We start from the raw sequence: 144,179 nt of genomic DNA on the forward strand, positions 1-144,179 counted from the left end.
TGTCTTGTTTTGGTGCATTAAGAGGTTCCTGCCGTCCTGTTCAGTTACACATGAAAACAGAACATAAGCACAGGCTGCTCCTGAACTCTGCTTTTGCAGGGGGGAATGGGATTCAAACCTTCTGTGGGTGTGGAGTAAGTCCCACAGAAAGCCAGGCTATGCCAAAGATGGGCATAAACTGCTTGTGTTGTGTGTCCTCAGGCACCGTCCGTGCCTATATTTTGGAGCATCCCTGCATGGGGTGTGAAGTAACATTCACGGGGAAAATATGTGCAACTCTTCTGGGTGCTGATCCAAAGCTCAGTCTGGAAGTGCCCTGGTGCAAAGGCTCTGCTCCAGCTGCAAGAACCAGGGTCAGTGCTCCAGGGTCCCCTTTCCCTGTCACAGGGGTGGCAGGAAGCAGCACACTGACCTGGGAATGGCCATCCAGAATAAGGGGGTAAAGACACAGCATGGGTCCTGCCACTCACCCAGACTTCCCATCTGCTGAGGGAACATGGCAGCTTCTTTCCCATCCTGGGAGGAAGAGGGTAGGATGCTCAAGTCCAGAGCCTTCCCTCAGCAGTAGCAAGGCCCTCATGGTGTTTCCCCAAAGGGAAGGATGTGATCATTCTGGTGGGAGGAAGTTTTCACTTCCAGTTCTCATCCCTGTGGTGCTGAGGTGTCGCTGCCTCTCTGGCAGGTGTTGTTTTGCTCCTCCAGTCGCACTATGGGCGCAGTTTATTTTCAGTCTCTCTGCCTTCCTGCCCTCCGTGCTGCCCTGCAGCCAGGCTTCCTTCTCTCCTGGCCCAGTGCCACAGCCTCCCCCAGCCCCTGCTTCTTCCTCCCTGTGCTGGTGTTAAACTCACTTCCTCCTCATTGACCTCACTGCAGCAATAAAACTAAATACCTTAATAAAGTGGTTATGTGTGAGTGGAGGGTGTGCAAGTAAGTGATGGCCATCAGTCTGGTCACCTTGTTTCCACACCTAGCTTTTATCTCCAGCCAGCTTGATGTTTCAGTCTGCACAGCATTCAGCTTCCTAGGACCTTCATGGTGATCAGATCCCCTGGGAGCAACTGCAGTTCCTCTGCAAGCTGCAGTTTGTGAGGGGGAGGAGAGCTGCAAAGGTAGCACAGAAAAATTACCTGCAGCTCTGAGGTTTGATCTGCAGAGGAACTACTGAGGTGTAAGAGTGGAGCCTGCTGGGATGGTGTCTGTGCGAACTGAGATCCCTTTATGACTATGCAGTGGCATGCTGAACTTCACTTGGGAAAGTGACTTGCACTGTCTTTGGGTATTTGTAGTGGTTTTATATTGATGTGGATACGAGTGGATTTTTTCCCTGCTGCTGTTAGGATCAAGGGACAGTGCCCGTGGCAGCTGAAATATGTCCAAAACCCATCCTAAACACCCAGCTGGTAGATCTGAAAGGGCAGTAAAGATCCTTCATCTGCTTCTTTACTGTGTGTGAGGGCGTGCTAGGGACTGTGGCCAAAGTGGTGGTTGCTGCTGTGATGGAACCAAGCTCTGCTGGCATTCGCAGCAGCTTGAAGCAGCCTTGAGCCTTTGCATCGTGCTGTGAACATGAACAGGACACAGCAAAGGTGTGGCAAGGGCAAACTGCAACAAAAGGGGTCAGAAGTAGATACTGCTGAGTGCAGGTAGTACATGGCATGTGAGGCACTCCTTGAGAGGCTGTGGGGGTTGATTTCTGCTGTGAAAACTGCTTGTCTTCACACAACTGTGTGACACTTCTGCCCCTTTGTAGTTTTGATTAAAGAGCCTGGAAGTGATTTACACTGAAGCTGTACTGAATTTCACATGAAGTGGTATGTAGTACACTTCTGTAGAAACCCTCAGTTAAAATAACAAGATTGTGGTCAGCTCATAACCAGTCTGGAAAAGCCAGAGAGGTTCAGCTGTCTCCCCTGGCCTGAAATTTTTGTGAGGTGAATTTTTTGAGTGGTGAATCACAGGACATGTCAGAGTGAGGGCTGTCCTCATGGCTTCTGAGAAAAGCTGCTGCAGGTTGGGTAGGTGGAGGATGATCCGTGATCTGCAGTCAGTCACTGGGAAACCAAGTTCTCCCTGACCATTGTTGCTGTGTTAAACATTTCCACTGGTGGTGAGAAAGTCTGTGTGTGAAGGATCAGAGCTGGTACGGCTATTTTTACTTCCCTCCTGTCAGCCCACACTCAGACAACCTGTATGTGGTCTGTGGGCTGTGGGAAAGTGATAGCTGGCTTCAATGCCAGGAAGCTTGAACTTGATGATGGAGCGTGGAGACTAGATAGATATCAGATGCACAGAAGATAACTCTGACCTTCCACTAAGCCCCAGAGACTGATGCATCTAAGCCTCCATGCTCCTACATAATAATCTAGGACACGTTCCTTGGCAGAAACCCCACTGAGCATTTCTCCAGCTGCCGGGTTGCCAGCTTGAGTGAGTTTTACTGCAAGTTTCACTATATTTGGCAATTTTCTTACAGCCTAAGCTCCTGGAAATGGGTCATTAGTAAAAATAAATAAATAATAACAAAAAAAGGTCGTTTCACTCCCACCCCCTTTAACTTGAAATCCTAGGTTTTATCAGAGAACAGGCACACTGCCTGCCTGCATCCTCACAAGCAAGAGCCTGAGACCGCTCTTTCCGAATGCTGACTTGGGACACCTGGCTCACTTCTAGTAGGTGATTCAGGTTAAGATCACCATCATTTGAATACCTCCCAAGGAATTTTCTCTAAGTAGATAAATATAGGTTTATCTAAGGCAATAGTGGGGAAAAAAAAGAATCCTACTTCAGATTTCTTTGGGTGTTTTTTCTTTATTTCGGAAAACAATTTCTTAGGTTGCCACAAAAAATACTGAATGCAGCTTGACTCTTCTGAAGGAAAGAGCCAGATTTATCGGGAATAGCAGGGAAGTTGTCCAAAAGAGATTCATTAATTAGGAGGCCTAATCAGAGCCAATAAGACAAATGCACAGGCCATCCACAGACTAATATACATCTTTTGGCAGTCACCACTCCCCACAGGCTTGCCTGTCTGTTGCTGCCTACTGTATGGCTTCCACCGAAGAAATGATGTGATAACACTAAAACCAATTTGGCACTTTCCACATGAGAGGACGAGTGTATTCCCCACCCTGGAAATGCGGCCTCCAGCTGTCTTGCCCTATGCCAGAGCTTTCTTAATACTCTGGAATTAGCTGACTAAGAGATGAAGCAAACTAACGGAGCATTTGCTATCTGTTTAGGCCGCCTAAGCTTTCTCTCCATCAAATAAACCTTGGTCTGATTCTCAGCCCTTTGGGAATGGTTGCCCACAGCTAACATTTGCTACCCCAAATAACCCTGTGGTGACCTTCGCTGCAAAGCTGCAGCCAGGAAAAACCCTGTTTAACATAACAGTGCACATCTTAGCACATCAACTTGAACCATCCTGACCTCTGAGCTGCCAGGGTCTGTACAAATTAATTTTAACAATAGACAGTGTTGAAAGGAAGGAATGTTTCAAAGGAATTAAAAATTCTCCCTTATCCAGCTCTTCTCATTTAAGAAATAGTCAGGAGGCCTACTTTAGAAAAATGAAAAGTGCTCCTTGTTGCAAAACAATGGGCTTTATAAAAGGAGGGGAACTCTTTGGTTTCTTGCATCTTAGCGTGGCAAGATGAAATTTCCCACAAGTGGGTGCTGCTTCTGGAAAATCAGCCTTTAATTTCCACTGGGGAATTGCCTTTATTTCCTGGGATTCCTCAAAGATGCCATTGGGGTTTGCCTTTCTTTCTCACAGCTGATGCTACTACTTCTATTAAGCAAATAAGTAAGTCTTCCCTTTCTGCCCACTTCACTGGTTTGTACCTTGCCTCATGTTTTCCAGGGTTTTTGTGTGAATGTCCAGACTGGGAAAGGAGAAAAGACATTCTCCATATGGTAGTTGGACCTTAAATCAGTTAATGATTGAAGGAGCCCATCAGAAGGGAGATACATAGGAAAATGAGGTTTCCAGCCTCTGGGGCAAAACAGGCTTATCACTTCTGCTGAAAAGCAAGCTGGGTTGGGTTCAGTCTCGGGTGTTTCCCCCAGGGGTAGACTTATTCCTCTGCTCCTCCACTGCAGCAGCTTTGACTCCAGCAGTCTGTAAGTAGGGAGGATTATTACAGCAGGGGGGTGAAGTTGGAGACAATAAAAAATGCTAATGATAATTTAAAAACTCATGTAGAACTGCTTTAACAGTTTAAAAGCTGTATGTTGAGCATAGATAAAAGAGATGGAAGCTTATTCCTGAAGCATCCAGTGGACTTCAGTAATTGCACCCATGAAACCACCTGTTTTTATTTATTTAGCCAGTGTAATTTGTTGCAATCATCATTTCTGGTTTTCTACACAAATGCTTTTCTCTTTGCAATTGAGATGTGCTGCTGAAGGCAGCACAGGGCAGGAATCCAAGTGAATCCCCTGATGGTGCTGAGGAAGACACCCCCTTGAGCAGCGGAGAGGTCTGCTGCCAGCAGGAGGGTGGTGGGGGAGCATGTGGAACTGCTGCCCTCTCCTCCCAGACATTTTCAAAGCCAGGGACTGTGAGGTCTGAGAAGCTGCAAGGGCTGAGGGGGAGAGGACTGGATGTTTAGTGTAGAGGGAGATAAGATAAACTGATATTTCTCTGAACTTAGTGCAGCTTTCGACACACAGCCTTCAAGATCCTGTGAGGTTGTACAGGTCCTCTTGCAAGTAATACAGTAATGACCTTGAATTTGCTTCCAGCTCAGCTGTACTGCTGGAGGACAAGGCATTTCTTGTGAGCAAAAAACATGAAAGCAGCACAGAGATTTGCCGGTCTTCCAAGAGATTTGGGTATCCTTTCTGAGGCCCCACTTGCAGCAAGGAATTGCAGATAAGCAGTAGTTAATGTGTAAAGTTTTTGGATTGATTCTCACTGCTGCCTCTCCTTTTGCTTGTAGTGTTGACAAATATACTGTTGCATGCTGTTTTTTGTTTTATGTGGGCATTTTTTGCTGCACAAAGAAGCTAATCATATGCATGCTTATATGTGCATGCTGCCAAGATGAGTTTGCTTTCATGACATAGGTGTTGTGGAGGGCTTGGGGGGCAGATTTTTGTTTGCTTTAATTAAAAACTAATAATGCAACTCAGTCATTTTTCAGATTGTAACCTGAATACCGAGTCTTGACTTCTTGTGCTGAGGCAGTCTGCTGTGCTAAACACATATGATCACAGACCAAATAGTCTCACACCCAAATTAAGGCAAAACCTTTCTATTTCTTAGCAACTTCTGGTTATAAGATACAACAAAACTTGTGGGGGGAGGGGGAATGAACAAATTGTAAGATTGTGTTATAGATTAGATTGTGTCTGGACTTGCTACGTGACTCCATGGAAAATATTAGTGACCTCTTCCTTTATGACTTTGACTTCCTGCAAGCTTATCTGTTAAAAAGATCACGGGAGATGCTTCCATTGCAGATCCTGTAAGAAATGTATATTCAGCAGGAGAAACATCTGACTGAGCAAAGACTAACTTACACAGTGGTTTGGAAGCCACATGTTGAAAAGTGCTGGGGAAACACATCAGGGAAAATGATAAAAAGAGATGAAAGCAGTTCAGATGGGTGAAGAATGCTGATTTAAAATGCGAACCATCTGACGACTGATGAGTGGGCAGGTTGCAATAACTTCAGGGCAGACCTAACTTGCACAACAGCCGTATAGTGTAAGGCAACTCCCACAGGACATCACCTGCAGTGATTTAAAATTGGAAGGTGTGGGAGTGTTGAGGTACTGCAGAGAGCAATCTTGCAGCAGCAGAGTGCAATTCGGAAATAGGTCAGTTGGAGCGATAGCTTTCTTCTATGTGGTTTATGTGAGCCAAGCCAAACGTATGTGGAGCACTGGGTTATCACAGTCATGATTTATTTTTTTTTCCTTTTCCGTCTATTAGAAATTGCAATGAAATTTGGTCATCCAAGTGTAACTTTATGAATCCTCCCTCTGTTTGGACACTGCCTTGAGCCCCAAAGTCAGTTGTTTTTCCCTAATGTTCTAGGCTTTGTCTAGATCATTAAAATAGACTGTGTTTGGAAACGTAATAGTGCGGTCTCACATTCTCAGGAGGTCAGCAGAAACGCAGCCTGAAGTATCTCTGCTAATACCACCTGCGGTTTGTTCTCGCCTCTGCATTGTGGTAGGCGATTTCCCCATTTGTGCTGAAACAACTGGATGTGTGACCACACCGAAGTGGATAAAGGGGCTGACCCAGTTTAAAACAAAAAACAAAAAAATCCCACAAAACCAAAAAAAACTTTAACGTGTAATTCCCCTACTGTATCAGTTCCATACACGAGGGTGTTGGCAGCAGCAGAGGCACAGTGGAGGAATGAAGGACAGAGAAGAGAATGTCTTACACTGGTCTTACTGCTGGCTTCTTTTTCATGTGAAAACACAGTCTTAGTTACAGCTTCGGTTTAAACTTTGCACTCAGCTTCAATGTACTTTAGCAGCTTGCAGAAAGGTGATAGCATGTGGTGACTGTGGTTTTGGTCCCTCCTGATGGCCGGTGTGAGCAGGCAGTGTGTTATCACAGGCGTGTAAGCTGTGGTGTTGCTCGGATGTGATGTGATGAGGTGGTGGCTCCTGAGGTGCAGGCTGGTAATAAAATCCAAGCTTGCCCCTGCTCCCATTCCCCTTTGCTGAACACAGCTGGCTGGTACAAGTGACTCTTAAGTCTCACCATTAAAACACTGAAAAAAATGGTTTAGAAATAAAACTCCAGAAGAAGGGGCTTGGCTTATTTTGAATTCAGATCAGGTGAGTGATCTGTCACTAATTAGTACACAGAGTTACACTGCGGTGTAGCAGCTGAGGCTGATGATGGCTGTGGTGCAGGGACCTGAATGGTAAGGCTTATGGTGGGGATTTGCTTCAGTCAGCCTTCTAACTGATAGTCACACCACTTTGATTAAACAAGTGAGTTCGTGTAAGGGCATAGTGTGCTCAATGGTCTAGCAATGTATTATGTATTTTCCTTGGAACACAGCCAGTCACAGTCAAACTTTGTTTCATTTGGACCATGCATCCCTCCACTAATGCACAAGCTGTCAAAAACCCCCAGGTATTAGTAGGGCACATATTTCCAGGACTAGGTCTGACATTCGCTACCCACTCACTTTATGTAAATCTCTATCTTACTCTTAAGGAATGTATTTAGATAGTTGTGCCACCCATTCTCCTTTTTGGAAAATACAAAACCCTGGGCACTTTGACGTGCACAACTCCATGCCACTTCAGTGTGCATGCAGCATCCATAGCAGAGGTATAGGAGTTGTTCTTACTCGGGTATTGGGCAACAAATTATGTAGCCACTGGGTCTGTGCCAGTTCATACCAGCTAAGGAAGAGGTTCCCCTCTGGATCATTTGTGTGATGCTCTCCCCTTCACTCCCGATGGTACGGACAGAGCACCATCCTTTCCAGGCTGTGGGCAGAGGAGGGCTGCAGCTTAGAGCATCTGCTCCCTGCCTGGTCCCTCTGGAGACAGGCTTGCTCACAGTTCCCCTGCGTAAGGACTTCCAGTGGTAAAGAGAAGACAGCTTAAATTGTACCCACTGTGCATGCAGCCAGGCATGGGTTTTGCTTTTGCTGTCTCAATGCTACGCTCGGTATAGCAGAAGCAGGCAGGCACATGATCTCCCTGAAGGCAGGATCCAGTGTTACTGTAGAAACTGGCCACCAGCTTCTTTTGTAGCTAGCAGCTGTCACGGTGTGGTTACAGCCAAAGCATGTCACTCCTACAGCATCTGCGGGCTCTGGAGTTCTGTTTCTGCTACTGAATCCTTTGTGCTACTGCTTGGAGATTAATTCTACATCGTCTATCAATATGTGTTAAGATATTTCTGAGTTGCGTTTATTTTTAGAACAATTTTTAATAGCATTTGATGTTCTTTACAGGTTTCATTTTCCTTCACCAATACTTCAAGGCACAGAGGAGCTGGTAAAGGCATTGCCATGAAACCTAACTTGAAGCAGTGGAAACAACTCATGCTCTTTGGTATCTTTGCATGGGGCCTGCTTTTCTTGGTGATATTCATCTATTTTACAGATAGCAACACTGCTGAACCAGTTCCAAGTTCCTTTTCTTACATTGAAACGAAGAGACTTCTGCCCCTTCAGGGCAAGCAGAGAGTCATCATGGGAGCCATTCATGACCCATCATTCTCTGAAACCATTGATGGGAATGAGGTGCTTCTTAATGAAGATCTCCTAGGTACTTTTAAATCAGGGACTGGAAATTCTAAGAAATGGACTGTATTGGAAGAGGCCTTTAGAAATGAAGATGAGTTTTTTCCACCCCAGTTAGGAAGAAAATCAAAAAGTGCTTTCTACCAAGTGAATGATGATTATTTATTTGCTGCTGGTCAGCCTCAGTCACACAACCACCTTCAAGAGATAGAAAAATTCATTTCGGCTGATGTGAATAATCCAAAAGGAAATATTTTACAGAACAGCTGGAGCCATCAGAGAAGAATGAGGAGAAGGAGCACAAAGCATAGGAGAGGCCAGATGCTTGATGAATCTGATGACTGGGATGAGCTGTATTCCACAATGTCAAAATCCTTTCTTTACAAGCTTTGGAAAGGGGATGTCTCTTCCAAGATGCTAAACCCTCGACTGCAGAAGGCGATGAAAGATTATTTGAGTACCAATAAGCATGGGGTGCGGTTCAAGGGGAAACGAAACTCCAAGTTGACAGGAGACCAGCTATTCTGTGAGCTAAAAGAAAGAGTGAATGTGAAAACAATAGATGGCAAGGAGGCTCCCTTCTCCACTCTTGGATGGGAAAAGCACGTTCCCCAAATTCCACTGGGTAAATTATATACACATGGCTTTGGGAGCTGTGCCGTAGTTATGTCTGCTGGTGCAATACTGAACTCCTCTTTAGGGGATGAAATAGGTGGGTGAAATGCATCTATTCTTGTCTGTATATATATGTGTGTTCATGTTTAAATTTCAAAAGGTTCATACTTCTCAAGAACAGAACTGTAAAGTCTGGTTGTTCTCTCTCACCAGATTTGCATGAATGTAAACTAGTGGACTTCAGTGAGGCTGTTCCCTTTCAGAACAACATAACTGTAAGGAAAATCAGGCCTGAAGTCATAATCTAATTTTAAGAAAACAATGATGCCTTCTTATCATATTACAGCTTGTAGTATGGAGGCAGCACTGGTTTCATCAGATCTGCCATATTCAACATTTGTGTGCAACATGCATTTATTTCTTCAGCAGATTAGAGCCATGTTCAGAGGTTTTTTCTGCAAAGCTGTGTTATACTGGTCTTTATTTTGCTGATGAGAAGCTCATGAGAAGCTGCTATTGTATGGCTATCCCAGACATTTGTCTCCATATCAAGAAGCAGCAGACTGTTCTCTTCATCTTTGTGCCATTGTTCACAGGCATAGAGTTCAGACCCTTGAGCAGCTTCACACACTGAGATCTAGTCCCCTGGCCTCTTCTGAGACTGAATTTAAATGAGTTTGAGTATGTTCACCTGTTGTTTTCCCATTGCAACACCGAGTCAGTGAGGTTACAGGTGTGTTGTCAGTGTCACTCAGAATCCCCCACCTCGAGGTGGGAGGTTTGTGGCAGCTATTCAGAAAAGGATGGTGGGGCCATAAAGGAAATCTAGGTCAGTATTATATTTCTTTTCAAAAATGAGAGCTACTACTTGTGTTAATCTCAGTAGTTCTTCATTTTAGTAGTGCATGTGCAGTATGCTATGGGTGTTGAAAGAAGCATGAAAGGTATGTCTCAAATTTGTTTCTACAACAAGAACAGTTATCTCCTTCAGCTCTCTGTAAAAACCTTCTGATTTTCTCTCATTAATCCTCCAAGTTCTTCACATCCCAATACTTTCTTCATCACACTGGATCATCTCTTGGACACAGATAGGTTTCCCTTAAATCCCTGGGATACGTTGGAACTGCTAGGATTATCGGTCTTCTGCAACAGGCTTCCAGCACAGCAGACGTACCCAGCTAGCCTGCAGCTAAAATCACACCAGGGTGACCCCAATTTCACAGGAAGTGTCACTGATTTAGAAATTTGTGGGGTGAAAAAGCAATTATTATCTTTGACTGAAATCAAATCTGCTGTCAGTTCCTCAGTACACCAGTTTACATACGGATTAATGCTGTACTGTAGAATCTGTAATCTTCACTTTGAAGTGAATACCATTGTGATGTATTTACATAATTACATATTACAGCATCAAGTCATATTTGCACACTCAGGTGCAGCCCAGGTTTGGATTTGGGTGCTTGACGTGGTACCTGGGGCCTGCTTTGTCCTGTTTTCTTAGGAAGCTTCTGGTATCAGAAGCTTACGACATTTTCCCCGGAAGAGCTTTGGATTTAAATGGGAAAATGTTGTCTGATGCCACCTAAAGGGAGGAAGATGGGGCTTGAAAAAGCCCACATAGAATTTTCAGATCTCATACACGTTGTGCAAGAAAGCACTGGGGTACCAGGAAGCATCAAAGGTTTTTTTCTAAGTGTCTCTCAGGTCATGGGCAGATACCTGTGACTGAGGAGAGGATTTGTGGGGGGCCAAGTGACTGCTCACAGCAGTGGTAGACAAGGGAGAGCAATTTTAAGCTAAAAGAGAGGAGATTTAGATTAGATGTTAGGAAGAAATTCTTTCCTGTGAGGGTGGTGAGGCACTGGAGCAGGGCGCCCAGGTAAGCTGTGGATGCCCCATCCCTGGAAATGTTCAAGGCCAGGCTGGATGGAGCTCTGAGCAACCTGGTCTGGTGAAAGGTGTCCCTGCCCATGGCAGGGTGGTTGGAACTAGATGTCCACCACTTGATGTCCAACTTGAGGTCCCTCCCCACCCAAACCATTCTGTGATTCTATGGTTTATTCTCCCAAGAGAAAAGAAAATGCCTATGAAAGAAGCAGCGAAGGACATTTCCCTTCATAGGCCTTTGGCTCCCTCTTCTGTGTTCCTATTAGAAACACAAGCAAAAATGTTTATTTGTGTTCTTCCTTTAGCCCTCCTCTTCCCCACCCCCCTGACTGTTTTTAAATGAAAGTAGGCATGGAAATATTGTGCAAGTATAGCAAGCACTCCTGTCCTATTAATTGAGAGAACCAGTTATTTTGGCACCACAGGAAGAAACAGGGAGCCATGATCAAACTCCAAACTTCTCTGGATCTTTAGAATGCTTATCTACAAATATGTACTAAGATTAAAATCAGTTTATTTAAAACCAGCTATTATCAGTGTTAAGCTGTCATACATTTTTGGCAAAGGAGAAGTTTTTCATCTGTATATGAATAACTAGCACGAGTGATGTTGGAAATGCATCACAGTGTCTCTCAATTAAGCTGCAAGCCATCCAATTTCCATTTCATAATCTAGTTCTCAGTCAACAGATTGTCTAAAAGTTGTCAATCACTTAGGTGATTGAGGGTCAAAAGCTTCTATTAATTTCCTCTAGTTCCTGCACAATCAAAATGTTTGTTAGATGGAGTCTAGGTGTTGAGGCTAGGGTTTTCCCTGCATGGGGGACAGAAAAAACTTCCACTCCTTAGGTTCTGAGGACTTTGTTTTGGTGGGCATCTGGCAAAACCCCTCTTTTCAGTCATGACATATTAATGCTAAGGTGTATGTCTGAGACTGGAGTGCTGGCTGCATGCCACACGGTGTTTCCCTGTATGGAGTACAAGAAGTGCAGAGTAAAGCAGGGAAAAGATGAAAGATCCCAGTTTGATAGGATCAAGCCAAGGCTCCATTGAGGCATGAGGTATCTTTGGAGACTTTTGCCTCCTCCAGTTTTTGAGCTACAGACAACACATTACAAGTGACTGGAGATGAACAGCTGTACAAACTACCTGTGGGTTAAGGTATTTCGTGCCCATTTTGGCCTGAATCATATTCTCAGCTTCCATTGCTAGAACAGATAAAACCAGACCAAGTACAGGGCTACCAACAGGGGCTGTGTGTCTCTGGACAGTGGATAAAATGTCTTGCTCTCCTTCGCACCTTTTGGGCTTTGAGTTCCCCTTAAAAGAAGCACTGGGAGGGTGATTTTCTCTCATCCAACGGAGGCTTGCACGTGGTGTCTACCCTTGACCCATACTTGACCTACAGTTGCTTTCTCTTCTCTATGACTCCAAGGTCAACTGCTTGTGGAGTAACTTTGACAGTTCAGCTCTCTTAAATCTTTGCTGCCAAGGGATCCTGAGGTTTCTTTGTGTGAGCAGATGTGTGGGCTGGCTTCCATACAGAGGCTCTTTAAGATTTGTACTGAGCTTGAGAGTAAGTACACAGTATGATTCATAGATTTGGGGTAGTCTGAGATTTTCAGGTATAAAATACTGTGAAACACAAGCTTATAGTTAAGCATTGTTGTTCATTCAAATGTGCAGTTAGATATCCCTGCAGTTTACATGCTTTTGCATGGAGTAATTCTCTAAATTTTGTGATAGAAGTAGTGAGCAATTGTGTGTACTGGGTGTACTAATAGTCTTCCCACACTAAGTCTATCTAATTAAGGGAAGCATTCAAGTATTGCATGCTAAATTAATAGATGATTCTGAACTTTTGTCCCAGTGGGCTTTTATGTTAATAACATATGGCAGACGCAAGAGGATTTTTGTTTGTGCATAGCAGAACATTCATCATCCTTAGAATATCCAGATTAGGACAGATGCGAAAGTTTTTTATTAGTTTAGATGACTGGTTTTATTTTACTGTTCTGTATACTAAGAAAAATGAGTTACCCCCTTGTTTATGCTCCTAGATGCTCATGATGCTGTTTTAAGATTTAATTCTGCTCCAACACGTGGCTATGAAAAAGATGTTGGAAATAAAACAACCATGCGGATCATTAATTCTCAGGTAAGATCTTCCTTTTCAGAGTTCAAGTCAATGTCTCTTTTGCACAATATGACAGCAGGTTAATAACCTCTGAAAAAGTGTTGAGTAATATGGGAAGCAGGCAGTGATTCAACAGTCGTGATGCAGAGAAGGTGAGAGTTTTCCCTTACAGGCATGTTTGCACTGCTGTTAGAGTGACTTGATAGCCTTGTTTCAGAGAGCTGGTTTGTAAAGTTTCTCATGTGAACCCATCTGTAAAGGCTCTGCAGGATATCAGAGCTGTCAGTACAGCAGACCTTGACCTCCTGGAGAAGTCATTGCCTACAGGATTTTCACAAAGTTCAGGCTGTGGTGATTCCAAAGCTGTTTTCTCATATTTTCCAGTTCCCCAATTATTTCCTTGCTAGAGGGCAAAAGAAATGGAAACTGAGTTGTGTAACACTAGGCAAGTCATCATTGTTTAAAAATTTGGAAAGAACTAGTAAAAAACTTTAGTGTGTACTGGCTATTACACATCAGGTGAGTTTGTTATCTGAATGGAAACAAAAGAAAATGGGATTTTCTGTGTATGGGTGTAAATAAATCATTGGGACTTGAGCTACAGTGACACCTTATGGCTGAGATTAGTTTTTCAATTTCAAAGATGCTATTGCCTGAATTCCTGTCTTGGGCAAACCAAACCTCTTTCCTCTTTAAGAAAAGCAGACAAAAAATCAGCAACAGATTTTCTGTGTAATTTTATGACACATTGAAATGAGTTTACTTAGTCAACACCAGGAGTATGATTGGCCATGTAGCATGCACTGCGCGTATTGATTCTCATTGAAGGAGACCAAAATTTTCAGTTACTGTCATTTTTATGAATTAATTTTTTTGAGTTAATTTTTTCTTCTGCTTTGAGTGACTGCCTATGCGAAGCCTGTTCTTGGTGAGTGTGGTTTTTATGTGTATAAGCACACATTCTTTGCCATCAAAAAGAGGACTGTGCACTGCCATTCCCTTCACACTCATTTTGTAGGTCTTTGTGAGGCTGCAGAACAGACTAGATCTTTGAAGTGATTTGGGTTAAATATGCCTCCTTTCTTTTGTTCACAAAAAGAAAGCAGAAATACCTTATTCTGCCTTAAGTGCTGTAATCAGTGTATATGGAACATGGATTTTCATGCATTTTATTTTACTTTTTTGTTTTGTTGTTTTTTTTCCTTTTCTTTGATGATTCTCCATTTCACCATCAGCCAAAATGTCCTGTGGAAGAGAGAAATGTTCTCAGGGAGTGATTTGAGCTTTTTTAGCTCCCCAGCAAGTTCAGAGAGATTTAATGGTTAAATTAGCTGCTCTCCATGCAGGGCAGACTGGGTTTTTCTGGCTCCCAGTGCTGCTGCAGTACATTCCCACTGGGATGGTAATGGAGGGTCCTGTGGTCTTCTCTTCTGCACTGTGTAAGGCTTGCTCCCCATAAGACCTCCCAAGAAAACAGAAGGCATGGCAAAGTTCTGGCCAGGTCAGCTCACATGGCTTCTTCACAAGTGTTTGTGTTCCCCACCAGCTTTGTGCTCCTTCAGAGTGGTCAGAAGCCATCCATGGTAGTCTGTCCACCTGCTGAGAAATTAGCCTTGCCTTCTCTGAGAGAGAAATCTGCACAGGCCACTTGATGGAAGTTGCTTTCCCTACCTGTACTGTAGCTGGGTTATTTATACAGGTTTACTGACGCTCCTCACTGCTGGAAACTCCTGCATTCACTTAATTAAAAGGCTGCTGTGGCCCCTTCTTCCTTCATATTCTCCATTGTGAAAGCCCAAAGGACAGGAAGGAAACCTGTGCAGTGGCTACAGATACTGTTATTGCAGAAAAAACTCATACATATGTGTGCAGACTCACTGAGAGTGAAAATTGTGTGACAACACCTCCAGAGGACTCTTGCTTAATGAAAGGCAAGTAAGAGCTCCTTTGTGTGGTAAGTGTGGAACCAAGCTTTTAAAATCTTGGCCTTTTGGTCAATTTGCTCTGTATACTCAAAAAAAGGAGTTTACATTCTGAGGTGAAAATTGTTCTGAGAAATTAAGTTGGGGATGCTGATAGCAGCATGACTAATTCTGTTCTTACTGTAGAAGGCTGATAGAAATCATTAAACTCAAAGTTTATGGTAGGAAGAATATTGCTATGGCAACAATATTATTTTTCTGAAGAAAAATATGCATAATTAAATATGGCTCATTGGATCCTAAAGGGAAATGAAAATTATTATGAATTTATTTGTCTGGAATGTTGATTATTTTAACAGCTGGAACAAAATTCATGCTGTTTTGACAACTGCTGAGCTGCCTGGTGCTTGGATGCACTAGGAATCAAAGAGATCTAGTTAGATGTGGAGGATCCTGGAAGGGGTGAGCCAGCAGAAGTAAAGAGTAGACTTCCAGTGCGGTGGGATGATCAGGCAAAGTACTGGGAGTTGCAGGAACGAGTTGTATGAGACCAGTTCCTTCAACAATAGTCCTGTAAAATGCCTGTTGTTGGAATTGTTTTTATAGGTATTGCAGTTTGTACAGTCATGGTCTAATTTGCATTTTTTGGATTGAAATGAGACTGACTTGCTGTTAAAATGAGAAAGCCATGGAAAAGGTGGTTGGGGATGGGTGGCAGGGAGAGACATTGCCCTTAGGGGCTGTAGCCCTTCAAAGCAAGCTGCTGTGTTCAAGAGGATCCCACAGGCCATCTGAAATGCTGTAGCTTTCCTTTTCAAGTTCCAGAATACATGGTAATGTTGACACACACAGCATCTCAAGTGGTCCCATCACATCCCTCACAGATGGAGAGTAATTCAGCATACTGCTACTTCAAACTGCAATGAGTGCTGTTTGGTGGCTAAGCTTTTTTTGTATATTTTTTTAACAAAACAAGATGCTTAAAATCAACCACAACTGAAGCATAACAAACAGCAGCGTGGGTAGGACTGTTCACTTGAGAGAAGGATTTTGCCATTTTTCTGGATCCCACTTGCTTTTAATGCTGCGCAATTCTTTGCATCTCTGCAGATTCTCACCAATCCAAACCATCACTTTGTCGACAGCTCCTTGTATAAAGATGTTATCTTAGTAGCCTGGGATCCTGCTCCCTACTCTGCAAATCTTAATGTGGTAAGATATCTACTTAGACTTTTCTTCCCAATTATTTGAAAGTACTGGAGAAAATTGATTTACTGTTTTAGTCTCCTGGTTCTCCCTTTTCACCACGAACCCCAGGTTCTCTCTTGATCTGAGTGGAGAATGCTGTATCTATAGGAATTGAGTCAAAATTGGTTTATTGGTCAAAAACTTTTAGTAGCCAGCAATTATACTGGAAGGGACTGTTCTGAGATGCTAGGATAGATGAATGGTGGCATTTGATAAAATATTGCTGTTTTCACATAACAGCGAGTTTTCTTGTGTGCTTGCCAAGGAGGGAACATTGCTAGATTTCAGAAGAAGGTTTTATCACGAAAGGTGAAAAACCGCATCCATTTTTCCCCCACCTTTCCCTCTGCCTTCCCAAAGAAAATACAAAATCCTGGTGAAAATCTCTCTGGGTGCCTTCCCCATTTCTCAGGCATCCTCCCCACCAGTGTTCCCTTTATGTCCCCTGTCCCACAGCCATCTGTGCCCTGCCATCCACCCCCTCACTGAGAGCAGCAGATGTCCATCTGGTTGTCACTGGGGACTCTTTACTTTGGCTGTTGCTGCAGCTCCAGTAGGCAAGTTGATCTGATGGCTTTTGGCACAGGGAGCTCAGAGCTGAGCAGGCTGCAAAAAGTAGAAAGTAAGCCTTCATCTGCTGAATTCCCTTAGCAACAGATGCCAGAGGCTGCCTGCTTCCCACGCAGGCTGCCATCAGCCTGCGTCATGCGCTGCTGCTGCCTCCGTCAGGGTCTGGGGTGCTTTCAGAGGAATATTCACCCCCAGGCCCAGATATCATGTCAAAGCTCTTTGAACCTCTTCTTTAATGTGGATCTGTGAGGGAAAAATGGTCTTGGCTGATCCCACAGCAGTCAATTACTTATTGGGAGTCTCTGTATGAAGAAAGAAAACGGTATAGCTCAGAGTGACGAATGCTTTTCTAGCAGAAGCATCCACCAGTGCAGGCTGCTTTGCTACCTTTGCTTCTGTTCTGCAGAACCCAAATGAAGCCAGTTTATGCTATTGTACATGAAGTGTTCAAAACATATTTAATACTATTAAAAAACATCTGACTTTTTTCCTCCCAGTGGTATAAGAAGCCAGACTACAATCTGTTCACTCCCTACGTACAGCATCGCAGGAAGAATCCAACGCAGCCATTCTACATCCTCCATCCAAAGTTTATATGGCAGCTCTGGGACATCATTCAGGAGAATACTAAAGAGAAGATACAGCCCAACCCTCCTTCTTCAGGGTTTATTGGTAGGTGTATCAAAGATGGTCCCAGTAGACATGTTAGATTAAAAAGTAATTTAAAATGTGTACATTGCATGAGGATCGAGTCCATACATACATGTGTACTGTTTGTTCTTGGTGCTCTATACAGAAACAATAACTAGCAAAAACACACAGTATGAAAACTAGAAAATAGTTGAGTGAATTTGATGTTCTGCTTTCTTGCCCTTCACATCCATAGTATGCCTACCATAGCTATAAAACATGCATGTATCTATGAGAAATTTGTATTATTCCATATCAATTTGTCTGTTGAGGACCTACCCAATTCTGAAGTTCCTCATTGGGATCCTAGAGCAGAGAATCCTCAGACAAGAAATGAAAGCAGATGCCAGATCATATAGACAGGATGAAATCAATGGCAGGCTGAGATGTATTCCTTACATAGACCAAGGGCTTCCAGTGCTCAGTCTCAGCACTTCTCTTCCTCTCTGGAAGCAACAGTGTTTCACTGTATTTTTTGGTCTTTCCTTAGTATTTCTGGGAGGATAATTTGGCACTGTGCCCACAATTCATACAGGAGAACAACTTACCTGATGTACAACAGGTCCTGACTGTGGACAGGTCTAAAGGATGCAAGTAGTCAGAGTGGCAAGCCTGAGCCAGGATCATCCTTGCTTGTGCTTCTAGACTCAGAGGGCAGTAGAGCTTCACATGCCATCTTCCACCCTGGAAACTCCATCCTTTCCTCACTGACATTGTGATATTGATCTAGGTATTTGCTGCAGTCAGAAAATGGCTTGGTTTTTTTAATTTCTATCTGCATCTGAAAGCAAAGACACCTAAGATTGTGTCTGATATGGGAAAATCAGTTTTGAGCCTTTATCTTGTGTTCTACATGCAGCAGCAAAGCATCCTAGCATACTTTGGAGCACACCAAAGGCCTTAGAGGGTGCAGAAGTTCCCAGAGGGATGATTTAAAGGTGTCTGGGAGATGCCCATCTATGCCTGGAGTGACATTGTGCATACCTGGAACATGAGTGGAAAGTAAATGAGGCCTGGTGTGTTGTCAGAGGGGAGCTTGGCAGTTGGTTACTTCTTGAAGTGAGGTTTTTTGTGGAACTTGCTTGTAAAAATTCACAGGGAGAAGACAGCTCATGAGGAATGATCTCACCAGCTGCATTCACATTTTGCAGAAGTGTTTCTTGTAGCAATGAAGTTGTTGATAAAAATAGGTTAACAGCTGCTGATTGTAAGAATAGTGAAGAGGATCATTGTGCTGTCAATTTGTACTTCCACCATACATAAAAAACACTTCAAAAGCTTTCTTTGAAGAAATGGAATTAATTTCACTATGAGAATAGAACAGCAATCTTCAATCACGAATCTAAATGTTAGTGACAAAAAAATATCCTTCAAGCAGAGAAAGCTTTGAAAATATAAACCATTAAACAAGCAACATTTTAACAACAAAAGCTGTACAGATAAGTATACTCTGTGTACAGATGCAAATTTGCCTTCTTATCTAGTGGGAATTTTATTTATATTGTTCTTTTCCAAGGAGCAGTGCTTTTTAGAGGCTGTTACTAACTTTCAAAAAGCAAGGTAGGAAGATGAGCTTATTGGATGTCATACCCACCCCATTTCATTACTAGCTACTGTTTTGATAGATGTATTTTAAATATTTTATTAGAGAGAGTCTTCCTGTTTTGGTAACATTATCAAATTAATGTCTATGCATTGCACATGTAACATAAACTAAATACAGAGGTAGCACAGAAACAGCAAATGCATATTGTCAGGGACATAAAGGGCAAATTAAAGCATAAAAAAATATAATGCAGCTTGGCAGAAAGCTGAAAAGTCATGTTGGTCTTCAGGTCAGGTATCTCAATCAGTCATGCAGCAAATAATCCTGTTGGAACTGAAGCTGACAGACTCAACTATTGTACCTCTATGAAAGGTAAAATATGAAAGGTTCTACCTGATTCTTACAAAATCTGTAAAATTATTTCCTGTAGAATTAGTGGAAAGATTGAGTAACTGGTGGCCATCATAAAATACGAGTGGCTTAATTTCAAGAGGAGAAAATAATTTATTAAGTGACCACACTACTAAATAGCACTGTGCTTAAAACAGCTATATGAAGGCTGTTGTTAAATAGAATATATGTATTTTTACAGAGATGTACATTCCTGAACCTAAGCAATTTCTAGCATGGACCATGATGATTCTGGTCATACAGAAAAGGTTAGAGAAATGGTTCTGAGTCAAGTAAGGCACTTTTCTTTCAAGCTTTTTAGCCTCCAGTAGGCCCAGTTTACAAAATTGAACAAATGTATAAATTAAAACATGGAAACATCAGAATGGTTCTTTTCACAAATGTCAGGAATGTTTTAGCATGGTTTTACACTGTTTTTTCAGTAATTATTTGTTTCTCCTGACAACTGTATTCCTGCCACTTAGCAGCACTCTTTATAAGAAACTGAATCTTGCCAAAGGGAGGATGTTGGTGGAATGTGTCCTCAAGGTGTTCTGCAGAAATGACTCAGCATCCTTTCACAGTGACTGATGCCAGGGGAATCTTTTAACATTGTTAATAACTGTATTAGAGTATTAAAGTCACAATATTATTAAATCTCTCAGAAAGGGGGCCAGTGGGGAAGAGGTAGTCTCTCACATGCTTTGATTTTAGAGGAATGAAAGAGAGAAAGAGAGAGAAGAGGTAGAACTTCTCCCCTGCTTTTTTTCACTGCATGGGATCTAGGGAAAATAAGGGGTTTTGCACTTCCTTTGGGGTATGAGCTGCCCTGTAGCTGCATAATTCTGCCTGGACCATCTGCCTCCTTCAGACCCTGCTGCATCAGCTCTGGACCAGCTCAGTGTTGCTGAGGAGAGGCAGTAGCCTTTGACAGCTGGTGGCTGGGGTGAGGGAAGCACAGTTTGTATCCCAGCTGTGGAGGGGAGATGAGAGGATGGGAAGAGCAGGATTGGTTGAGGGGGAGACAGTTTGTGGGTAAAGGTCCAACAGGATAAACCAACCTTTTGATTTTAGTCTGGGAGTCACTTTTAGTTTGTTTCCTGAGACACCAGCATGGGCTTTCACTGTCTTGTAACTTTGCCTTATGTGGCATGTCACAGCTTACCTAATGTCCCTCCTCATTATAAATCATTTACTCATTATCTTCCTAGTATAGTCCTTATAAGAGTTTTGAGAAGCCATTCCTTCATAGTTTTGCATCACTTTTGCAGCTGCTGCCTTCATGCTTCTAAACAAATTTCTGCACAGTATTCTCATCATTTTGTATTAGCATTAGGCAATTGCCGTGGTGGCTTTTCACAGTTGAAGTTGTTGGCTCACATTTGGCTGAAAATAAGTTTGCTAAATGAGTATTGATATGTTTCCATCACATCTTGGACTTGGATCTATGCCATTTTTCTTGGAAGGTATATAAGCATCCAACCACCAAACCTCAGATTTGGATTCCACTGGCAAATCCTAAATTAGCACTGTTACTAGGGAAGGATTTGTCCTACCTTTTGGCAACAGAAGTACGTCACCTCTCACTTCCTGTTAATAAGTCTTTCACTGTGAAATGTGAGCTCAGTCTTCCTCCTGTCTTTCTGTACTTACCAAAGTTCAGTTTTTAATTGGATCTGATAGTATATAAAGTGTCAGTCTCTACTGTTACCATTCTGCTGTAAGAACTGACTGTTCCTGTACCCTCTTTGGTAGCCAAGGTAAACAGCCTATTCTGACCTTAAATTTTTGTCATCTGAAAAACCAGGAGTAAAACTGCAGAGTTTCTCAGGAACAGCATTCTGTGTTCATTGGGTGGGATGGTACATTAGCATTTGGAAAGTTTGAGAGCTTTTTAATAATGTTGAGATTATATAAGGGCTTTTCTGTGGAGATTTTGGTCATGTCCACTGTTTACTTAGTATATTTTCTATAAATTCCTATTTATCATACTCCATCAGTACACTTTGCTGGTATCTTCAGCAGAGGTATCTTCAGAGGTGGCTTTAATTGAAATTCACATTTATATACTCTTACAGAGCAGTGACTTTCATCTTTTTAAAGGCTAGCTGAAAGCTGTGACTGCAGTATTTTGGTTTGTTTTCAATCAGAACATGACCTGTGTAGATTCTTATATTTTAGGTTGTCTGTGTAGGTGGTAATTTTGCTATGTGCTAGAAATTTCAGCATAACATACAATCCATTGAACACAAAATAACTAAACCCAGATGACTTTATTGTTGGGAAAAGGGAAATGTTGTTTGAGGCCTTACAGTTGCCATTGCAGTTTTAACAGTTATGCATCATTAATAGTTGACAACATTATTTTTCTCTTCATTTGCATGCATCAAGACAATAGTAAAACAAGGCTATTATTACACTGCAACGTTAGCAGGTTGTTGTATGACTAAGAACTTACATTTAAAATGGCTTAGGAGAGCATGTTGCATAGAAGTATACAGCTGATCTCCAGCTCGGCTTAGAAAAAAATGCACTTTCATGAACTGAAAGAAACAATTGGACATATTAAGAGTTGCCTTTGTTGCTGTTATTCAGTTGTTTTAACAGTAGTTGGTGCAGGAACAGAATAGTGCTCGCTCTTTCCAACTCAGCGTTGTTCAAGTAGCACACAAATAAATAATATCTCCAATACATAAGCTTCAAATTATTCTTACCCTAATAAAAAGCACACTGAAATTTCAGTATCTCCCACTTTCCAAAATGGAGACATAAAAGAGCAAACTCTCCTCTTAAATCACATAAAAAATTTTATTATTCTAGTGTATCACCCAAAATTAAATAATACATTTAGAATTACATTATATTACTGGCTAGTATTTTCCAGTCTGTGCTCATATAACAGAATGTATTATTGTGATTAATGTAGAGCTTTTTGCATTCACCAAGTTATAAATATGTAATTTTCTAGGTCTACTATGTAATGCTAGTATCCATACATCAAAGATGACAAGTATTGCACAAATTATTAAGCTTCGGCACAGGGCCATTTGATGACAATTTTTTGATAAATAATTTGCTTTTCTTGTGGTTAATATTTTTCACATAGTTCATGAACTGAGCAGAGGTAAAATAACCCTTTTTTAGAAACAAAGTGCTTTAAAAATCCAGAGCTACTTTTAGTCCATGTACCAAAAAATAACTGAGGCACATTTGGCCCAGTTTCAAGGAGTTTTCCCTTGAGTTTATCTGCAATCCAATCAAGACAGACTATAGTAGCAGACTATCATATAGAAAACTATACATTCTAAATGCTTTATGCTTATTGTATGCCTATTTGTAATGCTTTCAAATACACAGGTATCAAACAAAAACTTATTAATATATCTAGCTAAATTATTTTCTGTAAAAATAATTTACAGAAAATAATTTACAATTTACAATGTGTGTGAAATGAGACGTTATAAATCAGATTATGTGTATTTAAATGTTTTCAGCATCTCTTACATTATGGTATAATGATTCCGTGTTCTTGATGAATGTTTGAATTACACTTATAATTCTAGATGCTTTCATACAGCATCTGTTGATTCAGATATATTAAACTATATTTTAAACTATATTTTATTTATTTGTAAACTAGAAAACATTCTTTTTTAAATCAGAGTTCTATCCACAAAGCTTAATTGTACCATACAATATTCATGTTGGAAAATCAAAACCTTTGGAATTATTCAAAATGCCAAGAACAAATTGAAAAAACATTTTCTCCTTTTGATTAGAATCCATAGTACATGTTCATTTGTAAAAACCATCCATGCAAGGAATTTAATCTTTATGTAATTCTGGCTTAAATGTTCTCAGTGCTGATTGTAAAAGCTAGGTTTATTTGTGCCAATTGGACTGAGTTTAAACTGTACCCAACACTTCCTAACACCATAGATATCTTCCAAATAGGAAAAAATAAAAATACTACACTACACTTGATCTTAACCAAACGGCCCAGAAGAGATAACACACTTTTCTAAGGATTTTGAAATACTAATATATAATATTTCAAAATATATAATACTGTTTTAGTGTCTACAATTGTACTGTTATAACAAAGTTGCATGTGACTGTTTCTCTGACAACCACATAATTTCTTTGGAATAATATATTTTATAGTATTTTTAAAAGAGTATTCTATGCTCACAATTCTTTTTTTTTCCCCCTTTGTTTTTTTTAATGTCCAGTTGGGCGTTCATGAATATTGCCATTTAACTATAAAACATTCAAAAAGCACACTTTTGAATGGTCTACCACAGTACAGGCAGAATTATTTTTCATTTTTCCATTTTTACAATTGTAATCCAAATGGGACTTTCAAAAATCCAGTAAGAGTATTAGAATTAGATTAGAGTGGCCTATGCAGAATTATTTTCAGTTGAGATTTTGAATGTATGGTTGCACCAGTTATGTTTGTGAAAGCTAAAATCAGGCTGGATACCATGACCTTTTCCTTAATATGAAATATGGATTGGATATTTAAGATCTTAAAAGCTTTTTGATATTTAGATGCTATAGACAGCCTATAGGCTTGCCCTTTCAGGTTTTATGTTTTCTCAAGTTGTGTATGTCTGCTGACCTTCCCTAAATACTTTGTAATTCGCTGCTTTTACTCACATTCCTGTACCTTAGTACTTATGAATGCTGGGGAAAAAAAACCACATCTCCCTTCAGCTTAATCCTTGCACATAAATTTGCCATATCTGTATGGCCCCGTGTCTGGGTCAGTCAGAGAGCAGGATTTGTGTGTCCTAACTTCAGCTGTTCTCAGTGCAGGTTCTGTATTTGTGTCAGTCACACTCAGAATTATTAGAGAAAAAAAATAGGTACCTCTTAACTATTACTGTGAGCCTCATATTGCCCTCAACATGTGAAATTTTCATCCCATACTGGGAGTGCAGCTCCTATCTATGCTGCCACTCAGGCTTCACCTACAGCCAACAGAAAAAAACAGGAACTTCTGGGGAATGGCTTGTGTGATCCATTAGAAGTGCACTGCTTCCTAAAAGTGCCCACTTTCTTCTGCTGACAGCAAAGGAGCCTGTGGTACCTATTCCAGGTGTGGGTAACTGCACCAGGGGCACATTTGATCATGCCTTGTTTTTATTGCTTCTCACTGTGCTTCTGGAAAAGCCAATTATATTATTTTTCATGAAACTCCAAATGCTACTTATGTGGGAGAATAGAGGAAGTTCTTGATAGGCAAGTGCCAGACTCTTATTTTTGGTTTCTGTCTAGTCAGTGGAGAGAAAAAATACTAAAAGGAAAGTTCTCTGTAAGTGAGCAATTCAACACTAATCCTAAAGGAGACATATAAAATAAGTCAGATGAGTTTTTCCCTAGAAATACCTGTCTCCTGCATTGTCTATAAAGAATGCTTTAAACCAGCAAGGTCAGAGATGGGCATGAGCATCTCAATAAGATTAATTCTGTCCAGACTCTGTATTGTGTTGGGACAATGACTGTCTCATCCTGTTTATTAATAGCTCTTTAGGTCACATGTAAGACAGTCTGTGCTGTTTTATATATATAATAATTGTGCATTGACTGAAAATTGTTGTATTGACTGTTAGCAAAGACAAATATAGAAGTGTATCATATGGAAATTCTTCACCCTACAGCCTATCAAACAATGAGGTTTTTATTCATGCTAATAATCCTGGAGAAGTGTTGAGATATGGAACAAAGTTGATGCAGATGATGTTGAATTGGGTGGTGATGTGAAAAGTACAGAGACAAAAGAAATCAGTGTACAGCCGTACTCAGAGGGCAGTACAGGGATAGGACATAAACAAGGCAGATTTGGACACTGCAGGTGGGGGAGAAAATGCCACGAAATTCAGCCACAGAAGAGAAACTTAAGAAGCAATAACACAGAAACAAATATGTAAAGATAAGAAATGGGAAGCAACATAGGACTTCCCAGAATAGACAGGCAAGCAAAATTAATTAATGGAACCAAGTCTGAAAGCAGTCAGGCACATACCTCTTCTTTAGCTTTGAGACTGCATCCAAAACATAAAAGTATAAATGTAAGTTAAAAAACATTTTGGGGGTCATGTAAGTGGCAAAAACCAATTGGTGATTTAAAAAATTTATAATACCACTGAAGCTAAGAGGAACAGAGAAGGGAAGATGGGAAAATTAAGTTGTAAGGTAGATGAAAATATAGACAGCTTGGCACACTTAGATCTCCTGGATACAGATGTCAGTAACTCCCTGCAATGTTGTTAAAACCAAGCAAAGAGAGGAAGTGAGTTAAAGACTGGTATGAAAAAACATGGGATGAAATGTGAGACCTGTAGTCCAGGAAGCTCTGTTTAAGGACTTGGGAAAAACAACCTAGACACGTGGCATTAGAAAACAAATAGAAAAAAACCTGAATATATCTTAGTACATGGACTGATGTAAATGCCCTGGTGGTTTAAACTACTGCTATTATATTAAAAATGCTCAATTAACATTTTTTGTAAACTGAGTTTGCAGTAATGGCTCTACAACACTAGGGCTGATCCCTGTGGAGGGGTTGCACATACTCCAAGGCATGAGACAGAAATGAAACCACTTCTCTATTTTAGAGAGGACTGTATTTGTAAAAAAAAAAAAAAGATGGCTTCCTACCACTTCTAAGTCCTCCATTAACTAATTTACAGGAAAGTCAATGATACTGCTTAAAATTTTGTCATGGTTGAACCATACCTGGAATTAAGTAGCTATTTTTCTGTTACTAAGGAGTCACAATTTTTGTTCTTGACAGTTTTCCAATCCCACAAAGGGCAACTTCCTTTATTACTTTTAGAGTTAGCTTGGTAATGTGGCATTGAAATAAAACACGCTTTGGTTAAGGCTTGTACTTTCCAGCAGAGACGGTTTTCCTAAGATGATGGTGGTATAGCTTTTTTAATTGGCTCTGGGTGCAGGAGAGAAGTAATTTTAGTGTCTGTTTCTGGATGTGGTTCATTATTGCACACGTTTCCACCATCCACCCTCTGATCCAGCTGGATAACAGTTACCTTGGAATGGCAGGTGGGCTCTCCATCAGTCGAGGAGGGAGGTTGGCAGTGGAAAAGCTGACGAAAGCATTTGTAAAACTAAAACAAACAACAACAACAAAAAAAACCAATTCTAGATATAGCTGCTTGACAGGTTACAATTCAGAGCATCTCTGTAACATCTTAAAGGCAAGGAAACTTGGTTTATTGAGATTGTACTGTATTTCAAATAGGGATTAAATATTTTTTTACCATGAATATGTGTTTCTTGCTGCTTAAGACTAAAGTTCACTCAAATTTGAGAACTTCAGAATTGATATACTTAGCTTTTCTAAGACTATAGATTCAGTAGAGTGTAAAGCTGTAGAACAATTATAAAACATTTTCAGAACCTTTAATTTATGATAAAAGATTTAATCACAGAAGTAATTGGTTTTCAGTTACTTCACACATCAGGCAGGGAAAAGTCATTTTGATAATCTAATGATACACAGGATAATCTAATGATACACAGCAGGAAGAACATAGAGTTCTTTTCATTAGCAAACCATTGAAATCCCTGCATTCCCAAACTGTAAACTAAACTTCAGAAAATGGCTTTGCTTAATTAGGAAACCAAAATAATTTTTCATGTTAGTTCATTTCACTTCTGAGATCTACCCAAATCACCTTTGATGATGCCAAAGCTGTTGTGCAGAAAAAATCCCAAACAACACTTACATCAGTTCTCATTGTAAGTGTCAAGTGAGCAGTTATACAGCTGCTTCCTCTAAGTCATTGATCAGATAGGGATTCCACTAGTGCTACAAATGCCTCAATACATTTCCTACACAAATTTATTTTTTAAGTGAAATCTTAAAAAAATAAATGGCATCCAAAACTTATTTCATGTCACTTTCCTTTTGCATGGCTTTGTGAAACAGAAAAGGCTTCCAGGAGCTGTGATTGATGTGAAAGTATCGTAGTTTAGGCAATGTTGTTGATCATTATCTGGTATTAGTCCATCTGAAAATGTGCAGCTGCAACAGCAATATTTCTCTTGTTTCAAGGCTACAAAGATTGCAGTTGATGGTGCTGATGATAATGTGCTATTGGCATGTAGCAGAAAAAAATGGGTTGGCATTGTTTGGATTTCTCCTTGCTGAGCAAGGAAGTGGTAAGGGACTTTTCCTTATGACAGCACTGCTTTAAGTAGGAATTTGTCTCTGGTGTCTGTCCATGAGACTCTTCAAAGAATTGTCTGAAGCTGTGGGCTTCTGTGCCACCCCTCCATGGGTGATGCTTCTTTATATGTCCTTCTGCATGTGCTTGGCCAAGTCTTGCTTCTTAGAGAGAAACAAGTGGATGGGAAAAGTGGAACTGGTTCAGTTTCAGACTAAGAAAGACCAACATTGCAATAAGGCAGAGATGTTTCAATGATTCTTGGGGGGGAATGTTTTGTGGACAGTCAAAAGACTGTTATCCTAGCCTGTTGATTCTACAGGGATCACAATCCTTATGTATCAGGGACAAGTGAAAGCTGCTCAAATAAAAGGAACGACTTCTTCACTTAATGATTTTACAGATTACTTAAGGTGTGTGACAGCAAAGAAAAGAAGGAAAGAAAAAATAGATTGGATCACTGCAGGGAAATTTCTGCGAGAAAAGTGAAAGCTGGTGCTCACTTTTGTTTTCACTTCTTGTTGCAGGTATCCTCATCATGATGTCTATGTGTAACGAAGTGCACGTGTATGAGTACATCCCTTCAGTGCGACAGACCGACCTGTGTCACTACCATGAACTCTACTACGATGCAGCTTGCACCTTAGGGGCCTACCATCCACTGCTCTACGAGAAGCTCCTGGTGCAGAGGATGAACAAAGGTTTGCAGGATGATCTGTATCGGAAGGGGAAAGTCATTTTGCCAGGGTTCAAAGCTGTCAAGTGCCCCAAACGAAATAATTTCCCACACTTGTAGAAGTAAGTCTTTCAGAAACAATGTGCAATAAGGTACTACTGTCGTACTAAAAACAAGAAGAGAATACTTGAAAAAAATATATCTTAGACCAATCTAGTCTTGAGTCTATAAATTGTAATTAAGTAGCAGGCATGAGAAATACTTCTTTTTCTGAGCCCTGAGTATTTATTACTGCTTTGCAAATAGTTACAGAAAAAAAGCAAAGGCTTAGCTCATGAAGGTGCAAAGGACATACTTAGGCAGAAATATAATGTATTGTTGTTGGTGTGGCTGTCAGAATTTGTCGGTGGTCTCATGCCACATTTACTAGACTGTAATTTTTATTTTTTTTTTAAATGAATTTATTTAATTGTCAAACCTGGCATTGTCAAACAGCCTCTATTGTTCATGTATATACAGAGCAGCCAGTTGAACAATGCAGCATTTCCCGTGGCTCCATGGGATTTTCACACTCTCCCAGAATGAAGTAATTGCTACTCCAAGCTGTGCAGTCATTCACTAGAGCAGGCTTTAATGCCTGTTCCTACACAGGCTCAGTTCCAGGCTTCCAGCTGAACAGAGACTTATGGTGGCTCTGAAATGCGTGCAGCTGGAGATGGCTGTGCACACCTAAACCAGTTAAACTACTGGATGTATTTTTGGATGCCAGTCTCCCATGCTCACACTGACTGAAGAGGGAAGAGAGAAATGCCACATTTTTTTAGAGAAAAAAGAACATATTTGTAATTCTTCCCAATTAGGAAGAAAAGCTCTCCCTGTCTTATCTCCCTGACTATCAGGAAGGTGTGAGATGGAAATGCTGCCTTCCTCCAGACTGCACAGACACAAAAGATCCAGAGAAAGCCAGGGCAGGCTGTGCAGCATCACACTGAAAGCAAGCATACAGGGGCCTCACCTCTTGTCAACAAAGATAGCATTCAGGAATACAGACATTATATTTGTTAGGTATTTCATTGGTATCTGAATCAAAGTCACTTGTTCACAAGTTCTTGCTGTTCAGAAAGGAGAAGTTTTCTGACAAAAGAAGATGTTATCGGCATTTTTTACTTAATGTTTGAAAGACTATAGCCCAGAAAAGCTGTAATGCCTGCAAAAAAAATTTACTACGGATTGGATGTGGAGATGGTTTAATATTTTCATTCCTAACACACAAGAACAATATTCTTTAAGGCAATTCTAAAAGTTAATGGTCTGGAGTGGTTTTCTCAGTGGTTTGCTTTGGTTTTTTCCCACCTGACTGTACAATTTCTTTTAGAGTAAGTTCAGCAGGAATATATGTGCACAGAAGCACAGCTATATCCTACTCATGTCCATCCAGTAAAAAAGCAGACAGCTCAAATGGGCATTGAAAAGAATAGCTGAATGGTTGTGGTGGAAAGTATTTTTTGTGTTTTGACTTTTGCCAAAAAGCCTTTTGCCAGAAAGGCAAAAAAAAGAAAACAATATTAATGACTACTTCACCTTCAATTGTAATGTTAGGTATAATCATAAAATCCTTTTTCTTTCACTCAGCTCTTTGGGAAGCAGTATTGGAAGGATCTTTTGGAAGGATTATTTTCCCTCCTCAAAATGAAGAATATATGTCTTACATAGGACATAGCCTTCTTTTTGGGCTTTATGATGATCTTGTTGACAGAAATTATGTGTAGATGATCTGATAACTCTACTTCTGTGTTGTATGGATAGTTATGTCCATAAGGCATTTTGGTACATATCAAAATTAATAGGTTTTACTCATACTAGCCTTGGACTCTGGATATAGTACATACCAATTTCTTTTTAATGTTATGTGTGGTGGCAACTTTATTCTTGAAGTTAATAACATTGCTATTTAAATGCATGGAGGATAGATAGCCTACACAGAACTAATCTATTTTTCCATATGTTTGGTACCCTGTTTGCAAACATAAGCAGTCTAAACAGTGCAATCAAATATGTCTCTCTCTGCTGTACCCTGGGTTAGCTATGACATAACTGTAAAGGAAGAGAGTTTAGCTTCCTAAGACTAGCAAATATGCTACTTTTCAAGAAGCAGGAACTTCTAGAGTTCCAAAAAGGGAAAAAAAAATAAAAAAACAAACCAACTTTGACTGGCCTGGCCTGCAACCACTAACTTTTAACTTTGATTTTCACAAAGAAGAAAAATACTAACTGCATTGCTCAACCACCCACAACATGATTATGTAGTATTATTTAATCTCTCAATAATTTGTCAAAATAATCAACATAGCTGTTTATTGTACAGAACAAGGCAAATTATAAAGTTTCATGTAATAAGTGCTAAGCATACCTACTTAGTACATCATTTATATACCAATGCAGAACCAGGTCGGAGATGTTATATAACGAACTGTATATTTTTAATTTACTGGACTTCATACTCAAGCCCTTGCAGCCAAAATTTTTATTTTGCCATATCCTTCTTTTTATGGCAGTCAGTCCTCCTTCCACATGTGCAAATGCAGTTGTTGTAGCACCATCACCTCAGAGGATGCTGCAGAGCTCTGCTGCAAACATTTGCTCACAGAGGAGGAAGACCACCTATAAAAAATGAGGCTGGAATGGCTTTCTAATACTGGTTTCCACTGTGATGTTTTACTGGTCTGCCTGCTCAAACACATTGTCGTTGCTTAAAAAGCATTTTCTCTCTTACCTTGTCTTGTCCTCCTTCAGCTTTTGGCACAAGTGCAAGTGTGTTTGATCTGCTAATTGAGGGCTCCCCTCACTTGCTGCAAGGGGGGAAGGGGCAGAAATAAAGGGAAAACATAAAGGATCTGCAGAGGTTCTCCTCTTACCACTTCTTACTCTCTGTGGCATTACCATTGCTGGCTTTTATAAGAGCCCTCCAAGTGCTTTTGAATTAATGGGCATTTCCCCATCCCTTGTGAGGGCAGAGAAATGTTTGCAAAGAACCAGATTCAATAAATTTAAAACAGTCAATGTGTAATAACACTGAACATGGCTCTTCTAAAAATAATGGGTGAGAGTGCCGGTTCTAGATGCACATTAAATGCAGCAATGTGAAAGGAAGTCTATTTTTTCACCAAGATCATGGGACCTTTTGGGGAAAAGATCCAGGCATGGCTTGGTAGCTCTCCCATGTGGCTGTCACACATTAACAGAGAGGGACAGCACCTAGACAAGAGAGGTTTGCACAAACCTGGTGCATCTCGAGATGCATCATCAGCCAAGCAAATTACCTCTGCTGTTGGGCCCCTGAGCTCCCTTTGCACTTGTAGGCTTTAGACTTATGGGGTTTTGCTGACAAGTAGGAACAAGTTGCCTTCAAACACTATTGAGCCGAATTTCTGTGCCCTGGTGCTGTGGACAACAGTTAAAGTTAACTGAAACAAACCAGAAACACAGCAGCAGCTTAAGGAAATGCGCTGAGTTTATGCTGAATTTAATTATGCTCTTCTTTCCCCACTGTGAATTCTGTAACTTTTCTGACTTGCGGTGCTCTATCATTTTATGCGTTCAGTTTTGGATGGTTAAATCAAGGTATTCTTTTGTTTAGTCAAGAAGAAATTGCGAAGTATTTTGCCTTAATTTGAGCCAAAATCTTTTTACTAGGAAAAACCCATTATTTTGTTCCATTCCACTATAGTTCTAAAGGTTACCTCAGCATAAACTCATAGCTCAGTCCTTCCTTGGATTAAATTACTACATCTTTTTTTACCTTGTTGTGCAGTTTTGTGCTGTAGAAACTCTGGTAAATTCAGTGAAGTTACCATGATGTACTTTTGGAGAGGGAGGGGTGATAAAAACACTGTAATGGACACTCTCACTGTATAAATTTAATTTAAACGTTGCTTGTCTTTGGTCAGGACACCTTCTTTGGTGAAGACAACCGAATTCTGAACTTGTTGTTGTAGATCTCTTGCCCAAGTCAGAAAAACCAAAAGAGTTGTTTTTTTTAAAAAAACGAAGACAAGTGTTTACACTCACTCATTGCACAGACTGAGCACAGTCATTTTAGAGACTGATTGAATTAAACAGGAGTTCAAAACACATGTGGAGAAATCCCTAGCAGGGTTTTTAATTTATTTTTTCTTCAGAAGTTTTTAAGGATGAAAAATGCCATTTGGACAGTGACACAGATGTACTATGAAAGGAGTATTAAATGCATTGACTGCAACAATAAATGGTTACTATTTTTCCCTTCATGCTTTCTAAAGTTGATGCATATTTAAACGAAATCCTGCTTTGAAGTAGGTAATTCAGAAGCCTGCTGTTAAAATGATTTGAATCTTTCCCAGCATCTATCCTCTCACACACGAGGAAGATACCTGATTTAACTGTTTGAAATTTAAAGTAGCCCATGTTAGGGGTACGTGAATCACTTAATGAATTTTGACAGTGCCGATGTCTTCTCGCTGGCTTAGCAATCAGATTCAGAATTTTGTTCTTGAAATAAGAGTTGTGTGTAAAAGCCTTACTTTTTTTCATATCATCTCATCACTCTTAAAATATGTAGTCATTGAACTATTCGAATATAGACTGTGTACTTTTTTAATAGCTTTGAGAATTATTTTGTATGATGATTTTTTTAAATGAATGTGTACTCTAATAACAAACCTTACGATTTTACAGGAGTCACATTTTTAAGCAGTGTTTGTATACATTTTAACACTTTTTATATTTTCTATTATGATTTTGTATATTTTTATGTATACACAGTGTACAGATTTTTTCCTGTAAATAAAACATTTGTTTTCATTTGTTTAGGCGTGCTTGTCTTTTCATATTGGCTTAAATGAATGACACTGAACTGCAGTGAAACAAAAGAGGGAAGGTGCCTGTCAGTCCTGCCCACAATTTCAGTGAAATCTCAAATGGAAATGGACAGCTAATCTGACAAGGAGGTATCACAGTAAACTACAGAAAGGAGGCAAATACTGTAAAACCAGTTTTATTCTAAAGTGAACATGTGTACCCGAGCAGCTGTGCTGGGATTCCCTGGAAGACTGTATTCACCAAACTGCTCAGTAAATTTCTTGTGATTGTCAAACCTTCTGTGGAGGTTGTGCTCTGATGACTTAGTGATGTACTTGAAATGCTGATAGACTTCAGCTAAATGGCTGTGCTACCCGTTCAAGGAATCCCGTGTTGTGTTTAAGGGAGAAGAGCAGGCTTTTAAATAAATTATTAATTAAAATGAAAAACAGCTTACCAAAGGGAAGATGTAACTTGCTTTTCAATCTGTGATGAAGTACTGTGTAATTCAACCACAAAAGCCTGCTTACATCTATTAAATGTGCGGCATACTGCTGCTTTTTGGTAGTTCTTGAACTACACAGGGGTCTGAGTTGGGCCAGTGGAGGTGCTAATCAGTATTTTCATCCCAGGGACTCATCTTGAGTCCATGCCAATAAGAAAGCTGGTTACTCATTAGTGGAATGATAAAAGTTAGATTGCCATCAAGAGCACTCCTGGCAGACAGTAATCACACAGCTCATCCTGTGTATTGCACCACCTCCTGGCAGGCTAGTTACTGTCATGGTATGCAAGTGACACCTCAGAAAACTCACATCAGTGAGATACTCTAGAGGATAAACAGAATGCTGACACATGAGTGAAACAACTAATTGATACTTTTTTAATCCAGGAACTTTGGTTTTTTTATTTAAAAAACTGACAAGAAATATGATCACTGTGTTCCGTCTATTAAATGCTCAGTCAACTTCACTCTGTGACATCAGAGAGAACATTTTTGTCTCACTGCATTGAAACTGTACCCCAGTAGGAGGTGTAAATCCATGAACTATATTGTGTGTAGTTGTTACACACTATTCTTCAGCAGGGACAGCTAGAGGAGGTGTGACATTACCTTTCTGATATTATCTCAGGGAGCCTTGGAGGCAACTCATTTTCAGGTTTATTCCCAAAATTTCACTGCCCTTTTTTCAACAACATGCCTTTGTTGGGGGTACCTTTTATTGTTTTACTCATAGAAGCCAGCTGTGTTTCACTTCAGTAGTTCTTAGGGGCATAGTCCTATTGACAGGTGAAACTTCTACAGGCATTTTGGTCTGTTTATCTGCATTATTACCTTGCCTGTTGTGATCTGGCTGGAAGACACGTTTCAGGATTTTTAATTCAACTTGCTATCTTGACTACAGCATGATCTTGTTGGAGTGATTCTCCCCTCTCTTCTGCTCTGGTGAGACCCCAGCTAGAGTACTGCATCCAGACCTGGGACTTCCAGCATAGGAAGGACTTGGACTTGTTGGAGGAAATCCAGATGAGGCCCACAAAAAGGTCAGAGGGTTTGAGCACCTCTTATGAGGAAAGGCTGAGACAAGGTTTTTCAGCCTGGAGAAGGGTCTAGGGTGACCTTATTGTGACCTTTCAGCATTTAAAGTGGACTTACAAGAGAGATGAGACCTGCTTTTTAGTAGGGCCTAGCAATAGGACAGGGAGTAATAGTTTTAATCTAAAACAGTGTTGATTTTGACTAGATATAAGAAAGAAATTTTTTATGATGAGCATGGTGGAACACTGGAACAGGTTGTGCAGAGAGGTGGTAGGTGCCTCATCCCTGGAAATATTCAAGGTCAGATTGGATGGGACTTCGAACAACCTGGCTGAGTTGAAGAAGGTCCTGATGATTGCAGGGGGGAAGGACTAGATGAGTTTTAAAAGTGACCTTCCAACCCAAACTATTCTGTGATACACAGTAAGTTACTCCAGAGGATGCACTTCAAAGAAATGGCTGTACTGTTATGGAAGTATAGTCTTCATGCCCTGATAACCAAGGCAAGTAAGAGGCACATGCCCTGTTACTTCTTTTTCCTAAAAATAAGCTAAATAAATGCTTCTTTAGTTTGATGAAAATATTAACTGGTTAATAAAGCTGACTGAGAAGTAACTATAATGCAGTAATATAGTGTTTTGTTGTTTTTTTTTTTAAACTGGAGGCAGAATAGATGCCAAAAGACTGGCAGAACAAGTAGGTTGTGACAGATGAGTGGGGGAATCATTGCTGGAATGATTGCTGGATTCTGAGAAATTCTAAAAGTAAGGAACAAGGTCCAGTGAAAGAAAGGGGAAAGACAAGGAATTGTGAAAGACACCAAGAAAACAGAAGGAAACAGCTAGAAGATGTACTATAACAGATGGGCAGGACTGTTGCTTTTTCCTAACAGTAACTTACTTGGGTTTGGCATTTTGTTTTCTTATGTTTTTTTCTGCACATTTGGAAAGAAACCCAACTCATCTGTTGGTGATCATATTGCTGCTGTCAGGTTTAGTGCGCTGGGATGTGATCCTAAAATGAAGAACTATAGTAGAGTTAAGAACAGACTTCTGCTGGAGCTCAGCTACTTTGTAAACAAATGAGTCCCACAAATTTAACTGAGAAAAGACTAACAGGGTTACACTGCTACACTGAACAACCTCTTCCCTGTGCTTGTACTCATCTGTATGATAACTAAAATAAGACAATCAATTTCCTCTGGTGACCTGTTTCTGCACATAGACAAGTACAAATCAAATTTCCTCTTCGTTCCAAGATGCTGACAGGTAGGGGATAATTACTGTAGCAACAATTCCTTATAGGCTTGTGAGAGGACTCCAGAAACCTTGAGTGTTACGGAGTGCAGGCATTAGGCATCACAGGTGCCTTGATTTTATGGAAGCAGCCAGAGGGAAAAACTAGTAGTTGTCTACCAGTACTGTCTCCAGGCTGTATCAGCTGCTGTCAATTACCCTGCTCCCAGACAATTGTCTGACTGCAACTGAGCTTCCTGATTAAAATATTTTACTGCCCCAGCTCCTAAACAGTAGTTGTTTTCCACCTTCAGTCCTGGAGCACTGATGGGTAGGTTGTACTGCCTGCATCCCACACTATATTTTATTTTTTTGCTGTTACCATGTGCAGCAAATATGTCCCTTGTGCAGGTGGGGCCCTTGGGGCGGGGGGTGGGAGTGTTGCTAATGGAAAAGGTTTGGGTGATTCTGGATTGTTTTGGTTTGTATAAATCTAGAAGGCTTTGTTTTATCTTTTAAGCACTGTTTAGTGATAGCAGTTGTAGGAAACATAACGTGAACGTGCCTGAAGAAGTTTGAGTTCATGACTTGTGAGTTGTCTGATGTTTTGTAAACAAAGCAGGATTCTCTATCTAAAGTATCTACACTTTGGACTAAGACAGGGACAGCATGAAAAATTTTTGACAAATTAAGACAAGAAACATGTAACATCTGCCTTGGGCAAGCTAAAAGTCACAGAGGTCTACCTCTAGGCCCAGCCTTACTGCCCATGAGGACACAAGCCAGGACGTTTATATAAAGCACTGTATTCTGAGCATGAAGGAGACAGATGAACAGAAAGGAAAAGTGGGGAAGGTTTGGTTCTGGACCTGTTTCTGAGCCTGCTTTTTCAGTAAAAGGGATAGGAATCTTAGTTGATGCTTCCAACTGGATCAAGCAACATTACTTTTCTTCCCTAGCAATATTCCTCTTTGGAAGTGTTGGGCTGTTTTTCAGTTATTTCCAGTGCTTGCTTTTGTCTACAAAATGAAAGCTCTCTGATGGACCTAATTTAGACTTTACAGATGCATGGGGCTGAGTGTAGCTGTCAGGATATTAAGGATTTTAATGAGCAGTTGAAGCATCATCCCAAGGAGAGATAGGAGAGATAAGAGCATAAGCTGTTGCCAAAATAACATTAACAAAGTTGTCCCATGGTAGAAGAGCAAGGAAGGCAAGAAACAACAGGGCATATACTATGTCTGAGAAATACTGCCTTATTTTCAAGGTTATAACATGCTATTCAGATAATTGTTTCAAATACTCCTTTTAGATAAGTCCCCATGAAACATGTGCTCTCCTATAAAGTTAACGAAGTGAGACATCAAAGCTGAAGGGATCATAAAGTGGGGATAGTTATTTTTTCAGAGGAAACAGGGAGAACCTTTTCTTTTCCCATACTTCAGTGTAATCAGCATGGCTGCTGAACTTCAAAGGGATTGATTATGCACATGAAAGCAAATATTAACAATGTTACTGTGTCTTCTTCAATGCACACTGGTTTAAGACAGCACATGGTTGCTTTTAATAGGTATATCACTGCAGGAAGAACAGACCAGTTGTCATATTTATCTTATAAATGCTCTTCCCTGGCCTTAAACAGAGCTACTAAACTCCATACAGTATACAATACAAGTAGCATGTGAAGTTAATTTCTCCTACCTAAAAGAAACTTAAGAAGAGTTTCCTAAAGCAATCTGAGGAACTTCAGTGAATGGCAACAAAATGAACCCTCTTTCTGCTTCCTATTTCTATTTCATAAATTAGAATTGTTTAGGGTTTTGCAGTGTGGTTGATGGATCCTGACTAACAGAGGCAGCAGCAAATTTACCAGTGCCTACAATAACATTCTACTTCATGAGGAGAAATGAAGGGTCTATTACCACCATAATATGGGGTGAGTGACTCCAGATAATTTTAAAATATCTCACATTTTGCTGGAAGTTCAAAGCACAACAACGAGAATTATTTTGACGCTTGAAAAATTGATGTGTTTATTTAGTTACAGTCAATATGCTATTCTGCTGACCCAGTTTTTTCTTATATTTTCAGTTCTTCGGCCGTGGACTCTAGGTCAACCCAAATGGATTAAAATAAAGACTCTAGCTCACTGTGATGGGTATATTCCTGCCCCAATCTTGCTATGAATATAGCACTTTATTAAATATTTATAGAAATATGATCTTATTGTGTTGGGGAGGTTTTGTTTGTAATCGGGTGGGGGTTTTCTGGGGGGGTGGGGCAGGTTATGAATTGCCTACTTTGGCTGTGTATGTAACACATTTGTGGAAAGCAGATCTTTCAGATGTTCCTTACAGAGTTTCATTAAGGCTGAGACTCAGAACATTGCACAACGTATTCTTTCCATGAGGTTATTTTTTTAGTAAAATACCAATGGCTATCTTCCCTTCTGAATTTCTCAGCGTCTTTTTGCTTGAGGGTTGGTCACTCTTGCATTCTGCTAAGTCACACACACTCACAAACTTCAGCAGTTCTTAGGCATTTTATCTACTGATTCTTCTTCCTTAGCACTAATTGATTCTATCTCTGGGTAAAACATAGGTTCTTACAAGTCTCCTCCTCCTCGTCCTCCAGATTTCCTGACCACCTGCCCCATTGCTTCTGTTTCCCAAAATTGTACTTCCATCAAGTGCAATGAATGAGATACAGGAAGTTCTCTGAGATGGGAAGAACATTTTCATTCCCAGATAAGCATTCTACTGATGGACTGCCAGCACTTGTTACTTTTTCAAGAAATGAGAGCTGCAGAATAGCAAGTGGTGGGTATGAAGGATGAGGAGTAAGTATTCCCTGGCTCTTGCTTTTATCTTGGTTTGCAGGCAATTAGGTTTAGATTTTACCCAAGCTAGAATTAGAAATTACCAAGAGGGGGTTGATTTGTGACTGTGTTTTAGTAGCAGTCACTTAGTTTTATGTGTGAGTCATGCAATAACAGAACCCATTGGGCTGAGAAATCAGAATTTCTGTTCTGACAGAATTTTTAATTCTATAACTTCTTTCTTGTATTGAACAAAAACAAAACAAATTATCAAAAAATTCCCAAAACCCCAGACTGGCAAAATATGCAGTTACATGTCTTTATGTAGATCTCTAGTTCAACTTCATTCTTACTGTTCCCCTATAAATTAGATCAGTGGGCTGGGCTACATTTCACTGCATTTCCTCCCCCTCACTGAGCCACTGCTGTTCCTGCACAAGAGGGATGCAGACAAGAGTCTGGTAAGAGAGCTTGAGCTGTTGGGTGAAGGACAGTATTTTTTCATCGAAGATACTTCTGGCAAGAACCAAGGTGTAGAAGCTTAAGCATGGAGATCTGGGCTGAAATGTCCTTTTTTTTTTTTTTTTTTTTCCCTGCTGAAAATAAAATTGGCAAAATTAACAGCTTCTCTAATATTGAAGAAGCCACATTTCACACTGAGAAAATGCTTTACTGGGAAATAAACTAACAATGATAAAAGTTCCTGGTTTTTGTTTTCTAACTCACATAGAAATTTCTTGATTTTGAAGTTGGTGCTCACTGTGAGAGAGGTGAAGAGTGGTGAAGGTGGAAAGGAAGACAAGTCATATAAGCTTTTGGTAAACCTTTGAATCCTACTTCTAGTGAATTCCTATTGGCCTAAAGCCAGCAAACATAGAAGTTCTGTAAAGCCTTGTTTGAGTTGTAAGGTCTTGAGTAAGTGTTTTCCCTGAAGGGTTTGAACTTTACATCTGAAGCAAGGTCATCCATAAAGTACTCAGCATACAATAGTTGTTCCTTATGTAGTGGACCCCCGGTGTATATTTCAATACATCCATTTCTAAAAATCTGGTTCTAATTTAGATAAAGGGATTTAAGAAGTCACTGTAGAGCCATTGTATTCAGTTCAGATTCTGAAGATAATAATAATCATGAGAGTTAGATACCGTAGAAAAGACAGAAACAACTCCTACTGTATTGAGGTGCTGGTTCTCTACTAACATCCAGTGAATGCCTAAAAAGTTTCCCAAATTAAATACCCAGTCCCAGGCATGAGTAACAAAGTTATAGCTGGAATATTTGTTTGGACAATGAGAATATGAAAAGAATTAAACTTGTTCACACTAGCAATGTGGAGATAGAAAGCAAGCTGCTTATGGTGTCCCAGTATGAGGAACAAAGAAGAAGGGCTTTTTGAGGAATAAAGGCTTATAAACTGGCTACAAATAAATTTAGTTTGAGAGCAGTTATTATACTAAATATCAGGGGAACAAAGCTCTGTAATAGCTTCTACTTCAAAAGGCAATAAACCTCAAATTTGTTTTCATTTGGACGCAGTCAGATTTCTGAATTGCATTAAATGATGCAGTTTATAATGAAAAGGGGATTATTCTAATGTATTACAGACCCAGAACAGTTTTATATTGTATTTTCCATACTGTGGCAATGATTATTTCCTTGAGCACAGCAGATCTTTTGCCCTGGAGGAAGAAGGACATCAGGATAAAATCATAAAATAGAGTTCTGCAGATTTGAATTAGAATTGCAAAGCAAGTCCATGAGGGTTTGAGCACTAATCCAACTTTTAATCCTCAAATTTCTCCTGCTGTAAGACTAAGATGATGATGATCATATGCTTTAATGGGATACCAAGGAATAACTCAATTAAAAATACTTATTTAGTGGAAGTTACATAAATGCTGAAAAAGATTCTCTGTCTAGGAAAACTTATTTTGTTTTTTCTCCATCCATCTAATCTGAAACAATTGTTGCTTCAGTTTGTAGTAAGATACATGACTGCAAAGATATGCCTGGTACACAGTAAAACTCTGAGAAGTAATCTCAACTGACACAATATGTAGAAAAAATGTCCTGCTCTGAATACAATTTTAGTATTATGCCACAACCATATGACAAAAGATTACTCAGTTATTGAACAGGAGAGGAAAATTAGAGGCTCTGTCACTGCCAGGGTTACACTTATTTTTCAATACTTTTTCATCTGTTGAATTTGATTGTCCTCATAAATTCTTTGTTTATCTAGTATGCTGTATTGCATTGCATTACAGAATGTTGTATTCTCTTTTCTTCAGCTGACCTATGCTTGCATTCAGCTTTGAAATGGTAAGTAGTACCAAATGCTTAACTGGAGTCCTACTTATAAAACTTGGACATATTATAGAAAAACAAAAACATTAGAATTAAAATGGAGAACTCTGAAGCTAAATAAATGCTTGACCTTAACCAAGGTGTGGGCTAAAATTTAGTCTGATCCCTGGCCTGCCATTGCAATTTAGACCAGTGCAACAGAAGATCCTGTGGCATCCATTCAGTGTGGCTTGGCAATGCCATTTTGAAGAGTAGCTCAAGTTTAGACTACCTGTGGATCACATATGCCTTTGTAGTTTAACTGTCCACATCAAACTTGGAAGTCAGTTCACAAAACAAAAACTCAACTGCCAAGTGCTTTCACCCAACTTTTAGACCACACTGAAGTAATGGAAAATTAGAAACAGCACAATTGCTAGTCCCTTTTCCCCCTGTATTTCTCTTAGGATGGATTGAGCTCTTGCCCACCCAGACTCTCCCTTGAGGACAGAAGTGAAGCCAGCAAAGAAACACCACTTTGGCTGAGCTTCCTATGATGTCTACCAGCAAGAGCAACAAGACAACTAAGGGACCTTGCTTACAAAAATCCCAACACCTTTTCTTAGCTGTGAATACACCACATTTTTTGCTCTTCAGCAAGCTCTGAATACTGGAAATTTCCATTTACCTATCAATCTATCCTGCAGGTTTAATGTTACAGGTGGACAGGTATGAAAACCAGCTGATTGTAAATGCTCTGAAACTGCCAGTACAACTGTCGGCTGATCATGATAGGCAAAACTATTTGACTGAAGCTGTTTTTTCTGTACTGGAGAAAATTTGAGATGTGTAACCCTACAATTTATCTGAATCCTTAAACAGTTTGTTTTATTGCCTTTTGGGTAGTGACAATGATTCTAGAGGTCAAGTCTTCCTCTACAGCTATTTCCTCGCTAGCCCTCAAACAGGCAGCAATGTAAATCTCCTGTTATTCAATCATTGCCGTTTGTGCTGATTTATTTCCCTGTCTCCACTAGGATAAGTGTGACTCTGACCCCTTCTATTGACCAGCATGGCCTGCAAGGTTTTCAGAATGCAGTTGAGGCAATGTTCACTCTTCTCTAAGCTAATCACAATGAAGATGCACTAGAGTGGACATGACCTCTTAAACTGAGATACAGCTATATTTTTGTTTTGAAATTTGGCTGGTCCAAATATAACAAAATGCTTACCTGCATCATGCCTAGGGGGCTTAAGACAGGTTCATGTCTTTCCTGTGCTGGGAGCCCAGAGCTGGATGCAGTAGCAAAAGTGGAGCTGCAGTAGAGAAGGGTAGAGGGGCCCTGCTGGCCATGCTCCTTTGGATGCAGCCCAAGATACAACTTGCTTTCTGGGCTGCAAGCTCACATTGTCACGGGTCATGTCCAGCTTTTCACTCACCAGTACTGCCAAGTCCTTCTCCACAGGGCTGCTCTCATTTATTCCCCATTTTGTATGGATACCGGTGGTTGCCCTGACCTAGGTGCAGGACCTTGCACTTGACCTTGTTGAACTTTGTGGCATTTGCTCAGGCTCACTCCTCAAGCCTGTAAAGGTCCCTATGGATGGCATCTCTTCCCTCAAGCACATAAGGGGCATCGCTTGGTTTGGTGTCATCTGAGGGTGCATGCAAGCCTCCTATGACCCCAATGAGGATGCCAAACAATATTGGACCCTCCTTCTCTCTTTTTGCTGTACTAGTCATTTCAAATTCAACACCTCAGCTTCACTCTCTTTGGAGTTGCCTCTCTTCTCCTTTCAGAAATGCCTGTTTTCTTTTGCAGGGTGGATATGGACTACAGAAGGATCCCACCGTCTTTGCTTCAAACCCTGCTCACTGCATCTTCCCCTTGGTTTCTGACCCATTTATTTCCCTTGTCTAATGTGGAGGTCTCTTCCCACTTCTGTAAAGGAATATAGGAAGAGACATTAACATATTAGATGTTTAAAATAAGATTTAAAGAGATATTGCTGCCCTGCACTCTCTGTGTCTTCCAGAATAAGGTTCTTTTAACTGGCTTTCATTTCCATTAATGCATTCCCTAGCCATAAATTGAAAATCATTATATAGTTTAAAGCATGTGCTTATCCTTTATTTCTCTTCATTCATCTGCATTTGTTTTCGACTTTATTCAGTATTTTGCTTGCATGAGAGGTGGTCTGGCTTCCTGCTGCCTAGTTTTGCTCTGGGTCTAAGAGAAGAAAGTTCCAAACCCTTCTGTGATATTGAAGCCAGTCCAGGACAGGCAGAACATGTCAACATAGACAAGATGTATCAAAGGATATAACCTGGGACAGCATGAAGTCTGGCTGGGGTTGCTTGGCACCCTAATTAAATGCCCAAGTTATTTATCTGAACTGATCTTTTTGTCGTGAGCCGCAAGAGAAGTTCCTAAAGTAATTCTGAACTTACTGTGTGAAATGCAATTATACCTTATGACAGCAGCAAAGGTGCCCTTGAGACCTTTCTTCTCTTTGCCCCTCTGCTTTGAAAAGTCATAACACTACATGTTGGCAGAGAAATAATGTCAAAATATTTCTGAGCTGTACTACAATAAAGTATTCTGCAGTAAGAGATCATTTTGACCTGTTTTCAACTGAAGAGCTCGGGTGTGCCATTCTATTTGGACTATTAATTACTCAAAGACAGCTTAGCTACCGTGAAGAGAGGAAAAAGAAAAGCAAGTATGAGTATTGAAATCTATGGGAATTGTATGGGAATTTTAATGGAAAATTAAAACATGATAATAAATCTTATGGTAAGTCCACAAACCTCTCAAAGGTTTGAACTAAGAAAACAAGGACTCTTTTCAGGACTTAACAGATGTGTCCCAATTTATGTAAAAAATTAGGTTTGGCACAATTGTCCCTGAATTGCAAGCTGTCTTTCTGGATCTGTAGTTTTGTGTTCTCACACAGCTAAAATGTCTTAGCTTTCCAAATGGGAAAACGAGCAACTTATAAAATACACTGTTAACTTATGCATGTATTCCTCCAGCTTTAAAAATTACCCATTACCTTTTGTTGGAAATACTAAGAACTGCAAAATACCCCATGAAACATGACTGAAAACATAGCTGTTATAACAGCCAGTGGAGGAATGCTAAGGTTATTTATTTTTTTAATCACAATCACGTGTATCTCCCTTTCCTAAAGCTTATATGCATTTCTCCCTGTTCAGTGCAAAAGGTAAGATCAAGAAGGACTGAAAAGGGTTTCCAGAAAACTGCATATACAGAGAACAAATAGACTATTATTATGGACAGAAAGATTCTTTGTTATTCATCTAGGAAGTTCCATGAAGGCCCTGGAAGAGGGGGCTGGCCTGAGCAACAAGCCACTCATTAGGTAAGAGGAGATGGCATAGCTTCCTGGGACTGTCAGAGCCACAGCAGAGGCACCTGGGAGGTGTCTGATGTGTAATGTTGGGCCCAGGTCCCATCCAGGACTACTCAAGTCCCATTCAGGAACACTCTCTAAGTGCAGCATTATCAGTACTATTCAAATCTCTTCAGGAAAAAAAAAAAAAAGTCTTTGTACTTGGCTTAATTTTATCATTCTTTCTCCTTAATTTCTCCCTTACCCATCATGCTCCATTACATGATAAATTTGGAAAGGTCACAGTAAGTACTTTTAAGTAAGTGTGTATATTCTTTTGAGCATCACTTTTCAAAATTCTTGGGAAAAATGACAGGGTCACCTTTTTTTTTTTTTTTTTTTTTAAAGTGCAATGACTTTAATACAAGAAGACAGAGACTAGAAATCAAATCACTAATCAGGGACTTATATTCACATTTGATACACCCCTTTCCTCACAATCTCCCTCCTTACTTTGCTCAGAGGCACTTTCTGATACCAGAAATAGCACATTACTGATCACATGGCTTAGGTGGACTTTTTCTCCAATTGTAATATGCAATTAGATGTGCTAGCCTGAGTTTCAGTATTCCAGGGAGACTTACGTGCACTACCCGAGCAACAAAAAATGTGAAAGAAATTAGTGTAAAGCTCATGACCTGCAGGGGAGCAAGGCTATTTTACTTCAGCAAAGACTGTGACTTGTAATCTGATTGATAGTTTTCAGACAATTGGTTCTCTAGAGCTAAAAGTGATAGAGGTTTAAACTTGACTTAAATTTGGCTGTCAGTAGCAATGCAGCAAATTTGTATTTTCTCTGAGTGCCATCTTCAAATGATGTGAAATGGCAAGTGGAGATTCACTCAATCTCACTGTGATCTCACCCATAACTAGACCTTCCTGAACACTCATTATTAGCATTTTGACTTCTATATCAGTGTTCCATGTTGGGGCTCCTGTGTGAAACACTCAACAGAAGGATTCTCACAGCAATCACCTCCTCAGCAGCAAACCCATGGCTACAGGCAAACTCCATATCTCCTGGGTGAATGCTTAATACTTGCTTACATGGTAATATGTGAAAGAGCAGGTTTCTGTCAGCACCACCATGGTGAAAGGAAGGCAGTTGGAGCTGGCATTAAAAATCCATTTGGGGTGGCTGCATGGCTGGAAGTTTGAACCATGGGAACTTGACAGGGATGTACAACAGGAATAAAAGACTGAGAGAGGTAAGAGAAGATGAAACAAAATCTGCCCAACTACATTAACTGTATCATTATAAAGGACTGAGGCACTGAAAGCGTAAGCACACTGACCTTGCCCAGCTGTGTGCTGCCTTTTTGGGACCTGACCTGTGGGAAGCTGCCCCAGCCACACACAGCCTTATTGCCAAGAGCCAAGAGAGCCTTCCATAAAGAGAGAACAGGGAAAATGGAATCTCCTCTACTGTCTCCTCCAGCTTCACCCCAGCATCATTTGGTCTCAGGAAGTTTTGTGCTTCAGTTTTGTCAGTGAATCTTGATGTTGGTCTGGCACGCTGTGAGCACAGTAACAGTCCAGCTTAAAAAGTGCATCTCTCTCCTCCGGGAAGACAGCAGAGGAAGAAGGACAGCAGCACACCTCATGCCATGCCATCCCATCTGAGGGAGTTCCTGCACCTGGAAAGAAATTCACTATTTTCCTCAGTGATTTACCACCTCAGGTCAGTGCAGTAGGCAATGCCAAAGACAAAACTCTTTCTCTAGATTTCCAGGACCATGAAAGTGACTAAGAGACTGCTTGAGAGTTAATTTAAAGATGTGCTCTGTAGGATGAGTTTTAAAGCTGACTCAGAGGCTGATGGTTCCACAATATTCTGCACAGATTTATGACAGCTGGAAGCTAACACTACAGCTGAAGGCAACCAACACTGTTTTCCAATCTTCAGGGCATTTCCCAGAGCAAAAAGACTTATATAGAGAGAGCTAAAAATTATGTCGCATGTTCTGTGTATTTATAAGGTGCAGGAGTAAATACCCTACTGTGGTACCTCACATCTGCAAACAGAGAACTGTGAAAAATGCAGGCCAGATAATTTTTGTGTTGGGAGGCACCAGCCTTCTGTGACAATTCTCAGCTAAGCATGAAGACCAGGAAAGCTGAGTGCCAGGAAGATTAACAACTTATTTTTCTGAGGTGTTAAATTTACAAGAAAGTGTGACATCAAACTACAGAGGTGCCAAGAACATCAGTGATGAATTGAATGGGGGTGTTACTATTGTTCCTGTTCTGAAAGGAGGAGGAACAGACAAAGGGGTGGGTTCCACCTTTTGAGTGAAGCACATTTCTCAATGCCAATTAAAACCAATCATTTTCACTGTTAATACACAGTGGCACAGCAGAGGAGAGCTACAGGTTAATGCTGCACATTAGCTATCAATTTGGTTTGATTAGTAAAATGTATCTATCCCAAATCTGACCAAGCTCCTCCCCTTCAGGGTGGCTCATCACATCTCCATGTGTAAAGACAACACCAAAATGTACCTGCTATCAATATTATACAACATCCTCCAGTGCTCACAGCACAATCAGATTATCTCTCAGTAAAGGACCTCAGTCAAAGTGTTCAGAGAATAAAGAAGCAAGACAGATGCAAAATACTATACTGCAAAACGCTTTTAAAACTTCCAGATCTGCCATTATCAAACTTTAGAGTAGAATTGCCAACACAGACACATTGGGAGGCTCACTTTTGAGTACTGAAAATGGCATTTACAGGAATGAGGGACCTGAACTGGATGTAGGCATTTTAGCATGCCTTGGTACTCATGAGACAAAATTCACTATCTATTTTGGCATGTAGCTGAACTGTGAATTTAACAGTAAGGATGAAGATGTCCACAAAAACAGGAACTGCAATTATATTTGGTTTCAAGGGGATCTATCATGAAAATGGTATTTACAAATGGTCTCCTTTATTTTGTTTTCAAGGTCATGAAATCCCTTTGTCTCCTTGTCCATTTTCCCTCCCACTCCTCAACCTCATCAAATGTTTGAGTATTCTTCTTGTAAATATCTTTGGCAACAAACCCTGAAGGATACAAAGTAATACCCAGTGTGCCCTCAGAAGAACCAAGCAATTTCTGTAAGCAAACATTTTTCCTGTTATTTTGCTGTTGTTTACAAACACCTCCACCTCAAGACTCCAGCACTATTGTCTGGACAAGTTTTCAATGTCCTTAAAGATACATCTACGAGACTGATAGTCACAATAGACAAGAATGTCTGATGGACTCTGAAGAAAATACAATTTAAAAATAATGTATGTCTTACCTGCTTATTCATAAGTATGTAGATAATGGGATTGCAAACAGTGCTGCTTTTTGCTAGGATGGAAGGTATGATGCTTGTAACTGGAGTCACAACACCTGGCTTGCCAAATGTTGCCAGTAATGCTATAACCCCATAGGGAATCCAGCAGACCAGATAACAGATAACTGTAGTGATCACCATGAACAGGACGTGGTATTCTCTTTTGCGCGCAGCATTCTTGTGGATTTTTCCAACCTAGGGAAAGGTTTAAAAAGAGAGAAAATTTAGCAAGCGGAGCTGTTGGATTGACTGCATGAAGAACCTGGGACTATTGGTCTTGGGTAAGCAGTAACAATCAACACTGTAGTCCCAGCAGCAAAACAAATGCAAACCCAAAAATGATTGAATGCAGTGAAAAGACTTTCATCATCTCCATTAGGCATTAGGGGAAGCTCTGCAGAGACCACACTGCATGCCAGCATAAACCAGTCCCAGTAGAGGCTGAGTGAATAGAGACCAAATGTAGAAAGGTGACAAAGCATCTAGTCCTTAACAGATATTAGGTCACCTGCAGTTGTTTTTAAAGTATGGAATTTTGTGTAAATGTACCATGTTTTCATTCAAATTATGCCAGTACACAGAACTTACTTAAGATGAACAAGCTTTATATAGCACATCTGAACCACCAGAAGTATTTTCTGTTAAGGATGTGGAAAAAGCAGAGCAACACTAGGACTGTGCTTAGTATCTCTGTCCTTGCATCTTTTCTACACTAGATCAAGCCTCAGCTGGCCTGGCATAGTGTTAGCCATGGTCATACTTGGAGCAGGACACCAGAGAAGCCTTGCTGAATCACTTGAAGTTTCAAGTGATAAGATTCATTAATTCCACACTATTTCTTCCTGGTACTTAACCATTTTGATAAAAGGGGTTCACTCCTGATAAAGATCAGAAACAGGTTTTTGTGGTCTTAAAATGTGTGCTGAGTGCTGACTCACTGTGGTTCATGGGGTTCTTTTGGGAAACAGAGTAGAATGGGCTAAAGAGGAAAAGCAGGTGCAAATGAGCAGTTTCAAAGTGATGGTACAAGAGTCTATCTTGTTACTATGAATTTTCCATTAGTTAGTGTGTGGGAAAATCTGCTGTGGAAGTATTTATAATCTGTGCTTCAAAATTTGTTCTCTTTTAACCTGTCCTGGATTGAAGCATCATGCCCTTTGGGAGTCTAGAGCTCTAAGATAAAGCTTTAACACTAAAATAACAGTCAACTTTTATTTTTAAGCCTTGATGTGAATACATTTTTCTGTAGACAACTACAGAATGCTCTTCCAGTGTTTGGGCAGCTGAGCGCATTGGTGGTAAAAGTGAGGAACAAGGTCATTCCCTAAAAATCCAAAGCAAAATTTGCAAGGTCAGTTTTGGAGATTCTCTCCCCACTGACTCTAGATGGAGACTCAGCACACTGGTCTCCTGAGGTTATAGCTTATTCCTCAGCTTTATCCCAGTGTGTGTTTTCCAAACTCAAATGTGCCAGCAGGGCTTCAGGAACTATTCAAATGTTTAAACTATATTGATTGAGCCTTGTACTCAGCCAAATCTAATTTATGTCCACTTTAAGGTCTTTTTGCCTCTTGAATGCAGCACTTGAGAGTAAATTGCACCCAGGAGAAGGAAGCCCATGTACAACTACAAGCATAAATGAGCAAAAAAGCAGCTCTGTGTAATGGAACACATCCAAACTTTACTTAATCAAATAATAAAAAAAGAGTTTTAAATCAATAGGTTTAAATTTATGCAGGCAAATGAATAGAGCACAGTTAAAGGTGGAAGTCACCAACCACCCCAGACAAATGTCATTTGCTGTTGCCTGACACATACCTTGTGCATGCCAAGGAAATAGAGCTTTTTCTACCTCTTTGTAGAGTGGGTCTCTTTGCATAATATATGTGTCTATGTATCAGATTGTGAATTAAACAGATATATAGTGACTGTATAAGGTACACATGAAGGCAAAGTAATATGGTTACTGTTTCTTTTTAGTTCATTTTGACTCTAGGCTTCTAGAGTGCTTGGTTCTATCTGGAGTTTCAGTGGAAATGTTCCTGTAAATGAAACACACTAACTTTGTCAGCCTGAAACTAGTAAGTATTTTTCCTTACTGCTTTTTAATGATTTTCTGCAAAAAGGCAATAACAAAGTTTATCCTTTCTGAGAAGACTTGGGACTATTTTTATAAGACCTGTTTATTTTATAATTACTTTAGCTTGAAAAAAGGATTAATAATAGATAATGGTCCAATCCCGTATTGCTTATTTGAACTAAATTTTTCGTGACTAATTGGAAATTTCTCTGACTGATGGACCCAGGATCCCGTGTGAGCTGCAGCTATGCTACAAATTAAATATTAGACAAGGATGCAAAGCCCCAGTCAGCCATGGCATCCACAGCTGAAGAAATGTGTCTTGAAGAGTTTGCAAGAATTTACCATCAACACAGACAAAACAGAGGCCATAAACGAAGGAAGGAAAGATGTCTAAAGTGGCTGTCGATGTGATTTTGTCATGTATCCTTCCACTTTCACATCTTTAAGTCATTTCCATAGGAAGTTTTGAAATCATGTACCATATTTGTCCTCACACTCTTGGTTTCATTGCCTTTGCAGTTTTGCAGCTTACCTTTAGAAGGTGTTATCTTTAAAAATTGTCCCTTTATAGGTACTGGAATGCCTCCAGCAAAATATAACTTAGATTCATGTAACCTACAGAAAGATTACACTTCTGCAGGTGAAAAAGCACTAGATATTTTAACAGTAAAATAATTCTATTTGTTATTTTAAAACTACTGGACAATTTAACACAATTGCTACACTGTATTTTCAATAGTCAAATGGAAATGCCTCCCTGGATATCCAGCTGGTAGAAGAGCATCAGAAAGTGAAGAGGAAAAATAGATTCAAATAATAGTCTAGAATAGCTGAGTGAGCTTGTAAATCTCTGTCTAAATGTGAACATATAGGGTATATATAACATACATTTAAAATACTTAGAAGATCTAAATCACATTTTAAAATGGCACAAGAAACACTGGCCCATTGGGATCAGATTGTACTTATATAGGACAGCTGGAAAAACCTTCTTTGCTGTAAAATCAGCTGTTTTCTCTGGGACAAAGATCATCTCCTGCCAAATTTAGCAACATAAAGGTTGGGAAACCTTTATATTTAAAGAGAAGAAGGTTGGGGAATTGGTTGTTGAGGGGTTTTTAATGAGGAAATTGTGTTTCTCCCCTGCTTTCATCCTGGGAAGTAGCAGAAATGTTTTGTTTTTTCAGAACTCAGCTGGAGGCAGCGACAGGCAAACTTGTTTAATTTCAGGCACTGAGCGTAACAGTGGCACAATTAGCTCTGGTCTGGATTTTCCCTGCAGCCGTGCTGCATTTCACATATATCCAACACTTTTTTCGAGTCAATCTGACACAAAAAATACCACGACTTAGATCACTAGGGCAGCATGCTGAGCACGTACATTAGATGTGACAGGCCAATGAGTGTGGGAGAAGCCAGGGTGGTGTTCAGTGAGGAGGCTGGCATAGTAGAAATGTCCTCAGAAGGAGCCCAAGTGACACATTGATTAGTTGACCTCAAAAGCTGCATCCACAGCTGACAGGATGTAGCAGATACATCACTCACCAAGTGATGGGCTGCATTGCTATTCCATGCTTTGGAAAACATGGAACTGGGGAGCTCTGAGCAGAGCACAGAAAATTTCAATAGCACTGGTGAAAGTCTGGAGACTAGAGGCCGTAAACCAAAGACAAGGGGACCTTACAATAAGGATATGGAGAGGGTTAGTAAAAAGAGATGCAAAGAGCTTTTGCTGTAACTGTGGAGATTGTTAGGTTGTATATTCGAAGAAAGGATTCAAGATATTTGCTGTGACAGGTACTCTGCAAGGAGTGAGAAAACCCTTTAAACTCGATGCAGGCAAATGTGTGGGCCTCTCACAACAAGGACCCAGAGAAAAGGTATGACCTAGAGGAAGCTTGACTTCCTCTAAGGAGAACAAGTCTGTCCTTTCCTTAAAGAGAAAAGAAAATGGGTCTGTCCTTGCAGAAAACAAGTAAACCTTCCAAACACATAAACTCTGTTGCACAGTGGTATGAGAGATAATACTAGGACTGCAGGTCATAGGAAGTGATTAGCAGGTTCTGGTTACCCAATTTAGGTACTGCAGGTGTCAGTCCAGACCTCATCACTGTCCAAGTCAAGTGGTTCAGTCAACCTGCTCCTGGACGGAGCAGCCAGGTGGCAACCACACTGAGTCCACGGGTTTTTGTCTGGCCAAACACTGGAGCTTTTCAGCCCAGACAAAAAAGGACAGCAGCTACCTGCTTCTGCTTTAGATATTTTTTAGCCATCCAACAGCTTCATATGGAGAAGAGCCTTGAGCAGCACCTTGCCCAGGGGAACAGCCTGCCCCTTCCTGTGCTCCAGAGCCAGAAGTCTGATCTACTGCAGCCCCTTGCTCAGCTCTCTCTGGATTTATCTGGGCATGACTTATGGGACCAAGGGAATACTGCTGGCACTTCATCTACTCAGAAGATGTCAGGAAAGACCTGAAGGATATTGTGCATTGTGGTTGTGAGGTAACTGCGAGGCCCACAGCGCCAGAGGCACATATGCAGTCAGTCTGTTATATTCCCATCATCCATGGGCAAGTTGGGTTTTCTTTATATATGTAAGGCAAGGGAGTGGGGCTAAAGTTAGCTATTAAGTAGGGGAAGCTTTAATAATGAAGATTTAACCTGACAGTTTTGAATTCCCCTGTGTTTTCATTTTCACATTTACCCTAGTCTCTCCTCCTTACTTAATACAGCTATGTGCTTTATCTCATAAAGCATTTCCATCATATTTTAGCTGCATCCATTTTCAACTGTGAACATCCTTAAAGGTTATGAAGAATATATGGCATCCCATCCATCTCACCTCTAGATGGAAGAGTATACACCATCCAGAGCCACTTCAAGCAAGGGATATGTACTTCATAACATCTTAGAAGTCAGAGGTCCTGTAACTAAGTTTTGTCCTTCAAGTCACTTTCTCAAGCTATTTATTAAGATGGAAAATAGTATCACTAACTGTACCCTATGCACCTAAATAGTGGATGCTGTAAACATCCTTTATGTAGCTTGCTCTAAACAAGCAATATGGAAACAGGGCACAAGGTGCTTTTTTATCACAGCTGATACTATTCCTGGATCTCTATTTGTGTATCTTATACCTGTTACTCATACAACCATGTTTACTTCACTACTTCAGAACTGCACAGTGAAGAAAAGGCTATTTATGAGCAGCAGTGTTTGTTGCCACCAGCATCTTTCAGTATCAGCAGTAAGTACTTGTTTTGACATGATCAAGTATTCGACAGTACTACCAAAACCAGACACAAGTAAAATATTCATAATTAACTGAGGAAGTCTGCCAATCTTTGAACATTTAGTCTACTACGGCTTCTTGAAATGAACAGAAGGCATCTAGACTTTTTATGCAAAAGCCGCAGTAGAGGAAAAAGCTGGAAAAAGATCATTCTTCTTCCATCATGAACCAGTCATGTAAGACAGTCCTCTCTGTTGCATCTCTGAAAAAAGAAAATTAGATATGGCCTCCATTTACTGGTATGAATAAACCTCTACTAAACCTTGCAGTCAAACTAAGCAATGACTGAAATGTCAGCTGTGATGAGCTTTCTCCTCTCCCATCTCTGTGGATTCTGTCCTCAGGCAAAACAAGGAAAAAAGAAGGAAAAAAAACCAACCATACCTCCAAAGCATGTAAAGCTCTAAATAGCAGTAGGAAACATACTCTTCAAGTAATCTATTTCTCAGTATGAGCTATCCAAGAACCAGTACTGTACAGATTAATAATAAGGGGGATTAAACACTTTGTTGTTTAAAATAAGCAATCCTGAAAAAAGAGGGCTCACTGCATTAAAAAATAAATGCCTCCTTTGTTACCAGTCAGGTGGTTAAGTTCAAAATGAGTGAACACTGAAGAGATGTATTGTCCTGTGGAAATGGAGAGTGAGCAGAAACATCTGTTTCAGGTCATCTTAGAATTCAATGGGCCTTGACTCTACAAAGCATTTACACTTATATATTCAGTGAGCAAACTGAGATTTAAGCATGCACATGAGCATTTTGCTCAGCTGGAGCCACATAATGAGTTAATAACAACAAATACAGAAGGCAGAAGCCATAAAACCACACAAGGGGCCATATAGCTAATTATTTTATGTCACTGCTAAGTGTAGGAATTTAAGTCCACAGGAAGGATATTTTATCAGCTGAAGACTGGTTTTATTGTAAATTTTTGTTATTGAAATGGGAATTAGCTGCCTGAATGCCTAAAGGTGAAGTGATGCTTTAAATACAAAATTCATGGCTTTGTACATTGCCCTTAAAGCATAACTGCTATTGATGCTGAAATCAGCCAAGTTCTGTTGTGGACTTAAGAAACACTATAATCCTCTTAGATGCAGAACTCTTTTTTTCACTGCTAAAGGGCTTTTAGCAGCAATTTGACTAACACAGTGAACACATTCCCATATATTAAACAAGGAGCTCATGGTGTCACTCCTGTCATTGACAATTCATGTTTTATCCTGACCTTCTTTATTCACTGTCTATTTTCTAGCATCAGTGTGCATGAGAAGATTAAAGGTGTATATGCCTGCTCTAATTTGGGTTGCATTAACAGTTTGTTTTAGAAAGAGAAATCCATTAGATACTCTTACAAGGATCATCAACGTTCAACTCCTGCCGTTGCACAGGGCAGCTCCAATAATGGCACCATGGGACTGACAGCATTGTCCAAACACTAAGTTTTGGAAATTCAACACATCCAAGTGCCAGGTGCTGCACATGGGTTGGGGAAATCCCAAAAATTACTGCAGACTGGGAGAAGTCATTGAGACCATCCCTGCAGAAGAGGAATTCAGGGCTCTCATGGATGAAAAGCTGAATGTGAGCCAGCAGTGTGCACTCTCAGCCCAGAAGGCCCAAATGCATCCTGGGCTGCATCGAAAGTGGACTGGACAGCAAGCTGAGGCAGGTGATTTTCCTCCTCTACTCTGCCCTCAAGAGAGCCCACCTGGAGTGCTGCATCCAGCCCTGGAGTCCTTAGCACAAGGAAGATGTGAACCTGTATTATAATATTACTACATGTTGCTGCTCTGCAACACAACTTGCTCTTATAAAGGTGGGAGGTGCTGAGATTGCCTTCAGAAAATCAAGGCAGTAATTTAGTTTATCATTCCTCCTCTGGAAAAGCCTGCCAACAAATTATATTTTTTAACCAATAAATTCACTTAATAACCAACTTCTGGTTTGGGTTAGGGTTTTTGTTGTTGATGTTTTAAAAACTTTTGTGATGGCTTTGAACAGCCCAGTTAACAATAAAGTAAAGGAAAAAAAAAATAAAATTAAAGCTGACTTTGATGTATTTTGCATTGAAGAATTTCTGAAGCAGGAAGGAAAAATTTCAGACCTGAAATCCTTCTTGGTTTCTGTGTTCTTTCTTCCAGAGACAGCAAAATGTAGAATGTGTATATGCAACATCACTAAGAAAGTTGAACTCTTCAACAACAGATGAACTGACAGGTGTAAAATTCCTTTCCAGGTTTCTTTCTAGGCTACTTTATGCTAAACAACAATATGCTACCATCTGCACAGAAAATTGTCTGCACACTTTCCTGCACCTAAAGGAAAAATGTTTTCAGTTAATGACAAAAAATAACATTTTGAAATATGTATATACATATATTTTTATTTATGTAAAAAAAAATACACACCACACACTATATATCTTACAAATATATATATACACACATTATATATACATACACACACATACATATTTCCATAATTATGTGAAGATTTTTCACCAGAGTCATCCAAGTTTGGAGAAGAAAGTTAAGAAACAGCAAGTTTTGATGCAAGCATTACTCACAACTCTCTTCACCTCATGAATTAAATTAACCACAACCTTTTCTACTCTAAATATCAATACTTTGTCTGAATCTGGGGTGTGAATTTAAAAAAAAAATAGTGTCAGGGTAATGTTTTCCCTGAAAATGGAATTTGGCTATTCCCCTAGGTCCATTTTTGCAGGTATGTAAGCTCCCACTCACATTTAATGCTACTTTTCACCAGGCTGGCATATGTGGGTGAGAACTCGAGCTTTGCTTTCCTCTGGATTGGCTGCTGTACTCCTTACAGTGAAATCAGATGATAAAATCTCTTAGGCATCATCAGTCTTTCAGTACCTAACTACAATCCTTCTCCTGGGAAGAGGGTGGACTTTCCCACACTTTACTGAGGGATCCCCTCCCATTTTCCTGAAAATTTCTACTGACATAAAGCAAGGAATCATTAAGGACATGTGGGTATGCCTTTGACATGCAGCTACTTATATTTAAATAAGCTTAATAGATGTGCTTGAATCTGCTTGTCAAATCCTATAGACACTGCAAAGAATATAAACACAAAGTCTTTTGAAAGCTCTCATCCAATTGAAATCTTTAAAAATATAGGAATTATGCCAAAAATAGCCTGAAAATGTTCTCCTCCAGATGCTTTCCCTCAAATTCTTATACACTTGCCATGGCACAGTTGTATTCAGAAAAAACAAAACAAAACCAACCCTCAGAAGTCTGTAAGTCTTCAATTCTTCTCTCTCCTCTAGCGAGTTGTACCTAGCCTGGTGTTCATAAATATTTATCTATATTTGCACAAAGAAAAGGAAGATAAAATCCTTTTCTGTAGCTTGTGGATTACAGGCAGTCCTTTATTAATTATATAAAATCAGTGGCTACTGGAAATAACCAGAGCAGGAGGTACTTTGGCTGATTTTTACATCTACCTAGAACAAGTACAGTTAATAAAAAACAAACCAAAACCAACTCAACAACAAAATTATTTTTTCTTGTTAAAAGTTTCATTCCTGCCTCTACCAAACAATTTTTTTGAAAGTTCTGTTGGAGTTGGGGTATTCATAGCATTAGACCAAAATCTGACATTACAAGGTGAAGGCAGCATGAAAGACTCTACGAAAAAGATCAGGGAATAGGTAAGGAAAGAATAAGTAATTAGATATGGAGTAATTCTACTTGATTCAATCTTCTTGCAATCTTCAAAGCTCAGTTTGTTCCTTGACTGTCAGATCTCTTTGCCAATCAAGTCCAAGGTACTTTCTGACTTTACCACAGTAAGTAACATCCATTCTTTCGTGTATATGTGGCCTTTTCTAGTGATTTGTCCACAGAGGTTTTTCTAGTCTGGTGCTACAGGCTCTGCCTTTCCTGATGCTGCCTTTCCCACTGGCACTTGCAGCCTTTTGGGAGAAGCATCCCAGCTTCAGTTTGGGAACATCTACTCTGTCTACCCCTCTAACGCTACCTTGATCACCTCAAAGCAGCATTCCTCTTTACATCAGGGTCCACCAGGAAAGGGAAGGTAGTGGGCTTGTTCAACCTCTCAGTCAGAATGAACACACTCTGTCAGAAATGCTCTCTAAAGAGGGGGGCATCATGTTCACTTTGGCAGACAGACATTGCTTCAGGTGGAAACTGTGCATGGGAGTGACTCCTCCAAGCCTGCAGCACTCGGAATCATCATGCCTTCAAAAACGTGATATGGATCTACCTGCAGAGATCCATAAACTCAATTTTTAGGAACCTTTTAAAGGATATTTAAGACATGCCATACCCAAAAGTGACAGAAGAAAAAAAAGGTGTAAATAATGGGAAAGACTTTAAAGGTGTCAGATATAACATAAGACAGCTAGTGGGAAGCAACATGACAAGTCCCAGAGTGCCCAGTCTAAAAGAATTGACCAGAGTTTATCCATGCCCAGTACTCTGAGACATGCAAGATCCAGCATTTGTATGTTCTGACCACATCTTTGTGCTATGCAGTATGACCTGTGTAAGAACACGCTACATAATACAGAAAAGATGAGCAGTTGTGTTTTAAATACTATTCCTTGTTAGAATTTTGAACAAAACTAGCAAAAATAAGATGCTTTCTTTTATAGCTCAGAATATTCTAATTTTCCAAATGCTGACAACTCAAATGGATGAGCTTGTTGAGAGACTTTCAATTTCTACCCCCTGTATCCTCTCTGATGGAAGATTGTGGATCTATGGAAGCAGTGATGCTTGAAAACTTGTAAGTTCTAGATATATATGGCTGAGGGAGGGATATAAATGCCATTTTTTCTTTATTTCATCTTTCACCAAATAATGACCTGAAGTGGAGCTATCTAGATGTCTTCCCTGCAGAGTCAGCATCATCATTAGAAAATAGAGCAAAGGAGTATAAAAAACCAGCTATGTGTATGGGACTTCTATAGTAAAATGTCTCTGAATTATACTTTTACCAGCATACATGATGAACTCCAGATTACACCAATTTTTTTTCCTTTGTCTATCTTCTGAAGTTGGGCATAATATTTGAAAAGAAAAGGAAGTACATGTTTTCTAATGCAACAGAAACACTGAAATATGCATCCCAAAGTATAATAAACACGCCATAAAAAATTCTCTAAGTGAAAACAGACACTAAATGTGACAGAGTCAGAGAAGTTTTAGGTTATAGCTGTTGTTATATACTCACAAATCTGGGATTCTAAAAGTTTATATTACTTTGTCAGATGTATATTAAAATAAATAGCAGCTGGTGGAGACAAAGGACTGAATTTCTCTTCTTTCCTACCATTTCTTTTTCATGTTGTCATAAACTACTCTAGCACCTACATTTCCTGTTACTGTGATGAAGTGGTTTTACTATCTTTGCAAATAAATATTAGGAATTCCATGAATTTTAATGCAGTTAAAATCTTACAGCCAGAGGGCTGTAAGGATTCTCAAGGGATTTGGTGTTGTCTATCACTCCCCCTTCCCCCATATACACTAAATGCAGGACAAACACTCCTCAATCAGCCTGAGAATTACTGTCTAATAAAAAGATATTTCAAACCCCTGAACAATGATCTCAATGATTTCAACACTTGTATCCTTACAAACCTTTTGGTAACATCTGATCTAGATATTTACTTCTAGAAAATGTGTCTTTGTGGCTTTCCATTAGTGTAAGGGTACACAAGCACAATGAGTCACAACTGCTTCTCTCTAGTAGTGGTGTTTTTACATTCGAAAACTGTTCACATATCTGTTCTCAAAATGTGCATGTCTTGGTTTAACAAAACAGAGCACAACTAAGGTCAGGTGTTCCACACCTCTGCTCACCTGTCCCACAATAAGATCTATTCTGTTTGCAAAGGTATGGTGTTCCCATACCTTTGTGTGGGACTCACTATTCAAATTAGATCCTTTGGACTGTACTGATTCCCAGCCTGAATTTATTCATCTTGTATGATTTCTCATTGTGCAAAAAACCTGCACTTGCATTGACCAGTCCTGATGTTCACCGAGTTTTAATTATAGACCAATACCATTAATGAAAGAGCTGAAAGCACTTGACAGATCTCTATGAAATGGGCACCTTAAAGGGAGTCCTCTAGGACAGTATTTTCCTAGTTGATAAGGGCAGGTCGTGGGCAAAGAACTTGAGTTGTATCATGACTAGTTTCCCTTTTATCCTCTAGACCAGGTTACCTGTCAAAATGTGAGTACAGTTGATTCTGGCCAGCTTTTGAGGAACTCATGTTGGCAGTTTTGATTCAGAATATTCAACTACAAAGACTTCAAAGACTAGAGTAGTGACAGAAAGAAAAAACTTTAAAAAACACATTCTACCTCCTGTTTGATGTTGCCAAACTATGACTTAATGGGGAGTCCATAGAAAGGAGGTAATTGGAAGTGTCCAGGTGGTGGATTATTGGGAAACAAAACTCCTGGGCTAATGTTTCTGCAGTAAATGGCCAGACTGATGGATAGAAAAGAAGGTTTTTCTCTTATGAATCCTACTAAGGATCAGTGGGCCACTACTAAGTCTATTAATGCTGAGTAAATATTAAAATTGCCCACAGCACAGAACATTTATGTGAGAAGTGGGGATCTACTGTGTATTTCTTGCTGACTTTGCAAAAGGCTACCGATGGTCTTCACTGAAATGAAGTTCACCAAGCTTGCTTAAAGGCAGGTCAGTGATTTTTATAGAGTCACCATCATCACTTAGGGAAGAAGTGGCAGTTTTATAGCACTAATAGCCCAGCTGCCATCCTACTGGAATTTCTAGGAGAAAGCCAGGCATTTGTAAAAGTGATGAGCTGTGTTAACTTCACCAGACTTAGATAAATCCTTGTCATTTCTCTGCAAAAAGTGCACAGTACAGATAGTGCTGACACACAACTGTAAAGTATACTGATGCTGAATTATACTGTTGATAGGGAAGAGAAACAGATTACACATTAAAAATAAAATGTGCAACTTTGCAAAACTTAGTTAGTTGGGAAGATCCATTTCATTTTTTATATGTGAACTGTAATCATGCATAAAGTAAAACACATCTTCCTGATAGGCATACTTACTTTGGAAAAAAACAGTGAAAAACACCAATAGCCCATCAGGTTATATTGGCTTTGATGCCACTAATTCTTTTGAACCCTGACAGCTCTGAGCCTGTAAAAGAGTATTATTATAGCAAAGAAACAATTTCAGTAAGAAAAAGACCAAAATAACCTCTTAGAAGATGACTGGGTACAAGACACCTGGGTTTGGAACTTTACTTCTAAGTAATATTGTTTTTCCCTGAAATTTGTTTTTTATTTGTTGAAGCAGAAGAGTGTAGCAAACACAACTATATTGTTGTTACTCTGGTGCTGTATAAAATGTAGCATTTTTGTTAATTATTTCTTCAGGTAGCACAGATTTCTGGATTATAGGGGAACATGATGAAAAACACAGAACTGATGACAACTGAAAACAATCAATAGAGATTCCAAATTTTTCATCCAAGCAGAAAAATCACTATCACGCTGTTATGGTTCATTTGAGCTACTTCCCATGTATTCTCACATACTCCAAGGAGACAGACAAAGGTGCAGTAGAAGAATGTTATGAATGAAAACTACGTGATTGCTATTCTTTAGTTTTTTGTTTTTTGGTTTTTGTTTTTTGTTTTTTTTTTTGGTGGTGATTAGAATTCTGAAAGAGTAAAGTGGCAGCTGAACAGATGGCAAACTGGTCTTCTGCCAGTGACATCACTGACTGTGTCCAAGAAGGCATCAGTTCATACAGCTGCAGGTTCTTTTCAGGAGCAATCTAAGAGTAATCTAATGTAGGGGTTCCACTAGAATGGTTCAGCCAGCAAACATGATCAGGTAGCTATACCTTAATGTGTGCTTTAATTTAGATGAAAACAACTGTTATCAACAAGCTTCTTGTTAACTGAGATTAACAGGAATGAGAAGGAGAGCAAAGGACAGGAGAGGCTGGAAGAGGGGGGAGAAATGCTGGAGCTGGGGGAAGGGAAAGGAGGAGCAAAGGAAAGGAAAAGGGTAAAGGAAGGGGAAGGAAGGAATTGGTGTGATACAGTCAGCTCTTGCTCACTTACAGAGTGGTACTTGAAAATTCAGAGCTCATGTTCTGCGTCTGAAAAACTATCTATATACATAGGAAGCCCTCCAGCTTGGATCATATTATATTAATCATATATTAATCTTGGAATCTGGGATTTCACCATGAGTGTCTGAAATGTAGTACCATACTTGAAAGACAGTAATATTTGAATGTTGGTTTCTGAGCCTATTTCTCTCACTCTTAATCTCTCCTTGAACACGACTGCTGTAGTTCTGATAGCACTTGTTATCCTTTTTTGTAGCTTTTCTCTTTTTCTTATATTCTTTTCTAGTGGATTACCACTATTCCCTGCAATATTCAGTATTATACAATGGTATAACAACAGCAGGGATGTTTCCTTCAACCCCTTTCCCAGCAATTTCTAACATCTTATTTATCTTGATTTTCCTGAATAGAGACCTGCATTTTTCATTAAATTACTCAAGCTAACTCTGCCATGTCTTTGAAGGGTGATAACCAAGAACTCTTTATCACACATGTATGTGTATATATGATGTATGATAGAGTTACTTTACACAAATAACTGCACCTCAGGTGCTGTTATCACCTGGTGTTGCCCACCTCACCCTTGATCTATGACATTGCTGACAAAGCTTCACTCTCTCAGTCTGCAAATTACTACTTCCAATGTATAATATTTCCTTTATTTTCCAAGGAAGAGACTAGCACTGGAACAATATTTTTCTACAATCTAATTTTGTTCTGGGTATCCTTTTTTTTTTTTTTTGACAATTACAGCCAGGAAAAATCAACACAGATATTTTTAACAATTCTCTAGAATTCTTTCGAATTCTAATTTCAATAGGGTCAATACATCTGGGGCAGTTAGTGTCCAGATATAAACTATTCTAGAAATGGTTCACTAACAAGTCCAACCCTCTTCAAGTCAGTATTTAGTAAACATAGTTATTGCAAGTTCAGATCACTTGTGAGCAACACATTCATTTCTGAGTTTTGGGACAGAAGAATTCTTCATAGTGCAATGAGTAAGTAAGGATAGACATAGTTAGAGCCAGTATAAAACCTATCCAGTGTGAATTTAATGACCTCAGAGATGGTGTAGTCATATAAAATTCCACCATTCTTCTGGAAAAGCTGAAACTAATCGAGCAATACCTGTACCTCCCTAAGGAAAGGTCAAAGTAAAAAGAATGAGTTAACAAGACGATTCAGCAGGGCTGGAATTGTATTTCTTTTAACTTGACATTTAGACTGAATTAACATCCTGAACTTACTCGGCAAGCAATGGAGACCAAAGCAAATCCATTTAACTATATATTGAAAAAATCTGAAATGTTCTAGGCTAACATGACTAAACACCTAGTGAGCCTTGACCATCCTGGAGCACAGAAGCATGAGCAGGGCAGAAGAGCATTTACACTGCTGAATAGTGAAAGAAAACATATAAAAAGAAAATTCTCCCGGGAGTATCATGCAATTAACAAAAGGCCAAGGCCAGACTACCAACCACAGTTACAAATTTTCTTCAGAAAGATTAAAGATTGATGCAGAAAGGCCAGGCTGGAGCAATGTGAAAGTCAGTTCTTTCAACTTGACATTTAAACTGAACTAATATCCTGAAGTTGCTCAGGAAGTGAGAGAGAGAAAAGTATCAGGTAAGACCTTTAAGGACTTTTATAGAGCTCTTGCAAGCCGTAACAATAGAGAAAGTAGAAAGCAATATTCGAGGTGAATTTGTTAAATTAATTTTCCCAGAGACAGGTGTTTTTAAATGCCCATCTCCATGTTGAGGGCAGCAGCAGAACAGACTGCTACTGGTATTTAACCAGGGATAGATGCAACAGGGAACTTGTGGCAATATTCATTCTATTTTCTGTGCAAGACAGTAGCTTGTATGCAGCGTTTTACAGACACACAACCCGATTTTTACGTTTGTTTAATGGGACTGCCAATGGGAATAAAAAAGTGTGTATACTTCAGTGTGCTCCATGTAGGGAAAGTTCCATTCTTTATGGGAGTGTTTGCTCAATTTTTGTTTGGCTGTTTTTAATTTAGTCTCAGAATATTTATGAATTTCTTCCTTTTTAATTTCTGTGCAGGCCAGTTTTATTCAAGCTTTGTTTATATTTAATCTTTAATAGTACAGACATAAGTAGCAAGATGTCAGGTAAATGGAAATCTATCTTGCCATGTTTGGGGCAGTTTCAAGTGAAGTGTTATATTACCATATAAAATTAATATCACAGCCTTCTGAAACTGTAATGTTGTGCCTCTTCTGCCATGTAAGTGACCAGAAACAAAACAAATATTGATAAGATCCCCTTAGAAAACACCTTACATGCTTTTTATTAGAAGCTGTTTAGTTGACAGGTTTCCCACTTAAATTCAGATTACCACTCTCAAGTGCAGGAGAAGGTCTGGAATATAACCTAAGGTAACCTTAGCACATACTCATCTGTGATTAATTTAGCTGCTTAACAGATGTCTGTTTGTACAACTGAGTGTCAAATAATCATGCATTCATTGCAAGCACAGGTGACTCCACCTCCAGCCAGAGACCACTGTTTGCTTTTTTAAGATGCATATGGTGTAGACATTTTAAAAGAAGAACAATGGAAAAAAAGGATGCTTAATGAAGAGGAAAGTGAAGTCTCAGGACCCTAAATACTATAAATTAAGAGTGAATGTTCACTCTTTTTAGTTTTATACCTTGAAATAACCAGGGAAGAATGAATTAAGACCACAAAAGGGACAGTGGTTAAGTTAAAATAGAGAAGTTGGAGAGTCAACAGATTAAAAACAACTTGATAAGTAGAATAAAACAACTAATGCATATTTCTCTGAAGGAAACAATGGCCAATTAAGACCTTATCTTTTTCTTTCCTATCCTTTAAATTTACCTGTTGCACAGGAATATTGATTTACTGCATTAGGAATCCTGAGCTTTTTAATATAAAGATCTTTATAATCAAGCAGCTGATGAGTTCATCTAACAACTGCATTACTAATGAAGTAAAATTCAAATGAAACATCTGACTAATAAGAAGAAATGTAAAACTGTCTCCATGATGGGAATAATTTCTCCTGGGGAGGTTCAGACAAGCACTCCTTCAGAAAAGGAAGGTCCCTGTAATGTGTCAGGGAAAAAAACTGCAAAGTGCCTGAACTGTATCTCTTCTCTTTCAGCAGGAGCAGAAGTTTTGAAAAGCTACATGTTAGTACTTAATTTTAAAAATCCTCAGAAGCATCTACTCTACATAGTTCATAAAGATAAATCACAGAACCAATGAACAGTAACAGCTGTTACAAATGCCCTGGCCAAACCTTGGAGCTGTAACACAGGACTAATGGTTAGATGAAATAAGGATGAAAAAATCAAAGCAAACGTCCTTGTTAACTAGCTTTGCTCCACTAGGAAAAAGAAAAAGTACATTTTGACTCACAGGAGATCTTATAGCGCCTTCCAGTAACTAAAGGTGACATACGTACAAGAAATCTAGAGAGGGACATTTTATGTGGGCATGTACTGATAGAACAAGGGGAATAACTCTAAACTGAAGGAGGGCAGGTTTCGATTGGATATTAGGAAAAAATTCTTTACTGTCATAAGTAGTGAGACACTGGAACAGGTTGCCCAGAGAAGCTGTGTCCTGGAACTATTCAAGGACACATTGGATGGGGCATTGAGCAACCTTGTCTGGTGGAAGATATCCCTGCCCATGGCAAGGGTGTTGGAACTAGATGATGTTTAGTGTCTCTTCCAACCCAAGCTTTTCCATGGCTCTATGACTACGACTGAAGGCTTTGCTATATCCATTATGGTTTACAGGCTGCCAACCAAGGCCTGTCGCTATAGGACACAGAATGATTCACACAGACACAGTTCAATGCATAATAGGGAAAAAAGAGCTTTATTTTTTTGAATCCAGTATTTATAGATTCTTGACAACGACCAGGGATTGGATAGTTAGGTTACCACCTTCCCAATCACACTGGTCATGCATAATGTCCATCAAAAGACATTTCTTAGAAGGAATATATAAACATCTATGTTTATAGTTACTTTCTTGGGAAAGTAGCTAGAAACTATGAAAACAAGATCAGAAGGCTTAGTTTTCAAAGTGACAAAAGCTCTCTGCTTTGATTTCCCTCTTGGACAGCACTGGCTGGGACTGGCCTCTGACACAATGGCCCAGTTAATGTGTTATCAAGTGCATGGTGATCACCAGAGAAGGCCTTTGGGCACTGCACATTTCTTCTTTTCATTGCACAGCAGCATCCCTTTTGCAGGCAGACCTTCAGAAGTGTTCCTCTAGAGGACAATGCCACATTGCTCAACATATAGGACAATTAGTTTTCCTCCAAGTCTTCAGTCAGGGAGTTTGTCTGAGCTCACAAGTTAGTCTCTGAAGTGGAGTTAAACTACAGAAGGGTAAGTAAATGTAGCTAAGCTCTTGCATGCTGAAATGTAAGTACAAAACTCTGCATGTTTTATAGTGCAAAACACCCTTTGTACATTTAACCTTTCCAGTTTTATAAGTGGTGAGCAAAAAAAAAAAACAAAAACCAAAAAAACTCATGCTTTTTCTTTTCAGGAAAACCCTTTACCAAATCATACTCTGAACTGAGATGTTATGAGTGCTTGGTATTGATGCTGTAAACTGAAAGACTCACAAAACCACAGCCTATTTTTTATGGACATAATGCATCCAGAGATTGATAGATCAGGTCTTAAATTTCTATTAGCTTGTTATTAAAGATTATGACAGACTTATTTTCTCCCTAGCTTATCTAAACCATGAAAAGTGGAAAACCCAATGAATTCCTATTTTCTGACCGGCCATTAATTTGATTTACAATGAATTTATACAGTGCCTGATTTACACTAAAGTTTTATCACTGCTTCTCTGCAAAACACAGACAATTAACCAATGATTTATATTTCTGCAAGCACAGAGGAAAGAAGATGGTAATCTTTTCTCATTTCTATTTCCCTTACAGCAATATCAGACCTCAAAGACGACTCTGATGACATGCTTTAACATTTGGTCGAGACTTTTTAATCGGAAATACCGAGAACAGCCCTGAGTGAGTACACCTGTCACTCGTGAGCTCAACGTGTCTGTGCGAGTACAGCTGCTGATATCCTTAAAGACTTTGAAATGGATTTTATGTAGGATTGATCACTGCACCTTTACTCTGCCAAAAGCTGAGATAGTGAGCTTATAAGCCTTGCAGCTATACATGAAGAAAAAAAATGTGAGCTTTCTCCTTTATTTCTCAGGATTTGACATTTTTCTCCACTGTTACAGAAAACACTGAACTTCATTTCCTTGAGACAGAATCTTTTAATTAAAAACTGGTATAAGTGTAGTGAAAATATTTCAAATATTTCAAAACTGGAATATTGTTTCAGTTGAAAACAGAAAACCCCCAAAATCAATACTATATTTACAGCGTTTTTATGAGAGCTACCTAATAATCACTTCAACTCCTGGGAAAACCCTAATAGTTATGAAAGAATACAAGACTAACTAACCTCTTTAAAAATTAAGCATGCTAGTAAATCTTCCTCCTAGCTAATGAAAGCAACTTTTTATTTAAACAGGTTCTCATTAAAATAAAAAAAAAATAAAAATCAGCTAACAGGAAGAATCAGCACTTGCTTCATTGAAGTGAACACTGAAATGTTCTTGAACAAAAATGCAAGGATTGAACTGTCTGGAACATGAAATACTGACATCTGAAAATTGCTGTTTATAAAAGTATATAAAGCATATAAAGTATGTAAAGTATATAAGTATTAAAGTCAGTAGTGTCAGAATGCTCCAGATTTTGCTTGAAAAGTTATGCTATGTTTGTACTTTACATTATGACCTGGCATCAAATAACAATGCCATAATGGCATAATAATTTAACTAGTATAGCTTTTTTTTTAAAATAATTGAAAACGGGTACGATTAAAAAATAATAATAATTGATACACCTTTTCAAGGTCAAGCTGATTTCCTTATTTTATTATAATATAATTTTCTTCTTTTAATGCTACTCATCATATGTACCAGCAGCCGAATAAAAGTTGCTGGTTTTGAGAATAATCTCCTTGATGTTTCTTTCTCTAATGAGTAGAGGGAACATAGAGAAAAAGAATAGGCTAGATAGATTCTTAAAATGCCTTGAATTTTCACAGGTAATTTCTCAAAAACATGTTCTTTCCTTCAGTACAATAGGAATAGTAGTATCAGTTTTGCAAAGCCTTGGAAAATCAGTGTATATTCACAGCATCTTCAAACCATCAAAAGAAAAAAAATGTATGGAAATCACTGAAGGAAGGAAGGAGGAGATTTATCTATGTAAAGAATGGTGTGAGGTAAAGCAGAAAAGAAGCAATAGGACTCCATGGGCTGTGAAGATGAGAGTGGTTACAGAAATTATCAGAAACTTCTTAAACAGAAAGAGTTGATATGCAAGGATTTCTTATATATGAAATTCCATCTACAGATTGCAATCTGCGTCTAAATAAATTACATGTTCAACAGAATTTAATAACTTTCTAAAAAATAGCAAGATACTTTTCATCTTATTTTTTTTCAAGTATTCCATGGCTTTTTTATTCCAGATATCACCTCACCTACAGAATTCTAATAATTTTTATCATGTTTAGAAGCCAAGAAGACTTGAAAGTAATCAGAACTTCAAAGAACTGATCACTGATCACAGATACAGAGTATATGCAGTCTAATGTCTTTCAGTGCTCCTCTACTTCGAAACAGCAAAAAGCAGTCAGCTTTTCTACTGGAGATATTATTTAGAAATTCGGAAAAAAAAATACAATGTTACACAGGAATGTAAACTGCTCTCTTAAAGCCCATTCTTATGACAAATACCGTAGAATCAAACAATAAAAAACCAGTGTCTGTTACGACAAAATATTCCTGTTATCACAGAATACAAAAAATGGTCTGTTGCCAGTGTTGAGTCCTGGCTGTAGAGTTGGTTTGCACATGAACAATTTGGCAAAGATCAAACAACTGCCCAGTAAGTACTTCTAGGTGCTTGTTGAATGTTGCACAGACAATTTGGAAATATTTATTTTTATTACTTTTTTTATGATAGGTTGTATTACTTTATAGCAGTTGATAATCCAGCCGATGCCTTTCATTACATCTTGTAAGTTTATTACAATTCTTTTAAACTGAGACTTCTATTTTAATAAGTTCCCTTTTCTTCATGACAATGTGACAGAAAACATCTACTAATTCATTTGAAAACTAAATCTCTTTTTGCTTTGAATAAGATATAATTATTATATATTTATGGCAAGGTTTAAAAATTAAAAGCAAAACTATTTATCATTTTTCTTCTATGCCACCAGAAAGCAGGAGGGAAAGGGTATATGAAGATCCAAAGGAAAGAAATAATTTATGAGCATATGGTAAAAAATTACAAGATATGGCTGTCTAATGAGTGTTTAGGCTTGGATACAGCAGAGATCAAACATACTTGAAATTAAGTCAGACCCTGAATGTACCTAATGACATTTGAAAGGGATGATCTACAAGAACCATAGAACCAGGTCTACGTCATTTTCACCTGAATTACTTTTCTTAGAACTTATTTTTTTAATTAAAAAAACTAGAAAAATTTTGAACTTTGCTCCTATGACTACAAACCTGGTTTTATTTAGGGTTCTAAGAAGATTTAATGGTGCATAATTGCTTTATCAGTTCTCACAACATAAATCATAATTTCAGTGCCATCAAAGATGAAGTTTCAGAAAATCAAGTTTCTCTATAAATAGGCACATGAAGCACATAAAAGAATGATGGAAGAATAATTACATTCCCATCCTACTCTCTGCATTATGTGAAGATTTTTTTCAGTTTAAATTACTAAACATTCTACCCTAATGTGCTCTCTTCCTCCAAATGATCGTTTCCAAAAGAGATGAAAAACTGAAAACGTTCACAGGCGTGGTCCTTCTACCTTTCCTGACTACTTTAATGAATAGCAATACAATAAATGCTTTTAAGGTATTGTTTACTTGTTCCAAATAGTAGATGTAAAACCGATATTAAGGAATCAGAAATTATAAAAATTTACCTCCCTTCTTGACTTTTTCTCCTCTACTTCCTGTGTGGGCACAAAAGATTTCAAAACCACCACTGTTGTTCCTACCCAAATCTTTAAAAAATAACACAGAGTCAAAATATCGCCATACAGATTTAAAAATTAGTTTTCTTGGGTTTATAACCAATTGATAACTTCACTTTGGGGCATTAATTCTTACATAAGAGATGGAAGCACTTTTCTTCCACTAAATTTAGTACTTTGAAATCTGGAAGAGGGGTAAGAAAGAGGAATAGACAGCTCTCTACTTTGACAAAGTAACTTTGACTTTCCCAGTACCCCAACAAGATGACAAAACTCATAAAAGTCAGGAGATAGGATGAAAAAAAAGGTTATCTGGTTCTCCTATGATATCTGGAAGTCATAAAACATGTGGCACTTCTCAAAAGAAATAACATAATTGCTATAAAGGGAAATAGTTGGGTAATTCCACTACCTGGACTCACATTTTGGTCACTAGTTAAAACTAGAAGTTTTTGAGAAATTAAGCAATAACAGGTGCATCACAGGATGTTGGATGAGAGATACTGGGAAAGACAACTTCTGCTTCATGTGGTCTTTAAATTTTCCCTAAATATTTTTTTCTGTTTTCTTTCTTTTTTGTTTTTCAGAGACAAAGTAGAACAGGAATAACAACAGGGAAACAAACCCCAAAAGCAAAACCCACCACACTATAGGACTATCAGGTCACGTTGTAAGTCCATCTACTCCAGAATCCCATAAAACACCGGCCCTTTGCCTACTTCAACATACAGTCTTTTGCAGAGTAAAAATTGCATATTTAAGTCTTTGTGCTCTGTATACAGTCCTTTTTATTGTTTTCCATGTCCTAGCTACATTTCATGAAAAGTTGTTAAGCTTTGTTCAGGCACGGCTTTCAATGAAAGAAGACTGACAATGAGATGAGAGTCTTTTATGAAACCAAACTGAAAACTTTTCTTGAAACATCCTTCTGGGATTCTTCTTGTCCTTGGGCAGGATTTTTGCATGTAAGTAGGAGATAATGCAGGCTGAAGAGATCTCTTTTTAAAAGTTTTGCTAATTTTCATTAGGCTGGTTCACATGAGTTCTCTGGGCCCCTCAGTGGAGGATTTTAATCACGTTGTGTCTTTTGTGCTACAGTGATCACAATGCTAATCTCTGTAATTCCACATTTGGGAGCCCACTTTTCAAAGTGTAAACAACTGACACTGTCTTCATAAAGAACATTTTTCCAGAGGGAACGAAAGAGTCACAGAGAAGCATCTTAAGACAAAAACTGAAAATAAAATAATGTGATTGTACAAGGAAAAATAAACCATCCTCAATTTCCTTCCCTTGTGCTCCAGAATGTGCATGAATAAAATACATGTGAATAAATTTTGTGAGGGAGAAGACTTTTCCCGTTTGATCAGACTCAACCACCCAGATAAAGCCAGCCTGGGAAAAAAACCCATAACTTTAAAAAAAAATGTAATTCCTACAGGGCTTCAAGCATGATAAATGGCAAGAGCTCTGAGATACTGGTGGAGTTGTGTTTTAATGCTGTTTAATGTCATTTGCTATTAGCATCACTTATACAAGGATGTTATTGACTTCTAATTCCTTTAAAAGATGATCTTTCATAAAATCTGTATTACTGAAATCCTTTTTATCATTACACAGATTGCAGATGACTTCATGGGATCTATTAATGCTTCAAGTGACAGAATGCTACAGCACATGACTAAATTTAGAGAAGAAGAAGAGACAGGCAGACCTATAATCACTGTCCACACAAAGGAAAAATGAAGGCACCATGCCAATTTGTGCATTAGCTATCCCAAATACCTTAAGATATTTCTTCCACCTCAATAAATTTACACTGCACTATTAATAATGGCATAACTCCTGCACTCTCAATTTCAGGGTACAATACTATCATTGCTACAATGCTCTAACATAAAAAGTTTCTATAAATCTGGCCGTCATGAAATGCCATCAGAAGATGTAGCAAGGAGCTGAATTTGGGATAATGCACTTACAATGTTTGCCATGCTCCCACATTACTTCAAATACCTAACAGAGGATCACAGAAGGACTTTAATCTACAAGGCCAGAAAATGGCAAGATAATTATTTTTTGCCCACACCAGAAAGCTACAGCATTATAATGAATATAACACTCTTAACCTTTTTTTGTACTTTTATATAGAACTACTTTTTATATTTTTTATATAGAACTGTACTTTCATAAAGAACTACTATAATTTCATTTGCATATTGCTCATCTCTTCCTCTAGTTTGAAACCTGACATACTTCAGCATTTCATGAGCTACCCCATTTACTACAGAACAATTAACTGAGACCAAAGGGAAAGAAGCCTATACTTCAGTGACTGTGTCATGATATTTTCATTATAAATTTATATATATGCCACAGAAAGTTTATGAAATGCAAAGTTTTAGGATTATGGTGGTGAAAATAGTTCCTGGTACAGCACAGAAAGCTAATGATTGGTGAGTTTTCTGATAAAGATTCTCCTTGGTGAATACAACTTACCAAGAAAATATTTTACAAACACCAGGAAAGCGCTAGATATATTGTGTAAAAAACACAAGAAGCTATTTAAGACTTCAGAAATACTCAGGCAGCTCTTAGGACCCCTAGTCACAACAACTTTAGAGATACGATCTAATCCTCACTGAAGTTCCTTTGCATTCAACAAGTATTTGTTCCCTAAAGCCTGTCCCTCCAACAGGTTATGCAAGACTGGGTTCAATTTTCTTTCACTTCCATCATTTACAAAATTTCTCTAACCTCAGCACCCCACCGGCTTGTGGATTACTCTGGAAGGCGTGAAGAAAATGGAGAAGAGAGGACTTTCTTTCCTCTTTTTTTTTTTCCCTCTGGACAGTTGATTAATCAACCAACCTAATCTTCCACCCAGGCTTCATGACCAAATACAAAATGTCTATAAAGTGCAAATAATTTCTATAATACTTTGTTCCCTCAGTATGTTTGCCACAACTTCTTGAGACCCATCAGGCAGACCAGTGAGATTATGAATGCCTTTGATATAACTGAATTAAAAAAAAAAAAAAATAGAATAACACAAGTCCACATTTAGCACTAGAGGCTAAAGTGTGTGCTACAGAAGCTTCATCCATACACATATCTGTATATTGTGGATGATGACTGTTGCCAGCAAGGGAAATGAGGGCTGAAGGAAAGATAAGCCAAAATTTTAAGAAACATGTATCTTCTGCATGTTTTTAGTATCACATATTCCAAGATCTTGCTTCTTAGTATGAGGTGGTGGCAAAAGAAACTGCTGTCCACAGATCAGATATGGACTGCTACTTCCCTTGAATGGTTTACAATTACAGGAATTTTTTTCCATATTAATATTGCACAACTTTTAAGAAGAGTGATAATGTGTGATTCATCAAAGGGATTTTAGTGGCCCACTCAGTACTCAAAGAGATTTCCCATTTGGGCTTTAAGTGTTCTCAAAGTTTTGACAAATTGTGTAAAACAATCAAACTTAATTCCTTATGACTAATCAAAGCAAACTAGTACAAATTCACTTTAATTCTGTAGGAGAGTCTCAATTCAGGGATTTACTATTTTTTTTTCCCCTTTTAACACCCTTAATTAATTCATATGAACATTTTAGAGAATTTCTTTTTAGAGAGCACCTATACATTAATTCTTCTCTCATTATTCATCATTAAACCATTTCATTACTGTCCCAAGAGTATTCAAACTTCACAATACCACACCCTTTTCAGGGTCTTTTGTTTCATTCTGGAATATCTACAGTGCACCTTAAACCATTGAGAGAAGTATCATTGTAGTAGTATGAGGAGAAGTACTAGTAGTAGTAGTAGTGGAAAATGGTGGTTGTAGTTAGAAAGAAAATTTAAATGTGGGCTAGAATTACAAGGAGAAGCTGATCCTTAGGATAACTCAATAAATCACAGTAGAATTACATTACTGTAGAGTTAAGATTCCAGAGATTAAGAAACAGAAATTATTAAATTACTCCAAAACCAGGAGAAAGTATTTTCATAAATAGGTGAAAATGTATTTTTACTTCATTACAAACGCAAACTTCACTCTGATATGCTAGTTTTCCCATATACTGTTTTCCACAGTGTTACCAACCACAAAATCAGTATCTGTAAGATGTTAGCACTTTATTTTGACTGGAGCTTCAGGAAAATTTAAAAGACAGGTGAAGACCTCATGCTCCTTCCTTGCGGATTTCTGCGGTCTTTTCAATTTCATTTTGGCCTGCTGATTTGCTCTCTACCATCAGTACTTCCAAATTTGATGAAAGAGAAGCGCAGAACATGCCTCCGAGCAGTCTGCACGACGAGAGCAGGCAGCTGCTTACCTGTTTAACCGCGTACAGGAGGCGCCCGTAGCTGTACACCATGACCATCACGGGGACAGCCAAGCAGAAGATGAAGAGACAGATGATGTAGGATGTGGACTCGGCCGACTCTGAGGACCAGCGTACAGAACAGCTTGTGCCTGCACCTTCTACCCCGTAACTGCTCCAGCCAAGCAGAGGCGGCAGGGTCCAGACCAGGGAATAAATCCAGGAACCACCGACTGCCAGCAGAGCCTTGCGGAAATCATGGCTACGCTTGTGGCACAGGGTGAGAGTGCTGTAGCGCTCGTAGGACAGCACAGCCAGGGAGATCAGGGACACGACACCTGCAATGAACCAAGCAATATAAATGCTTACTTCCATTATTTTGCATGTATTCATTCCAAATCCCTAGAAACCAGATGATTTTTTTGGTTATATATTTAAAGCAACAGTGAAAACTATTTCCGTTATTCTCTATGTGTTAATCCTCACTGGTCATGGTTGCTCTGTCCATCATGTCAAATTTTGTTTAACTCAGATTTATCTTACATTGGAAGATTTTTATACTTTTATACAGATATTCATCTTCTAGTCAGGTTTTCAGCTTTATCTGTTTTAGTATTACTCAGGGGAAATCAATTTTCTATCTGAGCTGATAAAATGGCGAAAGATTCCCTTGATAAGAACTATTCAATTTTTAAAGTCCATGAGCATTTTCAAATAGTGCATTGACTTTTACAGGCAGAGAAAAAAAAAATAATAATAAAAAAAGAGCCATATATTCATGACTGGGAGCCCCAAAATGAAAGAAACTTAACTTTTGCCTCTTTTGCTCTCCCCATCAGCTAGAGGAACCTTCAGTTCTCATATATGGAAAAACAGACATGAAACAGACATGAAAAAATCATGACTGGGATATGGCAAGCTGTAGCTTTACTTATACATATATTACACAACCAGGCTTAAAAGTGGTTTGGGTTAGTATTAAACCCTAGGTGTCATAAACCCATTGTATCTTACAGAGGAAAGCTTTAAAATTCAGGTTGTAGGATATTTCCATTCTCTTTTTCAAGGTCTGGGACCCATCCCCTTTCTACAAAACTTTATGGTTTTCCATGGCTGGTTCTTAGTCACGACTCAATGGAGAAGGTTTTGTTATTTCCTATTGTTTTGTTCTCCTTGCAGCTTTCTTGCAATTCTTGGTGACACAATACTGGATACTTCCAAGATTTATGACAGAAAGAAACTTGTTTGAAGAGCTTTAAAACCATATTTTCCAATGTTTTCTAGTCCCCTTCTTTTGCTCCTGTAAGATGAAAATCCTGAATAAATCAATGTCAGTCCAGTTCTTTCCATGAGTTTTTTCTTGATCTTTGCTATTAGCAACAGCCAACTATACAGTAGCACTGAGATATATAGCCTGCCAAAATTCTCTGATTTTGAGTGGTACCTACTCCCAGCAAATGGGTTAAAAGAAAAGGTGTTCTTCAGGGGAATCCATAGCTGTAATCCTTTTTCCCCATTTAACTGTCAGCTTCTCCTATAGCTCCTTCCCAGGCATGGAACAGAGGTGAGTGAGAGACATCCCTTGGGAATAGCACTGTTCCATCCTTTACCTGGGCAAAAAAACCCACACACAGACCCACACACGGCACAGTGGGATATTCTCCCCAGGCACAGCAATTTGTTCCACTTTTCCTTACAATTCAGTGACTCATTTCTGAGTTAACAGGATGCAGGCACAGCTATTTCTGTCATCCTGACAACAATTTGCAATTACTTTGTGCAGAGATGGGTATGGGAAAGGACCCGTGGGAAATCCAAGCAGTTCTTGCTACAATAGGATGCCTTATTTCTCAGGGGAAAATAAAGCAAAAGAGTGTGAGAAGAGGCAACTTCTGAAGAAGAAAATGTCTTTCTTGTTACAAGAGTCTACTAAATTATTTTCCGTACATTACTGGGAAGTCAGTCCTAAAAAGTAGATACATTTACAGCTGTAATAGCTCCACTAAATTCAGCTGACTTATAAACTTGCTTTAAGGCTAGGCTGTTTTAGAGACAGGGGAGACTTTCTTATCATCCCTCACCTAATCTGATTTCCTACATAACACCACTCTTGAATGCCCTTGGACTCAAGAGTAAAGAATCTACTGCTCTCTTCATGCTCCCAGCCCACACAATTTTCTTCACTTTCTTAGCATTGCCACTTTCCAGGTTTATATTTGCTTGACTAAAGAGCTCCTCTCTATCAAAAACATTGAGCTAATGTAGGTATCTAAGGCAAAAATCCAGATTTTATATTTGAAACTTGGGCCTCTGTTAGGTGTTACAGATCTATTTCTGTACTTTAGATTAGACACTCACAGAAAACTGAGGAACAAGAAGTCTCTCCCCTATCCCAGCTGGGTGCTCTCCAGCAAAGTTTTGTTGTTCTTGCTGCACCTCTGATGGCAATGGAGACCGCATTTTCCCTGCTGTCATGAGATGGCAAGTGAGCTGTACTTTTGTTGAGGATATCCTACATTCCTACATGTGTGGGGCTGCCTAGAATACCCAGAAAGGATATTCAGGTTTCCCTAGCTCAGAGCTCTGCTTCCTGGATTGCTGTTTCACCGCTGGACTCTCAGCTCCAGCCTGGCTGCCAGCTCTGCCTGCTCATCCCTGTGGCTGTGCTACTGCCCAGCAGCTCCTCCTGCTGTGTATTGTCATGATTTATAGCAAACATTTACACTTCCTCTTGTCTTCACCTACTGCCCAAGGAAGATACTTAGCTTTTCTCACGCTGGTATTTATGATGGATGGCTTTATGGCATGGCTCTGAAGACAACTGACCATGAATGCAGGGTTACTTGTTTTCAGACACAGAAAATCTGTCTTGCACCAGCATAGGATTAATGTTCAGATATTAAATTAGGATCATGGTGATTGACTAATCAAGAATAAATCAAATATCAGCAATCAGACAGAAGCAGAAAAGTTGCCTTTAAATTATAGAAAATAATTTTCTTCTCAATACAGAAGAAAATTCACGACCCTTAACTGTACATCTTGGCAGGAGCCAATTCATCTTCCCCCACCTTATTATTGAGTTCCACTGACATGACACAAACTACACTTTTCTGGGAGGACAAGAATTGTAATTTATGGAATCCCAGACCACAACAGTTCAGGGAAAAAATGCCATTATTTTTGGGTTTGGCACAGTAAGACTTCAAGGTTTGAACTTTTTAATAGCACTAAAATTAATACCACTACGCATTGACTTCTAATACTTTCAAGACATGGGAAAATGAGGAGTACACTGAAGAGATAAAGAGGTAAAAGAAAAATAAATAAGAGCTATAAGAGATAAGAGATAAAAGAATTCAACATTCTTTATGTGGTTCAAACTTAGTAAGCCCAGCTAACTTTTCAGAAAAATTGAAATTACTTTGAAAGAACAAAACTGGTACTTTGAAAGACAAAAAAATATAAATCCAAAGCCAAAATCAAAATAAAAATTTAACAAGTAGCTTTTTCCAACAGTGAGATTAATTTGGTTGAATTGGCTGAGAGTAATTAAAACACTTATTACCCAGGTGAGAAAGAAACAACAGAGGCCACTGCAACCCTCTCTCAGTCTACTTCGTGTGACATTGGACAGCGTACAAAAAGTCACAGTGCCCCAACACTGCAGCTCCATCCAACCTTGCTGATGAAGGGCTTTTCACCTTAACACAGAATTCAAGACTGATCAAGACCAAACCACATCAAGAGTAACCTTGTTGCAATGTTGGGGCAGAGCAGCTCCAAGGTCCCTAATTCATCAGAATATCCTCAGCTTTTTGATTACAAAAAAACCCAACTAAACAGATTTTTTTATTCTCACACTTGTATTAGTTCAATAACTGAATCCTATAAAGATACCACTATCCTTTCACCATTATAATATATACTAATTTGCTGGAATGAAACAACATCATTTCATAAAAAAGGCAAAACCAGGTTTTGTGTTCGGTACTTAATTTGACACTGTCTGGAAATAAAATATGAGGATCAGGAGTACATAACCTGTCAGCTTGCAGTGAATGAACTGCCAGCAAAAAACTGATTATTTCCTTGTCCTTTATATGCTTTTCTATAGCACCCAGTGCAATCCTCTCCATAATTTTTCCAGGTACTGATTTTAGACTAACAGGCTTGTAGTTTCCTCAGCCCTTCCTCCCACCCTTCTTGTAATCTGTTTTGGCTAAAGTAGAATAAAGCCTGCCAGTTTTCATTTTGCCTCCTAGCTTTGCATACAGAGTTCTCTTAATGCCAGGTGCATTTAACTGCTGTGACCTTTGTTAGAAATCCTGCAGCTTTCTGGTATTCTATTTCACGCACTATCTGTTGCAGTCAGAGGAACTAGTGAGAATCACAGCTTAAAAACAAAAAGCAATTAAATACTTTAGGACTGTCTCTGGAGAAAAGACTTGAGCACAATCTCCATGGCCTTAATAACCAAAAAACAAATTTAAAAAAAATTAATGTAAGCTATAAAAAGAAGGAAATAATTATAATTCTTTGTGCCAACATTTCATTCTTATTAAGTAGCAACATTTATGAATGTGTAGACTCTGTATATTAATTTCAAATGAGTAATTTTTTCTAGAACTGCAACAAAATTAGGTTCACAAATTGCAAATCTAAATGGAATTTGCTTCCAACAAATATTTAGAGCCTCAAGCTGGTACCTAGACAAATAACTGCACAGGAGTCAATCACAGTGAGAAATGTAATTTGCTCCCCCAATATTTCATGCATATATAGGAACAAAAATGAGATTTGCACTGAACAGTACTGAAAAATGTCAAAAATTCCACTGCAGATTGCATTACAGGAATAGATAATTATTCAAAAGTTAACCATGGAAATAAGTGACTTTGAGACTAGCTGGATGTGGAGCATAAGCCTTGCTACATAGCAATTAGGTGCAGTGAGTAAAGTGCAAGAAATTAAATTTCAAGTCATAAACCAGGACAGACATCTATTTATAGGGCTATCATCTGAGACATTATCTATTATTTACTTTTATTTAAGGATCTGTACATTTCTCCCTGGCAGCAGCTGTGTGAAAAGCACAGCAAATCATTACACTTCACTCCCATGGGTTCTAGCTAAAAGTGTTACATTTTCTTATTAGTTTTTGATGGTTTATGCTGCTCACTGATGTAGTAATTGGAACGAGGAAGCAGCTCACCCATGGTCTGGAGGCTATGGAAAACTGAGAATCCCAGCCTACACTGGATCAACGTTTTAACTACTAACTTAGACATATCTGCCCTCTCAAATGGCTTGAAGGTCATTACACTACATCATGGTTAGAGTCCTGGAGCAGTCCTGATTGCATGTTGAAAGGGATATCCAGTTCCAGTTATCAAGGACCAGAGGCAATGGAAAGAAAACACAGGTAAGTTTAGGCAGACTGAGAATGAAGGGATGCAACAGCATCTTCTTCAACAAGAAATTAATGGAGAAAAACTAATTCCAAGGGCTTGAGAAAACCCAAGATAGAATTCCCACACCCAATCTCCATGAAGGTTGATTTTACCCACTCACAGGCATTATCTCATAGTTTTCATCCACTAACATTCTTACACCCACAGGATCTGTGCTCAAGAGGTCTTGTCTAGAATTTATTTTGTGCAACAGAGAGAACAAGAGACTCCAGCTATCAGTTCATAAAATCCTTTGCTTACATGTCCCTCACTGGCAACAAATTGGGTTTTGGATAGAGCTTTTATATACTTTAGGAATACACTGTCATGAAATCCTTCATTGCTTATAAATCCTGCCCGTACAAACCTTGTATGTCTGAGGCGAGACTGCTGCTCCCTGTTGGCTTTTCCTTGAGGTCATGCTCCTCTCAGTAGGTGCAGGATCCTCCACCCATGAGTTATCACATTCTGTTGTTATCAGCACACAATCCTTCAGGCTTGGCTGAGTCAATACCTTTTACTGCTGGAAACAGAATTCTCTGTTACATGCAAAAGCTGTTCTCACTCTTCTACTGCGCTGTCTTCAGGCTTTTACACCATCATTGCCTCCCTGCATCATCTGTACCAGCCTCAGTGACCCCACAGCAAGTCCATACACATCCCAGTACCACTGCAGCCCACATCCAGCCCAAACCCAGCTGCTGAGACAGAGACAGGGCAAAGAGACTGGTGCAAGGCATGGAAGCAGGGTGTGCCTGGATGTTCTGCTGCTGAGCCCCATGGCAGGATGGTGCAAGCTGAGCACTCCTGGGTGTGCATCAGACCACCTGCCAGCCATGAACAAAATGCAGAGGGGAAATCAAGGGGAGAGTAAGTGATACTAGGTTCCCACATGGAATTTATGGGATCATCTAATTACTCTAGAGGGGTCTGCCAGTGGCAGAGATTATCCAACAGGAACTCCCACCATTGCTGCTTAAAGGTGTTGCTGAATAAAAGCAATGATGCTTCATGCATTCACAAGACTTCATTCATATGGAGTGTGCATGTAATACCCACTCCTGGGGGGCAGCTTTCACATAACATCCTGGTGTGGTGATTTAACACCAGCCAGAAATGAATCTCTAAATAAGCCACTCCCTCCCACCCTTCTGGCAAAAGAGGGACAAAGGCAGGGACTACAGACTGAGATAATGATTTATCGAAAGCAAACAGCAATGGAAAGAAAAGCACAGTAATAGCCGCAATATTAATAACAAAAATATACAAATAGAGAAGGTGCTTTACACACAAGGAGTTGTTCACCACCTCAGCTTAGTTCTGCGTGGCTGCCAGGACAAAGTCAGGGTGGTGGCCATTCCCATGCCCAGCACCATATGGTTTCTCCAGATGAAGAAAAGATGGTGGGCACTTCCTGCAGTCAGCACTCCTGTTCCCAAGCAACAAATCCCCCAAAAGCTGGATAGTCTATGTTGTAACACCTGTTTTTTCCCAGATCACCATGCTCCACTGGTTCAATTCCATGTGGCTTGGCCACTTTGAATTCTTGTTCCACCCTGCTCCACTCTGCTCCTTTCAGCTCAGCTTGGCTGGGACAAGGCTCCCCTCCACCCCTCTGCTCCCTGCAGATGTTTCCTGCACCAGAGCTGCTTTTCAGCCCAATGTCTTGGAGCCAAGGCTGCCACTTTTTCAGAACCACATCGCCAAGCCATGTCTTGGAGGAACTGGGAAAGGGACAGGCAGTGGTGACAGAGGACAGAGTCCACAGGGCTGATCCCAGCAAAGACCCCCAGTCAAGAGTGACACAAAATGACACACTTCCAGGGGCACACTCAGCTTTTCTTCCCCCAGAAACCACACCTGCCGTGATGATGTGTGTGTTATGGAATAAGAACCTGGCCACATCCAAACAGTGCTGAGCTTCACCCTCTCTCCACAGCCAGGACACCTGGGAAAGACATCATGCAGCTGGAAGTGCAAGGAGAATGAGAACCAGCACCTGGCAGGCTGGGACCCACCAAAATTTGCACCTTTCCTTTTGAAGTCAGGTCCCTGTGCAGTGGTGAACAGTGAACTCAGAGAGGCAGTGAGCAAGGAAGAGCACCGTGCTGGAAAGACATTAGCAGGGATGGAAGAGGCATGCTCTGGTCTCCACTTACGACTGCTGTGCTGGTAAATGCCTAACAGGAGCAAGAGGCAGGTCTCTCAGAAATGTTATGCAACGTAACATTCTCTTCTTTCTAGTCCCTCAGTTTTCACCTTCTAAATCTGCTGTTCCATTAGCTGAAGAATATGCTAAAAAGCTCTGTGGCACAGTAAGATGGAGGAGGTAAGATGGAGATACACCCCAAGCTGGAAGTATTGGAGAATCCTGTGCTGAGGTATTCTGCTGTTTCTTCTGGATGACATTGGGCTTGCCCAAGAACTTAAACACAGAAGAACAGCAGTAAGAAACAGCTCTTTTCAAATGAAGCCTCTTGATACCTCAAATTTCAAGTATTGAGTTTAATTACAAGTTGTGCTACTGAACGGTATTATATGAATATGTTATTGAATTATACAAAACTAGTTTGATCAGTGACTCAGTACTGCTTTCAAGGGAAATAACTTTCCTGAATATAAACTAGAGCATTTCTGATAGTTCTCTACAAAAATAAAACACCCCACACATGAAAATGAAACATAAATAATTTAAGCAACTTAAAAGTTGTGATATTTCCAACATATTTGTACTTCTGTATCTCCTTAGAAGTCTTTCTGAAAACATTATCATCTTCCATGATGCGTGAAATACAATCTGTAGGTCTAGTATTTGCAATAGAGGTTTAGAAGCTGCAAGAGGCAAAAAAAATAAACAGTCTTTTTATAATATTTGCTTATTTTTCAGGAGCAATTTTGTTTATCTGGGCCACAGTATCTTACCTAACAACTTCCACAGCATCAGAGGCTTTGTAAGAGCAATACATGCTATCACCACCTTGATTTCCACTTTTTATATACTAGTTAATGTTAAAGCTGATAAGCAAAATCATCAGGTTCTGTTTCCATTAAAATCAATACATTTCTTCCACAAAAATACAGTAGTGCTCACTTCAGTAGTGTCATGGGGTAGCTTTACCTTTAAGATAGCTTTGAGAGAAGGAAGATGAAGCTGCTGGTGGCTGATGGGAGTTTTTCCTCCTGACCAATTATCAGTCATTTCTAAGAATTGACAGCCTTCTCGACCATTAAAGGTTAAGTCAACTTGAAAACACCCCCTTAAGAAGTACAGCCAGAGGTCTCTTGTCCTCTTTTGTTTCCGGCTTTTGAGAAGGTAACCGGGCTCTGTGGTAGCCTCCTCCATTCCCCCCCTTCCCTCTCTCTCTCGGCCGAAGAAGGCCACAGAGGACGAGAGGGAAGCGGGGGGGAAGGAAAAGAAAGCAGAGCCTGGCAGCTTGGTTTGGTTTTCAGTTTCTGCTGCTGGACTGAAACCTGACACCATGAACTTTTGCAGCTTTCTAAAGCTTTTAATTCTTTTACTACCTGGATAAAATGTACAGATTACTCTTTTTTCTCAAAAAGACAGAGAACGAGAGAGACAATCAACATGAAAAAGACATAAAACTACCAAAAACAGCGAGGAAAAGAGTTAAGTTTAAATGAGAAAGAGAGAATAAGAAGGTGCTTTACAGCTGAAATAGCTTTCCGTTAAAGCTATGGCGATGGACAATAGTAGTTTAAAAAGACTCCTTTAATTCATGACTAGAGTATTGGGGAGGAACAGAGTGTTCAAGGTGTGGACTTTTGAGAAAAAGAGAGTAATTGTGATACTGTGAGTTGCTGGAAATGGGTAGAGTGAAGATTTTGAAGCCTTGGGGGGCAAAGAGAAAACTGTTTTCCAGGAAGGCTCACAGAGACAGATGAAGAGGACTTCTGCCTTTGAATAACTCATCCTTAAAATGACATCCCTAGACTCATGGCCCATACACACCTCGGACTGATGTGAAATGGGAGGAGAAGAACTGATGACAGATTTCCGGGCAGCTGGCATCAGAGAAATAGAAAACTATAACAAAAATAGTTTTCTTGTGAGAAACTCCATAGATTGGCAGAAGGAGACTTCTGTTTCTCTACAAAGACTGATGAAAAGACTCTAGCAAGAATTGGGACTGTTTTTGACCACCAAAGTTCTAAAGTTTTTTTTGTCTCTATGTTATCATGTGTACAAAGAAATGGTCAAGTAGTGAGAGATAAAAGAGTTTTCTGGAAGTTTATTCTGGTGTTCTTATTCTTGTAGTTTGTTAATAAACTTTCTTTATTCCTTTGAAGTTTTAAGCCTGTTTTGCTCTTGTTCTAATCCATATCTCACAGCAAGAAATAAGTAACTTTTTTAGTTACTGGTTTAAAACCACAACAAGTAGTTTCTGCCATCAGAGATTTCTTTGCAGGTGAGGAGGTAAGAATAATATAATGATAAAAGCAGCAACTTTCAAAAGCTGATTTGTTGATCTGTTTTTCTCACAGCCTATTGTCCTGGGGTGACCTTATGATGCTGAATTGTATGCCCATCTGTTTAACCCAGTAATAAGTTCTGCACCTTTAAAACTAGATCTGAAAGCAAAGTGGGGGAGAAGGAAAAGCAGTGGAATTTTTTTCATGGCTGTATTCAAAACCTAGAGATAAGCAGTGCTCTCGGAGCTCTCCGCTCTGCAGACAGATGGGGAGCTTTCCCTTGTCTTTTCGCTGGGTTCTCTCTTATTAACTGAAGCCAGAAGGTTTTTTTTGGAACTGTTCAGCCACTGTTTGGTCCGGGAACACCAGGGCTATCATCTGGGGGCCCCCCAAGCTGTGCTGCAGCTGGGACACCAGACCCAAGCCCCAGAGGGACTGAGACAGCCGAGGAAACAGCCAGGAAAAGGACTCTGAGCTACAAATGGACTCTCTCTGAATTTGCCATCTCTTCAGAACAACAAGAGGTTCCATTGTCCAATATTACTCATTTTCACATACTTGTGAATACTTTGTTTGTTAAATAAACAGTTTTTTCCACATTTCTCAAAGGAGATTTGTATCTCCCAAACTTGTGGGGCGAGAGACTGCTTGAATTTGCTTTCTAGAGTGACCCCTTCAGAGGTTTCCTCCCAAATTTGCCCTAAACCAGGACACACATGCACTGTAGTAAAATATGAAAAACTCCTAAGTCACAGCATCACAGAAGAAAAAATAACAGAACTTGTTAATTGCTTAAGTAAAAATTAAAATTCCATTTTGCCTTCTAGCTCTGAGTCTCAGACATTTCATTGCTAGGGAAAAATCTACATCATATCCAGTCTCCAGTGACGTTCTGCAGGTTACATCTCTTTTTTCCATGACACTGGAATTGCCAAAAAGTGGCACTGAGAATGTTGATTGGTCTGTAAAATCTGGGATAGGCAGCCTGGAATTAACAATCTCAGTTAAATTGATAGAACAGAGTTAAGTTAGATAGCAACTTTCATCGCCAGTAGCGCTAGTGAGAAGGTACTATAAAATGAGCAAATCTGAGAAACATGTCAGAGATTGTGGAATTTCACAAGATATTAATATCAAAGGTTTCAGTTTTTGTTGCAGGGAATTTGGTGTTTGGTTTTTTGGTGGTTTTTTGTTTGTTAGTTTATTTTATTTTTTTAGATGAGAAATACAAATGAATATTCAGAAGGGATGCAAACAGGTCTGTAGAGTGGAGCTACTGCTCCTTCTTCAATACACCTCCAGAATTTTGTCCACTTTTTCCTTTCTGTCCCAAACAAAAAAGAGATACATATTTTATAAGCCCACATCCAACTGCCAGCAGATTTTGGCAGAAGACCCCAAGCCTTTCCAGAGTTAAAAAGAAAACCTGCTGAACCTAGAAGGTATTTCAGAGTTAAGATGAATGGACCCAAAATGAGGTCCGGTCTTGGTGGAAAGCCAGCCATTACTAGCCTGACTTTCCTGAAGTTCAGCAAATAAAGAAATCACAGCAGAACATTTTGTGATACAGCAAAACCACAATGTGAATATAACAACTGGTAAGTTCAGGGCTAATATACAGGATATGAACTGCAGAGGAGTGAATGGATGCCTCAAAAACAGACAGAAGCAGCTGAAAATAGGGTGTGCTTCCAAAACACTATTGGCTTTATTTGGATATGCCTATTAAATATTTATATTATAAACACAGAATAAATGGTCAAAAAAAAACCAACAAATATTCTTTAATTTGGTAACTCTTATTCTAGTTGTTCCCACATATTAGGGATCAGAGCACAACTTCCTTTTGATTTTTAATGCATTAAAAGCATTTCTACTTACTTGAAATTGAGAAAATATTTCCCACAATCATATTCTGAACATTAGCAGTTACAACTATTTTCCAAATACAGGCTACCTCAGATATCAACCATTCACTTTGCACAGAAATAAATCCACCAATTTCCATTTATCTAATGCCTGCTCCTTCTTCACTACACCTCTAGAATTTGCTCTATTTTGCTAAAGATGACTTGGAATCATGAATCCATTAGAACAGGCAATCATTCCCTTCTCTAAAGAATTATCCTCCTGCTTAACTCTAATGGGAGTCAGTTTAACTTTGCACTTGAAAGAAATCACTGAGAAATCATTGTTGGATACAACTCTACTGAGAGAAATATGGAAACAAGCATTATTTGTCCTGTTCAATAAATCTTTCTTGCTCTTTTATCAATGGTCATTTTGGTGTTTCATCCTTTATACAACATACCCTTTCCTCTGTGTTTGGTGGTATCTTCAATACAAACATCATGTATTGCTTTTAATTGGAAAGAAATTTCTTGGGTTTTCCTCTTTTTTCCCCCCATCCTTTGCTGAGTTTTTAAAGGTGTTTATTTTGCGCTTTAAAGGTGGTATTAATTCCTAGCTGTATCTGGTGACTTAATGTGCATCACTGAGTACTACCATATTTTTTCTGTAATGTTATTAATATGCCTATCCATCCAAACAACAAACTCCCAGCGGCATAAACAGTGGAAAGAATTCCCTTTTGCATCTCAATGCAAAAAATAGCACAGTACAAAACCATCCCTGAACGTTCCTTTCTGTCTCACTTCCCATATGTTATGCAGGACCCCTTTGCATTCTGGAAAGCAGGCTGAAATCCAGCTTCCTGACTCGGCTGCCTCCACATCAGTGTATTTATTCTGCCGCCTTAGGGAATCAGAATACATCTTATGTATGAAATACATCTTATGTAAGAAATGTTAGCACTAGGTGGAGCTCCTGTACAGCAACATCTCGGGAGAAATCTTTGGGGCTCGTGTGCGTGAGGAAAGCAGAAATGGATGTGCAGTGCTGGCGCTGCAGGAGGATGCTCTCAGGGCAGTCAGGTTCACTGCTGCATCCCCATCCCCACGCCATCCTGCAGGCCCCCATCTCCTGCCAGGACAGCTCCCTTTGGAACGTGGGGGCATCCCCGGGCCCTTCCTTCATGCTCACAGTTCATGTTCACAGCTGTAACACACAAGGTGCAGTCGCAAGGGGTTTCTCTATGTGGGACATGGCACCAAATAAGATAAGAGGTGAAATGACAGTGTTAGCATCTGCTAGCCAATGAGCCAAGCGTCCACCAGAGCACACAGACAACGTCCTTTCAATGAGCTCCTCCTTTCCACTGAATCCAACTGCTTATTTTTAATAATGAGTGTATTTCTAGAGATTTTCCATAATCTGGGGGGTTTCTTTGGCAGTTAGGTGTGAAATACACTACAAATACTAACTCTTCTGAGTAATTTTCATAGTATCTAGTGGTCAAACTGGTTTTTATTCTAATATTTAATAATATTAATAATTCTAATATTAATTATAATGCTATATTATTATATATAATACATAAATGTTATTATATATAATATCTATACATATATAAATACAAATAATATAATATATAATATAAAAAATAAAACTATAATATATAGAATATAATATAATTATTAATAATAATTAATAATTCTAATATTAGATTTTAACTGGTCAATAAATAGTCATAGCTGACACTGTGAATGCAGTCTCAAAATATGATGACCAGGCTTTACACTGCCTTTGAGCCAGGACTTTCCTGTGCAGTTTTACAACCCCACAATCTCACATGGTGTGGAGGTGGGATGAAACACCAGAGAAGGCTGTTCCTGTCTCTGTCCAAGATCTCTGTGATGGCTGAAGGATGTGCAGGGAGGAAAAGCAGTATTCTGTTAATTATTTAATAATTCTGTTAATTTAAATTAAATAAATTTATAAAATTAAATTAACATAATTAAATAAATAAATAAATAGTTAATTAAATAAAGTTAATTATTCTGTTTAAGTTCCTTAACCAGAATATTCCTTAAGCTGTCCAAAGGACCTCGAAGAGGTGATCTTTTGCTACATCCATTAAAAAATTAAATATAACCAATGCAGACAGAAATCTTTTGCACTACATTTTCACCCAACCAGTAAGTCTAATCTGCAACACTGGATAGATGAGTGGAAACTGCACTAGGAAGTATAGTAGTGGATGTATGACATACTGGAGCAAGCCTGCCTATCATGGACGGAAGCCATACCTTACTTAATTCATCAGAGGTCCTTGACAGCACCGTGCAGACAGGGGCAATGCCTAGTTGGATAAAACCTACTTGGATTTTCAAACAACTTTGATTAGCAGCCCAAAGGCTTTTAAGGATAGTAAGCTGCAATAACAAAAATAGTCATGTGAATAAATAATTAATTAGAAGTAGAAAATAAAAAACAGGAGAAAAAAGTTAGTTTTCTTAGTGGAAACTGTGGACAGCAAAGTTCCCCATGGGTCTGTGCTAGGCCCTGGGCTATTCATCACATTAATAAATGATCTGGAAAAGATGGGAAAAAGTGACAAGTTTTCTGACCAGACTACACAGAATGACTCAAAATCAACAAAAACTAACCGTGAAGTCCTGCAGCACACCCACATGAATCTGAGCCATTGAGCAGATGAGATGCAGTACTGATGTAAACTGCTTTATGTGCAGAAAAACATACCTGGCTTTAAATACACAGCAATTGTTTCTGACCTATTGCTCTGCAAAGAGAGTTATGATAGAGAGCTTTACACAAAGCACTTCCATCAAGGCGGCAATGCACAGCAGCATTTAGAAAAGCAAACATCAGGACTGATTAGAAAAGGAAAACAGAAAAGAAGGAGAAAAGGTGGACAGGGGAAATATTATTTATTGTTTCCCACAAGAAGTAGGTTTTCCTATTAAATCATTGGGTTGCAGACTCAGAATAAACAAACTCGAGAAGATACTTCTCCTTGCATAGTACAAAGTTACTAAGTGGAATTCCTTGATATATTATATTGTGCATACCAAAATTTTGCAGGTTTCCTGAGAGCAGGTGGAATGGGAGATAAATGCAGGCAGACCTATTAGATTCAAAAGTACCGCTTCAGGGAAGATAGGTGTCCCTACATCATAAATCACAGGCTGTGGTACTGCGTATTGGAAAAATATCACTGGATGCTGAAAATTATCCCAGCTTTAAGTTTAGTATTCTAGATGAATAGCTCGGCAAAATACTTTGAATGGCATATACTTGGTATCTATACAAACAACACTTGGCAAGGCATAACTTAGTTATTGAAATAATAAGAAAAGACAATAAGAAAAAACAATTACAGCACAGTAAGAGGCTAATACCTGCTTGTATCTGATATCAGTATTTCTTTTCCAAAGCTCTGACTGCCCACAACCCTAGGAAAGATATTAACTTGTAAAACTCCAATTCATTCTCAAATTCCTTGTTAAATATCCCTTGGTGCACTGACCAATAGAGAAAAACTGTTCCATGAAACAAACCAGATGATGACATGTCCACTTATCTTGAAGTATATTAAGATAAGGCTTTGTCTTGCCTCATAACCTTCTTTCTACCCATTAGTAAAAGTCTATCTAAATCCTGACTGGCATATTTATCTGGCAGCCTTTCATCCTACTCCTGTGATATGGTCTTTGCCTCTCTCAAAGATATTAAATAGAAATACATTTTCAATTTTAAGAAGTACACATAGTAAATCAATCCTCAACAAACTCATGCAGCCACTGCTGGACCTTGGTCCTCTTTCACTGCTACACATTTTTTCTCTGAAAATCGAGCAGTTTGAAAACAGAACAAAATTTCCAAGTTTAGATAAATTAGGGCAAACTGTCATGATTTGTTACAAAGAACTGCACAGAGTTACTTGGTGCACTATAGCCAGTGAACAGAACATATAGATAATACACACACAAATGTATAAAATCCACTCTTTCACTGAAAGGCAGAATTTGTAACTTGCCATCACTACCAGATTAACTCCTACCCTAGAGCTGTTTCTAATTAACTCCTGCTGAACTCACACTGAGGCAGACAGAGCAGCCACAGGGATGGCCATCAGCCTCCCACGCTGGCTCTGCTGCCAGCAGTGAAGGGGACAGCAGTGCCCTGCCCTGCCTTGGGCTGCCTGCTGCACAGTGCCCAAACAGATTGCCTAATTTCATTAGGGTGATTAAACAGTCAGTCTAAAAGGGTCCCCTGGTAACTCCACAAACAGCCTGAATGCAGAACACAAATAACCCCCAAACTGTAAAACTGGCAAACAGTAATGCTTCTGTGTGCACTTGCACATAAGGATTATGTCTAACCATTATGTGTCCTAAAATTCTCGTTAAGGTCAAGTTAAACGGGATTATCTATGGGTTTGTAAAATTTGTACCATTTCGTAGCTGAAAGCAACTCTTGCCAGATGTTAACATGCTATTCCAGTACTCAGAGGTCTTTACTAGACTCAGACAACACTTAGATATTAAGCAATAAAATGCCATCTATGTGAATTAACTAATAGTTTTGAATTTTAAAATTTATCAAAGTCCTAATCTAAACAAAGTTTTACATTGCTGTTGAATTGTAAAAATTATCTATTCCTTATGAAAATGTTTTACAATTAAGTCTTCTTTTTGATACCTTGTTTTCTGATAGTCACTTGGTCCTGAAAAAATTTCTACTGTTATAAATCCCTACAAAAATAATTCAACATAAAGGAGTTTCCTTCTTTTGATTCATCTGAAGCCTGTTGGCTTTGATTCCTTCTTGCCATAGTTATCTACCATTTTGGCTCTTAATTGTGTTAGTGAAACCAATAGAAACAATAAAAAATAGGAGTGGGGTAAGAAACAATAGAAGATATAATTGAAAAACAACACTAGAAAATTAGCAGGTAGTGAATGTCTGCCTCTAACAAAAGACTGGGAAATAGATGTAAAGATTGCCAGCTTAGTCCAGTGAGTCACTGCCTTCTGCTTTCCGGCTGCTGTGCTTGCTTAAGGAACAGCAGAAGTTTCTATCTGGCCATAGGATGAGACTCTATTTCCATCATATTGGCATCTTCTGCAAAATAGGCTTAAGAAACTACAAATAGGAGAAGTAACAATTTTACAATTGTTATAGTAATTTTACAACATGATGGGTACACTTGTTGGCTGAAATAGGCCAGAGCAATTGAGCCTGACCCTGAGAGCTGGCACGAGAAACCTTCAGCTGAAGCAGGTAAAGTCTGGCACAATGGTAGAAAAGATGGTACCCAAGTGACCTCGATTAGAGGCATTACCATCCAGACCACAAAGAGATGCCTGGGGAGTCAAGCAGCTCCAGGAACCTGAGGTTTTACCCTCGCATGGGGTGATCACATCCTCTGATCCTCACTGGGCCAGCACAGCATGGTGGGGAGAGAGGGGCAACCAGGTCCCACACTGCTCAGGAGGGAAAGCACAGGAGACATCTCACAGAAACAGGATGGGGGGATGTCATGGGATGAAATGCCTGCTCAGCCTGGTGCTCCCCTGCACTTGCTGTCTGCAGATTCCAAATGTTCCTCCTGCCTGTATCAATTACGGGAAAGTCTATAGGAGACAGAGGTAATTTTGAGTTAGTTTTAAAAAAACCCAAACAACCCACAACAAAATCAAATCCACAAATCTCCTAGTATTGGGAGGCATTTGGATTATTTAAGAAGTGAATCATGTTAGCTGCGAAATCCACAGAAGCAATTATGTGGTCTGTGAATCAGTAGAGACTAGTTTATTGACATTACTGAACCTTCAGTTTCAGAAGCAGTTTCTCAGCTAGTGTTGATATGTAGAAAATCACAAATGTAAACAGCATAGTTTCAGCTTTCAAAGAAACTTTTCCTCTTCAGTGTCAGCAGCACATTAATTTAACAAAATTATTTTCTCACTTAATATACTTTTTTAATTAGAAACACTAACATAAAAAAGCCCCAAGTAAAAGGTAAAAGAATTCAAACCCTAATTATTACTTTCAAATATGAAGTATTTGCCACAGCTGAGGGGAAAAAAGAACTTTATATAGTTATCACCTATTATTGTGTCATTATTTGGAAATATGCCAATGGTTCTGTATCCTTTTTATCACTGAAAAGTCTGTAAGATTCATTTGCTTACTGGACTGGAAGACTGCCTAAATGTTTCCTAAAAGAAAAAGATATAGAAAATGAATGTCACGAGTTAAGAAACTATCACTGGCATATAAGTGGGATGTGAACAGCCAAAGATAATATCCTCTCACTGGCATACTTCAGGGGCTAAAAAGGAAGCTTAAAAGTTTTCCCAAAAAAACTGAATTCTGTTCAGATATGTCAGCATGTGGATGGTCTTAACAGTTCCTAGAGATTATTAAACACATAGTTAAAAACAGTATTATTTAATAGCCCTTCAAAAGCAAAGTCCATTGCTCTCTAAAATGTTTTGGGTGTTTTTGATATTGCTTATTTACTGGGCTCTATTTTATTTCATTATACCCACTGAGGGACTAAAAAGCCAGCTCCATTTTAATGACGTATTTTTTCATATGTATGTGACCTGACTACCAACAAACCTGGTTTCTGCCTTTTCTAAATTAAAAGAAAGCCAACATCAGGCATAGCATCATCTGGGTTAATGCCATGACCCAGCACTAGGGAAAAGGGCCTGGAAATGTCAACAATTAAACTTGAACTCTGACAGAAATGCTGTTTCATCATCTCCAGCAGGGTTTATAGACGTGCCCTTTTAGACTCAATTCACCATCAGGATAATTCTGCAAGAAATCCCACACGGTCTTTCCCTTTAAATTCCTATTTGAGGTGTCCATGTGAACGGATGTTGTTTGTGTATTTCTATGCATAAAGTCTCCAGCGTTCTGCAATGTGTGGCCATAGCACAGAACCAAAAGTATTGCAACTGTGCTGGAGGCATGACTGCCCAACTGGAAAGGACCAAACACTGGCAGAAGAGAGGAGGGCTGGAGCAAGGGGCTGCACAGTGTTTCATCTCCAGCCCAGCACACATCTTGGATGATACTCTGCTGTAACCAAGGCAAAACCTTCTCTTATCTTAGGAAGGTGTTAAAGTTTGACTTCAACCCCACTGTTGTTATGTCATGTTATGTTGTTATGTTATTATGTTATTTATGTTGAATGTTATTCAAAGTAGGACATTAGGTCTTCCATTTCCACTTCTTTTTCATGGCATGATTCCTTCTTTATCACATTTTCCAAAAGTTTTTTCCAAGTTGTCTCTCTGTTTTAAACATGTAAATTGAATTCAAGAGTACAGTACTCATGCTCTACAAATTACCTGTAGAAAAAACTGACAGCATTTTCCCTACATGATGAATTTAGGACTGTAAAACTAGTACGAGGACTAGGACGCCTCTTCATGGAAACACAACAGACATCTTAAAAATTCTCACTCTTACAATTTTGAAAAAACAATTTTGAAAAAAAAAAGAAAAGAAAAGAAAAAAAGTTGCAGAACAATTGTTCTAAGTGATTTCAATTTTGTACAGTGTTTAATGCCTATAGGAAATAGAAAATCCTGGAAACATCCTGGAATACTGAAGCGGGGAGGGAATTATAAGCAAAAGTAAGAAAATTAGAGAAAGACAAAAGAAGTAATAAACACCAATTTGTGAAGTCATCTCAGGACTTCAGAAAGGTACAGAGCAGGTATCTACCCCTGAGCTTGGGTTCCTTTCATAGTCCATGGAGATAAAGGGGTGTATGTAGGAGACATCTCATACCATCCTGAAGAGAACATCTCAGATGTGTCAAACAGTTTGCATGCTGGCAGTACAGATTTGGTTTTCTATTGATTATAAAAGAAGCCCTGGGGATTGGAAAATGTCCAGCTTTAGTCAGACAATTCCCATCTGTCTCTAAGGGGTTGAGCATTTCTTTTTTTCCATTTAAGTATGGCCCTGAGAAGTGTATTTAACAATATACAACTACCTTATTGACTAGTTATTTAAATAAAAAGTATAGCAGGCTGACTTCAGTTTCTCTAAAGAAGAGATGCCAAAAGAAGAATTTGGATTACATATCTTCTTAATAACTACTTTTGTATTTTTGTTTACTATAAAATCTAACGCATATCAGGTGCTGAAAATGACAGAAAAATTCAGGACAAATTGTCAATTGTTACACTGTATTAAAGTAGCTACAGCCCTCTAGGCCATAACAGCATTTCTCCTTTTTTTTCTTTTTTTTTTTTTTTTTTCTAGATAGGACTGTAAACACGTTTGACTTATTCCCATGTATCAGGCACTGTTTTTTCCACCCTCTGTTTGAACCAGCAGATTATTTCTGATACTGCTCAACTACTGAGGAAAGCTTACATGGGTCACAATGACTTCAGGCATAACAGAGTCTATTAAAATGAAGTCATTCAAACTAAGAATGTTTTCGGTGTCTGTTGCAGAACTATGTTTTCTTAAGCATAACTGATTAGTTGTGTTTGCTACCAGCTTTATTTATAGAAATATCACCTTTAATCCCATCCCAAGCCCACAGGAGAAGGAGCAATCAATGATCAGTGGGCAGGTGAGGGGCTGCTAAGAGTGGTTTTGCACTGGGAGATGAGTACTTGCTGCATCAGAACTCAGAAAACATCAGATGAATTCTTGCAGGATCAAGCCAAGTGAGATTATCTCTTTTTTTGTGAAGAAAAGGGTATGCTTTCACAGAAGAGTCATTTAGATCTCAACTGTATCCCATAAACAGTTTCCAGTATGTTGGAAGTCTATACTAAATATAAGTACCTTAGTTTAATGCAGTGAGTCTAAGATACAGCATATAAAATCAAGATAAAATTCTAAAAAGAAAATAATTTGTTTAAGCTCACGAGGCAGCTGAACTTTAAATCAAATTCATGAGCAGCTCCATTCTTCATTCATTGCATTCTCTGTCAGTTTACAAGGGAATAATATGCCTTAATATGATTGAAAGGATTATCTACCCATAAACTTGAGTACAGGGTTTCTAAAAAGATTAAAGTCCTCATTTATGTATGACCTTGAGCTAGCAGTGGACATTAGGACACATCTATATGCCTCACTTCAGTTCAGATAGGACTGTGGCCCTCTGCTGCACCCAGGACTGACTGGATGCTGTGTGGAAAGACACGGACATCGAGTCACACAGCTGTTGTATGACACAGGCATTCCTGGCTCCTCTAAATACTGATGTTCTTTTACACAACCCTCATCAGAATTCATTTTTTACAATGAAATATTGGAAACAACTTCTCAGGCAAGCTGCCAGGTATTTTAACCACCATGAAGGTTAAGAAAGAGAAAACAACCAGCAGACACGTGAAAACAAGAGTTAAGAGCTCAACAGGCACAAAATTTTCCCTGCTAGCAATGTGCCTTGGAATTTTTCCAGCATCAGAATTCAGTGTTGGATTTCTGGAACCAGAGACAACTTTGTCTTTCTCTTATGTATCGATCTATTTAATATTTAATCATTATATAACATGGCATAGAGTAGTGATTCTAAGAATGAACTCCAGAAGTCATCTGAGCTCAAATTCTGCCTGTCCTGCATGTTTGGGAAGTTTACATTAGTGCAAGTATCTTGGGAAAAAATTATTTTTTTTCTGAAAGTTTTCACCTCGTCTTTTCAAAGATTTGAAAAGTTTAATAAGGCACTGTGGAGAGATTACATGTGAGATGGTCAAAACTCTAAGACAAACTTAATCTTAGGATGGCATATCACTTCCTGTATATGTGGTCTCTATGGAAGTGCCTTAAAAATCATATATTTTTCCTAAAATAAAAATCTAATGCTTATAATTTAGTTATCTATTACCTATTATCTACTTATCATATATATATATATATATTTTCACTTTGCCTGCAAAGTTTACTGAGAGTTCAGCTGTGAAAATAGATCCTGTCCCTGTGTCATTTTCCATGTTTGCTTAAATGTATAACCATGAGCCTGTCAAACCATGACAAAGCGGTGGGTAATGGCAGCAAATTTTAAAAATCCATCCATTTCCCCAGCTCAGTGACATGGGCAATTTCCACTGCAATGACCTACTTAACAGAGCTGAAATCAAGGAGGAGCACCAGGGTAAAATCCTTTCCTGTGGGAATAGACCATGCTGTTTCTCCTCTAGCTTCATTCCTGGTGCTTCCTCAGATCAAGACCAAACAGCTCATACTTCCACAGCAGATCTCACAATATTTAATCTTCTTAAAATCCTCATTACATGGTTATTGATCAGCATCTGCACTTCCCATTAGCTTCCAAACCTTGTGTTTTCCATGTATGGTTTGAAATCACAAAACAGATACAGGGATAGCAGCAAGTAATTATACCAAAAAACTACCCTTTGTCCATAATTTTTATCCATTGTGCCCATGGCAACCCCCTGATGCTCCTTCTTGGGTCATGGTTTTACAGTGCCTGGGATAGGTAATGGATTGCCTGGTAAATAGCTGACTTGATTTCCCACTAAGTGACATCAGTGTATATTGCACTGTCGATGCTGCTGGGAGGGGAATCATACCTGCTTTCCAGATCATCTCCCAGGCATGTGATTTTAAAAAAGGTAAGACAGTTGAGAGGGGAAAATTAAAAAAGAAGAAAGAAAAAAAAAAGAAAGAAAAAGAAAAGAAAAACAAGTGATCGCTCACCTTGCATTTACATTTGAAATAAATCTCAGCTTCCTATTTTCACTCCCTCAGGTTTCATCTAAGCCACAGGCCTGGAAGATAACACCTTCACTCTCCATTTGGTTTAAAACACAAAGGAGGCTTATCATAAAACAAGTGGGAGGGGGAAAAATGTCCTTTAAAATACAATCCTTTCAGATGACTTGTAAGAATGAACTGTATTTATAAATATTTTAACAGCTTGAATTTGGCTTAGGTGTGTCTTACGCATCTTGAAATAATCACCAAGTCATGAAGATTAGTTTCCCACTTTAAGTTTCTCCATGACTTAGAGAAATATTGCAGTTAGGAAAGAAAAAAAGATATGTACCTTCATTTACTACAAGAAAGTGCAATTCTAGTGGGGCCAGTGAACTTAGAGCATCACAGAATCATCAAGGTTTGATGAGATAGGTTAAGAGATCTTTAAGATCATCTAGTCAAACCAACAACTCAGCACCACAATTGCCCCAAAACCATATCTCTAAACACTTAAAATCATTAAGACTTAACATGATTAACAGTATGTTCCTATACTGTTGTTTATCCTAGAAGGATCATCTATCCTGTGACAAAAAAAAACCCAAACAGATAAGAATATTGAAGCATTAATTCTTACCAACCTTGATGTCAAACTTCAGTTCATCTTAATTACCTTACCTGTTACACATCTCTCTTCTGGATCTTGAGCATTAGGACCCTTTCTTTTATCTTTGATAGGCCCAAATCAGACATGAGGTACCGAGCAAGGAAAGCTAACTTTTTAGCTAACAAATGTATGAGATTTTTAAAGGAATAGCTAAAGGATGAATAATGATATTTATCAGCAGATAAGATTTGTTTGTAAAGATACATAAATGTTAGGCAACCTGCTATTGCTATTTGCTTTTACTCATGCTGTATCCCAATCAGTGTTATTTAATTATAAATCTGCAGGCAAACTTCTTCATTATGCCCCTTACATACACTAATGAAAGAAAAAATGTGACTGCTGGACGACCTTCACATGACCTATGCACAGTTCAATAACTACCTGCATTTAGGCTGCCTCATCTTCCCAGGACACCCCACTGACAGCACCAACATCACTCAGAGGAGTTGAGGTCACCTTTGGCATTCTGGGTTTTGCTGTTTTATTTGCTCGTGTGCTCCTTGATGATCTAATCAATTTTAAGAATTATAGCAGAAACTATCACATGAAAACAGGTATCATAATAGCAGAGAAATCCTGCCATGCATCTGATTCATCTTCAAGATCTGACTTTGAAGAATTATTCCACAAACAGAACACCCTTCAGAGAAACTTACCCATTTGCAGGTTTGATTCCACAGTCAATGTATCCAGACAGAAGCCAGCAGGCTCAAAAGGGCACCTTTAATATACTTTTTTTTTTCCCAAGCCCTTGAACACCCACCTCTTTTTCCCCCCTCTCTTCAAATGTTATTGTCCGCTCCCACTGGTAAATTATAAAAAGAAAGTTCAGCGTATGGAGAAAAAAAAAACAACAGCTCTTCTTTCTGCCTGAGAAAACTAATTACAAAAATATTGGCATTCATAAAACACACAAAAATGGAAATGAAACCTGGAAGAAGATGTGTCATTTTGCTCAGCACAGACCAAACTGAAAACAACCTACAAGAATAAGCCAAGTTGGCCATAAAGCCTATTTTTGGATGGCAAAGTAAGTGCTGTTATACCACACAGCATGACTAACTCCAGAGACTTCACTTTGGGCAAAGCAGCAGTTTCCCAGAGGAAGCTGCCAGGTTGAGTTAATGGTCATGAGTGGAGGACACATTTGAGGAAGGGACAGGTACCAGAGACCACACCATTGGAAGCAGCAAAGAGTTTGCAATTCAGGTAGAGAACATGTGTTTGAATCTACCACCTGATTTTACATCAAGAGCTGTGGGAGCACTTCTTGGGTCAAAGGGCCTACACAAGAAGTGCTGCAACCCAGGGTGGGAGAAGAGCCAGGAATTCGTTTGTCCTGTTCTCATGGCCTGGAGGCACCAAAGCAAGGATGCAGAGCAAGAGGGAGCTGTGCCAAGTTCCCTGGTCTGGGTTAGATACGGATCACATCTAGACATGCACCCACAGGCCAGTTTGTGCTTTAGTGGATCTTTTTATGAATGTAGGAATAAATGAAGAAAGGGTCACTGCTTGGTGATGCAACAGGCATTTTCAAGCCACAGGCCTCATCCTTGGAGGGATGAAGGCTGCCCTCTGACTGTTCATTGTCCTTTATCTTCTTTTAATAATTAAAAATATCCAGTTATAACACCTATATCTGGCAGCGCAAAAGATGGCTGCAAAAAAAATTTTTGTCTGGACAGGAGAAGAACCAAATCCTTTTCCCATCACTTCTGACAAATCTATTCCTGCAGCTTAATTTTCTACTGAAGCTGCAAGCATGCAATTCTAAAATAAAGATTTTGCTTTGCAGAACAGAAATCATCTAATGATGAGAACTCACTGGGACATGAGGAATTCATATTACAGATTGAGAGATAATTAAAAATGGTAAATAGAGTACTTTCAGGAGGCTTTGTTCATGACAGAAGCTGCACTGAGGGACCAGCAACGGCACAGATTTTCTTGAAAAAGAGGTATTATATATTTTCATATACTTAATCCAACTGCCTCCAGTGGCTTGCCTTTTTCTTAGATTCCATTTTTAGCTCTTAAGAAATAAGTAATTTGAAGAATGAGATAGGAAATATTTATTCTACTCTTATTTATAGATCTACACTACTCCTTCATAAGGTCTTTTTTTAAAATGTTTTAAACTATGCAGGTCACTTGTGTTTGACCATAAGAAGGCAATAAAAGTATGCTTCTGTTCACCACAGAGGCACACTGAGCTCCCTAATCACATTGCTTCATGCACCAGTGTTAAAAAGAATAGTAAAGAATCATTGTTGAACTCTTACCAAAGCAGGAATTGACAAAGCCATACCACCTACAAGCATGGTCCCCTCCAATCCATTTGCCACGGATGTTGGATGCAAAACTGAGGGTAGTGCCCGAGACGCACACTAACATGTCACTGATGCTGATGTTCAGGAGAAGCATGTTGACTGGGTTACGAAGGGTTTTAAACTTGCAGAAGAGGATGAGGACAATCAAGTTATTCAAGAAACCAAAAAACAAGATTAATCCAAGAAAAATAGCCACTACTGTGTGCCCACTTCGTGAGAGTCCAGCCCTTGGCTGAACAGGATCTGCAGGTGCACCAAAGCTCAGGTTATACGTCCAAGTGTGGTTCATTTCGGATTTTGTCACGGATCAGTGAGGGCAGAGATGCTGGGTGCCCTTCGCTGAAGTACTCCAGCCGTTTCCCAAAGTCACTCCATCACAGATTAAATCATATCAAGAGTCCCATGATCTTTGCTCACATGAGGTATCTCCTAGATGGTTGTGCAGGTGTGAAACACTGTATTGCAGTACAGGACTATTTTCCTGCGCTGTGTCTTTCCAGGGGTCTGCTCTGCAGCAACTCCAGGGCACCAGAACCAAGTGAACAATCACCTCAAATCCATCTTTCTTGTTTAAACTTAGGATAATATTAGATGATCTTTTTTGATGCTCAGAATGGAAGGTATCTTAAAAAGGTGCATCAGCAGGGTCTCCTCCTTCAGAGCAAATGGACAGCCCCATCAACAGCAGCTACCCTCCTTTCCTCTGACAATGGGTGTCTCTCTGAAAATAAAGAAAAAACAGTTAAAAGCAAACAACACAAAGACCAAAAAATAGGCACCTAATTTACTAACAGTTCCTCCTGTTTTGAACTGTAACAAATATCTCTCATTCTTTTCAGTTTTCACTCTAATTTTTAACAGAAATATCAGTTTGTTTACATTTCCATGTATGTTTCAAGCAATTTTTCCCTAGCTCATAGTTTAGCATGGAGAATGTGGTTTGCACCTTCTTAGCAAAGTTCCTCATATGAGAAAATGCATGGCAAAACATAACTTCTGTATCAGCTTCCTAGCAGAAGAACTCTGTCTTCCTCCACATTAAGTTAATCTACACCAAGTTAAGTTTCATTCTTGGCTTGACCTTAATTGAAATTATGACAAATTTAGGAGAAGAAGGTATTTCTTTACCCAGAAAAAAAACTATCAAATGATGTCCCCCAAGCTCTCATGTGCACACAAAGGTTTGCATATCTGTGATTACAGTACCTCTCCTCCCACATTTACCAATGAACAGACGTCTTCCTTTATTATTCATAAAGCAGCCTGACATCCGAAGCCTCACATCTCTCCTGTCACAGGTGTAAATTTTACCCACATTCAGTGAATACATTGTTTGTGTACTTTGTGAGACAACAGTATTTAATGTGGATTCATAACTACGTAGCCTACCTTCTCTGGTTGCAAGCAAATTCTGCACAGAATTTTCCATAAAAACGGATGTGTGTATATGTGTATATATCTATACGAAATTTCCACTCCTCAGTGCAAAATGCATGATACCCATAGCTTGCTGGTCAAAAAAAATATGAAAGCTTCTCTTTCATGTGTCATGGACTCCTAGAATGATTGCACACATGTTAAAATGGAGCATCTCCTCTATTACTCCTAACTGCTGTTTTCTGGAAAATGTCTTATAGAAGAATATGTATTCAACAACTGGAAAGTTTACAGTTCAGTTTCCTGAAGATCCAGAGGTTGCTTGGTCTTTCTTTTATATCTTTGTGTCGTGGTAAGCACTTATAATATGCATTTTGTCCTTCCATTTCTCTACTTCCACAAACTCACTGTGCTAAATGTTGCAGTGATTTTAATGTCTAACATTCACAGACTGTCTTAAGGTTTTCTTCTGGTGAGTAAATTATGTACACTTCACAGACCTTCTACTGTTCGGTCACTGAGAATCTGAAACACTCATGCTTTCTTAATTTCTCCTCTCCCTTTAGGAGGTACATGGTAATTTATGTTGGAAAGGGTCCAAGGTAGCATATCTAAGAGAAAGAACTTTTTAAGTCCTCTTCCTACAGTTTTGAAAAAATAAAATCTCCTACCCAATTCTGGTTGCAGGTTATAGAAGGAAACAAACTGGGTCTAACCATCAATATACTCTAAATTTACTTGTAAAAGTGTTTAAAAGAACAGAGTTAAAATTTAGTGGAACAAAAACCAAATCTTAAAAATACTCTTCTGAGCATTTCTCTTATGAGAAGACTGAGAGAGTTGGGGTTGTTCAGCCTGGAGAAGAGAAAGCTCTGGAGAAACCTTGTTGCAGCCTTTCAGTACTTAAAGGGGACTTTATAAAAATGGGGAGAAACTTCTTAGCAGAGCCTCTAGCAAAGGGGTGAGGGTTTTAAAACTAAAGGAGGGTCAATTCAGGGTAAATCATCATGAAGTTTTTTACAACAAGGATGGTGAAACACTGGAACAGGTTGCCCAGAGAGGTTTTAGATGCTCATCCCTGGAAGTGTTCCAGGTGAGATTGGACAGGGCTCTGAACAATCTGAGTTGAAGATGTCCTTCCTTATTGCAGGGGGGTTGGACTAGATGACCTTTAAATGTCTGTTCCAACACAAATTATCATATGATTAAAAATACACCTCAGAATATAAATAATAAATTGTAGCTCTATTATACAGTCATCCTGCATTCTTAAAAACAGACCAAGAGCTCACATTTATCGTGCTTATAAAAGGATATTTACTCCCTGGATGGGACTCAGCTGACTAAAATTTAGCAGTGTGACACCAGGTGTGCAGGCACAGCCCGGTCATTTTCCCACTGACCACCACTCACACAGCTTCAGCTTCTGCCCTGGTGTGTTGGGAAATTGTACCTTAAAGCACAGGCAAGATGAGCAAGTCCTGAAAGTTTGGTGTAAGACACATTTTAAAATGTTAGTACCCACACTATAAAGGTCAAGCCATGTGATTACTCGATATCAAAAGATGACAAACATGATGCACAAAGATGAGCTTCAAAAAGTTTGGGTGAATTTAAGAGAAAGAGGTCTGCAGAGGAAGACATCTGAAGATCTGGTCAATGTGGGAGTAAGTCTCTTTTTAAGAGTTCATGTATAAAGTGCTATGTTTTTTACACTTATGGATGAGGTAAAAACTAAATTCAGATTTCAAAAAAGCTTCTAAACTCCCATACTATCTCTTGAAGAATGGGTCCAAGTTTACCTAATGTTAGCATTTATAATTGAATAATACACATCATTGTTGAAAAACACCTATAGATGAACTTTTGTGCTCAAAGGTTCACTTGATTTTCTTTTTTTTTTTTTTCTCATCCAGAGAGATAGTTTGGTTTAATAGATGTTACTCTGGAACTCTATTAACCCTGTCTTACAGGTGACACTCTGCACTCCCCAGGGCTCCAAGAGCTAGAAGTACAGTCTGAGTGAGCCCTCCCATCTCCTAGAAAACTCAGGAGCTTTCAGGTTTGCCAATTCTGCTTCTCAATAAATATTTTAAAGCCCCAAATCAATAAAACCTACAATTTCATCCAAGGCAAATAAATAAGCATCCAGCTTGTCCCCTTGAATCTGTCAGAGTTGACATGGAATGGAAAACATACCCAAAGTGATACAAAACATATGGCCAGGTGAAATGGACAAAAGTTTGTTTAATGTCACCAGCTATTAAATGCTCCATCTGTTAACTGGTTCTGACAGTAAAAGTCTAAAGGTACAGGAAAACAGACACCCATCGCTGTTTGTATTTTCTCTGAAGTTGTCTGTTGGAAAAAAAATAATGCTTCAGAAGATGTTAGATCAGCTTCTGGGAGCACAGGCTTTAATACTGAGAAGGAGAGGCTTCTTTTCACACTTGACACCACACATTAGCTTGAGCAGTGAAGCTGGTTTATTTCCTTTCTCACTTTGCTCCCAAATAACTTATTGAACACATTAGCTTCACAGGTTTCCACCTGGGAGATTCTTCACCATCTTCTCTTGCAGCGTTGTACAACATGCCAAATATGATGCTTACTTCACTTTAAATATTTAAAATATTTAAAATCTGAAGAAAATGCATAAAATAAATAAAATCAAACTTCATAGTACTAAAAAAACTTACCCTTTTCCATTATATCTACATTATTCTCTTGGGATATAATGGAGCTATAAAAACCCCTCTTATATTCCCATCTTCACATAAGGTAAATCAAATTCTTGTTCAGTTCATATAAAAATAAATTTTAGAAGTGTTTTTCCTTAAAATTTTGTATTTCTAATGAAAAGTTAAATTAAAAGCAAACAAACAAAACCCCATTAAAAACCAACCCCCTTACATAACATTTCAAAGACAATCCCAAATTAAATTTTATGAAGGAAGAGTCACTTTCTTGACCTGCTGACAGAATTATGGCAGGAACAGTACATTTTTAAGTTGACATAATTTTAAACTCATCTTCCAGATGAGAAACTGAATTGTTTGTAACAGAAAACATCCAGAACCAGAGGTATCAGCTGAAACAATTCTTTTAAAACACAGCCAAAAGACAGAGGGTCTTCATGGGACTTCACAACACTGAAGTCAGAATTCCCATCTGTTCTGGACTATTTTTTCCATGCTCCCAGCCACACTGCAAGATTTCAAGATATCTAGAGAGAGGTCTTCAGAACTAAGCTGGAAGACTGAGAGGAGGCTCTATGGTTCAGAAGTTGGGGTACCTCCCAGCTCCCCAAAACCTCCTTTCTGTGGAGGAATCTCTTGTATGCCGACCAATAGATTTACTTTTAACAGTTCATGTTCATGACACAGACAGACATGGAAAGGAGAACAGCATAAGTACAGAACACGTGTGGTGAAGTTCACACATTTGAATACCGTACTATTTACTCAAGTGGAAAATCAAAGTGTGGTAAACCCCTGCTTTTTTTTTTTTTTTTTTTTTAAAAGCTACTTTCATTTAGTAATTTAAAGTTAAGGCAACCTCTCTTGCGTTCAAGGGTAAGTTTATGCACAGAAATGTCTATGCATTAGAGCAGACGAGACAGACCCATTCGTGCGCTGGGCTGAAGCCATCAGAAGCGTCTCGGAGCCCGATCCGGCACTGCCAGCACCTCCTGAACGCCCGGGCTCACTCACCCCGCGCTTCTAAAGAGTTCCCCAAGCAAAAGCCTCTCCAGCCAGCCCCCGCTTAGGACTCCTCTTCCACAAACTTTTTTACACTTCGTCGGCAGGGGAGGGTGGCACAGCACACTGCAAGAAAAACCCACCTGTATCTTTCATCCGCAGCAACCCAAAGGGAAAACAGCCACACACACGTCCCGAGCGGCGGCACCGGGAGCGCCGGTGCCCGGCTCGCCGTCCCGGGCGGAGGTGGCCGGGAGCCGGAGCCGCAGGGCGCTCACGCTGCGAGGACATCCAGCTTCCACAGGGCGGGGCACAGCGAACAGATAATCATCTAAATAAAGGTCTAGGAGAGAGGCGCAGCCCGTCCCGCTGCCCCTGCCCGCAGCTCCGCCCGCTGTGCGGGGCGGTGCCGCAGCCGGGGAGCCCCGCGGAGCGTGGAGCCAGCGCCCGTGTGCCCTGCTGCTCCTGCCCCAGAGCCGGGACTGCTCCCCACGGCATCCCCCGTGTGCCCTGCCCCTGCCCCAGAGCCGGGACTGCTCCCCACGGCATCCCCCGTGTGTCCTGCTGCCCCTGCCCCAGAGCCGGGACTGCTCCCCACGGCATCCCCCGTGTGCCCTGCTACCCCTGCCCCAGAGCCGGGACTGCTCCCCAGGGCATCCCCCGTGTGCCCTGCCCCTGCCCCAGAGCCGGGACTGCTCCCCAGGACATCCCCCGTGTGCCCTGCTACCCCTGCCCCAGAGCCGGGACTGCTCCCCAGGACATCCCCCGTGTGCCCCACGTCTGCACAGCCAGCTGAGCACTCTCCTGGCGCTTTCAGCTGGGAAACACTTCTGGTTTTGTATCGACACCTGCTCGGCAGCGGTCAGGAATGCAGTTTAAACGCGTGTCAAAACGTAGCCGTTTTGACTTGACAAAAGCAAAAGCAGACATACCCTGTGTGTAATTTATCAGTCATCTGCCTTGCCTGTGTTTTACAGAAATCTTAATATTTTGTGCATTTGCAGACCAAACGAGCACTATGGTTGCTGTGTGCTGAAACCAGTGCTTTCAGAAATATGTCTGTCTATTGCAGAGATAGCATATGGCTTGAAGAAACTGTGTAGTACTGTGTCTTTCTGTCACTACTACTGCCTACTACTCTACTGCTCTTTGAGACATTCTGCTTTGGTCTTCCTGCAGAGGAAAAAAAAGTGCCCATGGGGGATGAATTGCTGGATAAAACCACCAAGAGAAAAACATTCTAGAGTATACTTTGCTTTGTTGAACATCTCTTTTAGCTCTGGTGCTGAATTTCTAATGAGTCTTTTACATTTGTAGATCACACTTAAAACCTTTGAAGTGATCATCATAGTCATATTAGTCCACCTAGATTTAACCTCTTATCTGATCACACTTGCAGCTTTTCCACCATCTCTGGCTTCAAGACAGACCAACCAATGCACCTATTGTTATAGAAAAACAGTCCAGAAAAAAAAAATAGGCTGTTAAGTTTGTTCATAAAATCTTTCCCCAGTGGAAGCCTGAGCAGGCCTAATATGTTGTATTAATAACAATATTTGGTTCCAAAATTCAGCCTAAATAAAACTATTTCATGAAATAAAATAAGAAATTTCTGAAGAAATAAATCAGGAAAATACTTAATACCATCACTTTCAGAAAACACACTATATCACAATTTTGCTGAATTCTACTGTAAACTAACAACTGCTTCTCCCAGAATAAAATTAAAAAACAAAAATATTGTGTAAATGTCACATTCCAAGAGAGAGAAGGAGTGTACCTCATTTAGAGATAACTAAAATTGTAATTAAAACTCTTCATTTTTTTAAATGTCACTTGCAAAACGTCTACCTCTGAAATTCTCCATTATGGCATCTAGTTACAAAAACCACCACAGTCACTAGTTGCATATACTTAGAATAATTTTTCAACAGCATGAAAACGTGTGGTAAATTGAACTTAATTGCCTGGTACAAAGTCAGATGAAACTACTTACTAAAAACATTCAAAAAAATAATTTGAAATTCACTTACCTGCTATGAATTTGGAAGAATTCAAAAAGTGGGTTGTAGCACCAACAAAACCCCTTGCCAATACAAAACAATCATCAGGCAGTTTAAATTCATTGAATCTGCTTTTGTTTCACAGACTCAGAGCAGTTTCACAACATTATTAATTGCCAGGGTATCAGTGGAGAGTTGCCATGCTCTGGATGGTGTCCATTTGGGTTGTAGTTCTGACTTCCTGGTGGTGCTTCAGGAATTAAATGGAGGCATTTGATTTTAATTCCTAATTTGGTTTAATTTAAAAAAAATATAGAGAGAGTTCCAGCATCTTCCATGAATTTCCTGCTTACCTCTTGCTTTTGAATAAATCTTGTGAATCTCAGTGAAGTCTGAAAGACCACACAGAAGAAGGGACAGCAGATTAATCAAGTGGGGAGCAGTACTGAGAACACCTGCTGTTGTGTTCACCTCCCTCTGTATGACATTTGGGAAGTTGAGATTGTGTCCAGATACTAGTTATTTGAAAGCATGTAAGAGTTCTTTAAGTTACTTTCTTATGTTCCTATGGGAACTGCTTTTAGTATCCTCATTTATAATCTCTCTAACTTTGCTCTTTGAGAAAGACCCAGCTAGTCCAGGTTAGCACTAGGAGTAATCTCTCTTCTGGTGTTCCAAAAAGAAAAAATAAAGTTTTCTGACTCTTTCCTTACTTTTACAAAAAAGACATCAGCCATCATGGTTTCACTGGCTCAACACATGATGTAGGGCAGTTCCTGGGCTCAGTGACATGCTGTGCATACCCAAGATACTAAAGAGTAGTGGTGCATTCCATGGTTTTGCCAAGTAGCTGCTGTGATGACATTGGAATTATTTTGTTTTGCATGACAGTAACAAAATAAGGAGAAAATGTAGGGAAAGAGAGGGAAACTCTTCTTTTCTGCCTGTCCACAGCTGCAAGCACTAATAATTCTCAAAGTCCTTACTGTGATGGCATTTATGAAGCAAAACCAAAGTATCCTCAGTTTGAGCACAATTGTATCCCACAATTTATGCCTAGGAAGCCACCTCATTGATTTCTTATAAAAAATGGCAGATGACAAATGCATTGGCCTGGATTACATGTTTAGATGTTTTGGATGGCACAGATTCCACAGTTTGTGAATTTGGAGAGAGAATACTAGATGTGAGTCCAAGATTGAAATTGCTCATAATCTCCTTATTCTGCAGAAATCATATATTTGTGCAAGACTGAAAGCAGCTACTAAAATTTAGGATTATATATAAAAATACAGCAATTTCTGTTTTGGAATTAAGAACATGTTACATCATATTAAAACTACTATTAAAAGATTTTGAAATGCCTTCAGAACACTGTGGAAGAGGATAATTTTAATTTCATATAAACCAAGAGAGAATTTGTGAGTCAAAGCCAAGTTTCTTCACCTAGAAACAATTTTTAGATTCAGTTACCCACACAGAGGTACCTAATGTGTTTTGAGACATCCTTGAAAATCCTGTCCAGCTATTTTCTAAGAAGAGGCAAGCCAGGGGAGTGTGGGTCTCCAAAAAGTGGTCAAATAAAAGATATAATTTGTAATAGAGGCTAGAAGCTGTATGCATAAGGCTTATCTATTTTTCCAAGTATGTTATCTGACATAATAAAAGATGCTAGAAATTCTGTCTAGAAACCTTGCCTTACCTGCCTTTTGACTATCACAGCAAGACCATTCAGTGAACCAGTTCTTTCAGTTCATGCCTTATTTCTGGGGAGTGATTTTTTCCAAGGCTTCTGTGAGGCTCTGAAATGCCTACATGAGCTTCTTTCTCATTTTTGGACTTCATCTGAATTCCTAAATCACAGTCAGTTTGTATTTAATTTACCTAAAGATTCTAAAGAGGCATCTAATTTGTGAGACAGAGAAGCATTTTGCAGAGTCTGTATCTGGACAACAGATCCCAGCTGTTCTCTGACTCCACAGTATGTGAATAATTTTGGTCATGTCCCCTCTTCTGTCTCTAACCAATTCCATTGCTCTCAGTGTCAGTGTGGCTGAGAGTTACCCCGAAGTCCAGGTACTACATGGCATATCTAGGTAGGACTAGAATGTTTATCTTTATTGTAGCTTTCTTTCTGAGGGTTATAGCAAATGTAAACCGTTCTCCCTGTAACTTTGCTTTGTCAACTTCCTGGTCAACAGGCAGATGAATATGAGTTGGCAGTGTTCCCAGCCAGGAAAGCCAATGGCACCTGTCCTGTATCAGCAATAGTGTGGCCAGCAGGAGCAGGGCAGTGATTGCCCCCTGTACTCAGCACTGGGGAGGCCACACCTCAAATCCTGTGTTCAGTTTTGGGGCTCTCACTACAAGAAGGACATTGAGTGGCTGGAGAGTGTCCAGAGAAGGGCAACAGAGCTGGGGAAGGGTCTGGAGCACAAGTCCCATGAGGAGTAGCTGAGAGAGCGGGATGTGTTCGGCTTGGAGGGGAGGAGGCCCAGGGGAGACCTTATCACTCTCCATGACCTCCTGAAAGGATGCTGTAGCCAGGTGGGGGTTGGCCACTTCTCCCAGGTAACCAATGACAGGACAAGAGAAAATGCTCTCAAGTTGTGCCAGGGGTGGTTTAGATTGGATGTTAGAAAAAAATTCCTTCGCTGAAAGGGTGAAAGGCATTTTAATAGGCTGCTCAGGGAACTGATGGAATTACCATCTCTGGACGTGTGTGGATGTGTCACCTGGGGACATGGTTTAGTGGTGGATGTGGCACTGCTGGGTTGGCAGTTGGATTTGATGATCTTAGAGGTCTTTTCCAACCTCTACTCAACTCTATGATTCTATGAATAAATGCTTTGTAGAGATTATTTTGAAGTTGCCAAAGAAGATTCTGCCCAGGGTCTCCTGCCATCAGCACATAAGGCCACAAGAAAGCTCTCAGAAATACAGACATAGAAGTTAGCCCAGAAGGCAAGAGACTCAAGGTCATAGATATGTGCCTTACTTCACTAGTGTGATGGGGGATGTATAAGGAAAATCATTCTTTGCTGGAGTAGATGGGAAACAGAGCAAGCAAAAGGAACTTGTACAGAAAGACAGAGTGGGAACTATGGAGGAAAACCAGTTTGCTATTAGGGCTTTACCCAACATACCTCACTTTTATGCAAGATGGAAGCAAGCTGACTTTATTGTTCCCTCTGGAGATCGTGTGTTTCTCTGCCCTGCTGTCATCCAGAAAGATCAGGGCTGACCAGAGCCAGACCAGGGATGGGTAAGCTTCACAGCCTGGTGTATAACACAGGTTTCATCCTCCAAACCATTGCTGACATCTCTCATGCTTTCCCATGGAAGCCGAGAGAGGGCAGAGCATACATTGCTGACATTGATCCTCAGAAGACAAATACTTGGTGCAGATGCTGATTAAAAATAAAAGAGCAGAGGAAAAAAGATAAAAAGCCTACAGAAGACAGGTCTGGCACTCTACATGTTTGCAGTCCACATTTGGCTGGGAGAGCCTTTCTCCAACAGAAGTCCCCCCCAGATGTTCTCCATCCTGCCTCATTGCCAGCACATAGGAAAACAGATTACAGGCACTTCTCTCTTCTTCCTCACTCTGTCAGCTCCATAATTCCCAGTACTCACACTGGAAAACAGGTGGGCCACAGCCTTGCCCAGAGGCATCTTCTGGTTCCTTGGTTGCCTGGCCACAATAAAGGTGGCTTGGAGACAAGAAGGATTTTGGAATGTTAGTTTTCAATATGCCAAATAATAAAGACTAAAAATCATTAAGACTCCCTCTGACAAGATGGACTTTTTAAAGGCCTGGTTATTTAAGCCTTCAGTTTGCATTTCCCTGCTGGGACACCACACCTTCTGGTGTGTGTCTGAGTAAGCATGCCAGTGACAGAAACAGAGAGGAATATTTGTGATGATGGCTGTTTCATATTTAACTCTTGCAAACAGATCTGTTCACTGTGTACCCAGGAATTAATGCTAAACAGTATACAGCCTCCTTAACAGCCTCTACTACTTCAGCTTCTTTATAAAATACTATAACCCAACAGTTCTGTTCATCAATCATGTCTGCTTCCCAAATCCTTGTGTCAGTCCCTCTTGCACCTTGAGGAGTTTTGCATCCATCTCATCAAAGTCCAAGGGGCTGCAGAAACCTAAGACACCAATCTGGAGCTCTTCACCCCTGAACAATTTTCTGATCTGATTTTTCTTAGAGAAAAGGTTTTCTCCTGGGCAATAGAAAGGGAACAAAATTTGTGAACAAAATTTCCTTAATCTTATTCAAAACCCACTACTTGAGATGAGGAAGAGAAAGCACTACTTTTCTCTAGCTTTGTTCTGTCTGGCCATCCTACCCTCCACCAGTAGCTGAGACAACTGGGTACCAGTCAGAGCTTGTCAGTCATTTGGTAGGTGGCTGAGGCGGCTTGCTTTCTAGCATTATCTCCAGCTAAGCTGAAATCTGTTATCTCCCTACTTATAAGACCTGCCAGCAGGAATGTTAATGGAAAATAGTGAGTAATTTTTCAGTCCAAGCTAGCAATGCACACAAATGTTAGATCTGCCACAGGGAGAAGGTAGGGTGCTGAGCTGTTTTGTATTTCTGAACATGTTCTTGCCACAGTTTTCTTAGTGACTGCTTAGCTGTTCCTTTGAATCAAAGGTAATTTTTTTAATGGGAGATACATTTCATACTGGATGTGAGACTTGCTTCCTTCAACTGGCAGAGTGTTTTCAGCAAAAGGAAGGAGGCAGGTGTGGAGCCCACCAAGATCAGAATTAGATGTACAGAAGAATAGACTAGGGTGCAGAAAAGGATGAGAGGTTATCACAGAGGAGGATGAAATTACATGTATTGAAAGATTACCAAGAGTCTTCAATTTGTTTCACAGTATGGAGGTTATCTGGTAGCTGGAAAGTAATGTTTATATTAGAGTGGGAAACTCAGTTGTACCCTGTGGATACTTGCACTTATTCTTGGGCATTCTTGGTAGCAGCTTTTTGTAAGAGACACTAGTTTGGGCACCAACCATCTGGGCCAGACGGATTCTGTACAACCCTGAAATACCTGATGCCATGTTTTCACTGCTGAAGGTACCTGTGCTATCCACTTAAAGCCAGTTCTGTTCTTTCTCAACACTAAGGTGCACTTTTCAGCAGACAGCTGCCCCAGTTCCGTTTCAGTAGGTTTTCTCACATGCACAGAACACTCTGGCTTTGTCTAAGCTACAGACCCACAGACACCTTCCATGCTGTCAGGTCCAAGAGTATAAACCTTACTTAAGATCCACACAAGATCTCAGCTCACAGTTCCTGTACCTCGGTTTAGGAGGAGAACTGAGCTATGAACCAGCTGCTTGTCCTGAATTACCCTATATCTGTATCCTATAATTACCTATTATCTATATCCTTGGGCTGGGTACCCAGGAGCCACGGGGCAGACAGTGACTGGCTGAAATATGGGCTGTGGCATGTCAATGCCATGACTGAGTGGTAATGGAGAGGGTGGGATAAAGGGCACAAGGGGTTTGGGATCTGTTCCTTAGAATTTATCAGCTGCTGTTATCGTCTTCTGGGTGATATAAAGGGTCATGTCCATGTTCAGGACTTAAATGTTACAGCTTTAAATTTTACAGCTTTTGCTATTTTGTTCCTTGTGTACTTGATGATGAGTACCGTGTTCTTTTATCATTATTTCCTTAGTAAGAGGAGATGCTTATTGCTGGGCTTTGTTCTTTCCTTTTTATTACCTAAATTTCTTAATCCAACTTAATTTGGTTCTGTGACAATCAAAACTTTCATTTATAAAAGCTTTCATTTTTTTTAAAGATGCTTCAAGCATGATACCAGTTAAAATTGATGTGAAAAGTTCAGAAAAAGAGCTTCAGAATTACTGGTTGTATATGCTATGCATTTTTTTAATTTTTTTTTTTTTTAAAGCTAAGTAAAGGAAAATTATGTAAATCTGGCAGCCTCAGAAGTTAAATGAAGTTGAAGTATCTATTGGTTTTAAAATGGAACAATGTGCAACAAGCTCAACAGTGGATATAGAGATTTGATTTATACACACATAAAAAGACATATTTTTTGTCATTCTGAGAATTTCCTTAATATATAAAAATCTGGCTAGGGACTCAAAATTACTAGCTAGTACATTTTCCTATATAAGTCAGGAGCTGAATCAATTTTTCAAAACTGTTGTTCCATTCTTGTCTCTTTCTTAACAGTTGGTCCTGGAGGGGTAATTTTTCCATCAACACATCCTGTTTTCTGAAGGATGGAAATGATTTCCATCCATTTTAAAGCAAAGCACACTCTGTCAAAGCATAGTAACAAGATTTCCAGTGCAACACAAACTGAACTTCTTATGAGCTGGTGTCTCAGAGAATTTAAAAATATTATTTTTAGCTCCACAATTGTCATTATTCTGATCACTTCCTATTCATGTACTAGCCTCCAGTTTATCCTTAAAGAAAAAAAAGAACTACTTGTGGAAATCTTTCTTCCTTGTTTACAATTTCCTGCAGCAAAATGCTTCTCTGGTAGAAAAAAGTGTTCTACCTGGATCCAGATTTCATTCTTGTCAAAATTATAGGTGAAATTTGAAAACGCATCTCTCATATGTCTTTCAGTTGCTTTACTTCCACCTTTTTTTTCCCTGGGGTCTCTCCCAGACTTTCTTTTCCTTACTCTTCCTGTGTTACCGTTCTTCAGGTAAGATCTCAAATCTTGTAAATCTGTTGTGATGGAGTGGAACTAAATTTTGACTTTCAATTTGCAGAAAAAAAATTCAGTTTAGCTCAATAAAATGATTCTTTTTTTCTCTGAAAGTTGAGTGGTAAAAATATGGTGCAAATGGAGGAAAAAGATTGTTTCATTCTCAGAATGTTTCTCTCATAAAAATGTATCAGATTATGTCCTACAAAATTAGCAACTGCATGACATTTTCTACCACTCAGGAAAAACAATGTTTATCATATTTCTGAATCACTTGTTTGTGAAGCTGTAGTAGGTGATAGCTTTGTAGCTGGTCTATAAGCACATGATGAGCAGTAAAACTAATGGCATCTTTATTAAATTAAAAGTCAGTTTTAATTGGTCAATGCTAAGCATGTACTTTGTTCTGTGAGAAATTGAGAGACCTGCTATTTCTTTGATTCCAAAATTAGAAATCTGCAGTCTCCCACAATTTCATTAAATGCCTATAAAATTAACACTAGCTTTCATTCTTCATGGAAAATATATCTATGCATCAAGTTCACCCTTTGACATAAATTGTCTATCAGCATTTGCTCACACAGTTCACATCTGTGTCTCAGATGTAGCCCAGGCATTGTGCTTATTTGTACTTAATTTACAGAAAAAAAATTAATAACCATTTAACAGGTATTTCAGAGTGTTACACACTCAGAAGGCAGGCATCATTTGTAAAATATTTATCTGCTTATTTATGTTTTTTGTTGCTTTCTATTTCCCTTTAGATCCAGTTGTAGAGCAAGGTTTTGCAGCAGATATAATGCACACTGCCAACTGGAGCAGCCATGTTACATAAGACCAAGGTTTCTTACAATATTCAGTAGATTTTTAGCAAGATGACAGCTGTTTTTTCTTGGCATTAGTGATTACAAATCCCTAAGAGAATACTTTGGAGGCTTTATGGCAATCCTGGCCAAAAATATAATTGAATGAGATTGACATTTACATTCTACAAAAACCAATTTGCTGAGTACTTGTCATGTTCCATAGCATCACCGCTTTCTGAAAGCAAGGATGGACATCTCTGTCAAATGTCTGCCAAGCCTGTGTCATAACTTTAACAATAAGCAGCAAATCCACGGTAGAAATGTCTGGTTGAGGAAACCAGTGAGGCAAGCACTGTGTGAAATGCCCAGTGTTTCCTTCCTTGTCTCCTCAGTGACCCAGTGGAAGGCCAGGACACACGTCCCTTGCACTGGGATCTGCAACGAGATGTGATGGCAGGATATCTCTGGTGTTTCAGGATGTGTCCTCAGACAAAAATCCAGAGTAATGATCCAGATTGAAAATATTAATGGGTACTCAAGCACCTGGACTGCGACCCTGAGGTTTCTGGAAGTCGGCTCTGCTTACATCACTTTCTTGATTTCCTCCAGTGATGGAACTCAGCTCCTGTCAGCCGATGGGCTGTTGAGACTTGAGAGCATAGGACTGTGCCAGAGGCAGGTATTACTGCTGTGCCAACCACCACAGCTCCTGCCAGTCATTTCAATTCCATTACTTGAGCGCAGCAGAGCACTAAAATGTTGGTGTCTTTGGACTTTGAGCATCAAAGAGAAAGGACTTCGGGTTTTGATTTAGATTCATTCTCACAGATCTGAGTTATCTCCCCTTTGTGGTTATCCTTGAAACTGAGCTGTGCTAGGGGCGGAAAGTGGGATTGGGCTGTGGGGCTTGAAGGAAGAACAGCTTCTCTCAGGCAGATTTCTGCCAGAAATATGGAAGCACAGCACAGTATCTATTTCCTCCTGGAATAGGGTGTTCCTTGTACTCATATGGGTTGAGAGGGAACATCTCTTGCTGTCTTATAGATTCAGTTCTAGGAAAGGTAGACTTTAGCCTTTATGATCAAGATTAGGCTATGTTTGATAAAAATATGAACAAAACAAATATATAGTTGTGGAATAATACCACAATGATAAATCTGATCTATGTATATTTAAAATGAGTACATTTTCTAGATGAGTGTTATTTTGAACCTGTCTCAAAATATATCAGCCTACTTTTAGGATCCCTGAATGCTTTTAGGAGGTACATCAGTGATAATTTTCCAAAGCCTGATGCATTCAACCCAACCACTAGCAAACTAAATTCTACAAAAGCCTCAAATATAGGTATATGCATGCAGGAATAATACTTAACCTAATGAGCAATGATCCTTGCAAGGCATAGGCTTTAGTTTTTCTTCCACAATGAGTCCCTTGACAGTATTAGAATGTAAAAGAAAAGTTGAAAAATATTTATGTGCTGGGCAGGTGTTAACTGATGCTGGGTGTACAACTGGCAATTACATTTTAACAAAATGTGGACAATTACTTTTTTTTTTACTATTCACTCCTGTGCAAAAGCATAACAAATATTTGAATGTTAGTGCCTAGACATCCCCTGGATTTATGGATTATTGTGTTCTGAAAACATATTTTTGCTGTAGCATGCTGCAGGTCCCTGAGAGAGAGAAGTGACATCATGTACAGTAGAAAAACCTTACTTAACATAAAATAAATAAATGCTGGATTCCAGAATGTAAGGAGACGAAACACAACCTTGCATTTTTCCTTGTGTGCTAGGGTTTTCTGCCATTAGATGAATTCTCCTGGGAATCCATCCCCCCCCCCCCCCCCCCCCATTATTTGGTTTTGTTGATGGGGGTTTTCTTTTGGGTTTTTTGTTTGGATTTTTTTCATTATCTGGGAAAAGAGCCTCTTTTTGTTCAGCACCTATGAGTTACAGTGCGTGACAGAGGACAAGGATGACAGGGGATAGCTGATAATAATACTCTTGGGAGCAGCTACTGCAGAAGTAGCAATGGTTTCTTGTCTTTCTGAAAGTAAAATCTTGTAGCAATTTTTCTACCTGTTCCTGTCTAGTGCAGCCAAAAGATGGCAGCATTTTATTCAGCATCGGGGTGTAGCCTTGGGACTAATAAGGCTGCAACTCAACACCCTTTCTGAGAGGAAGCAGAAAAAGTGCAATTTCTAATGGAGTACACAGAATTTCATTATTGTCCTTGCTGAATATTAACCATACCACAACGTGCTTATACTGTAAGAATAATTGATATTGTATTTTTTCAGTAACTTAACTTAAAACTGTTTAACTATTATTTGGAGAGATTTAAATCAGATTTATTTTCTGCATACTTTAGTGTCTCATATCAACTCTCAGCTATAGTCAGACCTGAAATTCAATCTGTTAATTTTGGACATGTGAAAGGAGAGATGTGGAAAATTTCAATAACTCCATAGGAATTTTCTCTGCAGTGAAACCTACATAGATTTTTTTTTTGTTTGTTTGTTTAATAATGACTTCAAGCAAACTTTTCATTCCCATGATATGCAGATCAGCATTATTTCAGTCACAGAAATGTGGAAAGTGAGGCCAATAGTGATATCCAGCTTCTTAACTAGTACCCTCTTGGCATCCTTTACTTGGATATCTGCATACATTTTTCAAAATGCCTCAAAGCACTCTTGCAGGTGTGAAACACATTTGAAACCCCAGCCTGAAGTGACTCATGATGTACTAGAACTTTGTGTACATAATTCTAGAACTTTGTGTACATAATTGCCTTTGATTCTGGACCCCATTAAAAAGGCAGCTCAAACCCTTGCAATTAGCTTTACGAAATAGGTGCTTAGCTGACACTATAAAACACATCAGGTTGTTTATATCTCAGTTAATAAAAAAATAATGAAGTCTTTTTTTTTTCCCCTCCCAGGTTTATCAACATTAATGGCTTCGCCAAAGTCCTTGCAGTTACTTTCCAGATGATATTTTGCAACCTCATGTAGCTAAACCAGCTAATCAATGCCTGGAATAAATGCACTTCATTAGTGTACCTGGATTTAAAGGTATTAGTGTGCAATAGCTGTAACACTGCTGATGCTTTGTTTTAAAGCCTTTCAGAATCACTTGGCTAATTCAGATGGAGAAAACATTCTTCTTAGGTCTGTTGTCTCTGCCTCAAGGCTCGAAAAGCCTCCTGGGTACTGATTGACATTTTGAGGCCTTTCAGACTAATTAAGAGGGCTGAAATTTCAATTTGTAAATGCAGCCCTGGTGTTGTGTGCTGAATACTTCACCTGTGATGCCTGGTAGATGTCTGCACATGTTGATGTTGGTCAGTGCACCAGTCGTGGCTCTCAGCATGTGTGAGCACATGCCTGCATTTGAAGCAAGGGCACTCAGATGAAAACTGTTCAAGCAGCCTGGAGCTCATAGATTACCCATTACTATCACTACAGAGTCCCCACAGGGACTGTGGGCAACAGGTTGTCTCCAGCACCATGCAGTAAATCTAGTTTTCATCATTTTTTAACACTAGGGAAAAAAATGCTTTCAGCTCAAAACAAATGTCAGGCTGTTTTGCACTGGAGAACAAAATCATTGGGAATTTATAGATTATAATTATATATTATATTATATTACATTACATTACATTACATTACATTACATTACATTACAATTATATGGGAATTTAAAGATTTTCAGCTGATCCAGACAGTGTGAGAGACCAGCCAAAGTTTCTTTTACTAACAAGCAATGGGTTTCAACCTTTTCAGGAAATCATTTTATAAGATGCTACAAAAATACATCACTCTACCGAAAAGGTTCTTCATACTTTGTTCATGGCAGAACTTTATTAAAAATGATCACTGTGTGTAAGAGGGTGCTCAACCCCTACTGTGTGTAAAACTCACTCAAGTTTACATGATCATTACATCTTGGCTATAGAGAAACTGAAAATAATCAAGGCAAAGGGGACCAATGCTGTGAACAATCACTGTCCTGAGGAGCAGAAGAAATTAAGGGGTCCTATAAGTCCTCATCCCTTACCTGTGACCTAGCCAAGAGTAACATAATTATCTGCTTTTTACTCCTTGAGGGGTCTGACTACAACCCCATTTTTCTTTGAGACAAAGGAGAATAATATCACTGGTGCACAGAGCTTTGTCCCTGTGAGATTAAGCGAACACCGAGCTGCTGAGGGGATGCCAGGGGAAATAAGCACGGTTATGAGTTCCAAAAGAGTTAATAAATCAAACTCAAGCAAAGAGATGTTAGAAAGTTTGCTAGGCCATCCATTGCTTTTAATTTGGTTCTGAGAGTAGCTGTGTCTGTTAGTGACACTGAAATAACAGTCTCAGTGGAAATACAGTCTTGGCACGTGGAATGAGTTAATCCACTTGAACACAATTCTCAACACGGAAAATATTGTCTAGAGATCTACTTATGGGCAGCGAGCACAAAGAGTCTGTCCATTTGGCCAGCCAGATCCTCCAGTGGGAATGGAAGTGAAGCTGAATATTAGGGTCATTAGATCTCCAGCCACAAACGGTCAGAAAGAAAGCAAAGCTCTGTTTCAAAAGAAACAAATTATTCCTTCTGAAGACTGGAGAACTCTTCTTCTCCAGTGATGTTTTTCTTCTATTTGCAACCTAATTCCAGCCTTTCCTGAAAATTAATCACACCAGAGTTGGTGGAGAACACATACACACTTGATGCAATTTGATCCAAGGTTTATACACACATAATCATTGGGAGTCTTCCCCTAGGATCCAACAGCATGGCAGCGACCTGAGAAGGTAAAAAATGGAAAATAAAATTATTTTGAAACATTTTTCTATGTCACAGTTTTGTGCTTCTATAAGTATATATATATGTGCATATATATATATATATGCACTGAGTTCTGTCATTTTGATTTGGACACAAAGTCCTAAAAAATGCAACTTATGAAAAAAATCTTGGTATTTTTAGGTGCAATTCCAAGCCTGACACCAAAGCAACTAGACAGAAAAATGAAGGAACTAACTTCTCCTTTCCCAGTTTTCTTGTCAATCGGGTGTTGATTTAAGAACCTGATTTTCTTCCATCTGGAAAAATAAACTTGGTTGGTGCACATTTTGTCACTCCTGAAGTTTTATAGTATATGTTTCAATGGGTTATTTTGTGACAAGCACTTCAGTTCTTTAGGCACCTATATATACAGCCTCAGAACTACTGGAGAAAACTGACAGCTCCAAACATTCATGAAAGTCAGTAGATTTAATCCAAGATTTTCAATGCTGACATAGTTTGTGCCTCATTTGCAGCCTATTCCACCTAGAGTGTTTTCCCCTCTAGAACAGAAAGCAAGCCACCTTTTATTTGTGTGAAATCTGAGTACAAGGTGCTATAGGCATTACAAAATTTCACTGTTGGTTCTCCTTTCTCCATTACTTCACCCCTAATTATACTGGACTGCCAAAGAAAATGTGTTACAATTCCACCTCAGAGTTCTGCTGACTTCATTAGCAGCCTGAATATCCATCAAGATCAAGATTTCCAAGATTTCAATTTATAATGAAGAATAATAGCTGCTTTCTCTTGATCTTCTCAAGAGGACTGTCAGAAGAATGCCAGCAGTTTCTAATAAAATGTGAAAGAGTACTGTTCCAATTAAGTGGTTGAGAAATAAAAGCTAGTAAAAAACTACCATAGATTGCTAAATTCCATCTGATTAGCAAGAGATTACATTTTCTTTTGCTGTCTCTCTGCATTTAGCTTTTCTCACAGTATTTGCATTAGCAGTGCAGCTAAAATGGGCACTTAACCAAATTACATGGTTTCAGTCAAACATTTCTATTAAGATGAACTTTCTGTAAATTAGTCAGATGTACTCTTGATGATTTTGTGTGGCTCCAGTTGCTAATTAAAAGTGGTGGTGGCCAGCAGAGCAGGGTGAGATCACATCTCCTGTTAAGATCGATACTCTCCTCCAGAAACACTTAGTCCCTCCAAGCCTCTGCTGGAGTCATTGCTACCACTTCCATTGAACTGGATAGGGACAATTGAGTATGCTTTAAAAAAACAAAGCTTCCATCTAAAGAAAGGCTTGGCAGGACTTAGGCTGCAACAGCCAAATGCATGAGTCTGAGACCTTTACTCCATAGCCACCAAAAGCAGGTTTCCAAACTTGTGTTTGGATGGGAAGTCTCTCAAGCCCTCTCTGGCTCTGTTTCTGCATCCATCCAGAGTGGTGCCTGTCAAGCAGTGAGTGGCTTACACCAGCCAGTGTCTCAGAAGATTGCAGTCCCTGCACAGAGTGCAGAGACACTGAGCTACTTGTTGCACCTGCTGTGCTATCACAGCCAGCATCATTGAGCCAGCCAGCCCTCACCACTCCTCACTGCAATGGAGACGTTCACATGGAAGCCCCGTTTGCCTCAGTACAAGATAATTGTTCTCACCTGAACAAATTCAGCTGGAGGAGCCTTCATCCAAACTGGAACTGTCCTTGGATTCCTGGATTTGTCCTTGAGGGCTTCCTTTCCATTTACATTGAATGGAGCACTGTTTAAAACAAAAGCAGAATCTCAAACCACTCCATGAAATCTACAATCTTCAAGCACCTTCTCTTCACATGTCATGCTCCTTGTATTCCCTCTGCACGGAGGCAGAGTTCCAGTGGGAATGTAGAGGGGCATGGTATGTTAGTTGTTGCCACCTTCCTTGGCTGTAGAGGACTCAACTTCCGTGTTAAATTTGAGCTTTTCACACCTTCCCTGTGATTCCTTTTTTTCATAAATAAATACCATGGAATGAGGTCATGCCAGAAGCACGTGAGAAATATTCCCAGATCTGTGTTACCCCTTTTTCTTGCATCAGCTGTAGCTGCTGCGTCTGCCAGAGGCACTCACTGGCCTGCTTTCATGTCTTTTCATACCCTGCTGGCAATGTCACCAATTTGGCAGCATCCTGCCACTGTGAAAAAGCAGGTCATGCCAGGTGCTCTCCTGTATGCTTGGTGCTCACTCCAAGGCACAGCACAGAAACATCTGCTGCTGCTCACAGACCTCCACACCTCTGGCTTCATATCGACATTCAGAATACGGATAACTCGCAGAATACGGGACAAAGAGAAAAGGAGTACCAACACTTTCTCTTTTCTAAATTTGAAAAGAAAACTTTAGACATTCCTCAGTTCTTATAAATGACAGCAATAGGTGCCTGTGTGCAGGAGGTCTGAGTTTGTGTTCCACTTCACATCAGGGGTGTGCTTTTGGAGGAATTATCCCAACAGTCACTACTTAACTGTACTTCAGTTTACATTTTAGAGGGATCCCTCTTGCAGATGACTAGCATATCTAGTATGCCTAGTAATCAATAGCCCCCCCAAAATGCAAATGAGATATTCAAATCTGGCTGTTTCATTCTACAGGAATTTTCTCACTGCCCTCCCTAACACAAAGCCAAAGCTGACTGCTCCCAGCCCTGACTGGACACCTGAAGTGTCTTCAGCCACACCAAAGCTCAATCGTTCCCACCACACAGCTCTGTCCATTTCTGTGGGTGAAAAAGGACAGTGACTTCACACCTGGATTCTGCTGGAGCTAACTCTGCATGAGGAGCAGTTATAGTCTTTAAAAATAAAATAAAAAAAAATAACACAAATGCCTTCATGCTGAAAAATTGGAAAATTCCCAAATCAAGAAGATGCTCTGTATGGAAAACAATCAACTGGTCATCTGATGCACACTGCACTTCAGCAGCCAAAGTTTTGTCCATAAATTAAGTCTTGGGATTTTTCATGATGAAACAGAGAAGGCAAACTTTAGGAACCCTCTTTGGTCTTTGTATTTCCAGTTTATCTTAATCGAAACAGCAAAATATATAGCTACTTGTTGAAATAATATATGCTCAAATTATACACCTTTTTGTTCAAAACCAGTAAAAAAATGCATATTTGAAAATCTGATAGACTGTAGACATTTTTTCTCTTCTATGTTGGAGCCAAAAGAATGGTTGTTTCAGGGTGTTTTTAACCAGTGCAATACAATACTACTGCTAATTTCTTCTGTCTAAAACAAGCCACCCTTAACTGAGTCATAAAATTTTCCCACTAAACTGTGGGAAACCATTTAGAACACAAAATGATAAATAATGCTGTATAGACAAAGAAAATCAATTAACAGTGCCCCAAACCGTCTGAAAATATCGTTTTGGAATGACTCACCAACCTAATAGGTTCCATTTTCTGCTTTCCTTAAAACCCTATTATTTCAGCTTCTCTCATAATGTGGTATAACTCAATCTTCAAACTGTTTGTTTTGACTTTTTCTGAAGGCTGAATAGACTTCAGGGCTAGGCATCTGTGCATTTGGTCTTATGCCAGCTTTCCTTTTTTTGCATAAATGTTTCATCTTCCCATAATATCTACCCCACTGAAGCAGTTTAACAGAGGAATTGTATCCTCCCTCAGCCTTTTCTTTCTAGACTATGTAAACTATGGATATGTATCCCTTCAGTGGAGTTTACTCTGAACTGTGGAACCCAAGAGCAGTGTGGATGCATTCATGGGTTTCTGTGCCTGACCTAATATGTCTCACAGCTGGCACTATCATTCTTTTTTTATTAATTTCTGCTGTGTTCTTTTGACATAACACCCTTCCAAGAGTTTCGAAGTTTTTGTCATAAGCAATTTGCAGCATCGACCTCATAGCTTTGCTATCCCACTTCTGCTCACCTTCCTGGCACCACCTGGAGGTGGAATATGGATGCAGACATGGAAAGGAATCATAATGGAATGACTTGAAACTGATATTTGAAATGAGACCAGAAGAGCACACAGAGCTTCTGAAGTTATGTGAACTCTCATCTCCTGTGAGAAACGTGTGAACGCACATATTCTATTCAAAAGGGCTGAACAGAAGCCATTTTTTACCATTTATCTCCATCAATATGAACTTAATGCTTCAAACATTCAATAAAAATGTGTCTGCACTGCAAAACACAGAAAAATTTACCAGGATCATGTAAATAAGAGCAGTGATAACAGATGCATAAATAAACACCATATCATAGCATTCAATTTTCATTTGGCAGCTATCTCAAAAGCTGTTCCTGTGGGAAAGTTATCACACATAACAAGTCTTTACTAACCCATATAAATAAATTTGTCTGGTTCCTAATTGCCTTGTTACTGATGTAAGTTGGAAAACTGCCATCTCAGAGAGCAGACTTGGGCTCTCAACACTATTACAAAGTTTCTGGCTTTGCACTGAGGTGTGGTGGCTCTTGAAGTCAGAGTCCATCCATGCACAGACCAACAGAAGGGGTTTGATGCCTGAAATTCACAGCAAGTCCCCTTCTGTTTGTCAGATGTTTCCACCAGAAAATCTCAGTTTTCTGTACCATGCCTTGAATGATGGTGAATTCTCTCAGATTGATACAAACTCATGAAATTGGGTGTATTTTTTTCAGTTAGCTGTTTAGACTGTTTAGATTATTAGGTACTTTTCTTCAAGACAATTCATGCAAATTGGTGTTGCAAATACAACTTCAAAAGATTCAGCTGCAATAAACATTCCAACAGTTTCAAACAATCATATCAACAATGTAAGAACAATGTAGAAAAGTGAGAAAAAGTAATAAATATGGACAAACTGTCATGACTTCTTTGTGCTTGTATCATTTGTGGTCAGAATTTTTAGATTTTGTATTTTTCCTGACGGTAAGCATTATAGAAGAGAGTCTGTAGGTATGACCCTACATGAAGTGAAGTGAGAAACTGAAATGTTCTGTCTTTTGTTTCCTTGGAAAGGAACAGAGAAACAGCTGTGTTTCCTTGGTAAAAAGGAATAAGGGATGCATGAAACTGCAGCTTATGGGGTCTAATGGGACCATATACACTTGAACATATAGGAAGTAGTGACTGGAGAAGAGATTGCTCATTCCAGAGAATTATAAGAGCCAGGAAAGAGAGAGGAGGTCGTAGTCTATCTCTTGTTATCTAATAGAGGTAAGCTCATATTGATCTGGTTTTGAACAGTGGAAAACAAAGGCAGGACCTCACTTGAGAAAGATTGCAGAGTTCTACACAAACATGCATCAATCATTATTCAGGATCTTACATTAAGGACACAACCCCAGTTCAGAGAGAGTTGTGTGAGGCTGGAGCTTTGGGTAGATTTGTTATAGAAATAAATTTGGGAAGCCACTTGGAGCTCTGTCTCATGAGATTACCTTTGCAGAACCTTGTACAAACATGCAGGAAAACACAAAATGTGAAGTGGCAAAAAAGAGAAAACAGACACTTTCTGGAAATAATAATTCATAAAAAGTTCAGGAAAAATTTAAAAATATTTTACCAATTTTAATAATTTCTTGTATTTTTTCTTTTTCACTACATTTTTTGACTATTTTGCCCTTGTTTTTCTCTCCAGTTCTCTCCTCACATAATGGGCTTATTGGGAAGGTTCATTAAGGTAGTAAAAGCCAGTGGAATACTTGTATTTTGTCATCTGTTACAGCAAAGTCAGTATATGAAATCTTATGAAAGATGAGATCAGTCATTGCTGTGGCCTGTTACAAAGAACTTCCTGCAAGGTTTTCCTTTCTAAATTGAGCGCAAGTCAAAAAATATAGAGGCCATTCCAGAAATATAAAATAGAAAGTAAAAGTTTATCAAACATTCTTAAATTCACAGGATACTCTTTGTCAAGCATCAAAATGTAATACTTTGTCATTCATCTGGATGCTTATGCCCTAAGGGATCTATGTTCAGCTGAAATAAAGAAAAACAGATGCTAACTCAAATATAAACATTGACATGAAGAGCACATGTTCTAAAAGCTAAGTCTATCCTTTGCTTCTTCTTTAGGTGGTGTAGCTGAGACCACAAGGGGCTCAGATTGAACATAAGTACATTGGCTATTTATGCTCAGCTTGTTCTGCGGTGTCCCCTTCCCTGGCTAAAAAACATCCCTTTAATTTGGAAGTTTAGAGTTAGCATGATAATAAACATGAAAGCACCCAGATAAGGTGACACACCCCCATCTCAGGAAAACTTTTATGGGAAAGTCTAAGAAAATGTCTTACAGGTAATCATGCCAAGTTCAGCAAAGTATCCTGAGAAACTGGTTGGTGCAAAGGCGTGTGCCCAGCTGGCTGAGGAGAACTGCATCGTGGCAGTGGAGCTGGCTGAAGTTTAGTTGCTGCCCAGTTATGCTTTGTAATTTGTAGTGCTGTGAGTCAGTCAGAGCATAAATGCCACATCCAAAGTGTATGCATCTGTGGCAGCTGTTAGAAACAAAGCCTTGGATGAATTTCTCTAGGTCTGTCACCTGCTATGATAAATTTAGGCAGCTGAACCTGCGCACATTCACTTGCAAGTGACAGCTGACATTTCCTAACACTATTACATGGAAAAACCATGACAGATGGACAATCTTGTCAGGAGCAGCATTTGCTCATTTGCTTTCTCTGCTACTGTGCTGAAATTCAAGATGACTTGAAAAAAATAGCTGTATTAAAAATCTGCAAGTTGCAAATCTGAACACTTCAGAAGTTTCTAAAGTGTCCTTATGGCCCTTTCTACATATGCAGCACTATAAATCTTTAATTACATGCTCACACACTGTTTTGCACCAAACCTCATGTTGGGCAGTAGCTGGAAATTCAGTGTTTCTCCTTCTGTCATTCAGAGGGACCTAGTTTAACACATTTCACCCAAACTGAACACAGAAAATTGTACTTGATGAACCCGTGATGTTCCCACCATTGTCACTGAGAGTGACTGAGAATGACATAAGTCTTAACCTTGTTTCAATGATCCTTTTCCTTGTTTAAGTATTCCTTATTTAAATTGGGGGAAATGAGCTACAGGCAACAGTAGCCAAAGTTGTCAAGTATCCATGCAACTGCAAGAGTCCAATTTGAGACTGATCTTTTCTTATAGTATCTTATTATCAAGCACAACCCACCCTTTCACCCCTTGCTGGTGAAAGGTATTGCTGGTACAGTTAATATGTCCTGTCTCCTGTGCTGTGGTTCCCAGGATGCATCAATTGTGCTTTGTGGGACTGGCTTAATGTATTATCTTGTACCAATTATCATCAGTAGCTTGTCAACAGCAGTTAGAAGTTTCCACTTTTGTAATTCATTTCAGAGTTTTCCAAACAGTGCTTTGCACAAGGTCTGCATCACCTCCCTCCTCAGAAGCTGATGTCTTAATGGCATCTTCTATGAAGGGCTAAGAAATAAATGTAGACTGACTTTTCATGGCTGTCACCCTCCAGAATGGCAGCAAGGAGAAGCAAGGGTGGTATCTTTCATTGCCACTGCCTGTGCCAGATCTGCTACAGACATGTATAATCCCACAATGTCAGAGTCTTGTTTTGACAGTACAAAATGTTTTCAAAGGGTGCTTTGCCACACACTTGCAATTGGTCTTAACTGAAATTTAGAATTTCTGTTTTGGAAATTCTGACAATGAAAATTAAATATAATCTGAATGTTAGCCAACATTTTAAACTAAATGGCTAAAAAAATTTCTATTACCCACATACAGCAGGACACTCTCATGAAAGAAAACACAGTGAGCATTGTGAAGCACAGCTTCTTCTGAAGATGGAATTCTTAATTTTATGTTTCTACAGAGCATGAACTGCCTGAACTACCAACACTTTCTGTGCTGTACCATCAGAGAGGAGAGAGCATGACATGAAGTCCAGAACTGAGCCTGCCCAGAAGCCAGATTTCTGAGCACAATTTCCCAAAGGATCTATGCTTTCTGTTTTACTCAAACACCTGGAGCTGGAGTTCACTTATTCAAACATATTATGTTTCAACTTTCCTGCTAGAAGCCTGAAGCATTCCACAAGGAAATTTTAGCCCAACTATAATCTTTTCAACTTAGTGTTTTCTACCAATTTATTTTAAAGGAAATTACTTTCCCATTATTAATATTTATTATCTTTCATTTGCATGTTTCCCTCATATATTTTTCTTGTAAGAAAACCTAGTACGGTATCCTTTTTTCAATCCCCCAAGAAACTCCAGTACCTTCTGAATACACCTGTTTTTCCCATTTCTTTCCTTCCTTGTTTTTGTCTACTGAAGCCTGTGAGACTTTGAATGAATTAAATAACATATGTGAAGGTTTTGTTTTCCCCTTGTGATTTCTGGTATAAAGAATACTGTATATACAGCAAGGTATAAAGAATGCCTTAATTTAAAAGAGCTCATACTCTTTATTTCCAGGTGTTTTTTTGAGTACTGAACTACTGTTTGAGGAGGAAAGTCAGACAAGAAATCAGGGGCAGCTTGGTGTAGTCTGACTTGGGCCAGATGTGTGCCCAGGTGCCCAAGAAGGCCAATGGCACCTGTCCTGTATCAGCAATAGTGTGGCCAGCAGGAGCAGGGCAGTGATTGCCCCCTGTACTCAGCACTGGGGAGGCCACACCTCAAATCCTGTGTTCAGTTCTGGGCTCCTCATGGCAAGAAAGACATTGAGGTGCTGGAGAGTGTCCAGAGAAGGGCAACAGAGCTGGGGAAGAGTCTGGAGCACAAATTTTATGTGGAATGGCTGAGGGAGCCGAAGGGGTTTTTGCAGGTTTTAAAGCAACACTAACCTTTAAGTCTTTAAAACTTCCTTGGAGTTCTAGAGTATGACATTTGATAAGTCATTTGTGCTGAGCTCATCTTAAGTTCATTCCCATGCAAAACATTTGTACATTCTTTAATTCATATTTCTCTTTCGTCCTCTGTGATTGGCACAAGTTTCAGACCTTGGTTTGCAAAATGCTGCAAACTGGGAATCTTGCTGTGGTTTTTATTGAATTAACATCCTGGTTTGAGCTATTAAATTCATACTCCACACTTCTCTGTCTCATTCAGAGAGATTTTCACAGTATTTAATTTGGCAATTACTTAGAGATCTACTACTCTTAAAAGAGAAAGCCTCAACTAGGAAATAATTGTCAAAGCCCCCACCTTTTCCTGTCCAGAAGGCAGCACTCTGGAGCTGTCTTTGCAGGTATTTTTACAACTTCTAAAAAAGGACTGCATGGATGCAACCCCATAGGAGTGTTCCCTAAAACTACAACTTAGAATGGACTATGCTTAAATTAACTAAGTTGAAGATGGCTTCAACATTTAAAAAGCTTAAGTACCCTAGGAGGGTCAGTGGCATCACAGTGTCTATTTGTACCCTGACTGTATTCACAAAATGGGACTTCTTAACATGTGAACAATGTTCTTTATTGTCTCAGCATCATGGAGCAGTATTAGCAGTTTTGCACTTTTTTTTGTTTTCTTTGAGAGAAAACAAGAGATTTAGATGAGTTACTGGAGTCTGTGGGACATGGCTTTAAACTAGTTGGGTAGAAGAAAAGCCAAGCAACAGCTAGAAAGTGGACATTTTGTTTTTCATTGTGCAGTATTGATTGGGGGGAAAAAACTTTTACAGTTATGCCAGTAAACATAAAGTGAAAAGGCAAAACATCACTAAAAATCTTCTCTTCCATATCAAAAAGAAAATATGTTATCTATACACTTGCTAGGGAAACAAAGCCTCCATATGACTTGTCAGGATCACTGTCCATGAAGGCAGAGGGTGCATCATGGAGTAATGGAACGGAGATGTAAAAGGGATATTGACAAGCTGGACAAGAAGGTGAGAACTGGGGTGTCATTCCAGTTCCAGTGAGAGAACTGAGCACCAACAGAGGTTAAATGGAGAACAGGAAAAGCTGGGGAGAAGAGGTGAGGAATAGCAGTGGAGAGGGGCTGAAGAGGAGACATCAGGAAGAACTGGGACTGACTGAGACAACAGTGTAGACAAGGAAATGAAAGAAGCTGAGATAGCTTCTGAAGGTGTTGGTGAAAGGAAGAAAGAATAAAATAAGAAAATGTGTATGTGTGACAGAGGGGGCAGGCAGAAAGGGCCTGAGAAGTGATAGGACACCTGAAAAAGGTCTGGCTACAAGAGGACACAACACTGGGAGTAGAGGAGAGGAGCTAGAGGAAATAAGACTGGTGCTGGATGGATAAGAGCAGTATAATCAGTGGAAGAGAAGGGTATGGTGGAAAGGGATCAGCAGAGGAATACCTGGATAACAGAGCACCATCAGATAAAATCTAGAGCTGGGCTGTGGCTAGAGCATGTCCTCTCTCCTGCCTGGTGAGTGCATGTGGATTGCCTTCAATGAAAGCCAAGATGTGATGGACAAATCAGGGCAAAGCAACGTCTAACAGCTACTTCTTAGCTGGGTGAACTTCTGGATCCAGGCATTTGGAAGTATTCCAACATCCACAATTTAAATGCAGCCTCTCTACATTCAAATGGCCAAAGTCTCTGTTGTCAATCTGGAGGCTCAAAACTGTGCTGTTGCCACAGGTGAGTAAAAAAACTAAGTAGCAAGAGGTAAAATATACTGATGGTTTTCTGGGAATATGACTGTTACAGCAGTCAAATATCTTTATGTTACCTTATGACAAAATTAATGTCACTCAAGCAAACTCATTTTAAGTCCCTTGTATTGTGAACAAAATCTTAAAAAATTATTATGGTAAATGTTCATGTCATAATTATGGAAAGTGTTTAGTGCATTCATAGTGATGACATTTCACAGTCCTCAGTTCAGCTTGATCTAAAGGGCTGACATTTTTGAACACAATTTTCATTTAATTTGCTTTTAAACACAGAATTCAGCTACACCTCAGTACATCAGCTTGGAAGATCAAAGGCATGAGTTCACAGCACCCAAATTACATTGTTACACTTCTGGTCTCTGCTGTCTAGCTACCTTTGTTTAAAACTGAAAGTGGAACATGATTTTAAAGGATCAGTAGGTTCAGTGAATAGACTGAAACTCAGCGTGATAAGAAGCTTTAAAAGGAACACATTATTCCAGCTACTTGGATTGCAGTCGACAACACTCTTGAGTGCTCCTCAGAGGAACTCATAATCACAGAGCACACAAAACCACCCAGGTGCACCTATTTTAGTTACTTCCCATCTTCTCAGGAAGGCAATTTTTTAACATTTGAAAGATTCTGATTTAGATGAGAGGTCAGTACCTATTGTCTCAGTTTAGATATTAAGTGGTAACTAAGGTGCTGAATGAGGCATGAACAGGCTATAGACACAGTTCCTGTCAGTATCTAAAGTGCATCCTGGTGTGATAAAGGCACACAAGAAATGAGCTCAGCAACAGTAATACCTGCAGGCAAATGCCAGGTTTGAACTCTGGCACAGTGGTTCCCCAAGAAAAGCTAAAAACTGAGCCTGAACCACTTTTCAGAAATAGACACATCACTTGGTTAAAAACTGTGAATTCAGTGGGTAACCTGAAGCACCAACTCATAAGCAGCCACTGTTCCCTTCTTCTGCCCAGGCTTTTCTCAGCAGCAGATCAATCAGCCTATGCTAACTGAGGCAGAAATTATTATTATTTTTAACAGAATCCAGATGGACAGGCTGTACAACCACTTGCTGACAGTGAATTTAGCCGCAAAAGTAAGCAGAGAGAGTTCCTGTCATGCCCTGCCTGTGCTAACACAGAAAAAACTTATACTGCTCTGCTGACCCAGGTGACACAATCCATGCTCACAATGTGTCCATAACCTTCCACACCTTTCTTGTGAAATCGGGCTGCCACAAGGACTCCAACCCAAGGCTTCTTCCTTTTAGTAGAGCATGTTTTTCAAGATTTATGGAAGATAATCTTACCTCTGCTTGTATAAATAATCTGAGGGATGAACACATTCTTCTGTGCCTTGTGCTCCTCTAGAAATGAAAATAAAGTACTTTAAATGTATTTCTGACACTCCTGTAAGTTCTTCTCAAATATAGCCACTATTATTTTCCAGTTCCCTTGTACTGAGACTATTAAGAATAATTGTAAGATAATTTGAATTGACTATTCAAGAGGTGCTCTTAAAGTGGGGAGTTTTTTCCCCAAAATTTTTGTTTTTTTGTTTTTTTTTGTAAAACCTTCAGAGTAAAAGAAAGCATCAATAACAATTTTAATCTAGATCAGAGTTCCCTCCAATGAGCCAACATACAAACCTGATAGTAAAAGTCAGAACTGGATTTCTGCCTGATTCTTTTCCAGTACTCATGTAGGAAAAGAGAGAAGATCCTGAACATTTTAAATAGCAGGAAGGGGTCTTGGAATGGGTCTTGCATGTAGAAGAAGAACAATTTACTCACTGATTAACCAGCAACGTGCAGTGTTTACCAAGTATAAACTTGTATCTGTCAGATACTTGCATGGACTCATTTCTGTTCTTGACATATTTCTACTTGTTCCATTGCTTTCATACATTGTAAGAATTCTCAGTAAAGATTATGCTTTCTTAGGCATAGGGATAAGCAGCTATATAGAAATGAGTATAAAACTGTTCTGGAAAAAAAACTAGTGCACTGTGAGCTTTCTAATGGAAACAAAGAATCTTGTTAAAATATATTCACCAATTATTGTCACACTTTGTGTGACAATTGGAAAGTATTTAAATTAAGAAGAATATCACCAATACAGCTCTTTGTGAGAGAAATGGGGAAAAGATTACTTTCAGGTAGAAGGAGGAACAGTTATGAATTAAAATCTGCAGTTGAGAGTAACAGGCCTGTATGTAGTAAACTACCCTGTATGTAGATACAACCCAAAGACAAGGCCTACAGGTTAGAAATTGGAGTTCTTTCAAGCCCTTGTTTTGCTGACACTATAAACAGACTAATCAATATGTCAGGAAGCAGCAGTAAGGCCACGGGATGTCAAAAAAAAAAAATAAAAAGAAGGTTTTTTTTCCTCTAGGAAGACAGCTTTAGACATCTGAAGATGTTTACCAGTTTCTGTGGAGTCTGAGGAATATATCCTAGAGGGAGAATTAGCAGTTACTATGTGAGAACAGACTCTGAGGACACAAAGTCACATATGTAAAATGGAAAATATTACTATTACATTTATTAACTTTTTAAGCACCATCAAGCATGAATGTAGATACAGGTTAGTGGTGTAATATGGGGTTGGCATCCTCAGAGAGACGACCTTGGATCCTGCCACCAGACAGTTGAAAATCATCTCTGAAACCAAAATGCCCCAGAAAAAGTTATAAATAACTTAATTTTCATCCTATAAAAGAGACTGGTGACTCAGGTTGTTCTGCTAGATGAATTATGATCTACTCTGGCTGGAAGACACAAAGATTTTTTTATATGTATGCAACAGATTCTTAAGGCATCCTTTTTCAATATCTATCCCCATTGTTAGACAGGACATAGGCTGTGCATTTAATTTCTGCTGAATTAATACCATTATGTGGATTACACCAGACTTCTCTTTAAGAGCTATTTGGTGTCAGAACATTAATTAATTTTAAATATACAGGAACTGATGCAGACAGGACAGGATTTTTCTCTACTAGAAAAATAAAGCAAAGTTCATGAGAGGAACTGAACCAAGATAATATCATTGTATTAGGAGAATTAATGAGACATTCAGGACAAACCACAGACATAAAGATAAAGGACTAACAGACTGGATAGAGAAGTGTCAGTCACAGATGTAACCTGGCTAGCAGTTGAAGAAAATTAAGAAAAGCTGAGTGCATTTTGCTTTAAAAAACAGATCCAATATTAATTCAAATATTTTCAATCCCTGTCACACACTTTCCAGGCTTTATTTTGTCATGGACAGAGACAGTGTGATGCAACCTGACAATGTGCACAATGCCTGAAAAAACACAGCATGTCAATGGCAAGGCATTCCATCAAAGACTAGAGATAAATATCTGCAAGGGGTTGCTTGTGTGACTGTGCTTGTTCCATTTAGGAATGTGCTGCAAGGGATATACTCATTATAGTTCTGCCTTAAAAGATGTAGAATTAATTGTAGGAAAAGGAGAGGTTGAAGACCTTAAGTAACTAGATATGGCATCAGGAGGCCTGTCCCTAAAATGTTGTCAAACAGCATGATCTACAAATGGGGGGATTATGTGAGAAATGCACAACTGGAAATCAAAGTTGCCACTTTGGCCACCTTTACACTATCAAATTCTACAGTGTTTAGTGCTTCTGTGGGCTGCCTGGAATGTCATTGGATGAATAGTTTCCATTTCTTGAAAGCCTGTTCTTTGCTTGGGCCAGCTCTTGGTAGAACATCGACACAGAAGAATGAGAAATCATTCTTAAAAATGCGCTGATTTTCTCAGACAGGAAATGCAGCAACCTGAAGCAAATAGTGTAAAGCACAGCAGTACTGAAAATTGAGGCACTAACTGAGCCTCCAAACTTCTGTAGGAAACCTGGCATTTTGGTGCTGTAGTCACAGAAAAATAGTGATTAGGTCAAAGAAGCAGGATATGAGGTGGTACTTGAAAAAAAAATTAAATTCTGGCATACTCTCATTGCCAAATCTCCATAATGGTCACCCCAAAATACTGATCCTGGGGTTGCAGAGCTCATAAGAAATATTCTCTAGCTGTGCACAGAGGTGAGTATATGCCAGAGCCATGACTCTGCTGTGACATTGGAAAATAGATTTGACCATGGATTAACTTCAATAGAAAGCTGATTCCCAGAGAAGTGCACAACATAATAAATCTACTGGCTCTGGGCTCCTTAGAACTCCCATCTCCATCATGCTTCTGGTTGCACACACCCACTCTTCCCTTAACAATCATCACAATTAAAATAACACAATGCAGCCTTACATCTTTTCTAAAGGAAACAATACCTCCAAAGACAGATTTTCCCTCTTCCCTTGAACTGAGCTGTTCAGATATGGTTTGGCTCACAGGAGCAGAGCACAGCCCAGAGGCAGGTCTTGTCAAAGCTGGATTTACAGGAGGTGGGAAGAAAGGTACCTACTCAGCAGAGTTTGCAGCAATATCTGAGTGCAGCGTGGTTGTTTTGTTGCCCACTCCCCTGCTGTGGTAGCTGCCTGCCTGTATGAGTTTAGCTATATGCACACAATTCTCTGAGGTATAGAAAATTTAATCTGTTGTTACTGCTCATGTGCTCTTATGGCACATTTGGAGGCAATTATGCTTAAAACTGCTTTGATAAAGCCAGATGCATTTGATGGATATTACAGGGAAAAAAATCCTCTTCAACACTTTCAAAATAAGGATATGCTTTTTATTGCCCATGCATAGTTACTTATAACATTTCTTATAATGTAATGGAATTAGAAAAAGAAAAGTTTATGCCTTGTAATTTTAACTCTCAGACACTTTGAAAGGAATTAAAGCTAAAAGCATTTCCCAGAGGATCTTTTCAGAGAAGGGGACTGGGATGAAGAGGAAACAGATGTGCTGTGGTTATACATCACCCCATGTTTCCTAATGATATACAGTTGTATCAGAAAACTACTCAGAGATAATGCTTATTTCATCAGTATGCAACACTGAAAGCATGGGTACATTATAATGAGCCACTAGGGAGTGCTGGAGGAAAACTCAGTATCTAAGAATATAGTAAGAGTTTTCCCTATCACAACCCTACCATATTTTGTCCTTTAGTTTTAGGGTTTCTTTTTTTTTTTTTTTTCTTCCCCAGAGCCTGGATTAATTAGCTAGACACTAATTACCTGAGCCATTTCCTGCACAGCTATAAATGGGTAATGTATTAATCCCTCAGAACAGCACTGCTGTAACACATCTGTCATCTACAATGACTGCAATTGCAAAAATCATTGCAGATATTATTGTTATGACACCCAAGTTTATAATCAATGGTTGGTGTGGTTTTCTACATTTGAAAGTCTATCAGGTAGAGGACATCCGTACAGAAAAGAGATTTATTGACATAAGTACTAAGTGTTTTGATGCAAATATCCGTTGCAGGCCTGCAGTGTGGCATTACCTTCTGCTTCATTTATTTCAGAGGTCATTCATCAGCCATACATCTTCAAATGCATATCTTTCATCTGCTGAAACTGCCTGGCTTTCAGTCTTAAAACTAATTGTGTGTTTTAACTGGTTACTCATGTGCAACAAGCCATACTTCAAGCTTTTATTGCCTCTCCTTATCTTTTAAGCTTTACATAGCATTTGTAGTTTTTCAGGACAAAGAGAAAGCTGTTTTCAAGTTGAGCACAGTGAATAAAACTGAGGGCATTGGTTCCTAGACTGAATATCCACTGCCATCAGCTGAGGGAGAGCTTCTGTCCCCTTATGTACTGACATCCAAGGCTCACACCAACCCCAGCTCACCCTCTGAATCCACACAGAGTGCCTTCCATGATGTTCATCCTCATGAGGCATGTATGCTGCCCTGAAAGCCCAACTCCACCTCTCTTACCCCGTCAGGCTGCTCTACTGTAGGCAGTAGGGACCAGAAACACCCCCAGCATAAAATTTCTCTCTTGTTTAAAGGTTCTAGTGCATTGCTCTAGTTATCAAGTGGGGAAAGCAGAAGCAGTGCAGGGCCATTAATTCTTGACATGCAATTTTCCTGACAGAGGAGAGGCTTAGAAACCTTTAGAGGTATTTTCATTCACACAAATGCTCTCTAATTGTCTAGTTTTTATCTAAGCAATTCAAATCAACTTTCACTACCCAAGCATAAGAACACTTGTTTGGAGTTATTAGCACAGTGTGAGAACACACCTATTGAATTGCACAAAGATTGACCTGTATTAAACTGAAATGTCATTCCATTTCATTTAGAAATTAACTTTATCAAAAGAATGTATTTATTGACATGATATTAATTATGTTCTGGTGGGAAGTCCTGTTTTTTTCCTAGTAACTAAAATGAGAGTTTTGCAGTGGCATTCAGTGAGACCACAATTTTAAAACTGGTACCAAGTAGATAAAGATACAAAGAACAGCATGGCAGGGAACTTAGATGGTTTAATTATAGTCCCCAAATGAAGCAAAATACACTGTGATTACTCTGTTCCATTGACAGTCATGGGCACAGTATTTTTTTAATTCTTGAGTCTACATCATAAACCTGGGGGAACTGAAAAAAAATAAATGAATGTTTAAACTGTAATTTTAGTAATTTTTAGTACTTTTACATGGAAAACTCCTGCCTTTAATTGTGAGGGATTAACAATAGATAACAAGCATTTGTCAGCAAATTGTCACTGGCCTCCAAATACACAATAAGGCTTTGATTTTTTAGTACATGCAGTTTAAGTGTTCAGAGTTTTTATGCATGATGTTTCTGGAAGATGTGTGTGGGCAAAAGACTGTGCTCTCACACATTTCACACAAAACACATTGTCATGGGGTGACTTTACCTTTAAGGTGGTTTTGAGAGGTAAGGAAGTTGAAGTTGCTGGCGACTGATGGGAGTTTTTTCTCCTGACCAATTATCGGTCATTACTGGGAATTGACAGCAGTTTTGACCATTGAAAAGTGGGATCAACTTGTGAACCCTACCTTAAGATGTAAAGTCAGATCACTCTCATTCTCTTTGTTTCCTGGCTGTGAGAGGTAACAGAGCTCTGGCTGGCCTCCCGTTCCCTGCCCAGGCCATGCGGCCAGGTGGGGCCCAGCGGCTCCCGGCCGGGAGATGGGGCCTGCGGGGCTTGCCCCGGGCTCTGGCCGGGCCAGGCCGGTCCCTGGCTCGGCTGCAGTTTTTGCTGTGACTGAATTCACCAGAGACTGCCGAGTGAAGAAAGAAAGGGGCTCTGAACCTGCAGCGGGCTGGGGCGGCACCTACACTTTCCAGAACAGCCATGAAGAATCTTCTATCACAGACAGCTCCAGCTGCTGCTCCAGCAGAGATCACAGAACCATCTACAAAAGCCTGGGCAAGATTTTAACCCTTTCATTACCCAGATGAGGCTTGCAGATTAATTTTTTTTATCCAGAGAAGGAAAAAGAGAGTAATCAACATGAAAAGAGACTTTATAAACTCCCAGTGACAAGTAAGAAAAGAAGCTTCAGGAAAGGTAGAGAATAAGGAGATGCTTTTATAAGCTGAAATATCTTTCTGTTAAAGCTATGGAGATGGACAATAAAGTCCTGAAAGAACTCCTTTAATTCATGATAGAGTATGTAAGGAGGAATGGAGTGTTCAAAGTGTAAATTTTGAGTAAAAAGTAGAATAATTGTGATACAGTGAAGTGCTGGAAGATTTGAAGGCTTGAGAGGCAATGAGAAGAGCTTCTAGTGAAGCTGACAGAGACAGATGAAGAAGACTTTTTGCCTTTGAATAACTCATCCTTAAAATGACATCCCTAAACTCATGGCCCATACACACCTCAGAGTGATGTGAAATGGGAGGAGTAAGCTCTCATACCAGCATTTCTGGGCAGCTGACATCAGGGTGTAATAAATTATGTGTAAATAAAAATTCGTAAGAGATATAAATAAGATGTATATGTTGAAATAATAAAAACCAAAGATGTGTATGTGGAAAAAAGAAAGAAAACCTTTCCCCAAGCCTGGCTGGGATTTCTCCTCTGAAAGAAAAAGGATTGTAGCCAACACCCAGATAACAAACATTAACTCGGAAAATAGGCAGGATGGGAGCCATCAAGGATAACAAAAGGACTAGCTCGGAGGAGGAACCCAACTCCGGACCTGACCAACGTCTCTGCAGACCTCGATTGTGAAACAATCAAAGTCGACAAAGATGGGCCTCAGAAAAGTATCCGCCGCTAGTCCTGGATCGCCCACCTGTCAGACCAGTGTTGGAGATACAATCACTGGAAACAAAGGGGGAGACTCCGCCGAGATTCCCATCGGCACCAACCCGGGATCACATCACTTCATCCTTGATAACGCAAAATTAAAATACATACAGAGTCTCTTTGCATATGAGGAGACTCTGTCCGGACACAAGTTAGGTCTGTTCTTCCAAGCCAGGAAATCTATTCACCGAGCAATCAAGAACACTTGGTGAATGGAGCCTGCTTGGAATTTTTAGCCTGAGGACTCAAAAATCCTATAAAACTCCAATCCCGAGAGCGCTCAGACGTGGATTTGGGAACCCTACACCTCGGGTGTAGACCCTGTCCATCCAGCGCTGCGCTGACCACTTTTATTGTGGTTTTTCTCTCTGTTTTTTCTATGTTGTTTATTAATAAATTTCTCTTTTGATTTTATCCCAAATTTGCCTTTGCATTTATAACAAGGGCAATAGAAAACTATAGCAGAAATAGTTTTCTTGTGAGAAACTCTATAGATTAGCAGAAAGAGATTTCTGTTTCTCTACAAAGACTGATGAAAAGACTCTAGCAAGAATTAAGACTGTTTAAAACACCAAAGTTCCAAAGTTTTTTGTCTCTGTTGTCATGTGAACAAGGGAATGGTGGGTAGTAGGGGATAAAAAAGGGTTTTCTGGGAGTTTACTCTGGTGTTCTTATTCTTGTAGTTTGTTAATAAACTGTCTTTATTCCTTTTAAGTTTTAAGCCTGTTTTGCTCTTGTTCTAATCCATATCTCACAGCAAAAAATAAGTAATCTTTTTTTAGTTACTGGTTTAAAACCACGACACACATTTACACATTTCTCTGTGTTTCACTACTATAAGAGTGTTCCATGCTTGTTACAGCTGCTAAGGATGCTCCAGCTCCTTCATGTGTGGAAACTTTTTTCCAAGCATTGACTGCTGGCACTCAGGACTAAGTCTTCCCTTCAGATGAATTAAAACACTTGGGCAGAGCAGCTTGAGTACTGCCTAGTCTCCTCATCTATTCTTTCTCTCCATCCCCCACAAACCCTAGGGAAAAAACTCTCATGGTGGTGGCTGTGCTGTGGAAGCCAACATTTGGACTCACATAAAAGGAGCAGAAGAATCAAAAAGAAAGTACACAAGACAACCTATGAAGGTGAAGAAGGCAAAATCTGCAGCATACAGCTTGTGTCTCCCTGTGATGGAAGGTGGAGTAGCTGCCGTGCAGCAGTTTCTTATACATGAGCTTTCTTAATGTTTCTTAACATTGTTTCTTAACAACGAGCTTCTTCGACTCAGATCCTGCCATCCCTGAAATCTACTTCACCTTATTTGCACATTTTTCCAGCCACTCCTGCTGTCAGGTTTTTGGCTAGTTGTCCTTCCCAGTCTGGTTCTTCATCAACCTGTCCTGCAGCCTCTGGCTTGTGCTGCCTGTGCCCCCAAATTGTAACCTCCCACTCATTGCCATCTGCAGTCTGCAGTTTATGGAAACAGGCAGGAAGCTGGGGCTCCTGAGAGAGTCCAGTCCTGGATATACAGATACCCACAAACCCACAACATATGCATCACTTGATTACAGGTGTTGATTGAAGGGTATGAATAAATCAAGGTTTAAACCTAACCCAGGACTATACAAGGGATGTCTGTGGCACACAAGGTTCTTTTTGGTAGCTTCTGTGGTTGTTTCAGGCCGCAGCTGCCAATCTAAAAGAGCACTGGCTTCCTGTATGTCCCATGTCAGGTCCTAAGGCATCTTAGATGACTCCAGCTTCCTACACATGGCCAACAAACTAAGACACTAACACAGAGAGTCAATGGAGAAGACATCAGACGAGTAAACAAGATGCCTACTTCAGTATGAATTGAGTTGTGCTCCAGGCTACACTGGTTGGATTGGCCAGATCTCTCCATAAGGAGAGATCCAAATAAGCTGGCAGCTGCCCTGCACAGAGGTTACTACAGAAAAATGAGTTAGTCTCAAACCCATCCCACCAAAGGGATCTCTGCAAACTGGTGCTACCTGCAGTTGTGCTTTGAGCTGGGGCATCACAGTTCCATAGCTGAACAAGTCGCATGCATCCTGTGATGTGCTGTTTCACCCTGGCTGGCCCAGCAGTGGCACTAGCCAGAGATGTGATGCAGTCCTTTGGAAGTCAAGCTAGTACAGAAGTTGTGTCATTTAGCTCTTTTCAACTTTTATCACACCTTTAGGCTTCTTACACTTGAAACTATCCAGTTGTGAGGCACAATGCCATTCACTTGACTGCTAGTTCTATTGATACTAGAAATGCAATTAGCTCTGCAAACAGCTGGGAGCAGGACAAGATGTGAATTTCTAGGCTCTGGAAGTAAATTTTTAGCATGTGCTTTCTTGTAGAGCTTTCCATTTCATCTGCCTTACATGGAACAAGTGTTAGCTGGGAAAGGAGGTAACACGTAATGGTTCAAAAGTGCAGTGGTGGAACATGAATGCTATTGCATATAATAGAGAGCAACAGGGTAGTTTTAAATATAATCATAATGACACTTAGTGAAATAAACCATTAAATATTAGATAAGCTTTCAAGTGCTTCAGGATGACAAGTTGCCACCATCAACACCTGGCCTTATAAAAATTTTATACCTGTCATTTTATAAAAATATTGAAGGACAATTTTTATAAATGGTGAATAATGAATTAAATCAATAGAAAGTCAGCCAAAGTGACAAAGAGTTTCCTATTCTATGCAGTATTTCCATGCAATCAGGACCACAAACAAAAGTCCTCCACAAAACATATGAGAAACATGAACAACTTTGGTGATGGTTTCCTTTGACCTAACAGTACAAGTGTTGTCATGCATATTTCAATTGCAAATCACAAGTCTGTAAACTGAAGAAAAAATCTATTACATGTGACAATGGAACAGTGCTGTACACTTTAACAGCCAAAGGATTTATTTCCTCTTATCTAAGAGCATTCCTAAAAACATGGTTTATAATCCTCCTGCTTTGGAGACCTACATTTGGTGGGATAATCTCATAATGCATTTGTCCAGCCATGTGATGTCAATACTCTAAGGCTTAATTTATGTAAGACTTTTTTATCCAGATCATGTGCAAACGTGTGAACCAAAAGATTATGGAAAAGTATATGTATATATAATATATATATATATGGATGCTAGCTTTGGAGCAAGCTGCAGGCCCCATGGCCTGCCAGTCCTGCCTGAGAGCTAGCCTGGGAAATTTATGGGAGGATTCAAAACAATCCTTAGAGACAGAAAACAACTACCAGGTGCTGTTTGTCTGTCTTCTTGTTTTCCTTGCAGGAGAAAGTCAGGGGGTGGTGAACCCCACTGACCAATGATGGTAATGTAGCACTTTACTAACCAATAAGAGTTTATTTTCTGTACTTTCCACGAACTAGTCTATATAACATGGCTGAAGCAATAAACTAGAGATTCTCTCCTGTCCTGACTCCCTTGAGAATTGTGTTGTTCTTTCCCACCATTCCTAATTAGAACGACATATATATATGTATATGTATATGTATATGTATATGTATATGTATATGTATATGTATATGTATATGTATATGTATATGTATATGTATATGTATATGTATATGTATATGTATATTTCAGTCATGTTTGAAGTATGTTGAGTTTAGGACTGCTGATTTTAGGAGAATGCTTTGTATTTCTAACTTCTCATGTCAGACTAGGAAAGCACTGGTATATCTATAAGAAAATAATTTTGACCTTAATATCCAAATGCAATATTACTGTATTTCACTTTTCATAAAATTATCAAATCTTTTGGACTTGGTTTTCCATGGGAACAATCAGGATCAGTATTTTAAGGCCAACAGGGATTACAGCATGCAAGCATGTGTGTTGGGAATTTGCTGAGAAACAAAACAAGTCCCCACTGTAGAGATACAAAGTGAAAATATCCTTCTTTAGGGTTAAAGAAGTGTTGTGCTAAAATGAAACCCTGCTCCTGGAAGTGGCAATTTTTTTCTCATGAAAGGGCTCTTTATTCACTGAAGAAGATAAAATCTTCACTGAATCTGTTTTTGCCTTCACTAAACATCCTTGGAGTTCTGTCCCCACTGCGGGCATCCTCTGAAGTCCTTGGGGTGAGTGGTGGCATTCCTGTAGATCATTTCAGCACCCAGAGAAGGCAGCTCTGCTCTCTGCAAATACAGCACTGAGATGTCTCCAAGAAGAAGGAAAGAGACAGGCAATATAAAGAGACAACCTTATGAATTGCATGTGTTTTTTCCTTCCTCTGCCTGCAAAGAAACAAAATAGCACTTGGTCAGCTCAGCTGGGGACTGAGTTCACCTCTCCCAGCACACCTTCATCGCACCTTCTGAGGTCCTGCAGGGCACCAGCTGTCTAAGGATGCAAGAGAACACAGCAACTGTGACACATGCCAGGGACAGGAGGGATGTGTAAGCTGCCCTTCAGCAAGCAGCTCTCATTCCTACATTCTCCTTCTTTCACGTGCCTCAGCCTCCCCCCATGAGCAATGTCCACACCTTGAATAAACCTCTTTTTGGCTTCAGGGTTGTCTTTCCAGCCTGATAACCTGGTAGAGGCCAAGCAGGAACAATTCTGCTGCCTGTAGCCTGTGCATTATCCCATGAGCTTGAACCTGAGCCAGGACAAGCATACGGGGCAGGTTGTCTGCCCTGGCTGGCAGCAGGAAAGTAGCAGGACTTCCCTGATGAACTGATCCATTATGCTCTCAGAGGAGAATAGTTTCTTACAAAAGTACCTTGAGTGTTTTTTCTCTCTGCTTTCTTGTATTTCTGCCTCCTTCCCATCCTCCTCATCCTTGCCATCCTTCCTATCTCTCTTTAATTTGACTAGGATTTTAATTTATCCAGCTGTGCTTTTAAGTTCCAAAAATATATGTATGATATATGTATCATTTAAAACTACTGCTGGAATTCTTTATGTACATATTATTTAACAAGGCATAATGTGGCTTGGTTTTTTCTCTCTTGCAAGTACAAATACAAATAATTAGGTCATCAATCTTCTTTGCATGATATAAATGAATGGGTGCTTTACCTAAACTACAAGGATGTTATAAGATATCCCTGACTGTAAAATTTTCATTCCCCAGTTTTATAAGAGATGTCATGAGCTTTTCAAACTGAACAGATATTACACACTTGAAGAATATAAATCTTGAATATCCTTGGCTTTTAAAATCCATTTGGAGGTCATATCTTTAACAGCTCTTAATTTGAGGGTAGGTAAGCTGACAGATAAACACTCTAGGGGCCTGCAGGATGCATTTTAATTAGTCATGAACTGTCATGCTTCTATACATAAATTATTTTATATTTGAAAAGACATGTGAAGATTCTAGGAACTGAAATAACTTCAGTCTGCACACTGATTTCCATTCTTATGCTTGCCTTTAGCTCTATTTTATCCCTGATGCACAGAGATTTTAGTGTCTTGGACACAAACACAGTAAGAACAATGGTAATTCAGCAGCTGTTCCTGAAAAAAGGCAGAAATTCTAAGCAAGAAGAGAGAATAATAATACTGTTACACATAGGCACACACACAGACTAAAAATAATACAAATATGAAATTGGAGAAGAGAAAGGTAAAGCTCCTCTGCTTATTTCAGAAAATCATGACAAAAGTATATATTTTTTCAAGAATGACTGTGTTTTTGGTGTTCCATAATGAAATATTCAGTAGACGTCTGATGACTGAGTAATGAACAGTGAAGTTCTTTTCAATGAGTTGCATCTTATGCTGAAGTGTGCAATAAAGTATCTAAGAAGCTTCATGGTTATCTGGAGTATCTGGCCAATCCTTTTTTTATTAAGTAGAAATTGTTTGGGAGATTATTTTGGTTACAGATACAGAATCTACATTTTTAAGAATCTTATTAACTCTCTTCAATAAGATTTTTTATCCTCTTTTTTGTGCAAACTTCTTTGTGACATATAATCCTATATATAAATTTATCTTAAAGTGTGTAGTTTTACTAACATTTTTATTTAATAGCTTCTGGCAGTAGAAACAGGAAAAAGAACATGGTGAGGGGATAGAGTCAAATTCATGTTCTCATTAATATTAAAAAATAATCATTACATATCAGCTGGTTCAGTTGTATTATATACTCCATCTGTACTCTATCTAGCCAAATAAATTTATTTGTTGCATTGTGTTACACTTGTCAAATACAAATGGAGAACATTTTCAATTGACAATATATAATTTTCAAATTTTTGAGACACTAAATTTTTCTGAGCTATGTCTCTGAAATCCCCTTTACTGTGAGCAGAAGTCCTGTACTTCTCTTCAGGAACAATATGACCAGAATGCAGAAGGACTCGCTATAACTGAGTCAGAAGGAAAATAACTTGGAACTGATTTTATTACAATAAGTTTCTCTGGCGGAATGTGTTTTAGCCTGAAATGTGTTCCAGCAAAAGTCAAAGCTTGTACTTCACTTAATTAATTGTTATAATTCTCTTCCACTTATGTTTTTCCTTTTTTTTTTTAAACAGTATTTCTCATTTATCTTGGCTGCTAAAAAGATCACTGTTCAAGTTAATAAACTACTGCATTTACTCTGTGTGAAGATGAAATATGACAAAATAATTTGGGTAGATCCAAAAAAAAGATGTCTACTGGACTGGAGATATTGAGAGGAGTTGGCTTTATTTTATGGAAAGATCATAATAAGAAACATTGGATAAAAATAAGATTCTGGCTAAAAAAAGGCAAACCAAAATGTTCCTTTTGCTTTTTGTATATTTTCAATGACTTTTTATTAGCTGTGCACAGTTCACAAGTACAAATCTGCTTTCCACATACCAACCCTACAAACTCAGGACAGCAGTAGAAAGTCAGGTTGGGGTATTTGTTGGCTTCTATACTGTC

General features: G+C 39.3%; 2 protein-coding genes across 3 annotated transcripts; one reads left to right on the forward strand and one right to left on the reverse strand.

The window, feature by feature from the left end:
- The first annotated feature begins 8,003 nt into the window (after positions 1-8,003).
- ST6GAL2 (ST6 beta-galactoside alpha-2,6-sialyltransferase 2) lies at positions 8,004-28,476 on the forward strand. Of its 2 annotated transcripts, none has more exons than XM_058850508.1 (5): positions 8,004-8,949; positions 12,799-12,896; positions 15,908-16,009; positions 17,113-17,287; positions 27,967-28,476. In XM_058850508.1, the coding sequence occupies exons 1-5, from the start codon at positions 8,004-8,006 to the stop codon at positions 28,233-28,235; spliced, it is 1,590 nt and encodes a 529-aa protein (XP_058706491.1). In that variant the 3' UTR covers positions 28,236-28,476. The 2 variants fall into 2 exon arrangements, with proteins under 2 accessions (XP_058706491.1, XP_058706500.1); XM_058850517.1 differs by having other exon boundaries at positions 15,908-16,006; positions 27,967-28,235.
- Positions 26,087-99,375, reverse strand: LOC131584930 (pinopsin-like). The gene is made up of 4 exons (XM_058850530.1): positions 98,970-99,375; positions 73,567-73,892; positions 47,539-47,772; positions 26,087-26,377 (listed from the first exon to the last, which is right to left on the reverse strand). The coding sequence occupies exons 1-4, from the start codon at positions 99,304-99,306 to the stop codon at positions 26,162-26,164; spliced, it is 1,113 nt and encodes a 370-aa protein (XP_058706513.1). The 5' UTR covers positions 99,307-99,375; the 3' UTR covers positions 26,087-26,161.
- Between the last annotated feature and the right edge of the window lie 44,804 nt (positions 99,376-144,179).

The sequence above is a fragment of the Poecile atricapillus genome, chromosome 1, assembly GCF_030490865.1.
Source record: "Poecile atricapillus isolate bPoeAtr1 chromosome 1, bPoeAtr1.hap1, whole genome shotgun sequence".
Classification (NCBI taxonomy): Eukaryota; Metazoa; Chordata; class Aves; order Passeriformes; family Paridae; genus Poecile; species Poecile atricapillus.

Excerpts from the sequence above, each read along its gene's own strand:
- ST6GAL2 (XM_058850508.1), top strand. The coding sequence starts at position 8,004 with ATGAAACCTAACTTGAAGCAGTGGAAACAACTCATGCTCTTTGGTATC. Across the intron at positions 8,950-12,798 it reads CTCTTTAGGGGATGAAATAG|ATGCTCATGATGCTGTTTTA; the intron begins GTGGGTGAAATG and ends TTATGCTCCTAG. Across the intron at positions 12,897-15,907 it reads TGCGGATCATTAATTCTCAG|ATTCTCACCAATCCAAACCA; the intron begins GTAAGATCTTCC and ends GCATCTCTGCAG.
- LOC131584930 (XM_058850530.1), bottom strand. The coding sequence starts at position 99,306 with ATGAACCACACTTGGACGTATAACCTGAGCTTTGGTGCACCTGCAGAT. Across the intron at positions 73,893-98,969 it reads CTTTGTCAATTCCTGCTTTG|GTGTCGTGTCCCTGATCTCC; the intron begins GTAAGAGTTCAA and ends GGTTCATTGCAG. Across the intron at positions 26,378-47,538 it reads ACATACTTATGAATAAGCAG|TTTTACAAATGCTTTCGTCA; the intron begins GTAAGACATACA and ends TGTTTGTTTTAG.